The 108,156-nt window shown below is 50.1% G+C and overlaps 6 protein-coding genes and 1 long non-coding RNA gene across 13 annotated transcripts; 3 read left to right on the top strand and 4 right to left on the bottom strand.

Annotated features, from left to right (window-relative positions):
- Nucleotides 1-10,989: 10,989 nt before the first annotated feature.
- On the bottom strand, nt 10,990-24,084 carry SPINT1 (serine peptidase inhibitor, Kunitz type 1). 4 transcript variants are annotated; one of them, XM_055363398.2, is made up of 10 exons: nt 23,610-24,084; nt 15,390-15,517; nt 15,014-15,152; nt 14,712-14,930; nt 14,555-14,581; nt 14,119-14,244; nt 13,952-14,002; nt 12,578-12,748; nt 12,317-12,364; nt 10,990-11,873 (listed from the first exon to the last, which is right to left on the bottom strand). In XM_055363398.2, the coding sequence occupies exons 1-10, from the start codon at nt 24,082-24,084 to the stop codon at nt 11,668-11,670; spliced, it is 1,590 nt and encodes a 529-aa protein (XP_055219373.1). In that variant the 3' UTR covers nt 10,990-11,667. The 4 variants fall into 4 exon arrangements, with proteins under 4 accessions (XP_055219373.1, XP_055219376.1, XP_055219378.1 ...); XM_055363401.2 differs by having other exon boundaries at nt 14,760-14,930; XM_055363403.2 differs by lacking the exon at nt 14,119-14,244.
- Nucleotides 24,085-24,352: 268 nt separating this feature from the next.
- LOC129527099 (uncharacterized) lies at nt 24,353-34,402 on the top strand. Its single transcript, XR_008672003.2, has 3 exons — nt 24,353-24,460; nt 31,715-31,858; nt 34,113-34,402. It is a non-coding gene; the product is annotated as an uncharacterized lncRNA (long non-coding RNA).
- Nucleotides 34,403-41,601: 7,199 nt separating this feature from the next.
- PPP1R14D (protein phosphatase 1 regulatory inhibitor subunit 14D) lies at nt 41,602-56,788 on the top strand. Of its 2 annotated transcripts, XM_063698476.1 has the most exons (5): nt 41,650-41,923; nt 54,793-54,908; nt 55,892-55,975; nt 56,151-56,183; nt 56,381-56,495. In XM_063698476.1, the coding sequence occupies exons 1-5, from the start codon at nt 41,669-41,671 to the stop codon at nt 56,493-56,495; spliced, it is 603 nt and encodes a 200-aa protein (XP_063554546.1). In that variant the 5' UTR covers nt 41,650-41,668. The 2 variants fall into 2 exon arrangements, with proteins under 2 accessions (XP_055219372.1, XP_063554546.1); XM_055363397.2 differs by lacking the exon at nt 54,793-54,908 and having other exon boundaries at nt 41,602-41,923; nt 56,381-56,788.
- Nucleotides 56,789-57,597: 809 nt separating this feature from the next.
- Nucleotides 57,598-64,570, bottom strand: ZFYVE19 (zinc finger FYVE-type containing 19). Of its 3 annotated transcripts, none has more exons than XM_055363395.2 (11): nt 64,475-64,570; nt 62,906-63,027; nt 62,688-62,738; nt 62,176-62,294; nt 61,930-62,075; nt 61,389-61,497; nt 59,265-59,468; nt 58,750-58,829; nt 58,356-58,454; nt 58,097-58,224; nt 57,598-58,019 (listed from the first exon to the last, which is right to left on the bottom strand). In XM_055363395.2, the coding sequence occupies exons 4-11, from the start codon at nt 62,219-62,221 to the stop codon at nt 57,941-57,943; spliced, it is 891 nt and encodes a 296-aa protein (XP_055219370.1). In that variant the 5' UTR covers nt 62,222-62,294; nt 62,688-62,738; nt 62,906-63,027; nt 64,475-64,570; the 3' UTR covers nt 57,598-57,940. The 3 variants fall into 3 exon arrangements, with proteins under 3 accessions (XP_055219370.1, XP_055219368.1, XP_055219369.1); XM_055363393.2 differs by having other exon boundaries at nt 64,278-64,527; XM_055363394.2 differs by lacking the exons at nt 62,906-63,027; nt 64,475-64,570 and adding an exon at nt 64,278-64,432.
- A 97-nt stretch (nt 64,571-64,667) lies between these two features.
- Nucleotides 64,668-105,907, top strand: DNAJC17 (DnaJ heat shock protein family (Hsp40) member C17). The gene is made up of 11 exons (XM_055363396.2): nt 64,668-64,777; nt 92,214-92,283; nt 92,607-92,665; nt 92,900-92,987; nt 94,362-94,447; nt 94,698-94,794; nt 95,393-95,436; nt 95,881-95,958; nt 96,554-96,634; nt 97,127-97,237; nt 102,998-105,907. Exons 1-11 carry the CDS (start codon nt 64,700-64,702, stop codon nt 103,118-103,120), a joined length of 915 nt encoding a protein of 304 aa, XP_055219371.1. The 5' UTR covers nt 64,668-64,699; the 3' UTR covers nt 103,121-105,907.
- C16H15orf62 (chromosome 16 C15orf62 homolog) lies at nt 98,529-102,999 on the bottom strand. The gene has a single exon (XM_004055996.5). It carries the CDS (start codon nt 100,490-100,492, stop codon nt 99,965-99,967), a length of 528 nt encoding a protein of 175 aa, XP_004056044.1. The 5' UTR covers nt 100,493-102,999; the 3' UTR covers nt 98,529-99,964.
- GCHFR (GTP cyclohydrolase I feedback regulator) lies at nt 103,342-107,767 on the bottom strand. The gene is made up of 3 exons (XM_004055997.4): nt 106,853-107,767; nt 105,144-105,238; nt 103,342-103,836 (listed from the first exon to the last, which is right to left on the bottom strand). The coding sequence occupies exons 1-3, from the start codon at nt 106,886-106,888 to the stop codon at nt 103,713-103,715; spliced, it is 255 nt and encodes an 84-aa protein (XP_004056045.1). The 5' UTR covers nt 106,889-107,767; the 3' UTR covers nt 103,342-103,712.
- Between the last annotated feature and the right edge of the window lie 389 nt (nt 107,768-108,156).

The raw sequence follows: 108,156 nt of genomic DNA, 5'->3' as shown, positions 1-108,156 counted from the left end.
TTGTATTTTTAGTAGAGACAGAGTTTCACCACGTTGGCCAGGCTGATCTCGAACTCCTGACCTCAAGTGATCCGCCCACTTCACCTTCCCAAAGTGCTGGGATTACAGGTGTGAGCAATGGCGCCCAGCCGTTTTCCATTCTTTTGAGGCAGGGTCTTGCACTGTCATCCAGGCTAGAGTGCAGTGGTGTGATCATGGCTCACTGCAGCCTTGAACTCCTAGGCTCAAGCAATGCTTCTGTCTCAGTCTCCCAAGTAGCTAGAAGTATAGACGTGCCCTACCATTAGGTACACACCTAATTCAACAATTTTTTTTTTGTAGGGATGGGGTGTAGTTATGTTGTTCAGATTAGTCTCGAATTCCTGAGCTCAGGTGATCCTTCTGCTTTGGCCTCCCAAATTGCTGGGATTACAGGTGTGAGCCACCTCACCTGGCTAGATTTTTTTAAAATAATCTCTTTTTTTCCAAATAAATACTTATAAAAATTAGAAAATCCAAAGATTTAGAAGATTAAAAAATCTTAAAAAGTATTCTAGGCCGGGTGCAGTGGCTTATGCCTGTAATCCCAGCATTTTGGGAGGCCGAGGCAGGCAGATCAGGAGGTCAGGAGATCGAGACCAGCCTGGCCAACATGGTGAAACCTCGTCTTTACTAAAAATACAAAAATTAGCTGAGCATGGTGGCGTGTGCCTGTTATCCCAGCTACTTGGGAGGCTGAGGCAGGAGAATCGCTTGAACCCAGGAGGCGGAGGTTGCAGTGAGCCGAGGTCACGCCACTGCACTCCAGCCTGGTGACAGAGCAAGACTGCCTCAAAGAAAAAAAAAAGTATTCTAAAGTCTTAACTCCCAAAGACAATCAATAATAATATTTGGGTGTAATTCCTTCCAATCTTTTCTTCTATGCATCTTTTTTTTTTTTTTTTTGAGACAGTCTTGCTCTGTCACTGAGGCTGGTGTGCAATGGCGTGATCTCAGCTCACTGCAACCTCTGCCTCCCTGGTTCAAGTGATTCTCCTGCCTCAGCCTCCTGAGTAGCTGGGACTACAGGCATGCGCCACCATGTCCAGCTAATTTTTGTATTTTTAGTAGAGACGGGGATTCACCATGTTGGGCAGACTGGTCTTGAACTCCTGACCTCAGATGATCCACCCGTCTCGGCCTCCCAAAGTGCTGGGATTACAGGTGTAGGCCATCGCTCCTGGCCCTATGCATATTTCTTTACACACTTTTTGTGATTATGCTGTATAGACAATTTTCTTTAATTTAAAAACGTAACTGTCTTTTCATGTTATAAACTGTGACCATGAGGCTGTAACTGTGTGTGTATGTTTCCTTACTGTTCCACTCTGACCTGAATACTTTTAAGTAGATCCCCATCTGGGGGCGTGTAGGTTATTTACTTTTAAGCTTTTTTTTCTCTATTATAAACGACACTACATCTACAATTGATTGTGTTATCCACCATGGCTCATTGACTATCTACAGAAAAACAGTTCTTCATCTTTGGCTTGGAGACTGGGTCTCCATATAATCCTGAGTGGAACTGATGAGGATGTTTGGGTTTCTATGTCTATGACTCTGTGGGGGGGTCTCTTTCTGTTGGAATATGAGTAGCAGATTGTGGAGTGTTCAATAAATACCAAATGCTGACAAGGTATGTATATATTTGTGTTCATGTACCTTTCCCTGTGTCCCTGGTTTTGCTCTTGTATATTTAAAGTGGGTGTTGTCTTTGTGGAAAAACTCTAAATACAGAAATTCCATATATGTGCAAGTCTGTGTATCTACATCTATAAATACAGTGTGTACCTTTGCGCAAGATGTGTATATGCCTGTGTATCCATGTCACACGTGTCACTAGAAATGTGTATTATAAGGCCAAGCATGGTGGCTCATGCCTGTAATCCCAGCACTTCGGGAGGCTAAGGTGGGTGGATCACCTGAGGTCAGGAGTTCGAGACCAGCCTGACCAATATAGTGAAACCCTGTCTCTACTAAAAATACAAAAATTAGCTGAGTGTGGTGGCGCATGCCTGTAATCCCAGCTACTTGGGAGGCTGAGGCAGGAGAATCACTTGAACCCAGGAGGCGGAGGTTGCAGTGAGCCAAGATTTCGCCACTGCACTTCAGCCTAGGCGATAGAGCAAGACTCCATCTCAAAAAAAAAAAAAAGTGTGTATTATACAGAATCTTATATGTGTATCTATGCCTGTGTGTATACAGCTAGGCTGGACCTCATTTCTTGGGGCAGTGTGTGTGCATCTGTGTGTACCTATGCTCATCTCTGTGTGGATCTTTGTGTGCATGTTTGTGCTGGGTGTGCATGCTGGGACTGGGCTGGTGTGTGAGTGTGTGCACACCTGAAGGAGCTGTGGCCTTGCTTTCTCCCTGGGAGCAGAGTCGTGCCCAGGGCAGAGGTGACGCACCCTCCCTGAGCTCCCCATTCTCCTGGGAACGAGCTACAGAGAGACCGAGAGCAGACTGCGTCAGGAGCACCAGCCCCTTCTGTAACCAGCCCAGGCCTCAGGCAGTAACTGCGGTTCTCACAGGTCAGACCTGCCCACTGTGTTTCAGCTGCCAGGAAACCCTGTTCCCAGCGCCCTCCTTGGGCCTGGGCCAGATCCCCAGTGAGCAGAACCCAGCAGAGGGGCCACATTAGTCACCCTGTGGCAACAGCAGGGAGTAACTTCCTGGACCTGGGCACTACTGCCTCTGCATGCAGTAATGCGGAGGCTGCCTCCCATCCTCCGCTGTAATACATCCTTACAACTGAACTCCAAGATGGCCCAGACAGCGGCTTTTTTTTTTCTTTTTATTTTTCTTTTTTTTTTTTTTTTGAGATGAAGTCTCGCTCTGTTGCCCAGGCTGGAGTGCAATGGTGTGATCTCGGCTCACTGCAACCTCTGTCCCCCGGGTTCAAGCGATTCTCCTGCCTCATCTTCCTGAGTAGCTGGGATTACAGGCATGTGCCACCACGCCTGGCTAATTTTTGTATTTTTAGTAGAGATGGGGTTTTGCCATGTTCGCCAGGCTGGTCTCGAACTCTTGACCTCAGGTGATCCATCCACCTCGGCCTCCCAAAGTGCAGGGATTACAGATGTGAGCCACTGCTCCCGGACCTTTTGTTTTGAGACAGGGTCTCACTCTGATGTACAGGCTGGAGTGCAGTGGTATGATTATAGCTCACTGCAGCCTTGACTTCCTGAGCTCAGAGGATTCTCTCACCTCATCCTCCCAAGTAGCTGGGACTACAGGTGTGCGCCACCATGCCCAGTTGATTTTTGTAGTTTTTGTAGAGATGGGGTTTCACTATGTTGTCTGGGCTGGTCTCGAACTCCTGAGCTCAAGTGATCTGCCCGCCTGAGCCTCCCAAAGTGTTGGGATTATAAGTGTGAGCCACCATGCCCGGCCCACATGGCTTTTATTAGCACCAGTTTTCAGATGAGGGGATAGACCGAGCATGATGACCAAGGTTAAGGCAGAGCTGGGCCTTGGTCCCAGGTTTCCGGACACTGGGTCTAGGCCTCTTCCCGGCATTCCATATGGGGGTTCTGCTCCCCAGAAATGGTTCCCTTAGAGGGCAACAGTGGGAGGCATGATTTCTGGGATTCACTAGGTTGTCCTAGGATGGGGAGTGAGGGAGCAGGAGGCAGGACAGGTGTCAGCACTGAACAGGCCTGCCCTCTTACTGGAATGTTCTCAAGACTTGCTCCATGAGCAGAGGCTTAAAGTGTTGGTCCCATAACTGGGATGACCATGGAATTCACTGTCATACTCAATGATTTTGTGACTGAACAGGAGCTCTATTAATAACGTGGGTTATGGTCACCCTACCTGTAACCCCTCTGGAAGCGAGACTCAGTCATTGTCACCAGCTCCATGGTCTCCTTGACCCTCACCTGTGCCAGTGTCCCTCTCCTCACCTGGTATCCTGACAACTTCCTGACTTCTTAGCAGTGAGGGGCAGCAGGGGCGTCTTTGGGTCCCGGGTGGGCATAAGGGTTCCTTTGGGTAACTTGGAGCTGGCAGAAAAGCAGCACAGACCCCACCCAGGGACACCTGGGACACCTGCCACATGATCACTCCCTCCCTCAGACCTGTATTCTCTGTGGCTGTGTTCCACTGCTTCTGCCTGTCTTCCCTCAGAGCCCCACACCAGCAAGCAGAGCCTGTCCCTATAGGTCTCTCTCCAGGGGTGGTGAGATCCGTCTCCTTGTGCAACAGTGGACCCTCGATTCCTGGGACTGTGTACATTTCTTTACCTCCGCTCCCCTCGCCTCCCCCGGCAAGCAGGCCATGAGCTCTGGTGACCACCCTCTCACCCACAGGGCCTTGGAGACTCAGCCTCCTGTTCCAGCCCCATCCCGACTCACTGGGTGGCTTTGGCAAATTACCACCTTCATCCTCTTTAGAGTTTCTCCTGGTTGTGAAGTGGGGCTGATACTCTCTGCCCCTCCCTGGCTCCCAGCAGACCTGCAGGGATAAGCAAGATAATAGCCAGGAACTAACGTGGAGGGAGCTCTCAAGGGCCAAGTAAGAGGTATCAGTGCTGGCCGGTGTTTACATGGGTGTGGACCTTTGGTTCCCAGCCTCCTGGGGCTTGGGACCAGCCCTGACAGCTTCTTGGCTTGTGGCTCCTTTGTCCCACTTCCAGAAAAAAGACAGAAACCCAACCTAAGAGCCTGGTGTCTGGAGCAGATGAGATTTGCAGAGCCACAGGGTTTGAGGCTCTGGAACGTTGACCTCCTGGCCTGGCTATGTCCCCAGCCACTGGCTGTGTGACCTTGGGCCAGTCACTGCCCCTCTCTGGGCCTCAACCCCTCAGCTCTGACAGCCTCCATCAGCCCTATACTCAGGGGGCACTCCTAGAGGCTGTAATTGGAGGCCATCGTTTGGAGACAGAAAGGATCTTGTTATCTAGTCCAGCTCCTTCATTCTTCATAGACTAAGTAAAGAAAAAAGGGGCCCATGGTCAGACCACAGATTAACTCCATGGTCAGCCTGGTTAACCCAAGGTCGTAAACTAGTTGCAAAGGGGATCATGTGGACTGTGTGCGGTGGCTCACACCTGTAATCCCAGCACTTTGGAGGGCCGAGGCTGGCGGATCACGAGGTCAGGAGATCGAGACCATCCTGGCTGACACGGTGAAACCCCATCTCTACTAAAAAAATAAAATAAATAAAAAATAGCCAGGCGTGGTGGCGGGCGCCTGTAGTGCCAGCTACTCGGGAGGCTGAGGCAGGAGAATGGCGTGAACCTTGCAGGCGGGGCTTGCAGTGAGCCGAGTTCGCACCACTGCACTCCAGCCTGGGCAACAGAGCAAGACTCCATCTCAAAAAAAAAATAAATAAACTTCTTTCTACTTTATACCCATGTTATTTCGTAATTTATAGACTCCTTTAAGCTGTCTTTAGTTCTTCCCCCATAAGGCAAGACATAAGCAAACAAAGGCTAAATAACCGATGACAAAATCAATAAAACCAGTCTCCATCTGGTGCTGGGTGGCCCCTCACCTTCTGCCTGGTTCCCCTGAAACTGCCCCTCCTCTGCTCATCCCTGTTTCTGTTGGTGGCATTGCCACCACAGTCTGGAGTGGCTCCCTTCCCCCGGTCTCCAGAAGCTCTGTCTTCTTCTCCCTCCCTGTTGTCTCTCCCCCATCTCAGAGCTTCATGTTTTGGTGATTTCTTTCTTTCTTTCTTAAATATATCTGAGGCCAGGGGCAGTTGCTCAAGTCTGTAATCCCAGCACTTTGGGAGGCCGAGGTAGTTGGATCACCCGAGGTCAGGAGTTGGAGACCAGCCTGGCCAACATGGCAAAACCCCGTCTCTACTAAAAATACAAAAATTAGCCGGGCATGGTGGTGAGCGCCTATAATCCCAGCTACTTGGGAGGCTGAGGCAGAGAATTGCTTGAACCCAGGAGGTGGAGGTTGTAGTGAGCCGAGATCACGCCACTGCACTCCAGCCTGGGTGACACAGCAAGACTTGTCTCCAAAAAAAAAAAAAAAAAAAATTTAGAAAATGCAAGTTGACAAAAAACACAAAAACCGTCTGTAATTGTATCAATGAGAGACAATACTACGGTCATTTGGGTTAATACCCTTTTTTAGTTTGTTTGTTTTTTTCCTAAACATGTAGCCTTGAAAAAACCACCACAACAAAAAACTCCACTACAAGGGGTGTCTTTATTTCTTCCCCAGTCTGTTTTCTTAGTCTCCCTGGTTTGGGCTCCTCTGATACAAACCCCGGGAGCCACTGCAGGTGGGGAAGGAGAGGAGCCTGTGGGAAGGCTTAGGAAACCCCCGGGCTTCCGGGTTTAGGGCTTCCAGGTGGAGCTATTAACAAGAATCTCTCCCCGGGGGAGCTTAAAGGTACCTTCCCAGGCTTTAGTCCTGCTGTGGTTGGGTGGGGAAGGGAGTGGTCTTGTGCAATAGGGCAAACCACTCCTCATTCAGGGCTGTTTATTTTAGTGGGCAGGGATGGGTTTGGGAGAAACAACCCAGTTTTTGTGAGTGTTTACCTGAACTGTTGGGGCCAATAAATTTTGGAGACAACTACCCAATATAGGGAAGGCAAGATGCGTTGTAAGGGACAAGAAGCTGGGGGTTCTAGGCCGGGTGTGGTGGCTCACGCCTATAATCCTAGCACTTTGGGAGGCCGAGGAGGGCGGATGACCTGAGATCAGGAGTTCGAGACCAGCCTGACCAACATTGATTAAACCCCCATCTCTACTAAAAAATACCAAAATTATCTGGGCGTGGTGGCACATGCCTGTAATTCCAGCTACTCTGGAGGCTGAGGCTGAGGCAGGAGAATTGCTAGAACCCGATAGGCCGAGGTTGCAGTGAACCTAGATTGTGCCATTGCACTCCAGCCTGAGCAACAAAAGCGAAACTCTGTCTCAGAAAAAAAAAAAAAAAAAAAAAAAAGATGCTGGGGGTTCCAGAGGCGAATGCCTAGAAGTCCCAGGCGAGCACCTAATGCTGGGTGGGGTGGGGGAGGACTGTGAATGGGTTAATGCCTGCCCAGCTAAAGAGGACCCTGAACTCTGTGCCTGGATTGCTAGGTCCCCAGAGTTCTCACAAGAAGCTAGCAATATGGATTTTTTTTTTCAATGAAGACTTCTGACTCCTTAAATGTTGGCAACTAAATTAAAGAAACTAAATGACCGTTTGAGTCAAAGCATGATTGTAGGCTGCCAGTGTGCAACCTTTGACTAGCCTTCACCAGAGATCTGCTATGTGCTTCACACAGGTTCCCTCGCCTAATTTACTTGGTGTTGCTTCCTCCCTCTGTCCCTCTCCCTGTGCTGTGACCTCTGGCGATGTAGCCTGCTTATCTGCCCACTCCTTTTTTTTTTTTTTTTTTTTGAGATGGAGTCTTGCTCTGTTGCCCAGGTTGGAGTTCAGTGGCGTGATCTCAGCTCACTGCAAACTCTGCCTCCCGGGTTCAAGCAATTCTCTTGCCTCAGCCTCCCGAGTAGCTGGGATTACAGGCATGTGCCACCATGCTCAGCTAATTTTGTACTTTTAGTAGAGACGGGGTTTCTCCATGTTGGTCAGGCTTGTCTCGAACTCCCAACCTCTGGTAATCCATCCACCTTGGCCTCCCAAAGTGCTGGGATTACAGGCATGAGCCACTGTGCCCGGCCCACTCTTTATAGTTTAGATCACTCCTTTCCCCTGCTTAAATCCCCTCCACCCACCAAACTCCCAGCTTCCACCTCCCTGCTTCCAAACTGAGCAGCTTGTGATTCCCAAACAAAACCCAGGATCTCCACTGCCCAGCTTTTGCTCAGTGTGATTTTGTTATGCATGGAACACCCACACCCATCTGCTCATCTTATTTTTTTCCAATCTTTTTTTATTGTGATAAAATACATATAATGTAAAATTTACTATCTTAACCATTTTAAAGTATATGGTTTAGTGGCACTAAGTACATTCACATTGTTGTGCAACCATCACCACCATCCATCTCCTGAGCCTTTTCCTTTTACAAAACTGAAACTCGGTACCCATTAAGTAATAATTCTCTATTTCCCTTTTCCCAGCAACCATCATTCTACTGTCTCTTTGATTTTGACTACTCTAAGCATTTCAGATGAGTAGAATCATACTTGTCTTTTTGTGACTGGCTTATTTCCCTTAGCGTAATATAGATGTCCTCAAGGTTCATCTGTGTTGTAGCATATGTTAGATCATCCTTTTTAAGGCTGAATAGTATTCCACCGTGTATATTGTGTGTACTCCATTTTGCTTATCCATTCATCTGTTGATAGGCACTCAGGTTGATTCCATGTTTTAGCTATTGTGAATAATGCTATGTACATACGTGTGCAAGAATCTCTTGGAGACCCATACTCACCTAGTTTTTTTTTAAATTTAATTTTATTTTTTTAAGATGGAGTCTCACTCTGTCACCCAGGCTGGAGTGCAGTGGTGCCATCTTGGTTCACTACAACCTCCACTTCCCGGGTTCAAGTGATTCTCCTGCCTCAACCTCCCAAGTAGCTGGGATTATAGGTGTGTGCCACCACACCCGGCTAATTTTTGTATTTTTAGTAGAGACGGGGTTTCACCATGTTGGCCAGGCTGGTCTCAAACTCCTGACCTCAAGTGATCCACCCACCTCGGCCTCCCAAACTGCTGGAATTACAGGTGTGAGCCACCGTGCAGGGCCACTCACCTGATGTTAGACTTTCTCCACGAAGTCACTTATTAACCTTAATCTCCTCCACTTGACCGGCCTCTGTTTTGTTCCAGCAGCCATTTTTCAGATACCTGGTACCCACAAGCAGGGCCCAGCTTGGGAGACGCTAGGATAACTAAGACCTGGTCAGCGCCCTGAGGAGTCTTGTCTGGATAAAGGGAGACACACACTAGCTCGGACTTATGCGTGCAGCGGAGCTGTGTAGAGCAGGAGTGCGTGGAGAGGGCAGCAATGAACTTTGGCTGGAGAGCCAGAGAAAGCTTCGTGAGCTGGAACACGGGGTAAAGTAGGAGCTTTCCAGGGCGGAGGGGACTTCTGAAGTAGAGGAAACTGCCTGTTCAGGGCATGGAGGTAGGGATCAAAGTTCTGAGTCATGTGGGTGGGCACAGAGCAGAGGATGGCTGGGGCGGTCTCAGGGATAAGGAGAAGTTTGGGGACCAGATTGTTTTGTCACCGTATCTGCATCCCTGCGGCCTGCACGCCAGAGTGTAAGCGCCAGGAGAGCAGGAGCTGTGTCTTGGCGTTCATTGCTCCACTCCTGTCACCTGCCTGAGACTGTGAGTCCTCACATCCTTGCAGGAAGAACACGGCATCCAGTCATAGTCACAGCGCCCCCTAGTGACCCCCGAGAGCTCCCACCTCCTCGGGCACTCCCTCTGCACATGCAAGCAGCTGTTACTAGGGGTGGCCCTTTGCCTGGCATCCTCTCGCTTGATGTCTATCCCTCCCTGAGAGGATGTTCCCTTCAGGCCAACAAACCCTTATTAAATACTTGCTCTGTGTTGATCACTGTTCTGGACACTAGGGTAGAGTCTGAGAACCAACTGATAATGGGGGTTGTTCCCAGTAGGGATCAAGTCCGTTTTGAGCCTCGAAGGATGGACGAGTGTCAGAGTAGGGGGTTAGAAGGGAAAACACGGTGCCCTATGAAATGGAACAATGGGGATGAGCCCCACCCCCTGCCGCTTACTCAACATTTACTAAACTACAATTTACCAGGGAGCATGGGGTACCAGGAACCCAGACACAACTGGATGCCATCTGCGGCTCTGGGAGCTCACAACCCGGCAAGAAGACAGGCAGTAAAGGAAATAAGATGTGCTCTGGGCTCAGAGTGGTGTTAGCAGACACAGGGGTGTGAGGCAGGGAGTGTCCACCACCTGCGGTTGTGTGGGAGGGTTTTGAGCTTAGGCTGAGGCGTGCAAAACGGGGAGGTGGTCCATGAGAGCACGAGTCCAAAACCAGGTGTTATCCATCAAAACAAGGCCTGTCCCGGCGTGCTAAGAAGGTTCTGCTTCTTGATCTGGGTGCCTGCCTCAGAGGTGTGTGTCATTCTGGAAATTCACCGAGCTGTACACTTATAACTTCATATATGTACATTCATGGTAGTTGTACTTGCTTAAAATTTGCTTTTAAGTCCCCCCCCAACCCCCAGCAACCCCGATACCTCTTTTGTAAGACTAGACTCTGGGGATCCAGTCCTCCAATCTCAGCTCTAGGGCCTTGGGGAGGAAATTTCAATGAATTAGTTTCTTCACCTGTAAAATGCGGACGATTGTATTGTCATCACAAGGGCTGTGTGCAGCGCCAGCAACTCGAGATACGTAAAGCATTTAAATAGTGCGTCCTCTGCCCCTCTCAGCAGTATCAAATTTCTAATGATTGGCAGTGTCTGGCACAGAGGAGCTCAATGTAATTCACTGAATAAACGAGCGAATGAGCTCAAAGTATGACTTTTTTTTTTTTTTTTTTTTTTGGCACCGGGAGGTAGCTTGAACAAATGCAGGGGTGTGGGTTGGAGTGGCATGTCTCTACTAAAGGCTCCTGGGAAGGAGCTCAGAGCCTGGTTAGGGGGTGCTGCACTCCAGCGCAGAAGCCAGGGGCTTCTGTGGGGAGGGAGACAGCTAGTCACCTGGGCCCTAACGTGGAGGTAGGAGCCAAGGTGCCTGTGCACCCCTAACCCCAACCTCCAAATGAGCAGAATTGTGGAGAGCTCAGCCACTCAACAGGCTTGTGGAGAGGCTCACACCAGGACGAAATGCTGCACAGCAGCACTGCAGCCTCCCCACACTCGAGGCTGCCGTGGCCCGCTCACTCCTCCCCTCTGGTGGTCAAACATGGCACTGCTCTCCAAAGTCAGGGGCCAGGCCAGTTTCGAGAGAGACGATGGGAAAACCTGCTCAACAGGGTGGCTGAAGCCTGAACCAGCTGAACAGGACGGTCCCATCACCCCCCAGCAACCTTGTCCCTCTCCTGGCCCACAGAACAGAGCCAGAAACCCCACAAACCACTTTTATTACCCAGTGGGCGGGCTGGGCTGTGATGTTGGAGAACCTTGGGGGTGGGGGCTGCGGGATGCAGCTGAGCCTCTCTTGGCTCTGTCTGCCCGTCTAGGCCAGGGTGGGGCTAGTCAAGGGCAGAGAGCTCAATCTTGGGGAAAGAGGAAGAGAGGATAGAGAGGCCAGATAGGCCTCTTCCCCTCCTCTTCAACCATGCCACAGCATTAAATAAAAAGCAACTCTTTACAGCACAAACTACACATGGAAGTCCTTCCTCCCAGCCCTGGGCGCACAGCGTGGAAGAGGAGCTCGGGAGGACAGGGTTGGGGCCTCCAGGGTCTGACACCACCCCACTCCTCTTCCTAGCACCATGGGGTAGGGACAGGCAGCTTTGAGCAGAGGAAACAAAACTCCAACTTCCTCCAAACTCCTATGCAGGCAGGTCCATCTAGTCTGGTACTTCTGGCCCAAGGGTTTTCTGCTCCTTCCAAACCTTTGAGCTTTCTCAGGACGTAAGCTTAGCTGAGACTTCTCCAAGAGGGGCTGGAGCTCTGGTCTCTGAGGCACAGTGGGCCTGGGAAACAGGCAAGAGTCTGGTTCCAAAGTTTTTCTCAGCCCAGGCCTCTGCCTTGGCAAGCAGGAAGCAGGGCCAGGTGAGAGCCAGTGAGACCCAGGCTCAGAGGGGCCGGGTGGTGTGGTTATAGACCAGGTGCTCCGTGTCCTCGGTAGTGGAGACAGTGGAGCTGGCAGGGGTGGGTGGTGGGTGGTGGTGGTGTCCGTGGAAGTCCTTTCTCTGGTTCTTGAAGAAGCAGTAACCCAGGATGGCTACCACCACCACAATGCAGATGACCAGGAACACTGCGACAGCCATCTCCACAGAGCCTGGGAGAAGAAGGGGTAGAATAAGGGGCTCCCAGGGCCTGCCTGGTTCTGACACACACCCCCAATCTATGGAAGAGACCAAGTCAAATGGATGCCAGGTGTGGAAGGACATGGGCACCCGACTCAGACCTCCCACATATGAACAGCTGAACAGCTCTGTCCAGGAGCTCAGAGGAACTCTGGTGGGCCTCAGGTCTCAGCTCAAGTCGCTCTCCTTGCAGTTAACTTGGGGGAAGCCTGGGACGCTGCTGACAGACATCGGCACGCACTTTACTGTACTCCCTCCGTGTGTGGCAGGCATCCCTATTTGATTACTGTACTCTGTCTCTATAGGCCACCTTGGCATCCTTCTCAACACAGGTTAGGCTGTCACAACAGGTGGAGTTGATCCGTGAGTTGACACCTACATGCTAACCTCAGTTACAGGACACATCAGGGCTTACCTGTGCTGGGAATGGGGATTTCCCGCCTCAGGCCAAACACATCCTTCTCTGCAGAATGATGAGGGGAAAGACCAGTCAGTACTAAGGGCTCAGAGACTCAGCTGCTCCCCACTGCCCCAGACCTCACACTGGCATCCTCTCCCACTCCTACTCCAGGCACTCTGAGGATGGAGGGGTGACTCCCAAAGGCCTGGGGACAGAGTGGAGGCCACTGGCTAAGCCTTCCCCCATACATGCCCACCCTCTCACTGGCCCGCTCACTGGAGATGCCGCGACAAGACTCGAGGCACTGCTGCTCTTCCTCAAAGTTGTTCTTGTTGCCATAACAACCACCATAGGTAAAGCGGGCGCAGTGTTCGCTGAAGGGGTTGTAGTACCAGCGCGGGATGCTCTCCTTGCAGAGTCCTGTGTCTGGCAGGTCCACGCAGTGCCCTGGGGGGTATGGAGTAGGCTATGGTGAGCGAGTCCATGGCCTCCCTGCCACCTTCTGCTAGGCTCCACGTGGCTGCTGCCCAGCACCTCCCCACCCGCCATGGCTCAGGGAGGGCCTGAGAGGCCCCAAAACACCTGGCCCAGCTGCAGTGGTGCCAGAAAAGGGAAGACAAACCCTGGACAATAATTGTAGGCACAAAAGTAAACTATGCCGACTCATAGTTATTTCAATTTTCTTTCAGCTTTTCTGACTGGGTCACGGTCTCAGTTTTCCAACACTGGGTGGTTTACCTCTTTTTTTTAAGACAGTGTCTCGCTATGTTGCCCAGGTTGACCTCAAATTCCTAGGCCAAGTGATCCTCCCACCTCAGCCTCCCTAGTAGCTGGGATTCCAGGTGTAAGCCACCACGCCTGCCTGGTTTACCTTTCTTAAAAAAGAGGATGGGCCTCAGGGTCTGAGCCTTGGCAGGCAACAGCAACTAGCTAGAGCTTATTATTATTATTATTGTTTTGAGACAGGGTCTCACTCTGTTGCCCGGGCTGAGGTGCAGTGGTCCCATCTCAACTGACTGCAGTCTCTACCTCCCAGGTTCAAGTGATCCTCCTACCTCAGCCTCCTGAGTAGCTGGGAATACAGGAACGCACAACCACATCCGGCTAATTTTTGTATTTTTTGTAGAGATGGGGTTTTGCCATATTGCCCACGCTGGTCTTGAACTCCTGAGCTCAAGCAATCTGCCAGCCTCGGCATCTCAAAGCGCTGGGATTATAAGCGTGAGCCACCGCGCCTGGCAAGCTAAAACTTACTGTTTTATTATATTTATTTGTGTTGTTTTTCAATGTTTGGCAAGTAATAGTGGCTTCCCATTTATGGTAGTGATGTGAAAGTTCCTTTTTAATATATTACATTTAAAAAGTAACTGATTAAGTAAATAAGATCTGAGCAGTATGTGGTGGACATGGCTGAAATTATGAAGGTGTTCGGAGAATGAGTGATGCCTGGAAAACACAGAGCCACAGAAGAGAGCCCAGGAGCCAGCCAGGGAAGAAGCTGAGCCATCTGGAGAACTGGGAGCCCACCCTGGCTCTTTGTGCCCACAGGCCCGTACACCCAGCAGGCCCCTCAGGCACTGCTGGATGGAAATAGTGAGGATGGCAGTGTCAGCATCTGCCCTGATCCAGGGCACCTAGGGAGGATCTCACCTTTGTCACTGGGGAAATGGATGCGCTGGAGCTCGTCAAAGCCACTCGTGTCTGCAGAGAGGAAAGGTCAGAGTCTCAGACCCAACAAGGGTCTCCCAGGGGTTCAGGGCAAGGCTGTCAGGACCTCCCTGTCTGCTGCCCAACCCCCTCTATCCCCCAGGCCTCACATTTTTCACAGGCAGCCTCGTCGGAGGCGTCGGGGCAGTTGGGGGTGTCGTCACACTCCAGGAAACTGTCGATGCAGCAGCCATTGCTGCAGCGGAACTGGGTGGCCTGACAGGTGCCAGAGCACACTGGACGGGTGGAGGGGAGGTCAAGCTCAAGCAAAGAACAAGTGCCCAGGGCCCACCTTCTACTTGGCCCTCTCTGCCCAGACACAGCACATCCCCCATTCCCTTTCCACCAACCCCACTCCTGCCCCACGCAAACTGGGCGGATCCTCATAGGACGATGCTGGGCTGGAAGGGGTGGGATGTTTGTGGTCCTTCCACAAACTCTGAGGGGAGGAATGGCTCGGTCAAAGGCAGGCTGCTTAGGGGCATAGGGATGATATGGGCTAGAGATGTGGCGGGGATGGGGGATGGGGAGGGGAGTAAAGCCCACCTGGATGGCGCCTTTCCATGGAGGGGCCTGGGAGAGAGAACAGAGAATGAGAGGAGGCATGACCAGGCTCCAGTGGGGATGAGATAATTGGGGTGGGTGGGCAAGGGAGAACTCCCACCACCCACCTCCCTGGCCACAGAAGAGAGAGACCACTCACCCTGGGGGAAAGTCGCCTGAGCCCCAGAGCTGCCTCTCAAAGGCCCACCTTGCACACCCCGACAGGCTAGAATGCACTCTTCTTCCCGAAGGTAGTTGTTCTTGTTGCCCAAGCAGCCTCCATAAACGAAACTCTTGCAGATCTGCTCCGTGGGGTCATAGTACCAGCGTGGGAAAGAGCCCCGGCAGCGGCCCACCTTGTTGGATGCGAGGCAGTAGTCTAGAGGGGAGAGCTTATGAGGGGACTGTGCGGCCAATCCGCACAGCGGGGGCTCCAGGTGCTGCTCCTCACCCCTCCCTCACCTTCTGTCTGCCTGGTGGACAGCACAGTGACTGTGACGTTGGCCGTGTCCTCTGGGTGGTCTGAGCTAGTCACTGTCAGCTGGAACAGGTAGGTGCCTTCCTTGAGTCCCCACAGTTCCACCTGGTTTGGGTCTTTCCTCTGCACACAGGAGTGGCTATCAGGCTTGGGTACCCCCTGATGCCCTTGGGCTGCCCCAGGCCTGGCCAGACACACACCCACACCCCTGGGGAGGCCAGGGGGAGTTGGATTAAATGCATCTTCAGCCTCTCTCCACCCCATCCCATCCGGGGCCATTGGTTGGCACAGGGCCCCAGAAAGGGGCTCCCAGAAGGCTGGCAGGCAGAGGGCGGGGTCAGAGTCAGCCCAGTGTCTCACCTCTACCCTGACATCCGTGTCACCCCGCAGTAGGTGCCAATCTGCGTTTTCCACATCCTTCAGCACCAGGGGTTCCTGGGGTTGTACCTTCAAGTCTATGCCTGCCCAGGCCTTGGGGATCCCAGACCCTGGCGGGGAGAGAAAGTGAGATAAGGTCAATTCTCACTAGATGGACCAGGCTTCTCCCAGGAGCAAAGTGGGGTGGTGAAAGTATGGGCCCCACCTAGACCAAACTGGGACTCCACAGCCTGCATGGGGTGCGGGTGGGAGCCCCCAACAGAACCAGCTTCTTGATCTCTATTCAGAGAGAGCATGTTTTTGGTATACTGAAGATATTTTCATGTTGTAACCCACTTTCTTTCCTTTTTTTTTTTTTTTTTTGTTAGAGATGGGGTCTTGCTATGTTTCCTAGGCTGGAGCACAGTGACTATTCACAGACTCTATCATGGCCACTACAGCGTCAAACTCAAGCAATCCTCCTGCCTCGGCCTCGTGAGTAGCTGGGACTAAAGGTACAATTACCACACCCAGCTGTAAAACCCTCTTTCTGAAGCAAATTACTGAACAAACTGCCATCTGATCTTATTGAGTAAACACACACACACACACACACACACACACACACACACAGACACTTACTTGAGGGGATGGGCTTATTTCTATTTTCTACAATAGAAATACCTTAGACAGACTCGGCCTCCAGTTACAAGGGGTCCCGGGAGCCACGCCCTTCCTTGACTTGACAGTGCCTGTGTCTGAGGCTTCCCCACCTCAGGGTCAGGCATGGGGGTGGGTGACAAGCACAGTGCAGGATCCCTGCCTGTAGGGGGCTGAATGGTGGCCCCTCAAAGATATGTTCACATCTAACCCCTGGAACCCATAAACGTGACCTGATTTGGGAAAAGGGTCTTTGCAGAAGTAATTAGGATCTCCAGATGCGATCATCCTGGATTAGCTGGTTAGGCCCCAAATCCAACGACCAAGTATCCTTATAAGAAACAGAAGAGGAGAAGACAGAGTGAAGGAAGAGAAGGCCACGCGAAGACAGAGGCAGAGACTAGAGTGATGCAGCCACAGCCAAGGTACACCTGGGGCCACGAGAAGCTGGAAAAGACAAGGAAGGATTCTCTCCTAGGGTCTTTGGAGGGAGCACAGCCCTGCTGACACCTTGATGTGGGGCTTCTGGCCTCCAGAACTCTGCAAGAATAATTTTTTTGTTTTGTTTTGTTTTGTTTTTGAGATGGAGTCTCACTCTTTCATCCAGGCTGGAGTGCAGTGGCAGTTTTGGCTCACTGCAACCTCCGCCTCCAGGGTTCAAGCGATTCTCCTGCCTCAGCCTCCCGAGTAGCTGGGATTACAGGTGTGCACAACCATGCCCGGCTAATTTTTGTATTTTTAGTAGAGATGGGGTTTCACCACATGGGCCTGGCTGGTCTTGAACTCCTGACCTCAAGTGATCCTTCTGCTTCAACCTCCCAAAGTGCTGGGATTACAGGCATGAGCCACCACACCTGGCCAAATTTGTTTTAAGCCAACCAGTTCATAGCCATTTGTTACAGCAGCTCTAGGAAATTAATACGTTGCCCTTCAGGGGATTAGTCCAGTTGGGCAGATAAGACCCCACGACATGAAGCAACACGTGGACTAAACAAGGCAGTGGACATTCAGAGAAAGGAGGCCATGGCAGGCTAGGGGGATAAGGCAAGGCTTTCTGGAGGAGGGAGAAAGGATTTTTTGATTTTTTTGTTTTTGTTCTTGTTTGGTTGTTGGGAGAATGTAGGGTGTTGTTGAAAATGGCAGAACACAGCTGGGCGCGGTGGCTCATGCCTATAATCCCAGCACTTTGGGCAGCCAAGGCGGGCAGACACAAGATCAGGAGATTGAGACCATCCTGGCTAACACAGTGAAACCCCCTCTCTACTAAAATACAAAAAATTAGCTGGGCATGGTGGCACATGTCTGTAATCCCAGCTACTCAGGAGGCTGAGGCAGGAGAATCGCTTGAACCTGGGAGGCGGAGGGTGCAGTGAGCCGAGATCGTGCCACTGCACTCCAGCCTGGCAACAGAGCAAGACTCCGTTTAAAAAGAAAAAAGAAAATGGCAGAACACATGAGAAACCAAAGCAAGGAGTTAGGAATTTGCAAGGCCAGTTCGCTGGGCTTGAGTTGATCTTAAAGCACCCTGGAGGCCAGGCCAGGGTGTCTGGACACAGCAGGAGTAACATTCAAATATTAAACAACTGGTAGTACAGAAAGGGGACAGACACTGGCCGTGAGCAGTGGCGCAGAGTCCTGGAGGCTGCACCAGACATTGACCTCCTAGATACATGACAGAGGTCCAGGAGTTCAAAGGGAGGGGCCCAGGGCTTGGGCAGCAGGAGCACTCCTGAGCTCTGAGCAGCAGCTGTTTTCCCATCTGTTTGGAAGCATTCTGTGGAGCGAGGAGGCTGGCAAGTACACCAGTGCAGCGGTCCAGGGCAGATGCAACAGGAGTGGCCCAAATGCCAGAGCAGCCAAGGGAATGGAGATAAAGATGTCAGAAACAACGCTGGGCTGATGCTTCTGGCTTCTCCCCTGCCAGTCTCTGGGAACTGGGAAGGAAAAGCCAGGATACAGGCAGAAGGGAAACCGGATTTAGAGGGAACATATAGGTTAAGTCATAGAGAAGTTAAATTTGGGAGAAGGCAGACCATCCGGAACCAGCAGACAATGAGAGACAGGCAAGGGTTGGAAATAGAGGCACTGGCTGAGTGTATGCTGGGCAGCATGCTAGGTACTCTACCTGCATCAGCTATAGCTTAGCATCAGCTAAGCCTGCAGGCCAAAGCCAGCCCACCATCTCTTATATTTTGGAATGGATGAAAAAACAACAGCCGGGTGCGGTGGCTCACGCTTGTAATCCCAGCACTTTGGGAAGCGGGGTGGGTGGATCACCTGAGGTTGGGAGTTCAAGACCACCCTGACCAACATGGAGAAACTCCATCTCTACTAAAAATACAAAATTAGCCGGGTGTGGTGGCACATGCCTGTAATCCCAGCTGCTTGGGAGGCTGAGGCAGGAGAATTGCTTGAACTTAGGAGGCGGAGTTGTGGTGAGCCGGAGATCGCAGCATTGCACTCCAGCCTGGACAACAAGAGCGAAACTCCGTCTCAAAAAAAAAAAAAAAAGAAAGAAAGAAAGAAAAGAAAAAGAAAAAACAAAAGGAGAATCCTTTGTAATGACATGTGAAAAGCACATGAAATTCAAATTTGTGTCCATCGATTGGAACACAGCCTTGCCCACACATTTACATGTTGAGTACGGCTGCTTTCATGTAACAACAGCAGAGCTGAGTAGTCGCAAGTGGGACCCTATGGCCCACAAAGCCTAATAATTTCTATTTAGATCTTTACAGAAAAAGTTTATTGACCCCTGGAGTCCATGATGTACCTTCAAAACCAGCCTGCTACACCTACATTCTCACCCTCTTTTCAGATGAGAAAGTTGACACCAGAAAGATTAAATGGCTTGCTCAGAGTCATTCAGTTTCTAAAGGCAGAGCTGGGATTTGAACCAAGGTCTGTCAGACTCCACAGCAAATGCTCTCTCCAAAACGTAATTCTATAGGTTATCCACCCCCTCAGAGGTTGTGATTTTAATTGCTTTTATAATGTTGGGTTTTTAAATTTTGCTTTTCTAGTTTAGGTAATACATATATGACATAAAATTCAAAAGGTGGCTGGGTGTGGTGGCTCATACCTGTAATCCCAACACTTTGGGAAGCTGAGGCAGAAGGATGGCTTGAGCCAAGGAGTTTGAGACTAGCCTAGGCAACATAGTGAGACCTCATATTTACAAAATAAAAAATTAGCTAGGTGTGATGGTGTGATGGCTACTTAGCTATTCAGGAAGATGAGGTTGGGAGGATCGCTTGAGCCTGTGAGGTTGAGGCTGCAGCGAGCTGTGGTTACACCACTGAACTCCAGCCTGGGTGACAGAGTGAGACCCCATTTCTCTCTCTCTTTTTTTTTTTCTGAGACGGAGTGTTGCTCTGTTGCCCAGACTGGAGGGCAGTGGCGTGATCTTGGCTCACTGCAAGCTCCGCCTCCTGGGTTCACACCATTCTCCTGCCTCAGCCTCCCAAGTAGCTGGGACTACAGGCGCCCGCCACCACACCCGGCTAATTTTTTGTATTTTTAGTAGAGACGAGGTTTCACCGTGTTAGCCAGGATGGTCTCAATTTCCCGACCTCGTGATCCGCCTGCCTCAGCCTCCCAAAGTGCTGGGATTACAGGCGTGACCTACCGCGCCCAGCCCGACCCCATTTCAAAAAAAAAAAAAAAAAAAAAACCAGAAAAACCAAAACCAAAAGGTACAAAAGGCTAGTGAAAATTAAGTCACCTCTTCTCCTTAAGAAGGAACCTTCTCCATCAGGTTTATTACCCCAAAGGTATGTATGAGACAGAGAGAGAGAGAGAATATCAAGAGACAGTATTGGAATTCACAAGCATTTGAGTTCTTCATCTTGTTTTGCCCTTTATATATATTGGAAATCATTCCATAGCGACACATAAAGAGTTTCCTTTTGTTGTTGTTGTTGTATCATATTCATTGTATAAATGCACCACAATTTATAATTTATTTAAACAGTCCCTACCAGTTTCCTGATTTAGATTTTCTTTCTTTCTCTCCTAAGAACTAAACCATGCTGCCTTAGGGTTTATTATTATTATGAAAACAACATCACAGTATTCAATTATAGGATGTGTTGACAGACAATGCGATTGTTTCCAATTCTTCGTTATTATAAACAATACTACGGGGACTAACTGGCTGGTAAGTTGTTTTATCCATGTGTAGGTACAGCTGCAAGATGAATTCCTACAAGTGGAATTGTGCCCAGGGCTGTGTGCATTTAGGTTTGATAGATATTGCCCAACTACCCTCCACAGAGGCTCTCTAGAGAGTTTTTTCAAGTGTTAGAGTGAATGCAAAGAAAGAAGAGAAGGTAAAGAGCTAAGAACAGCTGGTAGGAGGCTGAGTCACAGGGATTCCTCTTTGATGAAGCAGAGAAAGCAGAGCCAATGGGGGACTCACAGAAGGTGGTTCTGGGGCTGAGAAGACCAGGATGCACAATGACAGCAAAAGGGATGGGAAAGGAGAGATTTCAGGAAGAAACATGTTGAATGTTTCAGAGGCCTACAAAAATAGTAAAAAGAGAACTGGATTCCAGGGATTAGGGAAAATAAGACAGGGATGAGCAGGAACGAAAAGTGGCTGTCTGGAGGCAACCTCCCAGCCCAGGGGCTTGGCTGACAAGCAGGAGAGCACCCTGAGAACACCTGCCAAGGGAGTAGCAAGCTGGGAGGAGCCCAGTCCTCCCTCCTTGCATTCTGTAGAAAGAAGACAGACTACTTAGCAGTCTGCCTAGCAGACAGACAGGCTAGCCCCACCAGGCCCCCAGAGTGGAAGTAGCATGCAGAGTGATGCATCAGACTTTGAGCTGAATCAGGGGCTGAATCCCACCCCCACACAACTCAGTCCTCTCCAAGCCCCAGCCCCCAGGACCAAGGAGCAGGTACCTTGCCTAACCACTCCCTTCTTCCCACCCGGAAGAGAGCAAAGGGCTAGAGTGGCAATAAAACCAGCCCCTCCCCCAGTTAGTTACCAAGTCTCAGGACCTCAGGGAAGTGCAGACTCCGCCTCCTAAGCCACTCCTTCATAGGACTGGGGAGGAGGAGAGGTGGGGAAGAGAAGGGGAGAAGAGGAAGTGCAAGCTGCTCCGCCTCCAGCTGCAGGAATCTGTACTGGCCTGGCCTGGCCACAGGCAGAAAGAGGAACAAACAAACCATTCTGGGGAGCATTTATCTATGCAATAGGAGAATCAAAGGTTTGGAAGCTGTCAGTGCCTGGGACCCATGTCACCCAACCCACCTCATCCACCCTAGCCCTTAATGGCTCTACCCTGTCATTACCCACCTCCAACCTCTCTAACTGGACCCAGCTGAGAATAAACCCCTTGACACACACACAGCTTTTTCCTCTTCCCAAAGCACTGCAGCACTCTAAGAATGGCCTAGAATGGCCTGGAGCTCATACTAAGTCCAAGCCCTACCTGCCTCCCTCAATGTCCCAGGAAATCCCCACTCCACCCTCTCTTGTGGCAAACAGGCAGGTCCTGGGGGTTTCCAGATGAGGATGGCTGGTCTCAAGACCATGGGGCCATAGTCCAGCTCAGCTCCCTGACCAGACTCCAGAATTTCACACTCTGGCCCTGGAGAGGGACTCCCATGGGGCCTCTGTGGAGCAGGAAGGGCATGGGCAACTCAGGTCAGTAAGAGTCATCACCACCTACACTTTCTGCTACTTCCTTGTGGAACAGGCTGCAGCCCTGGTCCAGTGGGACTTGGTGACCCAGACTGGCCCTCAGATATGTCCCCCTCCCATCCACAGGAATCCCCATCTCGCCTCTCCTCAGAGACCCAGGAGAGCTACTGGAAGGATAGGGAGGAAAGAGGACCCTCCTTAGCCTGGCAGAGAGACTAGCCCAGGAAAAGTCTGCGGAGGAAAGCCCTTTCTCCACTTTCCAGAACAGAGACCACCCCCAGATTTGGCCCAGCCCAGTTCTGGCCCTCAAACTCCCCAATCCCCGGTTCTGTTATCCACTGGGCTATTTTGGGTCAGAATGCTAGGTTTTTACCAGAGAGATGGTCTTGTGTGAAAAACAGCACAGGACTTTTTTTGGAGGTCTCCCCTGGGGTGAATCTCAGGCCTACCATTTATGGGCAGTGTTACCCTGGGCAAATTCTTTAACATGGGAGTCTCAGTTTCCTAATCTAACAAGTGGGATGACTGCTAGTAGCACCCTTTTTGGAAGTTGTTGCGATGAGGCCTGAGTGAGAGGATGTGTGGCACAGCAATCAGTAAGCTGTAAAGTGCTCACAGAGGTTATGAGAGGTGACCTACCCCTGCCCTGGAGCCCCACCTGGCCAGAACGGCAGGTAGAGAGAATGGGGGAACCAAGGCTCTGGACCGGCCCTGATCCCAGCAGACAGTTCAGTCCCGGGAAGAAAGAGGAGGAGCCCTGGCCTCCGCTTTGCCTTTATCCATGGAAGTAAACAAGGTTTGGCTACCAGATTCTAAGCAGGGAGAGCCCTGTCTGGCTCATGCGCATGCACACACACCTGCCTGGACAGCTGACATCCCTTCCCTACTAGGTATACATACCAACAGGCTGACTCACCCCTCAACCCTCCTCATCCCCCACCCCAGAGCCTCTAGGCTTCTGTGCCTACAACATCACTCCTCTCCCTTTGGATCAACCGCAGACTGGGCTTGTTTTCTAGTCTTGGATCTGGCAGTCTCCCTGGACCACCAAAAGGCCAATCCATTCCTAGGGGGTAGAGAGATGCTAAGCAGTCCCAAGTCCAGCCAGTGGAGGAGACTATGGCCAGGCTCACCTGACAGGGCATCGGTGTGCCCAGACCAGTGCTTGGCCAAGGTGCCTTTCTAGTCACCAGACCATCCAGACAGCTCACTCCTTCAATCAGCCTATCAGTGCCAGAGGTCAGGAGTCCTGGGGACTTCCTCTCCCCTCCAGTACACACAGCCCAGAGCCAAAGGCCTCCCTGTGAGCACCAGCCCATCACCTCTGAACATCCTGAGTTCAGGAGCCAGAGCCTGGGCCCTGCCCTCCCTACTCATGTCCCCTTTCATTTGTTTACTGTTTGTACTGCCTACTACCGATGTGAAGGCGATCTGGCTGCGACATCTGTCACCCCATTGATCGCCAGGCTTGATTCGGCTGTACTGCCTACTTCTAAGGAGGGCTTCAGGTAGAAATAATCCCAGCACTTTGGGAGGCCAAGGCGGGTGGATCACCTGAGTTCAGAAGTTCAAGACCAGCCTGGCCAACATAGTGAAACCCCGTCTGTACCAAAAAAAAAAAAATTAGCCGGGTCTGGTAGCGGGTGCCTGTAGTTCCAGCTACTCCGGAGGCTGAGACAGGAGAATCACTTGAACATGGAAGACGGAGGTTGCAGTGAGCAACCAGAGATTGCGCCATTGCACTCCAGCCTGGGCGACAAGAGCGAGACTCCGTCGCAAAAAAAAAAGAAAGAAAAAGAAAAAAAAAAGTGAACTCTCCTTAACTCCTCTCTGATGTTCGCCTCCCCTAGGACCCCCTAGCTAGTCCCTTTTTTGAGTCTCTCCAAACCCATCCATCTTGGCACCCTCCTCACCTCCAAAGCCCTGGGTCCGCAGCTGGCGGTAGGAGCGGTACACTTCCCTCGTGAGGTAGTTGATGAAGCCCTCCCTGGGCGCGAACTTGCACACGAAGTTCTGCTCGTAGAGGCAGTTGATGAGGAAGCAGGCGGCGATGGCGTCCTCCCCGCGGTCGGGCTGCAGCTCCACTAGCGCCAAGTTGCAGTTCTGGGTGGTGCAGCAGGCGCGCACGCAGTCCCAGCCCCGGCGCACGGTGGGGGACTCCAGGAAGGTGGCTCCGTTGCTGACCGAGGCGTTGGTGTCCAGCACGAAGGCAGGCACCCCGGCGGTAAAGCGGTTCAGGCAGTCGGCTCCCGCGGGCAGCTCAGGGGGCGCGGGCGGTGGCCCGGCCCGGGTGCCCTGGAGGCCGAGCGTGCACAGAAGCCACAAGGCGACGGCAGGGATGCCGGCCGGGGCGAGGCGGGCGCGGGCCATCGTCCTCGCAGGGGCCATCACCTTCCTCCCCAGGGGGGTCACCTTCAGAGCGCGGGCCTCTGGGTTCCGAGGGTGCTGGTGACCTGAGAGAAGGGAGGGGACAGAGGAGGAGACACACCTGATCAGCCCGGGAGACTTTGGAGGAGGCGGGCCGGCCGGGAGGAAGTGGCGGGGAAGGAGGGACCGGAGCACCCCAGGATCGAAGAGGGCGCACCGGCCCGGCCCTCCCACGCGCCCTCCAGGGACCCGGCAGCCAGACAGACGGACAGGCGGACCGCTAGGGAGCTCAAGTACCCGGACACACGCACGAGCGCAGAACAAAGGGCCGGACATGCTCCAGCCCGCTCCGCCTGCGCCTCGGCCTTGAGCGCGGGGGCCCGGGTTACCTGCGCAGGTGAGTTGGGTGGGGCCGGGTCCGCCGAGGTTCCGGTCCCAGCTTCCTGCGCGGCTCGGGCCGCGGCTTCCGCCTCGGTGCTTGGAGAGCTGGGGCTCCGCCGCCTTCTCCCCCTGGTTTCTGGTGAAACTGAGTCAGCGCCGTCGGGGCGGGGCCGACATTCACCCTTGCGCTGCCGGCCCCGCCCACGCCCGGTGCGCTGCGGCCGCCTCTAGCGCGGAGCTCCAGGCCCGGCCCGCCCCGCGGCCCCGCAGCCCTGGCGCCTCCCCGGCAGCCAGCTCCCCGGAGGGGCTCTCGGGCTCCACCCAGTCCAGCCTCACGAGGGAGCCCCGCGCCCGAAGCGCATCCCCAGCCGGCAGGGGACGCGGCCGGGACGCGAGGGTCCGGCCTCTGGGGTGGCGGCCTCCCGTCTTCCTTTCCCGCCGGGGCCTGCTTTCCCAGCCCCAGACCTGAGGCCCGATGCAAATGATCTTTCCGGCCCTCGGGAAATCATTTCCATTTCGTGGCGGGAAGGGAACCCAAAAGTTGCGTGGCTGCACCTGTGATAACTGGGATCCGGGATGTCTGCCTCACTGTCAGCTCCGGGAAGCCCTCCCTGCTGTCAGGGTGAGAAACGGAGGCCATTCCCCGCGTCCAGGCTCCCCTGCGTGCTCCACGGGGCTTCCCTGTTGTTCGAGGCCCCTCATCTTGTATGTACAGTTCGGTCCATTCCCTGCTATGGCTCATTGGACTGTTGCCCCCTTCCCTGGAGCCCAGGCTTCCTCTCTTTCACAAAGGGGACGCTGCTGGCCACTTTCTTCCAGGGAAATGTCATCCTTGGAAGCCTGGAGGTTCCAGTTCACGAAGTAGCTTAGTTAATGCCCTTCACGAAACAGTGGACTCCTTGAAGCCAAGCTCATTGCTCCTCCTGAGTAAAAAACTCTTAAGAGACCATTCTCTACGGCAAGGGTCTGAACAGGTGAAAGACGGATGAAGGCAGGGCTGGAGGAAGGAATCACATAGCATGCTCTCTTAAAATACAGATTCCAAACCTTTTCCTGATGGCTTAACAACCCCCAACCCAATGGGAACATTCTTCCCAGTTTCTCATCCAGAGCAGCTTTGCCTAGCAGATCCTGTGGCCAACCCTTGGATTTTGCTGAACTGCAACATCCTCCAGCTGCTCACATGATGCGTGTTGGGGTGGGAATCTGGGGCCTGTCTCCCTTTCTCTGGATTTTTAGGGTTTATCCACAGACCCTGGCACACTGGTGGATATACAACAATGATGGTATGCTGGGAGTGAAGAAAATGATTGTGCAGTCACTGGGAAGAAAGGGTTTTGTTGTGATTTGATTTCCCCTTATGGCTAACACATTCAAGAATTTTTTTTTTTTTTTTTTTTTATTGATCATTCTTGGGTGTTTCTTGCAGAGGGGGATTTGGCAGGGTCACAGGACAATAGTGGAGGGAAGGTCAGCAGATAAACAAGTAAACAAAGTTCTCTGGTTTTCCTAGGCAGAGGACCTTGCGGCCTCCCGCAGTGTTTGTGTCCCTGGGTACTTGAGATTAGGGAGTGGTGATGACTCTTAACGAGCATGCTGCCTTCAAGCATCTGGTTAACAAAGCACATCTTGCACCGCCCTTAATCCATTCAACCCTGAGTGGATACAGCACATGTTTCAGAGAGCACAGGGTTGGGGGTAAGGTCACAGATCAACAGGATCCCAAGGCAGAAGAATTTTTCTTAGTACAGAACAAAATGAAGTCTCCCATGTCTACCTCTTTCCACACAGACACGGCAACCATCCGACTTCCCAATCCCTTCCCCACCCTTCTCCCCCTTCTATTCCACAAAACCGCCATTGTCTTCATGGCCCGTTCTCAATGAGCTGTTGGGTACACCTCCCAGACGGGGTGGTGGCCGGGCAGAGGGGCTCCTCACTTCCCAGTAGGGGCGGCCGGGCAGAGGCGCCCCTCACCTCCCGGACGGGGTGGCTGGCCGGGCGGGGGGCTGACCTCCCCCCTCCCTCCCGGACGGGGCGGCTGGCCGGGTGGGAGGGCTGACCCCCCCACCTCCCTCCCGGACGGGGCGGCTGGCCGGGTGGGAGGGCTGACCCCCCCACCTCCCTCCCAGACGGGGCGGCTGGCCGGGCGGGGGGCTGACCCCCCACCTCCCTCCCGGACAGGGCGGCTGGCCGGGCAGAGGGGCTCCTCACTTCCCAGTAGGGGCGGCCGGGCAGAGGCGCCCCTCACCTCCCGGACGGGGGCGGCTGGCCGGGCGGGGGGCTGACCCCCCACCTCCCTCCCGGACGAGGTGGCTGGCGGGCGGAGACGCTCCTCACTTCCCAGACGGGGTGGCTGCTGTGCGGAGGGGCTGCTCACTTCTCAGACGGGGCGGTTGCCAGGCAGAGGGTCTCCTCACTTCTCAGACGGGGCGGCCGGGCAGAGACGCTCCTCACATCCCGGACGGGGCGGCAGGGCAGAGGTGCTCCCCACATCTCAGACGATGGGCGGCCGGGCAGAGACGCTCCTCACTTCCCAGATGTGATGGCGGCCGGGAAGAGGCGCTCCTTGTTTCCTAGATGGGATGGCGGCCGAGCAGAGACGCTCCTCACTTTCCAGGCTGGGCAGCCAGGCAGAGGGGCTCCTCACATCCCAGACGATGGGCGGCCAGGCGGAGACGCTCCTCGCTTCCCAGACGGGGGGGCGGCCAGGCAGAGGCTGCAATCTCGGCTCTTTGGGAGGCCAAGGCAGGCGGCTGGGAGGTGGTTGTAGCGAGCCGAGATCACGCCACTGCACTCCAGCCTGGGCGCCATTGAGCATTGAGTTAACGAGACTCCGTCTGCAATCCCGGCACCTCGGGAGGCCGAGGCTGGCAGATCACTCGCGGTTGGGAGCTGGAGACCAGCCCGGCCGACACAGCAAAACCCCGTCTCCACCAAAAAAATATGAAAACCAGTCAGGCGTAGCGGCGCGCGCCTGCAATCGCAGGCACCCGGCAGGCTGAGGCAGGAGAATCACGCAGGGAGGTTGCAGTGAGCTGAGATGGCAGCAGTACCGTCCAGCTTCGGCTCGGCATCAGAGGGAGACCGTGGAAAGAGAGGGAGAGGGAGACCGTGGGGAGAGGGAGAGGGAGAGGGAGAGCTTTTTTTTTTTTTTTTTGAGACGGAGTCTCGCTCTGTCACCCAGGCTGGAGTGCAATGGCACGATCTCGGCTCACTGCAACCTCTGCCTTCCGGATTCAGGCAATTCTGCCTCAGCCTCCCAAGTAGCTGGGCTTATAGGTGCGCACCACCACGCCCAGCTAATTTTTGTATTTTTAGTAGAAACGAGGTTTCACCTTTTTGGCCAGGCTGGTCTTGAACTCCTAACCTCAGGTGATCCACCCACCTTGGCCTCCCAAAGTGCTAGGATTATAGGCGTGAGCCACTGCGCCTGACCTCAAGAATCTTAATACAGGGGAATATTACCTTATGGTAATATTACATCACCATAAATTTATCCTTACATCCATTATACACACCATTATAAAAACCAACATGAATTCAGCACTGACAATGTCCAAACTCTGTTCCTAAGCACTGCCCACATATTACCCTATACTCAAAACAAACCTAGGGAGGTAGTATTTTTAGCCCCATTTTACAAATGAGCAAACAGGCTCAGACAGGTAAACTGACTTGTCAGGTCTTTCAGCAGTGAAGCAGCAGAGTAGGGATTGGAGCCCGAGCAGGCCAATTCCATGGCTTCAGTGCTTAAAGCCTGGGCTTTATGGCCCTTGCAATTCTGACTTCATCTGGAAGTTCTGCCCTCACCTCAGATTCAACTTGCTTACACCCATAACTCACTTTCAAGTGGTGAGCAGCCACCATTTGTTGAGATGCCCACTGTGTTCCCTCCAGGCACTTGACATAGGATTGCTAATGCTCAGGACAACTCTGAAAATTGTTTCCACTTTGCAGAAAGGTTCACTGACTCCATCAAGGTCAGGTAGTGAACGAAGAGTGGTGACAGGTTGTAGAGAAGTTGAACTTGTGAGCTTCAGACTCAGACTACTGGATTTAGCTCTTGCATCTGCCACTTACTATTCGTGTGGCCTTGTGCAAGTTATTTGATCTCTCTGCCTTAGTCTCCTTGAATGGGAAGTGGGGCTTCATAGGGTTTTTTATGAGGATTAATTGAGTTAATGCAGACAAAGCATTTGACACCAAGAGTTCTCAATAAATGTTACTTGAAACGACAACAACAACAACAACAACAACAAAAACACATGGTGGTGAGGATGCAGAGAAAAGGGAACGCGTATACATTGTTGGTGGGAATGTAAATCAGTTCAGCCACTGTGGAAAGCAGCTTGGAGATTTCTCAAAAACTTAGAACTACCATTCAACTCAGCAATCCTATTACTGGGTATATACCCAAAGGAAAATATATTGTTTTTCCAAAAAGACACATGCACTTGTACGTTCATCACAGCACTATTCACAATAGCAAAGACATGGAATCAACCTAGATGCCCATCAGTGATGGATTGCATAAAGATAATGTACTTCATACATACCATGGAATACTATGCAGCCATAAAATTAACAAAATCATGTCCTTTCCAGCAATACGAATGCAGCTGGAGGCCATTATCCTAAGCAAATTAAGGCAGGAACAGAAAACCAAATACCACATATTCTCACTTATAAATGGGAGCTAAGCATTGAGTACACATGGACATAATGATGAAACAGTAGACACTGAGGACTACCAGAAGAGAGAAGGAGGGAGGGGAGCATGGGGAGCATGGGGAGCGTGGGCTGAAAAACAACCTTTTAGGTAATATGCTCACTACCTGGGTGACAGGCTCATCTGTACCCCAAACCCTATACCCATGTAACAAACCTGCATGTGTACCCACTGAATCTAAAATAAAAGTTGAGGCCAGGTGCAATGGCTCATGTCTGTAATCCAAGCACTTTGGGAGGCCGAGGCGGGAGGATTGCTTGAGGCCAGGAGTTCAAGACCAGCCTGGGCAACATGGCAAGACCCCGTCTCTATAAAAAAAAATACAAAAAATTAGCCAGGCATAGTGGCACATGCCTGTAGTACCAGCTACTCAGGAGGTTGAGGTGGGGGGGATTGCTTGAGCCGGGGAGGTCAAGGTTGCAGTGAGCTATGATCATGCCACTGCACTCCAGCGTGGGTGAAAGAACTAGACCCTGTCTCAAAAATAAGTAAACAAAATAAAAGTCGAAATGATTCTTTTAAAAAAGTGACAGAGCCAGGATTGTATCTGAAGTCTTTTTGACATTAAAAGCCATACTTTCCATACTACCTTATGCTGCTTCTTACATACTAATAAGAAAAACTACATGTGAAGAGAAGAAAGACTATAAGTTATGCCATCAAAGTAGGGAAAGTGATGGTATTTGAATGGTGAGACTGTAGGATAACATTTCTTCTTTCTAGTTTTAAAAATATTTTCCAAGATCCCTTCAGTGAACATGGGATGCTTCCATAATGAAGAGAGAGACACGCCGTGATGACCTCCACATACCATATTTGATGACAGTCTTCCTTGGTAATCACTCACATCCATCTCTTGTCTGTTTCCACTGCTGCCCTTAATCTAGGCTCTGTGCCAGCTTCCTGATGGAACTCCAGGCCACCCTGCACACTGCCATGTGGTTCCCTCCTCCAGCCCTGCCTTCATGTTCCTCACCTGTTCAGACCCTCAGTCATCCCCAAGAACTTCTCTGGCAGAGTGTACAGAGCCAACTGTTCCCTGGACCGACTCATGAAGTTCAGTATTCGCTTAGGCAGAGAGTGTCAGAGCTGTCAGAGGAGACTCAGCTAAAACCCTTCCCCTGGCTGGGCACCGTGGCTTACGCTTGTAGGCCCAACACTTTGGGAGGCCAAGGCAAGAGGATTGCTTGAGGTCAGGAGTTCGAGACCAGCCTGGGCAACATAGTGTCTGAAAAAATAAATTTTAAAAAACAACCCAGCCGGGCACGGTGGCTCACGCCTGTAATCCCAGCACTTTGAGAGGCCAAGGTGGGTGGATCACGAGGTCAAGAAATTGAGACCAGCTTGGTCAACATGGTGAAACCCCATCTCTACTAAAAATACAAAAATTAGCTGGCTATGGTGGCAGGTGCCTGTAGTCCCAGCTACTCGGGAGGCTGAGTCAGGAGAATCGCTTGAATCCGGGAGGCGGAGATTGCAGTGAGCCAAGATCGCGCCACTGCACTCCAGCCTGGCGACAGAGCGAGACTCCAGCTCAAAAAATAAAATAAAATAAAATAAAAAATAAAAAAACTCTTCCCCTTACATACAGCAAACTGCGGCCCAGAGATTTGGCCTTGGTTTGTTCATAGACACAGGGCCAGCTCCAGACCTCAGGTCTCTTGACTGCCAATCTTAGGCCCTTTCCTTGATTTGAGCTGCCTTCCTGCAAAGTATTTGCAAATGATATTGTTTTTTAATTCTATACTGTGGGCCCAAGGGGAGTTCACTCTTCTCTTTTCTTTTCTTTTTTCTTTTCTTTTCAAGATGGAGTCTCGCTCTGTCACCCAGGCTGGAGTGCAGTGGCATGATCTCGGCTCACTGCAACCTCCGCCTCCCAGGATCAAGTGATTCTCTTGCCTCAGCCTCCCAAGTAGTTAGGACTGCAGGCACCTGCCACCATGTCTGGCTGTTTTTTTTATTTTTTGGTGGAGATGGGGTTTCACCATGTTGCCCAGGCTGGTCTTAAACTCCTGACCTCAAATGATCCACCCACCTCGGCCTCCCGGAGTATTGGGATTACAGGCATAAGCCACCGTGCCCGGCCAAGGCTATATAGCTCTTTTCTTAGGCCACGTAGCTCACTCTTTTCTTAGGCTGTGTAGTTCACTTTCCCAGTGCAAACTTTGGGAAAAGCTCTGTGCCACAGGCTCCGTTCCTGTTTGCCACATCACAAATACCAATCATTGCTCTAAGGAGTGGATGATTTGATGAGAATATTCAGTTCTTACACCACTACTAGAGGAGGAACACTGACTGCCTTGTCGTGGATGTGGTCTGGCAGTTTCTGTAGGTAGGAGTGGTAGATTGTCTACAAATGTGGCCACCGACAGTGCCTCCCATTCCTGTGTGTGCATGCTGCTTCTCCCACTAGAAGGTGTCTTTTACTTTCCTTCTCTTTGAATCTGGAACTTGCCTTGACCAGTTGGACCTAGAAGAAGTGGGGCCCTGTGACTTCCAGGCCTTACGAAATCTTGTAGCATTGTTTTTCCCTTTTAGAGCCAGCTGTGATGTAAAGAAGTTTGTGCTGCATGAGAGAGATAGCACCTGAAGAAAATGAGGCCCTGGAGGATGAGAGACTCTAAAGGAAAAGGGAAGGGCCTGCTGTCTTCCAGCCACACCAGCCCCCAACTGAGAAGCTGGGTGAGGCCATCTTGCATCTTTAGCCCCAGTCAAGTTACCTCAGCAGAGACTAGCTGACCTTGCCAAGCCCTGCCCAAGTTACAGAATCATGAGCAAATAAATGGCTGTTTCTGTCTTAAGCTTTTAAATTTTGGGGGTGGTTTATGTGTCAATAATAACTGAAACAGGTAATATATACAGAATAAACTTTAGTTTTAATAATCTAAGTAAAAGCCCACTAATTCATTATGCAGAAAAAAGTGATTTTTTTGAGACGGGGTCTCGCTCTGTTGCCAGGCTGGAGTGCTGTGGCACAACCATAGCTCACTGCAGCCTCCACCTCCCTGGTTCAAGCGATCCTCCCACCTCAGCCTCCCGAGTAGTTGAGACCACAGGTATGTGCCACCACACCCGACTAATTTTGTAAATTTTTTGTAGAGATGGGGTCCCGCCATATTGCTGAGGCTGGTCTCTAACTTCTGGGCTCAAGCCATCCTCCTGCCTCAGCCTCCCAAAGTATTGGGATTACAGGTGTGAGCCACTGTGCCCAGCCAATTTAACTTTTATTTTAAAAAGACAGCCCCTCACAGATACTGCTACAGCTCTGTTAAATCAAATTTAGCCTCCTTACATATTTTAAGTTTGACGTAAAGCTTTCTCTGTACATAGTGAACTATCTCCTAAATGGAGGTATAAACAGCCTGTAATCTACCCTTGTGCCAAACACCAAGTTTTGGCCAATCAAAAGGGGCCAACTGTTCAAACCCTCTTCAAATAAGGCAAACACTGAGCTGTAACCAATCTGGCTGTTTCTGTCCCTCATTTCCATTTTCTGTACATCACTTTCCTTATTCTGCCCATAAATCTCTGAGCCTACTCTGGCTCAGAATGCTGCCCAATTTACCAATAGTACTTTGCTAAATTAAACTCTTAAATTTAATTTGACTATGGATTTTTTTTTTTTTTTTTTTGAGACAGAAATTTGCTCTTGTCGCCCAGGCTGGAGTGCAATGGCGCAATCTCAGCTCACCACAACCTCCATCTCCCGGGTTCAAGCGATTCTCCTGCCTCAGCCTCCCGAGTAACTGGGATTACAGGCATGCACCACCACACCTGGCTAATTTTGTATTTTTAATAGAAACGGGGTTTCTCCATGTTGGTCAGGCTGGTCTCGAACTCCTGACCTCAGGTGATCTGCCCACCTCAGCCTCCCAAAGTGCTGGGATTACAGGCGTGAGCCACCGCGCCTGGCCTAATTTGGCTATGGATTTTCTTTTAACAGCCCTTAAAGGGGTTTTTTTTTTTTTTTTGAGATAGAATTTTGCTCTTGTTGCCCAGGCTGGAATGCAATGGCTCGATCTCAGCTCACTGCAACCTCCGCCTCCCGGCTTCAAGTAATTCTCCCTCAGCCTCCTGAGTAGCTGGGATTACAGGCATGCGCCACCATGCCCGGCTAATTTTGTATTTTTAGTAGAGATGGGGTTTCTCCATGTTGGTCAGGCTAGTCTCGAACTCCCAACTTCAGGTGATCCACCCACCTCGGCCTCCCAAAGTGCTGGGATTACAGGCATGAGCCACCGCACCCATCCTGTTTTTATTTTATTATTTTATTTTATTTTATACGTTCTGGGGTACATGTGCAGGATGTGCAGGTTTGTTGCATAGGTAAATATGTGCCATGGTGGTTTGCTGCACCTATCAGCCCATCACCTAGGTATTAAGCCCCGCATGCATTAACTATTTATCCTGATGCTCTCCCTCCCTCCAACCTACCCCACAGGCCCCAGTGTGTGTTGTTCCCCTCCCTGTGTCCTAAAGGGTTATTTTTGAGGAATTACTCTAATGTCAGAAATGCTCACATGAGGGTGGAGGGTACAGGGAGGTGATAATGAAAGGATACAATGCCTCAGGAGGAAGTTTGATATTTTTGTTTGAGATCTATTGTACATGGCAAATATAACTAATAATTGAGTACTGTACATTTCAAAATTGCTGAGAATAAATTTCAAATGTTTTCATTATTAAAAATATTAAACATTTAAAAAAAATGTTCACAATATTCCATGGTGGTAGGTTGCTTCTAAATGGCTCCCAGTGATCCATACCTCCTGGTACTCATGCCTTGTATAATTTCCTCTCCTTGAGTGTAGTTGGACCTAGTGACTTGCTTCTAATGGATAGAATCAAGCAAAAGTCATAGGATGTCACTTCCTGGATTTGGTTACAAAGACTGTAACTTTCTCTCTCTTTGTCTCTCTCTCTCTCTCTCTCTTAGTGCCCTTGGTGTGGTGGAAGCAAGGTGCCATGTGATAAGTAAGCCTCCAGAGAGGCCTGCGTGGCAGGATCCAGTGTCTCTAGCCAACAGCATATGGGGACCTGAGACCTGCCAACACCCTTGTGAGTGAGCCTGGAAGTGGACCTCCTGCTCTTGAACCTTGAGGTGACTATAGTGCTGGCTGACACCTTGACTGCAGTCCCTGAGCTGGGGGGCCCAGCTGATCTACTCCCAGAATCCCCCCTACTAAAACAGTGATATAATAAATGCTTATTGTTTCAAGCTGGTAACTTTTGGAATGCATTCACTGAAAAAAATTAGAATATCAAACTATAAACCGTTTACTTAGTCAACTTTTTGGGGAACTAATATGGCCATAAATATCAAACCTCCTACAATTTTGCACATTCTTTGACTTTGTAGTTCTACATCTATAAACTTCTCTTAAGGGAAATCATGGATGCTAACAAAGAAATAGTTACAAAAATGTTCAGCAGAGGAGCACTATTTATAATGGCAAATTGGTGGTGATCCATATATCCAAAGATGGGATTGAGTGACTAAATCATGGAATCACTTCTAATAGAACAGGTTGGGATTCATTAGTGAGTTTTAAAAACAGTAAAGGGATTTGCCACTGGCATTTGAAAAGACAAAATAAAATGAAATAGAATGAAAAATATCAGAGTAAGGACAAGTTTTGCTTCATAAGAAATTTAGCTTTATATATGTACATGTGTACATTGTGATATTAAATTCCTTACTCTGAGTCATGGTCCAAATTTTGAATAACTGCAGTGTTAATAAAAGATGTATATAAAACTACTTAGGCCAGGCACAGTGACTCATGCCTGTAATCCCAGCACTTTGGGAGGCCAAGGCAGGCGGATCACCTGAGGTCAGGAATTCAAGACCAGCCTGGCCAACATGGTGAAACCCCGTCTCTACAAAAATAGGCTGGGCGTGGTGGCTCATGCCTGTAATCCCAGCACTTTGGGAGGCCGAGGTGGGCAGATCACCTGAGGTCAGGAGTTTGAGACCAGCCTGGCCAACATGGTGAAACCCCATCTCTACTGAAAATACAAAAATTAGCTGGGCGTGGTGTCAGGCGCCTCTAATCCCAGCTACTCGGGAGGCTGAGGCAGGAGAATCGCTTGAACCCAGGAGGTGGAGGTTGCAGGGAGCCGAGATCGCGCCATTGCACTCCAGCCTGAGGGACAAGAGCGAGACTTTGTCTCAAAAAAAAAAAAAAAAAAAAATTAGCTGGGCATGATGGCATGTGCCTGTAATCGCAGCAATCAGGAGGCAGGGGAATCACTTGAATCTGGGAGGCAGAGGTTGCAGTGAGCTGAGATCACACCACCGCACTCCAGCCTGGGCGACAGAATGAGACTGTCTCAAAAAATAAATAAATACAACTACTTAATGACATAAAATGTAACCAAAATATATTAAGTTATAAAAATGTATTCATAATGTTACAAAATGATCGAATTTTGTGAAAACCCAAACTATGTGAAAAAAATGGAAAGTAAATACACCAGATAATTTATACTTTTCTTTGTTCATTTGTATTTTAGAGTTTTCCACAATGAGCACATCTTCTTAAAAATCCATTTCTTGAATAATCATACTAATTTAAAAGTTTTCCAAATAACTGTATATAGTATTTAACTATGTTAAATATATATGCATAGAGGGCCGGGTGCGGTGGCTCACGCCTATAATCCCAGCAGTTTGGGAGGCCGAGGCGGGCAGATGACCTAAGGTCAGGAGTTTGAGACCACCCTGCCAACATGGTAAAACCCCGTCTCTACTAAAAATACAAAAATTAGCTGGGCGTGGTGGCAGTTGTCTGTAATCCCAGCTACTTGGGAGGCTGAGGCAGGAGAATAGCTTGAACTGGGGAGGCAGAGGTTGAAGTGAGCTGAGATCACACCACTGCACTCCAGCCTGGGTGACAGAGCAAGACTCCATCTCAAAAAAAAATATATATATATATATCATATATATTTTTTATATATGATATATATAAAATATATATATCATATATATCATATATATCATATATAATATATATCATATATAAAATATATATATGATATATATAAAATATATATATCATATATATCATATATATATAAAGACTGGAAAAAATAGACAAGAAAGAAACTTGTCAGAATGTTAGTGGTGGTGGTTTTTGTCTGGTGGGATTATGGGAAATTTTGAATGTTTAAAAAAAATTTTTTTTTGGGACAGAGTCTTGCTCTGTCGCCCAGGCTGGAGTACAGTGGCACAATCTAGGCTCACTGCAACCTCCGCCTCCCAGGCTCAAGACATTCTTCTGCCTCAGCCTCCCGAGTAGCTGGGATTACAGGCACGTGCCACCATGCCCAGCTAATTTTTTGTATTTTTAGTAGAGATGAGGTTTCACCATGTTGCCCAGGCTGGTCTCGAACTCCCGACCTCGGCCTCTCAATGTGCTGGGATTACAAGTGTGAGCCACCGTGCCTGTCCATGTTTTAGAAAATTTAGAAAAGTTTCTAAATAAACATGTTTTTCTTCTATAATAAAGTTTTTTGTTCGTTTGTTTTTGTTTTTGTTTTTGTTTTTTTTGAGAGAGCGTCTCGCTCTGTCCCCCAGGCTAGAGTGCAGTGGCGCAATCGGCTTACTGCAAGCTCCGCCTCCCGAGTTCATGCCATTCTCCTGCCTCAGCCTCCTGAGTAGCTGGGACTACAGGTGCCCGCCAACATGCCCGGCTAATTTTTTGTATTTTTAGTAGAGATGGGGTTTCACCGTGTTAGCCAGGATGGTCTCGATCTCCTGACCTCATGATCTGCCCATCTGGGCCTCCCAAAGTGCTGGGATTACAGGAGTGAGCCACTGTGCCCGGCTATAATAAAGTTTTTAATAAAAGAAAAGACATTTAAAAAGAGCAGCCTGGTTCTGCTGGAGTCTGCCTGCTGCCCATTTTATCTCAGCACTGGACCTGGCCCAAGCCAGGAGAGCAGGCAGGCACCTTTCTCCCTGCCCAGGCCCCCGCCCTCTTTTTCTACCCTGATGTGGCTGTGTGCTCCTGGTGGCTTTTATCTCTTATCTCATCTTGGATCTTGAGCTCCCTTATCTTTGGGCAAAGTTACTGATGAATGGTGGTACCAATAGGCCAGAGAGGAGATGTGGGTCAGTGCTAAGTTGGAAGGATATAATAAGGAGCCTCTTGCTATAAATAATGGACATCACTCATTAGTGTGCCATCAAGCTTCATGGTATCCACGCTGCCTGCTCATATAGAATCTTATCAACCCCCAGTTTACGAATGAAACATGTTTTTTTTTTTGTTTGCTTTGTTTTTCGTTTTTTGGTTTTTTTTTTTTTTTTTTTTTTGAGATGGAGTTTTGCTCTTGTTGCCCAGGCTGGAGTGCAATGGCGCGATCTCGGCTCACCGCAACCTCCGCCTCCCAGGTTCAAGCGATTCTCCTGCCTCAGCCTCCCTAGTAGCTGGGATTACAGGCATGTGCCACCACGCCCGGCTAATTTTGTATTTTTAGTAGAGACGGGGTTTCTCCATGTTGGTGAGGCTGGTCTCGAACTCCTGACTTCAGGTGATCCGCCCGACTCAGCCTCCCAAAGTGCAGGGATTACAGGCATGAGCCACCGCGCCCAGTCTGAAACATGTTCACAGAGGCTGCATGCATGCATCTGTCTGTCCCTGTGTAGGCTTTCATAAAGTTTGCATGTTTGTGTGTCCCCAGCCCATTACCAGTCAATATCTGTTAAACGTTACCTCCTAAATAGCTGTCCAATTTGCCTGCTTCTTGCCATTGACAGCACTACCTCCCCTACTAGCTTTACTGCAATGGCCTTCTAGCTGGCCTCCACCAGCCCTTCTGTGCCCTCTGATTGTCTTTCTGTGCAACAGCCATGGTGATTGTTTGGAAGTTTAAATCTGAACATGTCAATTTGCCCAAGCACCATTGCTTAAGACTCTTCAGTGACTGCCCAATGCCCTTAAGATGGAGACAAAATTCCTCAACGTGGCTTACAGGGCCCTGCCTGAGTACCTCAACCCATTCTCCTGCCTCACTTTTCCCTCTCTCCTCCCTCTGTTCCAGCCCCATTGACCCTCTTAGTCCCTTGTACTCACCATCTCCCTTCTGCCACAGGGCCTTTGCATGTCCTCTGCATTCTGCCAGGCCCATCCCTGCTGGCTCCTAGGCCAGTTTAACTTCTACTCATCTGTCAGAACTCAGTCCAGATGTTATCACTTTCCAGGTTACACCTCCATTAGACATTTATATAGCACCTCCTACTTTTCTTCAAATCACTAAATGAAATTGCAATTTTACATTTATTTGATGAATTGATTATTGTTTGTTTATTTTCACACTAGACTATAAGTTCCTTCCATGAAGGCAGGGACTGTGTCTCTTTTGTTCTTCTTTGTTTGTTTTTTGTTTTGTTTGTTTTTTGTTGTTGTCGTTGTTATTTTTTGGGGTTTTTTTGAGACAGAGTTTCGCTCTTGTTGCCCAGGCTGGAGTGTAATGGCACGATCTCAGCTCACTGCAACCTCCGTCTCCTGGGTTCAAGCAATTCTCTTGCCTCAGCCTCCCAAGTAGCTGGGATTACAGGCGCCCACCACCACGCTCAGCTAACTTTTTGTATTTTTAGCAGAGATGAGGTTTCACCATGTTGACCAGGCTGGTCTGAAACTCCTGACCTCAGGTGATCCACCCACCTCAGCCTCCCAAACTGTTGGGATTACAGGTGCGAGCCACCGCGCCTGCCCTTTGTTTAGTTTTTATAGAGACAAGGTCTCACTATGTTGATCAGGCTGGCCTTGAACTCCTGACTTCAAGCAATCTTCTCGCCTCAGCCTCCCAAAGTGCTGGGATCACAGGTGTGACCCACCGTGCCCATCCTGTGGCTCTTGAATAACCACTGAGCATAATGTTTGGCCTACCAGGGGAGCTCATAAAATCTTTAAATGAGTGAGTAAATAAATGAACAAAACACAGTGACTCTTCTCATCTAGTTTCTTTTCCCGAAAGGGCTCTCAAACCCTTCAGAAGATAGGAAACAGAAGAGGCAGGGAACTATCGTAATAATGCCTCCTGGCCACAGAGTGTTAGTGACAGCTGAGTCGACAAGATGCATCCTAGAGGCCCCCCTCCTCCTGCTCAGGAAGAGAGCCACACTGATGAAAGCCCAGGCATTGGCCACCAGAGCCTCGCCAGGAGGGCAGGGAGAGTGGGGAGGTAAATGAAGGACAGGAATGAATGTCTACTGACAGGGACTCTGTTTCAGATACCATGCTAAATGTTCACATGCATCATCTCATTTTATCTTCCCAACAAGCCCAGTCTGCAGATGTGAAAACAGGCTATGAAACTTGGCCAAGGATTATAAAACCAATGCAGGGCAAAGCTGAGTTGAACTCAGATTGTCAGCCTTCCTCCAAAGCCTGGGCTTTTCCTGGCTGCCATCTTAGCTTCCAGCCACTCAAACACCTCCCTTACCTTCTTAAGTGAGGGCCTAAAATTTCATCATTAAACTGTCATCCATTCGCCTTTTTCCTTTTTTGAGACAGGGTCTTGCTCTGTCGCCCATGCTTAAGTGCAGTGTTGCCATTGTAGCTCACTGTAGCCTTGAACTCCTGGGCTGAAGTGATTTTCCCACCTTCCAAGCAGCTAGGATGACAGGTGTGCACCACCATATCTGAGTAATCTTGCTTTTCATTTTTTACTTTTTTTTTTTTGATACGGGGTCTTGCTCTGTCACCCAGGCTGGAGTGCAGTGGCACGATCTCGGCTCACTGCAACCTCCGCCTCCTGGGCCCAGGCGATTCTCCTGCCTCAGCCTCCTGAATAGCTGGGGCTACAGACGTGTGCCACCACGCCCGGCTAATTTTTGTATTTTTAGTAGAGACAGGGTTTTGCCATGTTGGCCAGGCTGATCTCAAACTCCTGACCTCAAGTCATCTCTCCGCCTCAGCCTCCCAAAGTGCTGGGATTACAGGCATGAGCCACCGTGCCTGGCCCATTGTTTACATTTTTTAATGGAGACAAGATCTCACTGTGTTGCCCGGACTGGTCTTGAACTACTGGCCTCAAGCAATCTTCCCGCCTGGGTCTCCCAAATCAGCTAATTTTTTGTATTATTATTATTATTATTATTTTTGGTAGAGAGAGAATTTCACCATGTTGCCCAGGCTGGTCTTGAACTCCTGAGCTCAAGCAATCCACATGCCTCGGCCTCCCAGAGTGCTGGGATTACAGGCGTGAGCCACCATGCCTGGCCCCATTTTAAAAAAATTACAGGCTGGGCACGGTGGCTCACTCCAGTAATCCCACCACTTTGGGAGGCCGAGGCGGGTGGATCATGAGGTCAGGCATTTGAGACCAGCCTGGGCAACATAGTGAAACCTCGTCTCTACTAAAAATACAAAAAATTATCCGGGCATGGTGGTGGGCGCCTGTAATCCCAGCTTCTTGGGAGGCTGAGGCAGGAGAATTGCTTGAACTTGGGAGGCGGATGTTGCAGTGAGCCAAGATCGCAGCATTGCCCCCCAGCCTGGGTGACAGTGCGAGACTCCATCTCAAAAAAAAAAAAAAAAAATTACAGTGTTCTTCTGTCACTTTTTTTTTTTTAAGTTTAAAAATTTTCATTACAAAAGACTAAACAAAAATACCCTGCCTTAGAATGCAAGTATGTATGCCTGGAAGTATTAGTCCCTGACACCTGTGTATAAGTTAGGTTTGCAGGTTTCCTCTGTGTCAGCAAATACATGAATCGGGGGAGGGTCACGTGGTAATAAACATGGCTTCCGAAGCAGTTGCCTCAGGGGAGCGGGCATGGTAGACAAGTCTTGATAAATTTGCCTTTACAAGCAGGTAAACTGCCTTTATAGGCCAGGCTGATAGCAGTTTACATTCGGACACACCCAGACACTGGGGGCACTGGTCCTACGGGAGCCATCGATAACTGACCTCCAACTCTATCTACCAGCTGGGGCTCTGCCCCCAGTAGTGCTACGCTCTGAGTAAGAATCCCTGCCAGCCAGGGACCCTGCTTCTGCGGAATCTGACCACAGCTTCTCAGAGCCCAGAGTGGATCCAGCCCCAGGAAGGTGGGATACAGAGGGATCTCAGGTGAGAACGACTCAGGTCCCATTCCAGAGCTGGCCATAGAGCAGCGATTGGAGCCCTGTACCCTTCAGGACCCCAGCGCCCCTTCCTCCTCCCTGGGCATGGCAGGCTCTTGACCTTTGCTCATCTGCAGTTTATGCCACTTTGGGCCCTAGAAGCTGCAGAAAGGGAGGCTGGGGCATGGCTCTGGAGTGCCACTCACTGGCTGGCAGTGAGGAGCCAGGAGACTGGCATTCCCAGCACCAAAGTCCTATTGATCTTTACCCTTGCCCCTCCCTGGGAGCCTTGGCCCTCCTCCTGCCTTCATTTCTTCTCTGCTGGCCTCTTCTGTTCTCTGTCTCCTCACTTCCCTCTGTGGCTCTGCTCTGAACTGGCGGTTTTTCCCAGTTCCTTGCCCAGACCAATCCTTCCATGCTGTCTTCAAGCCCTGCTTCCTGCACATCTCCCAGCCCAGACGGGGAGAACCCATGTAAGAAGGTCCACTGGGCTTCTGGGAGGAGAAGGACATCATCCACAGACTCAGAGTCCAAGTCCCACCCGGACTCCTCCAAGATACCCAGGTCCCGGAGACCCAGCCGCCTGACAGTGAAGTATGACCGGGGCCAGCTCCAGCGCTGGCTGGAGATGGAGCAATGGGTGGATGCTCAAGTTCAGGAGCTCTTCCAGGTGGGTAGCACAGCGGATAGTGGGAGGAGATGGGAGCCTGGGGCCCACCCAGGGCACTGAGACCTTCACAGGAGCTGGAGGGCTGATGTGTGGTGCTTCCGTGAAGAGAAAGCTTTTGTAACTGATGAAAGAAAGAAGCATCGGTTTGAAGTCCAGAAGTCTGCCTCCCTCTAGGCTTGTCTGTGCCTCTAATGCTCTTTGTGATCTGGGGAAGGTCTTTTAACATCCCTAATCTATAATAGGGCTGTTAGTGCCTGTCGTATCCCCTTTATAGGACTTTCTGAGGCTCAAATGAGACAATAGAAGGGAAAATGCTTGGTCACACTATGTTTCAAAATTTTATATCTTTATTTACTCCCATGCTCAATGCACATACATGTCCGGAGCTACATTTTCGTTTCTTTTCTTTTTCTTTGTTTCTTTCTTTCTTTTTTTTGTTTTTTTTGTTTGTTTGTTTGTTTTTGAGAAAAAGTCTTGCCCTGTTGCACAGGCTGGAATGCAGTAGTGCAATCTCAGCTCACTGCTCTGCCTGCTGGGTTCAAGCCATCCTCCCACTTCAGCCTCCTGAGTAGCTGGGACTACAGGTGCGCACCACCACGCCTGGCAAATTTTTTTGTATTTTTTTTTGTAGAGACGGCTTTTCACCATGTTGCCCAGGCTGGTCTTAAACTCCTTGGCTCAAACAGTCTGCCTGCCTCGGCCTCTCAAAGTGCTGGGATTACAGGTGTGCACCACCATGCCCAGCCTAGAGCTACATTTTCCAATTCTGTAGCCATCAGCCATGTGTAGCTGTTTGACTTTAAATGAGTTATAATTAAATAAAATTATTCAGTTCCCCAGTCACATGGGCCACATTTCTTTTTTCTTTTGCCTTTTTTTGAGACAGAGTCTTACTCTGTAACCCAGCCTGGAGTGCAATGCCGTGATCTTGGCTCACTGCAACCTCCGCCTCCCAAGTTCAAGCGATTCTCCTGCCTCAGCCTCCCGAGTAGCTGGGATTACAGGCATGCGCCACTGTGCCCGACTAATTTTGTATTTTTAGTAGAGACGGGGTTTCTCCATGTTGGTCAGGCTGGTCTCGAACTGTCGACCTCAGGTGATCTGCCCACCTCAGCCTCCCAAAGTGCTGGGATTACAGGCATGAGCCACCGCACCCAGCCAACATGGGCCACATCTCAAGTGTTAAATAGCCCCATGTGGCTAGTGACTACTATGTTGTCAGCACAAATATAGAATATTTTCGTTATTTCAGAATGGACGGTGCGGGACTATAATGTTAAGAGTAACCAAAGTTGAGTGCCAATACCAGGACCTAAGCAATCTTTGACCCTGGCTCTGACTAACACTCTTCAACCCCACTCTGGGAAGAGGACATGTCTTGGTCCCTGGTCACTGGAAATGGCACTTTCTTACTTATATACCTTTAAACCTGGATTCTAGAGAGGTAACAACTGCTGTTCCAGTAATAAGAATAACATTCTGAACACAACTACGTGCTAGGCTCAATGCCAGGCACTGACATGCATTCTTTCATTTAATCCTCCCCACAGCTCCATTAAGCAGGTAGTTTTTCTTTTTTTATAGAGATGAGATCTTGCTATGTTGCCCAGGTTGGTCTTGAACTCCTGGGCTCGAACGATCCTCCAATCTTGGCTTCTCAAAATGCTGGGATTACAGGTGTGAGCCACCATGCCTGGCCAGCAGGTACTGCTTTACAGCTGAGGGAATGGAGGTTTACAGATGTTGAGTGACTTGCCCAAGGTCACACAACTAGGAAACCTTGGGACCAGGTGTGGAGCCTGGCCACTTATTTGAACAGCCAATGGTTCTCCACACTTGAAATACTTAAGAAAAAAAACAGATGCCCTGGCTCCTCCTCAACTGAATTTAAATCTACTACAGTGGAGTCCAGATACTGGGCATTTTTTATAAGCTCCACAGTTGGTTCTAATGTGTGGCTGGGCTGAGAACCATACGCCAAGCTAGCCAGGAGTTCAAAATATGTTGTCCTTGTTTCTCTTTCTTGTTGACTCAGATCCTATCTTTTTGGGGCAGCAGGGCCCTATAATTCCTGTGGGTAAGGGTTATCAGCAGTCCTAGGGTTGCAGGTGGTGAAGAATGATTGATGTGACCCAGTCTATCTCGAAACCAACTGGGTCATGTGTCAGTTTGGTCAAGGTGTTGACCAAAGATGCAGCATCCCAAGCATCTACCTCCCAAGCCCACTCACTGAGGGTAGGGAGACCCCTTGGAGCTGGGAGGCAAACTGTCTTGGCCTGTGTCTGCTCTGACCTCGCAGGACATATCCACTGCTCTTCCCTAATTCCAGCACTCTCCACTGGATCAGTTTCAATTTCAGATTGTTTATTGTGCACTTGCATACAGTCTCAAATTTCTGACACTCCGGGGCAAATCCTTCCAGACGTCAAAGAAAGAACCTTGTTTTGCAAGATGAAAGTGGAGGGCTGGAGGCTGTACAGTAATAAGCCTGTAACACAGAAAGCAAGACATGTGGAAGGAGCGTTCTCAGGCAATGACTGGAATAAAATGCCTGGCCTGTGATTGCCATGGTAATTGTCCAAAGGTGCCAGGTGGCAGTTTCTCTCCCAATCCCTGCTCTTTTCAGCAGGAAGCAGTTAAGTGGCTGGGGAAGCCCCAGGTGGTTGGTCATCTTGGGCAGAGGTCAAGACAGCACAGTCTCCAGCCTTACTCTGCTCCATTCCAGTTTACGGAGAGCCCCTGCCCACCCACCAGGGCTCTACCCCAGATACCCACCTTAGACAGCAGCAGTGGGAAAGCATCTAAGGATACAACACTCTACTTGTTTAATATCTTGGGACCAACCTTCATTTGTTGGAGGGACCTACCTCTTCTCCCTGGATGTGCAGCCCGGTGTGGGGTCTTCAGAGGAACCAAGTCTGGGGACGCAGACTTGGGGTCCTAGAGCTCCTGTTGTCCGGAGGTAGAGCATGATTTGCCTTCTAAGCAGGGACTTAAACACACATGAGTTTCTTCTGTTTTATGGAGACCCTTGCCCAACATGCACCCCTTTTGTTACCATCCCCTCTATTTCTTTTTTTTTTTTTTTTTGAGACAGAGTTTCACTCTTGTTGCCCAGGCTGGAGTACAATGGCATGACCTTGGCTCACTGCAACCTCCGCCTCCCAGGTTCAAGTGATTCTCCTGCCTCAGCTTTTCAAGTAGCTGGGATTACAGGCGCCGACCACCACACCTGGCTAATTTTTTGTATTTTTAGTAGAGATGAGGTTTCACCATGTTGGCCAGTCTGGTCTCAAACTACTGACTTCAGGTGACCCACCCGCCTCAGCCTCCCAAAGTGCTGGGATTACAGGAATGAGCCACCGCGCCTGGCCTGGTATCCCCCATTTCTTGTCACTTTAGAGCCAAACTCCTTAAAGGACTTGTCCACACTCACAGCCTTATTTACTTTTTCCCTGCCTGTCATCACTCAGTCCACTGGAATCCAGCTTCTGTTTCCACCACTCTTTTGAGAGCTCTGGCCAAGGTCACCAGTCACTGCCTTGGGGGTAAATCTAATCTTCACATTAGCAAGGGACACTGTTGACCATCCCAGAGTTTTGAAACATTCCTTTCCTGTAGCTTCCTTTTTGATATAGTAACATTTTAATTCTATTAATTAGAATTTAATAATTCTATTAAACTTTTGACTTAAAAAAAGTATTGTCAGCTGGGCACAGTGGCTCATGTCTGTGATCCCAGCACTTTGGGAGGCTGAGGTGGGCAAATTGCCTGAGTCCAAGAGTTCGAGATTAGCATAGGTAATATGGTGAAACCCTGTCCAAAAAAATACAAAAAATTAGCAGGGTGTGGTGGTGCGTGCCTGTGGTTCCAACCACTTGGGAGGCTGAGGAGGGAGGATTGCTTGAGCCTGGGAGGTCAAGGCTGCAGTAAGCCATGATCGTGCCACCGCACTCCAGCCTGGGTGACAAAGCAAGACCCTATCTCAAAAAAAAAAAAAAAAAAAAGTATTGTCAATGAATGTGTGAAACAAACATTTGTGTTTAACTTGGTTGCCTCTATAAAAAAAGGAAAAAAAATTGTTGGTTCATCTGAGCCTTATTTAATTGCTGGTCACCCTAGTGGAGAGGTCAGGAGTAAGGACCCTGGGTATGGAAAGGAAGTAAGAAAGGGAGTCAAATCAGGCAGCAGCTTCCAGGAAACCACCCTACATGACATAGAGTCACACGTCTCACACTTGTTCATCTCAGTAGGGGTTGTTTTATATACCTGCTTATGTTCTGAGAGTTCAAAAATTATTTGAGGGCAAGAGTATTTGGACTGTGATATGAGCCCATATTCTCAACACCAGGTTGCCTTAGTAGTCCTTATTTTTTTTTTTTAATAGAGATGGAGTCTTGCTATGTTGTTCAGGCTTGTCTTTAACTCCTGGGCTCAAGCAATCTTCCCACCTTGGCCTCCCAAAGTGCTGGGATTACAGGGGTAAGCCACTGCACCCCAGTGGCAGTCTTGTACTCAGTAATACACATACCTTATATTCAATATATAGTAATGCCCTGCTTAACCACAGGGATACATTCTGTGAAATGCTACATTGTTAAGCAATTTCATCATTGTGCAAACATCATAGAGTGTATGTACACAGACCTAGATGGTATAGCCTACCACACATGTAGGCTATATGGTGTAGCTATTATTCCTAGGCTACAAACCTGTACAGCAGTTTACTGTACTGAATACTGTAGGCAGCTGTAATATAATGCTAAGTATTTATATATCTAAACATAGAAAAGGTATAGTAAAAATATGGTAGAAAAGATTTTAAATGGCACAACTATATAGGTCACTTACTATGAATGGAGCTTGCAGGACTGGAAGTTGTTCTGGGTGAGTCAGTGAGTGAATGGTGAGTGAATGTGAGGGCCTAGGACATTACTGTAGATTTTATAAACACTGTACATGTAGGCTGCACTAAATTCTTTTTTTCCTGCTGGGTACAGTGGCTCATAACTGTAATCCCAGCACTTGAGAGGCCAAGGCAGGAGGATTGCTTGAGCCCAGGAGCTCAGGACCAGCCTGGGCAACATAGTGGGACCCCACTCTACAAAAAAATTTTTAAAAATTAGCCAGGGGCCAGGTGCAGTGGCTCATGCTTGTAATCCCAGCACTTTGGGAGGCCGAAGTGGACGGATCACCTGAGGTCAGGAGTTAGAGACCAGCCTGGCCAACATGGTGAAATCCCGTCTCTACTAAAAATACAAAATTAGCCAGGCATGGTGGTGGCCACCTGTAATCCCAGCTGCTTGGGAGGCTGAGGCAGGAGAATTGCTTGAACCCAGGAGACAGAGGTTGCAGTAAGCCAAGATTGCACCATTGCACTCCAGCCTGGGCGACAAGAGCGAAACTCTGTAAAAAAAAAAAAAAATTAGCCGGATGTGGTGGTGTGCACCTGTAGTCCCAGCTACTTGAGAGGCTGAGGTAGGAGGATTGCTTGAGCCCGGGAGGTTGAGGCTGCAGTGAGCCATGATTGTGCCACTGCACTGCAGCCTGGGTGACAGAATGAGACCCTATCTCAAAAACAAAAACAAAAACTCCACAAAACAACAACAACAACAAAACATCTTTTTAAGTTTTAAAAAAACTGGTCTTGAGGCCAGGCATGGTGGCTCACGCCTGTAATCCCAGCACTTTGGGAGGCCAAGGCGGGTGGATCACCTGAGGTTGGGAGTTTGAGACCAGCCTCACCAACATGGCAAAACCCTGTCTCTACTAAAAAAATACAAAAATTAGCAGGACATGGTGGTAGGCACCCGTAATCCCAGCATCTCGGGAGGCTGAGGCAGGAGAATCACTTGAACCCAGGAGGCAGAGTTTGCAGTGAGCTGAGATCACGCCATTGCACTCCAGCCTGGGCAACAAGAGTGAAACTCCATCTCAAAAAAAAAAAAAGAATCTGATCTTGAACTCCTGACCTCAAGTGATCCTCCTGCCTTGGCCTTTCAAAGTGTTGGGATTATAGGCATGAATCACCATAACCAGCTGCTACGCTAAATTTATAAAAATATGTTTTTCTTTCTTTTTTTTTTTTAGAGACAAGGTCTCACTATGTTTCCCAGGCTGGTCTCGAACTTTTGGGCTCAAGCAATCTGCCTGCCTTGACCTCCCAAAGTACTGGGATTACAGGAATGAGCCACTGTGCCCAGCCTATAAAATTTTTTTTTCTTTCTTCAGTAATAAGCTAACTTCAGATTACTGTAACTTTTTTACATTATAAACTTAAATTTTTTTTTTTTTAAATAGAGATGGGGTCTGCCATGTTGCCCAGGCTGGTCTCGAACTCCTGGACTCAAGCAATCCTCCCACCTCAGCCTTCCAAAGTGCTGGGATTACAGGTGTGAGCCGCTACACCTGGCCCTAAACTTTTTAATTTTTTAACTTTTTGACTCTTTTGTAATAACACTTAGTCTAAAACACAAACACATTTTACAGTTGTACAGAAATATTTTCTTTCTTTATATGCCTATTCTACAAGCTTCTTTTTTTAGACAGGGTCTCACTTTGTTACCCAGGCTGGAGTGCAGTGGCACGAATATGGCTCACTGCAGCCTCGACCTCTCCTGGGTTCCAGTGATTCTCCTACCTCAGCCTCCCAAATAGCTGGAACTACAGGCGCACACCCACCACGCCTGGCTAATTTTTGTACGTTTTGTAGAGATGGGGTTTCACCATGTTGACCAGGCTGGAGCTTTGTTCTATTTTTTACATTTTTTATTTTTTTTTAACTTTTTTAACTTTTTTTTTTTAACCGAATACATAAGCACACACATTAGCCTCAATAGGGTCAGGATCATCCATATCACTATCTTCCACCTCCACTTCTTGTGCCACTGGAAGGTCTTTAGGGGCAATAACAGGCATTGCAGCTGTCATCTCCAACAGTGCCTTCTTCTGGAATACCTCCTGAGGAATCTCCCTAAGACTGTTTTACAGTAACTTTTTTGTTTGTTTAATGAGTAGAAGGAGAACACCCTAAAATAATGATAAAAAGTATAGTAAATACATAAACTAATATAGTTATTTATTATCATTATATGTATTCTGTACTGTGCGTAATTGTATGTGCTATACATTTATACAACTGCAGTACTGTAGATTTGTTTACACCAGCATCACAAATATGTAACTAATGCCTTGCATTATGACATTATGATGGCTACAATGTCACAAGGCAATAGGAAATTTTCAGCTCCATTATAATCTCCTTTTTTTTTTTTTTTTTTTTTTTTGAGACAGAGTTTTGCTCCGTCACCAGGCTGGAGTGCAGTGGTGTGATCTCAGTTCACTGCAACCTCTGCCTCCCAGGTTCAAGCGCTTCTCCTGCCTCAGCCTCCTGAGTAGCTGGGATTACAGGCACGTGTCACCACACTAGGCTTATTTTTGTATTTTTAGTAGAGACAGAGTTTCCTCATGTTGGCCAGGCTGGTCTCAAACTCCCGACCTCAGGTGATCCGCCTGCCTTGGCCTCCCAGAGTGCTGGGATTACAGGTGTGAGCCACTGCTCCCGGCCTCCATTATTATTATTATTATTTTCGAGACAGATTCTGGCCCTTTGACCCAGGCTGGAGTGCAGTGGCTTGATCTTGGCTCATTGCAACCTCCACCTCCTGGGCTCAAGCCAGCCTCCCACCTCAGCCTTCCAAGTAGCTGGGAGCACAGGCACAGGCCACCACACCCGGGTAATTTTTTCATTTTTTGTAGAGACGGGATTACATCATGTTTCCCTGGCTGGTCTCAAACTCCTGAGCTCAAGTGATCCACCCGCCTTGGCCTCTGAAAGTGTTGGGATTACAGGCGTGAGCCACCGAGCCCGACCCCATTATAACGTTATGGGATTACCATTGTATATGTGGTTAGTTATTGACTGAAACATCGTTATGTGGCACATGACTATGTATATATTGAATATCAAAAGTGATATAATGATGGTTTGGGGGGCAGGACTGATACTTTTTTATTTTTTATTATTAATTCATATATATATGTGTGTGTGTGTGTGTGTGTGTGTGTGGAGAGACGAGGTCTGCCTATGTTGCCCAGACTGGTCTTGAACTCCTGAACTTAAAGAATCCTCCAACCTCAGCCTCCCAAAGTTCTGGGTTTACAGGCATAAGCCACTGCACCTGACCAAGACTGATACTTTTTTAAAGGCAAAGTTCTAATCATTAGAGTGTTTTTTGTTTGTTTGTTTTTGAGACAGAGTCTCACTTTATCGCCCACGCTGGAGTGCAGTGGTACGATCTCGGCTCACCGCAACCTCCGCCTCCCAGGTTTGACTGATTCTCCTGCCTCAGCCTCCCCAGTAGCTGGGGTTACAGGCATGCACCACCACACCTGGCTAATTTTTGTATTTTTAGTAGAGATGGGGTTTCGCCATGGTGGCCAGTCTGGTCTCAAACTGCTGACCTCAGGTGATCCGCCTGCCTCAGCCTCCCAAAGTGCTGGGATTACAGGCATGAGCCACCACGCCCGGCCTAGAGTTTATCTTTATTATAATGCCCACTCACACCCTCTGAGATTCCAGTTACAGATGTTAGACCACTTGATATCCATAGGTCACTGAAGTTCTTTTCTATTCTGTCCTCCCCCACTACTCTGCCCACCCAGGTTTTTTTTTAATCTGTGCTTCATTTTGGCTCATTTCATTTGCTATATCTTCAACTGACCTTTTTTTTTTCCCCACAGTGTTAAACATGCTGTTAATTCTATCCAGTAAGGTTTACATTTAAAATATGCAATTTTTCTTCTCTAGGTGCTCCATTTGGTTTTGTTTGTTTGTTTGTTTTGAGACAGACTCTCACTCTGTCACCCAGGCTGGGGTGCAAATGGTATGATCTCAGCTCACTGCAACCTCTGCCTCCCTGGTTCAAGCAATTCTCCTGCCTTAGCCTCCTGAGTAGCTGGGATTACAGGCATGCGCACCATGTCCGGCTAATTTTTGTATTTTTAGTAGAGATGGGGTTTCACCATGTTAGCCAGGCTGGTCTCGAACCCCTGACCTCAGGTGATCCCCACCTCGGCCTCCGAAGTGCTAGGATTACAGGCGTGAGCCACGGCACCCGGCCTGGTTCTTTTTTTTTTCTTCTTCTTTTTTTAATGGAGAAGAGTTCTTGCTATGTTGCTCAGGCTGGTCTCAAACTCCTGGCCTCAAGCACTCTCCTGTCTTAGCCCCCACCAAAGTGCCAAGATTAAGGCATGAGCCACTGTGCCTGGCTGGTTCTTTTATTTCTTTATTTATTTATATTTTTATTTTATTTTGAGACAGAGTCTTGCTCTGTCACCCTGGCTGGAGGGCAGTGGCATGATCTTGGCTCACTGCAACCTCCACCTCCCGGGTTCAAGCCATTCTGCTGCCTCAGCCTCCCGAGTAACTGGAATTACAGGTGTACGCCAGAACACCTGGCTAAATTTTTGTATTTTTAGTAGAGACGGTGTTCACCATTTTGGCCAGGCTGGTCTCAAACTCTCAAACTCCTGACCTCAAGTGAGCCGCCCATCTCAGCCTCCCAAAGTGCTGGGATTATAGGTGTGAGCCACTGTACCTGGCCTGATTCTTTCTTTTATCTTCTGTATCTCTCATTACTGTGTTTATATTTTCCTTGTCTGCTAATTCTATCATTTATGTCTTTTCTGGCTCTGCTTTTTAAGTTTTTTAATCTAGGCCAGGCTCGGTGGCTCACGCCTGTAATCCCAACACTTTGGGTGGCTGAGGTGGGTGGATCACCTGAGGTCAGGAGGTAGAGACCAGCCTGGTCAACATGGTAAAACCCCATCTCTACTAAAAATACAAAAACTAGCCAGGCATGGTGGCAAGCACCTATAATCTCAGCTACTTGGGAGGCTGAGGCAGGAGAATTGCTTCAACCTGGGAGGCAGAGGTTGCAGTAAGCCGAGATCGCACCACTGCACTCCAGCCTGGGTGACAGAGCGAGACCCTGTCAGCAAAAAAAAAGGGCCGGGCACAGTGGCTCATGCCTGTAATCCCAGCACTTTGGGAGGCCGAGGCGGGCAGATCACCCGAGGTCAGGAGTTCGAGACCAGCCTGACCAACATGGAGAAACCCCATCTCTACTAAAAATACAAAATTAGCCAGGCGTGGTGGCGCATGCCTATAATCCCAGCTACTCGGGAGGCTGAGGCAGGAGAATCGCTTGAACCCGGGAGGCAGAGGTTGCGGTGAGCCGAGATCATGCCATTGCACTCCAGCCTGGGCAACAAGAGCAAAACTCCATCTCAAAAAAAAAAAAAAAATAGCAATATACACTGGAAAATACCATTAGACTCAACTATATAAACACATACATGTATTTCCCCAACAGTACCCCTCCAGCACAATAGCTATTTCCATCATATGTGGAATCTAGGGTTAATCTGAATTCAATAAGTTAAAAAGAAAGAGTTCTTAAATCAGTAAGAAAAAAACTGAAAATCTCAACAGAAAAATGGATAACATATCAGTTCTTGAAGTGTGGTCTAGTGACCCATGGAGGTTCCTAAGAACTCTTTCGGAGGTTCCCAAGAACTCTTTCGGAGGTTCTGTGATTATTTTCATAATAACGGTAATTTTTTTTTTTTTTTTTGAGAAAGAGAGTCTTGCTTTGTCGCCCAGGTTGGAGTGCAGTGGCGTGATATTGGCTCACTTCCCAAATTCAAGCCATTCTCCTGCCTCAGCGTCCCAAGTAGCTGGGATTACAGGCACACGGCACCATACCTGGCTAATTTTTGTATTTTTAGTAGAGATGGAGGTTTCACCAAGTTGGCCAGGCTGGTCTCGAACTCCTGACCTCAAGTGATCCATCTGCCTCAGCCTCGCGCCTGGCCAATGCTAAGATTTTGTTTGCCTTTTTCAGTATGTTGACATTTGTGCTGATAATGCAAAAGCAACAGTGGCCCTTCACATGAATCAAGAAAGTGGCACTAAACTGTACTAGTAGTCGTGTTCTTCACTACTACATTGTTTTCACTTAAGAAAGTCCTCTTCATCTGTAAAATGGGTAAATGAAAAGATAACAGAAAGAATGTCCTTGTTGAAGCAGTAAAATATTAATTTTATTAATTATATTTGAGCTCACGTCCTTTTTTAATAGACCTATTTTTTAGAGCAGTTTTAGGTTCACAGACAAATTGAGCATAAGGTAAAAGACATTTCCCATATCTCCCTGCCCCCACATATGTATAGCTTCCCCCACTATCCCCCACCCAGCAGCAAGGTTATATATTATTTGTTACAATCAATGAATTTACATTGACACAACATTATCAACCAAAGTCCATGGTTTAAATTAGGCTTCACTGTTGGTGTTGTACATTCTATGGTTTTGGACAAATGTGCATGACATGTATCCACCGTTATAGTGTCATACAGAAGAGTTTCACTGTCCTGAGAATCCCCTGTGGTCTACTTGTCCCTCCTCCCTCTTACCCCTGTGGCAATCACTGATCTTTTTACTATCGCCATACTTTTTCCAGCAGGTCTTACTGTTGGGATCATAGAGTATTTAAGTTGGCTTCTTCATTTTTTTTTTTTTTTTTTGAGACAGGGTCTTTACTTTTTTGCCCAGGCTAGACTCCTTGGGACTATACAGGTGCATGCTACTGTGACTGGCTTCAAACTGGCTTATTTAACTGTCATATGCATTTTAGGTTCCTCGATGACTCTTCCTGGCTTGATAGCTCATTCATTTTCCCACTGAATAATATTCCATTCTCTGGACGTACCAGTTTGTTTATCCATTCACCTACTGAAGACTATCTTAGTTGCTTCCACGTTTTGGCAATTATGAATAAAGCTGCTATAGATCATCTGTGTGCATGTGTTTTTTTTTTTTTTTTTTTGGTTTTTCTTTTTTTTTTTTTTTGAGACGGAGTCTCGCTCTGTCGCCCAGGCTGGAGTGCAGTGGCGCCATCTTGGCTCACTGCAAGCTCTGCCTCCCGGGTTCACACCATTCTCCTGCCTCAGCCTCCCAAGTAGCTGGGACTACAGGCACCCACCACCACGCCCGGCTAATTTTTTGTATTTTTAGTAGAGACGGGGTTTCACTGTGTTAGCCAGGATGGTCTCAATCTCCTGACCTCGTGATCAGCCCGCCTCAGCCTCCCAAAGTGCTGGGATTACAGGCGTGAGCCACCGCGCCCAGCCATCTGTGTGCAGGTTTTTGTGTGAATGTGTTTTCATCTCATTCGGGTAAATACCAAGGGAGTGCAATTAATGGACTGCATGGTAAGAGTGTATTTAGGGCTGGGCATGGTGGCTTACGCCTGTAATCCCAGTGCTTTGGGAGGCAGAGGTGGGAGGATCACTTGAGACCAGGAGTTTGAGACCAGCCTGGACAACATATTGAGACTTCTGTCTCTATAAAAAATAAAAAATTAGCTGGGTGTGGTGGTGTGCACCTGTGATCCCAGCTACTTGGGGGGCTGAGGTGGGAGGATCCCTTGAGCCTGGGAGGTCAAGGCTGCAGTGAGCCTTGATCATGCCACTGCACTCCAGCCTGGGTGACAGAGCAATACTTTTGTCTCCAAAAAAAAAAAAAAAAAAAAAAAAGTTTAGTTTTGTAAGAAACCACCAAACTATCTTCCAAAGTAGCCATACCATTTTGCATTCCCACTAGCAATGAATGACATGAATGAATGAATGTTTTAATTTGCAATTCCCTAATGACATATGATGTTGAGCATCTTTTTATACACTCACTTTTCATTTATATATCTTATTTAGTGGGGTGTCTGTTCATATCTTTTGTCCATTTTTCAATTGTGTTGTTCATCTTCTTGTAATTTAATTTTTTTTTTTTTTTTTTTTTTTTGGACAGAGTCTTGCTCTGTCACCCAGGCTGGAGTGCAGTGGTGCGATCCATTCTCTGCAACTTCTGCCTCCCGGGTTCAATCAATTCTCCTGCCTCAGCTCCTGGAGTAGCTGGGATTACGGGTATGCACAACCACACCCAGCTAATTTTTGTATATTCAGTAGAGATGGGGTTTCACCACATTGGCCAGGCTGGTCTAGAACTCCTGACCTCAAATGATACACCCGCCTCGGCCTCCCAAAGTGCTGAGATTACAGGCATGAGCCACCGTGGCCAGCTTTTGTTTTAAGACAGAAACTCGCCCAGGCGGGCTGGAGTGCAGTGGCACGATCTCCGCTCACTGCAACCTCCACCTTCTGGTTGAAGCCATTCTCCTGCCTCAGCCTCCTGAATAGCTGGGATTACAGGCATGTGCCACCAGGCCCAGCTACTTTTTGCATTTTTAGTAGAGACAGGATTTCACCATGTTGGCCAGGCTGGTCTCGAACTCCTGACCTCAAATAATCCACCCACCTCAGCCTCCCAAAGTGCTGGGATTACAGGAGTGAGCCACTGTGCCTGGTCAATAATTCTTTGTATTTTTTGGGTAACAGTCCCTTATCAGATGTCTTTAATTTTTTTATTATTTTTATTTTTTTTGCGACGAAGTCTCCCTCTGTCACCCAGGATGGAGTACAGTGGCACAATCTCGGCTCACTACAACCTCTGCCTCCCAGGTTCTGGGTTCAAGTGATTCTCCTGCCTCAGCCTCCCAAGTAGCTGGGATTACAGGCGTCCACCACCATGCCCAGCTAATTTTCGTATTTTTAGTAGAGACAGGATTTCACCATGTTGGCCAGGCTGGTCTTAAACTCCTGACCTCAGGTGATCTGCCTGCCTCGGCCTCCCGAAGCGCTGGGATTACAGGCATGAGCCACTGCACCCAGCCAAAATATAGTATATGTTTAGTAAATTACTGTTGAATGGAAAACTGAATGGGTGTTCTGAGTGAGGAGAAAGTCTAACCATGGGAAATTGGAGAGAGGTGGGTTGAGTCCCTGACAGTAACCTTCATTCCAGCACCAGCTGGTCAGGCCCCTCTGAGACCCATGTGATTTCCAAATAGGATCAAGCAACCCCTTCTGAGCCTGAGATTGACCTGGAAGCTCTCATGGATCTATCTACAGAGGAGCAGAAGACTCAGCTGGAGGTAGGATGGGGGCTAGAAGCTGGCCTTGGGTCAGTGGGAACCCAGAAACCCAGGTTCTGCCTCCTTTGGTGGAGTGCAGAGAACCAATCCAGAGGTGAGAATTCTTGGGAGATTGGTGGGGACTTGCGGGAAAGTGCTGTGACTTGGGGCCCTGTCTGTGTTCTCTCCTATCTAGGCCATTCTCGGGAACTGCCCCCGCCCCACAGAGGTAAGGGATGTTCTGCTGGTCTGGGGTAAGAGGAGGCTCAATGGGGGAGGCAGCTAATGAGGAGTATTTGAAGGGAAGGCTTGGCTGTGGGTCCTTCTCCCTTCTCTGGGGAGTCAGGGGCAGGGGAAGATTGGGGAGGGCAGGGTGGGGGGTGAATTGTGACCCCAAGCCTGGTCTCACTCCTGTTTCTCCCTCAGGCTTTTATCTCTGAGCTGCTCAGTCAACTCAAGAAACTCCGGAGACTCAGCCGGCCTCAGAAATAAGCCTGAGAGACCATCTTTAGCAGCCTCAGCACTGCCAGGCCTGCCCTGAAACTCTAGATCCTGGCTAAGAGGGAAATAGCTCCTTGGGACACAAACAAGAAATGTGGACAAGGAGGGACATTTGCATACTCCTACTGTCTGTGTGGTCACAGTTTCTGTCAGCTGGGCTCTCTGGGAGAAAGCTGGCTGTTGTCCAATGCCTTCCTTGGCAGCCAAGTGGATAAAACCTTTAGGAGCCCCAGCTCAATGGAGTGTGGAACATATCTGTGCTGAGGGACAGGGGAGGGAGAGAATGAAGTGATACACAGGAAGGCCACAACCTAAGTCACTTGGCTGTGCCCACACACCTCATCCATCCATCCATCCATCCATCCATCCATCCATCCATCCATCCATAGGACTCGAGAATTCAAAGACGAAAGTCACAGCTCCACTTCAGAGAGATCACAATCTAGCAAGGCCTCGGGGCCAAGCAGACATTATCTGCCTAAGGTATACAGCCTCCTGGCATAACCAACAAGAGGGACGCCAATGGCAAAGACTAGTTTCAAATCCCAGAGAGGAAGTAACAGGAAAAACCTAGCTGGATCTGAGAGCCTCAGAAAAGGCTCCTCCAACCAAAAATGATGCAGGAGGTAGACCTCAGCCCGAGGGCTCTTCATAGTTGGTTCCAGCCAGGGGCAGGAAAAGAAACAGCAGACGCAATGCAGAGGCATGTAAAGGGTACATGCCGAGAGGTCAGGGGTCCGGTTAGGGCGCATTACTGGAAGAGAGATACTGAGACTGAATGGCAGGCAGGTTGGGACAGGAGCCCTAGGAGCTGGGGTCCTTTGCCAGTAAGGCAGGAAGCAGGGTGTGTGTGCATTGTTCCTGCGTGCATTGTGTGAGTAGCAGAGAGGCTGAGAAATCCAAGATGGTGGGGACTAGTGGCTAAGTGGGGCTGCCCAGAGCTGGAGCACAGTTGAGTTGAATGAATACACGTTTACTTCGTATGAGGCCACTAGGATGGGTAGGGCTACTCCTGCCTGGAGAAGTTCATAGGATGGCTCAACCTTTTCCCCCATTCCCCACAACTGTGCTTACAGCCTGCTCTGTTCCTGCCACCTCTCACAGGGCCCAGGCTCACAGGGTTGTAGAAATGAGATGCTGGGCCCAATGAATCAACATACTTTATTAGATCCACTAAGTGCCAGGGGAGGGGCCTGTGCCCTAGAGCCAGGTTACAGGGCTCACCCGTAGATTCAGTCTGGTCTCTCCCCATCATGCCTCTCAATTCCAGTCTGGGCTTCTAATAGGAGGGCCCCGACTTCTTCCCTCCCAGTCATTCTCTCGAATGGAGAATCTTTCCTCATTCCAGGGACACCAAGGCTCAGGAAGGGACCTATCCATCATCAGTAGAGCCAGACAAGCTCTCCCATCGGACGTCCTGTGGCTGGGCCCAGAAATGGGTGCCGCTGCCTGTGGGACTGCCCTTCCGGGAGGACCAGGGTGTCTTCAGTGCTCTTGGCCTGCACGCGGAGGAGAGTAGGCAGATGTCTGGTGCTCTTTAAGCTCAAAGGCATCATGGCCCTCTCTGTGGAACAAAGGGATACAAGTCAGGGATCCAGGCAGCCCTTGAGCTCTCGCACAGAACATTCCACCTGCACCCACCGGAAGCAGCGGGCACAGAAGAGGTCCCCATCGCAGCCAGTGCAGCGTAGGGTGGCATCCTCATTGCAGATGCAGCACCAGGGGAGCTCCTCTTCCTCAGCCTCAGGCCTGGGGTCCACATCCTGGGCCTTCAGGGATCAGAGAGGAATGGAGGAAGTAAGGTACCCAGTGGGGTGTGTGAGCTGCTGCGGGAGCAGTCAGCCAGGCAGGAAGCAAGGCTGGGGGCAGCCTGGGGGTCTGCATCTGGGGCTTTTCTCACCTCAGGCTCTGCCCTGCGGGGTTGGGTCCAGGGTCGAGAAGCCTGCTCTGCAGGGATGTTAAAGCCACTTGCCTCATCCAGGGCAGCTTCTTCAGTGAGCTGCGGACAGGGTGAAGACGTATCACTCCCCTGCTTCAGGCCCAGGCCCTCCATCTCCCAGTATTTCTGTGCACTGTGGACTTAGCTTCTCAAACTCATCTTTTTCTTTACTTGTGGCCTGTGGCTGCTGATTCCCTATCTCCAGGGACCAGTGGGCAGGTCTGGGTCTGGGTCACGGTGGGGGGCCCAAAGAGAACAGGAGCTTCACAGTTACTGTCCACCCAGCCCCAGAGTAGAGATGGGGCAATGAGGCAGAGATGGGACAAGGGGTGGCAGGTGGGTAATCCAGGCCCACCTGCTGCAGGACTCTTTGGATGGCTGTCTCCTCATCCTCGTCATCATCACTGTCTGGGAGGCGATAGTCCTGGAGGGTCACTTGAAGAGGGAGACATGGGAACAGGGGATGGGGGAGTGAGGGTGAGAGATTTCACATGACTGGCTGCCCTCCTGCCTCCCAGAACTGGTTCGGTTCCCAGGGGCGCTTATTCCAGAGCTGAGAAGCCTCTTCAGCCACCCTGATGACCTGTCCCTGCCTGCCCCAGCCCTGCAGGGCTGGGCCATCACTGAAGCAGGCCTGAGGGCTAGGTTGGGGGCTGGAGCGAAAGCCTCAGCCCCTGAATGGACTGAAGGTCCCCTGCCCTCATGGCTGCCCCTGACTCCTCACCCACTGCTTTGCTCTACCACCTTCCTTGTGGCTCTGGGCTGGGCTCAGTAGATCTCTGGGCGCAAATACCCCCAGCACCTGACTCAGCCCTGCCAGGGAGGCCTTGACCAAGGGATACCAGTGAGCAGCTGCTCCCCAGTCTTCACCTCTCTCGGGGTCCTGTCCCCGCAGCACGGCTAGTCGCTTGGCCAGGGCCAGAATCCGTTCCTGCCTCGTGTTCTCCTCCCGCAACTCAAGTGCTGCCTCAGCCAGCAGTCTGCTCTTCTCCTCCTCCAAGGACCAGTTGGCCTGCCTCTTGGAATTAGTGCTCCCTGGGCCACCCTGGTTGAGGTCATTCTGGTGAGAGGCAGCTGGAAGGGGTAATGCCATCAGGGAGGCCGAGACATCCCAGTATCTCTCCTCAGAAGCCAATGAGCCCATTTCTCAACCCTTTCTTTTTCTTTAATAATTTTCTTTCTTTCTTTCTTTCTTTTTTTTTTGAGACGGAGTCTCGCTCTGTCACCCAGGCCGGAGTGCAGTGGCACGATCTCAGCTCACTGCACCCTCTGCCTCCTGGATTCAAGCGATTCTCCTGCCTCAGCCTCCTGAGTAACTGGGATTACAGGCACGTGACACCATGCCCGGCTAATTTTTGTATTTTTAGTAGAGACGGGGTTTCAACATGTTGGTCAGGCTGGTCTCCAACTCCTGACCTCGTGATCCACCCACCTCGGCCTCCCAAAGTGCTGGGATTACAGGCGTGAGCCACCGCACCCAGCTTTTCTCAACCCTTTCTAATCACAGATCATCAGCTTTTTGCTCAGCACTAGCGCCTATGGTTTCTATCACAAATTAAATCAGTATTCCTCCATTTTTCCAAATGTAAAAAACTAGTAATTTTAGCCATGTCTTTTCCAACCACATCCATCCCCATCTACCTGATATTTTAACATTCTGCCCTAACGGTGGGCGTCTTATGGTTTGAGAATCACTGCCCTAAAGGATCAAGACATGATAAGGCCCAGGTTCAGCCGATCTCTTTGCCTTTCAGGGCAGGAATTAGCATTTCCTGGGATTAGCACAGAGAGGGCAACGAAGGAAGCTAAGAACTTGTATATCACTGGGCAGGAAGAATTTTACCAGATTAGGTGTGGCTCTGACACAGTCACCTTCAGTTTAGTGTTTCAGAGCAAGAGGTTTAAAATCACAGCTTTAGGTTTAAGTCTCATCTCTGCAGCTTAATAGCTGTGTGACCTTGGTCAAGTTCCTCAAGCTCACCAGGCCTGTTTCCTCATTTATAAAAAAGAATAGTATGTACCTTATAAGATTTTTTTTTTAAACAGAGTCTTGCTATGTTGCCCAGGCAGGTCTTAAATTCCCCAGATGAAGCTATCCTCCCTCCTGCCTCTGCCTCCTTAAGTGCTTAGGATTACAGGCATGAGCCACCACAGCTGGCCTCATAAGATTATTGAGGATATTCAATGAGATTGTGCCTCTAAAGCAGGATTTCTCAATCTTAGTTCTCTTGACACTTTGGACCGGTTAATTCTTCATCATGATGTGCTGTCCTGTGACATACTAGATTTAGTAGCATCCCTGGCTTCTATCCTGTAGGTGCCAGTAATATCCTCTGGGTTGTGACAACCAAAAAATCTCTAAATGTTGCCACAAGTAGCCTGGGGGCAAAATCATCCTTTGTTGAAAAACACTGCTCTGAAGCCTTCAAACAGCACTGTCCAACAGAATGTTCTATGATGATGGAAACATTCCATATCATGTTCTATATCTGTGCTGTCCAAGATGGTAGCCATGAAGCCCATATGGCTACTGAGCATTGAGATGTGGCTGGTTTTACTAAATAGCTTCTTCCTCCTTATCAACATCATGATTGCAGAGAATATTCACTGAGTACTCACTATGAGCCAGGTATGTTCCCAAGCACTTATTGGATTATCTCATTTACTCCTCATGATTTCCCTGTGAGGTAGGTTTTTCCATACATACCTTCATTTTACACATGAGGAAAGTGAGACTTAGGTCAAGTAACTTGTCCAGCATCACACAGCTAATACGTGGTAGAAATGGGAATCACTGTCTGATTCTAAAGCCCGTGCACTTAAACACTAGGCTTACACTGGCTCCCTTTGGAGTAAGCACTCAATGAATGGTAACTCTTATAACGTTGATCACTCTCTGATTTATATTCATCTCCCAGAGGGTGGACAGCAGAGCCTCTCCAGTCTGGGGAAAGAGGTAGGGCAGATTCCTAGGGAGCCAAGTGGAGGGGTTACCTGGGCCGCCTCCTTTCCAGCTTTCATCGATAGCCACCTCAGCTGCCAGCTGCGTTAGCAGATCCTGTGTCTGCTGGGCTTGGGTCCTGGTGTCCGGTGTGTGATGTGCCTGCACAGACGAGGAAACCTCAGTGGAGAGCAGGGGTAGCCCAGAAGCAGTCTAGGTCAGGGATGGATGCTAAGTAGTTCTCAAAGCCCAGGGAAAGGAGAGGGATCCAGGGCCCACATAATCAAGTAGGTCTGGCCGTCCCCAACAGGACTGAGGGGCCACTTTTTCCTGCCCTACCCCATCGTGCTGTTTGTCCCTGGTCCCCGGGTCTGGTAGCAGGCCTGAGGATCAGGAGGTAGGAGTGGGAGGCTTTGCCAACTCCTGCAAAGTACATAAAGTATAAAGGTTGGTGCAAAAGTAACTGAGGTTTTTGCAATTAAAAGTAATGACAAAAACCACAATTACTTTTGTATCACCCCAATACCTGTATCTGGGCTTCTGCTGGGTCTTCCCCCTAGCACCCCCACTTCTCTCCTAAGCCATAACACTCACCGGCTGGGGGGTTTGAGAAGGTAGAACTCTGCCCTGCAACGCTGCAAGTCGTGCCTCCATTTCCTGGGTGGAAGGGATGGAACCCTGACGTTCATCCTTTAGGGCAGCCAGCCGTGCCTCTATCTCTGCCTGTGAGGGGACTAACTCTGCAATTGGCATCGGGGGAGCCTTGTAAGGGCCAGAGGCATCTCAGTGCCAGAAGCCCTGGACTGTGTCCTCTAGGCAACCCCATCTGCCCCTGCTCACTGGGCTTGTTCTCCTGGCGGAGTCGTGCTAGGCGCTCAGCAATCATCTGGTCTTGTCGGGTCAGTCCCTGGCTCTGGGAAGTGCTGGGCTTCTGCTTGGCTTCCAAGGCTGCCACACGCCTGGCAGGATATGAGATAGAGGCTCTTGAAGAAGGCAGAGGGGAAGAGTGAAGGCACCCACTCACTGTTTCCCATTCAAATCAAATCATTTCTGGGCACCTAGGGAGGCCTCCAATGGGCAATCTGCTGTGCCCCTCACTCATGTCACCCTGCAGCCCAACCTGGCTGACCAGCCAGAGGGTCCAGCTGAAAGGACAAGCTCTACCAAGTGCCTGTCCTGGAGAGAGGGCTGAAGAGCTGCTTTACCAGCCCAAGAGGGCAGTCAGGAGCCAGAGACGAGAGCATTCTCCTGATTCTGTGCTCATTTTATCTAGAAGATGGGGGGAGGGTCTTTCCCTATGGCTCCCTTATCCTTTCCCCAACGCTCTTTGACTTTTTCTCTTCAGCACTTACTTCTTATAGTTCTGAGGTGGTGACCACTTGGAGGCATTGGCAGAAGACCCTCTACAGAGAAGAAATCTAGTGTTATAAATCCTGCCATCCCACCAGGCAGTGCCCCCGACTCCAAACACTTCCTCGGCTGACTCTCGCGACAGAGTACAAAGCTGTGAGGGCTGGCCAGATGCCCACTGCCATACTTGGCTGAACTTTCACCCATGCCTGCCTCTTACCTGGTCAGGACCTCATGGCATTGCTTGCAGACTTTCTGTTGGGTGTTCCCAGTCCGAGGCACTGCTGCACTGAAGCTTAGGCAGCCTGAACAGAAGGCCCTGCCACAATTCTTACAGCCGTACTACAAGAAACATGAAGCGGGAGATCCCCCTCTCACCCGCCCCTGCAGGCTGCTCCCAGGGACTCTCCAAGCACACACAGAGAGAAGTCACTGAAGTTAGGACCAGCTACTGGGAGGAAGAAGAGGAGTGGGTCCCCTAAGGCCTAGGGATGGTGAGTAAAGCAATTCCTCGGTTTCCAGTGCCTTATTCAAGCCAAATGAAGGTTTATACAAAATTCCCATGCTTTCTACCCTGTTTTCAATTCCCTGACCCAGGGATGTAGAAGACAGATAGATAAAGCCCAGTATTTCAGGCCACTGACTCTTCCACAAAGGAGAGTCAGAGAGACAGGGCAGAGCCGATGCCTCCTCTGCTCTTGCAGAGATGGAGGGAGGCTTGGCTCAGGATGGGCTAACAATAGCCTCCATTTATTAAGCACTTACTATGTGCCAGGCACTAAACCCAGTACTTAACATTCATCATGTGATTTATTCCTTACAATTTACACACATTATTTTACTTAATCTTGATGCCAACCGTGATTATCCTTATTTTGAGAGGGCCAGAGAGGTTACATAACTTATCCAAACCAAGGTCACCGCCTCAATAAGACAGCAGAGCTCAGATTTGAACCCTGACTCCAAAATCCAGGTTGGTGAATGCTGCACGGTCCTGCCTTCCTGCGTGACACTAATTTACTCCATCTAGTTCCCATCATCTCCTGGTCAGAATCCCTGGCCACAACTGAGGCAGAGGGAACCTGCAGTTTACCAGAGGAATCTGGCAGGTCTGTGATAGGGACAGGGCAGTCAGCCTTCACCATGGTGCCCCGGAGGCAGGAGGAAGTGTGGTAATCTAACTCCAGCGACCTGGAGAAGGGCAGGCTGCGGGATGGGGAAGATTTCAGAGCAGAGGGAGTAACGGGCTTGGTGTGATGGACACCGCGCTTCGGAGGAGCAGGGTGGAGAGAAGAAAACCGCCAGATGCTACACTGGGCCGACAGAAAAGAGTAGCTTTGCAAAAACGACGGCAGCGCGCTTTACAGTTTATAGGGAACTCTCACCTAAAGCACTTCTGTGGACCCTCACATAAACCCTGAAAGCGAGAGAATGTTAGCCCCATTTTACAGAAATGGAAACTGAGGATCAATGACTTCATCAAAACCACAAAGCTAGAAAGGAGCCGTAAGACCAAGTCTTTGGACGTTAAGTCCCGCGCTTTTCCCTCCTCTCCTCCCTGGCCCTGCAGCCCTCGGGGAGGGAAGACTCGCCTCCTTCTTGAAGAGGGTGAACTTGACAGCGCAGCCGTAGCACCTACTCTCCATGGTGGCTCCCAGCACCGCAGGGTCTGCAGAGCCGAGATCACGCCGGCCAAGTCCTGGGCCCCTTAAACCCTCACCTCAGCTCCGCCCTTCCTTTCCCTGCCCTGCCCCGCCCCACACGCCCACTGGCACTGTCCCGCCGCGACCTAGAGCAGGGAATCCGGACGCTCTCCTGCAGCCAGCGTACGGCAGCGGCGGCAACGGGGGCTGCTGGGAGTCGTAGTTCATTCACGACTGCCGGCCTCCCTCAGAGTCAGTCAAGCCTGACCCAGAACACAATTCCCAGAGGGCTAGGCGCCGCTCGGAGCCGGCAGTCCTCACGCGCGCTTAGACTCTTGGGAGTTGTAGTACGAATCCGTCAGGCCGGAACCATGGCAGTGACCAAGGAGCTCTTACAGATGGACCTGTACGCGCTGCTAGGCATTGAGGAGAAGGCAGCGGACAAAGAGGTGAGAACGGTGGCGAGGAAGGCTGATCTTGAGAGGTCTGGCGGCCCTTCCTGTCGTAGCGCCTCGGCCACGGCTGGCATCTGCTCTCCAGGTTCATTCGGGTCCTGGGCGGGGAGCGAGGGTCGGCGCTATGCCCTCCGCAGGCGGGCTCCCAGACATTTCCTGGACAGTCCGAGGGCCTCAAGAGGAAGCGGGGTACAGAGGGCTCTTCGCGCCGGGTGGCTGTGCTCTCCCCGTGGCCCCTGTCTCCTAGAGGCCGCGGGGAGAGGCAGCAAGGAACGCTAGCCTCCTCTGCGCCTGCGCAGTCTCGGCCTCCGTTTCCGCTTCTGCCTTGACTGTGACAAGAGGTGCCTCATTTCAGTCTCTTCTGCAGGCTGATTTAATTCTTCCACTTAGAGCCTAGGACGAAAGAAAAGTAAGATCTCAAAGCCTCTCCACTCCCTTTTCATGCCCCCTTGCCAATGTGACCGATGACCCTGCTGTCTCTATTTTCTTTTCCACTCAAGCCCATTGACTCTTTTCAAGTAGCTGATGCCCTTCTCAGCATGTGCTAGTTAGTGGGCTAAAAGCAGGAGGATCAGAAGGTTAAGGCAGATGGTATAGAGGTCCATGCTACCTTAGGTGGTGATAAAGATGTCAGGGAGTGAAACACTGATCAAGCTGGATTTAGGATTTCTTTTATCTCCCCCTGGATCATGGTGGTAGTTTTAACAATATACGAAGGAGAGGCGTTCATCAAATGCAAATTAGTGCCCAACTGAGCCGAGATCGCGCCACTGCACTCCATCCTGGGCGACAGAGCAAGACTCTTTCTCAAAGAAAGAAAGAAAGAAAATTAGTGTCTACTAGGCCGGGCACGGTGGCTCACGCCTGTAATCTCAGCACTTTGGGAGGCCGAGGTGGGCGGATCATGTGGTCAGGAGTTCGAGACCAGCCTGACCAATATGCTGAAACCCCGTCTCTACTAAAAATACAAAAATTAGCCGGGCATGGTGGCACGCACCTGTAGTCCCAGCTACTTGGGAGGCTGAGGCAGGAGAATCACTGGAACCCGGGAGGCGGAGGTTGCAGTGAGCTGAGATTGCACCACTGCACTCCAGTCTGGGCGACAGAGCGAGACTGCCTCAAAAAAAAAAAAAAAAGGAAAAAAAATTAGTGCCCACTAATGTCCCAGTACTTCTGGGCTGCCCTGCTCATGGGGTGAGTGAGCTTTTGAGAAGAGGAAGCTCTGGGGCAGAAAATCAGAGAGACCCAGAGGGCCCTTGAGAAATGCTGTCAACCTGCACAAATCTGTCCCCTGCAGCCGCAGCTGAAATCAGAAATGGCCATGGGATGTCTATGAAGCATCAAAAGCATCTGCTCCACCTCTCTCATGTTTCAATATTTTAGGATTAATAATTCCTAACACCTGTATAATGCTTACTATGTCCTAGACGGTATTTTTTTTTTCTGGATAGTATTCTAAGTGCTCTATGTTTGCAAATTATTATTTTTTAAATTCTTTATTTTTTTTTAATTATTGTTTTTGAGATGGAGTCTCGCTCTGTCGCCCAGGCTGGAGTGCAGTGGCGCGATCTCGGCTTACTGCAACCTCCGCCTCTCTGGTTCACGCCATTCTCCTGCCTGAGCCTCTCCAAGTAGCTGGGACTACAGGCGCCCGCCACCATGCCTGGCTAATAATTTTTATTTTTAGTAGAGACGGGGTTTCACCGTGGTCTCGATCTCCTGACCTCGTGATCTGCCCACCTCAGCCTCCCAAAGTGCTGGGATTACAAGCATGAGTCACCGTGCCCGGCCTATTATTATTTTTTGAGATGGAGTCTCGCTCTGTCGCCCAGGCTGGAGTGCAGTGGCGCAATCTCAGCTTACTGCAACTTCTGCCTCCCAGGTTCAAGCGATTCTCCTGCCTCAGCCTCTCGAGTAGCTGGGACTACAGGCATGTACCACCACGCCCGGCTATTTTTTTTTTTTTTTTTTTTTTTTTGAGACAGAGTATCGCTCTTTGGCCCAGGCTGGAGTGCAGTGGCATGATCTCGGCTCACTGCAACCTCCGCCTTCCGGTTTCAAGTGATTCTCCTGCCTCAGCCTCCCAAGTAGCTGGGATTACAGGCACCCGCCACCACGCCCAGCTAATTTTTGTATTTTTAGTAGAGACGGGGTCTCACCATGTTGGCCAGGCCAGTCTTGGATTCCTGACCTCGTGATCTTCCCACCTCGGCCTCCCAAAGTCCTGGGATTACAGGTGTGAGCCGCTATGCCCTGCCTGCAAATTATTTAATTAGTACTTTATTAATAGTGAGAAACTATTTGAGACATTTCACAAAAGATCCAAGTGGGAAATCTGGAGGGTTTTTTTTTGAGACGGAGTCTCACTCTTTTGCCTAGGCTGGAGTGCAGTGGTGCAATCTTGGCTCACTGCAACCTCTGCCCCCCAGGTTCAGGGAATTCTCCTGCCTCAGCCTCCTGAGCAGCTGGGATTACAGGCATGTGCCACCACACCCAGCTAATTTTTGTGTTTTTATGAGAGACAGGGTTTCACCATGTTGGTCAGGCTGGTCTTGAACTGCTGACCTCAAGTGATCTGCCGGCCTTGGCCTCCCAAAGTGCTGGAATTACAGGCGTGAGCCACCGCGCCCAGCTGAAATCTAGAGTTTCTAACCCTGAAGTTGAGAACTCCTGAGGAAGGCAGTTGGAAGCCATTCTCTATTAATTAGAGAAGTTACATAATCAGATTTTTTTTTTTTTTACTTTTATGTCTATTTTTTGAGAAAAGATCTCACTGTCATTCAGGCTGGAATGCAGTGGCACAATCACAGCTCACTGCAGCCTCGACTTCCTGGGCTCAAGTGATCCCACGTCAGCCTCCCATGTAGTTGGGACTGCAGGTGTGCATCATCATGCCTGGCTAATTTGTTTTGTGTTTATTTTTGCTTTTTTTTTTTTTTTCCAGAGATGGGGTCCAGCTATATTGCCCAGGCTGGTGTCGAACTCCTGGGTTCAAGCTATCCTCCTGCCTGGTCTCCCAGAGTGCTGGGATTGCAGGCGTGAGCCACTGTGCCCTGCCCATAATTGGATTTTAAAGAAAGTATTTGACTGAGTGTGATGGCTCACACCTGCAATCCCAGCACTTTGGGAGGCCAAGGTGGAAGGAATGCTTGAGGCCAGGAGTGTGAGACCAGCCTGGGAAACATAGTGAGATCCTGTCTCTCTATATATATATAAAAAAAAAAGCTGGGCAGGGTGTACGCGCCTGTAGTCCCCGCTACATGGGAGGCTGAGGTGGGAGGATCACTTGAGCCTGGGAAGTTTCAGTGAGCTATGATTTTGCCACTGTATTCCAGCCTGGATGACAGGGTGAGACCCTGCCTCTCTTAAAAAAGAAAAGAAAATTCAACACTAGTGTGCATAATGAAAATGGGTGGGGGTGGGAGGAATGGAAGAGCTGCCACTAGGGGGTCAGGTGGGGCTGGTGTTTAGGCAAGAGACCAAGGTCTGAGCTGGGCAGTGGTGGCTGGGATCCAGTTCTAACTCAGATGAGATAAGGGATATGTGTGAAGCCGCTCTATAAAGGGTAACAGGTGCTGCTCCTGCCTTTAATAGAGGGGGCAAGATTCACGCATACAAGGGAGACATGGTGAGTTCCTTAAGAGGGGTACAAAGTGCTGTGGATGTTCAGTGTAGGCTGAGATTGCTATTAGTTTGAGAGAAGGAATAAAGGAAGGAGAGAAGGTATTTGGGGCCTTGAAGAATGGGCAGAGTTTGGACATGTGGAGATGGAGGCAGGGCATTCCAAGAAAGCAAATGTATATATTAATACATACAGTCTGTTTTGGAGCATAAGTAGGTGGCACCCTCAAAGAGGCCTTACCTATTTTTCTTTTCATAGCAGCCATTCTCCTTTCTAGCACTTACTCCCATTTACACTTTGGATACACTGGCTAGCTTCATGGCAACACACTTTTTGGTAGAAAGCAAGAAAAACCTAGGCCCTGGTGTCCCCGCACCATGGTTTAATACCTGTCATAGACAACCTAGGTTGCTGCCATAGGGCAACCTAGAGGACAAACAAATATTTAAAGTGTATACAAGGAAGAACTCCTAAACTGGTTGTCCAAATAGCCTAGGAGTTCTCAATTTGCCCTCTACAGAAAGGCTCCAGGAACTGGGTGAAGGAACCTCTGAAAATCATGCGTGATTTTTTTTTTTTTTTTTGTATTTATTCTGGAGGAGAGGAGGACTTTTTTTTCTTTTTTTTTTTTTTTGACCCAGGGTCTCTCTGTGTTACCCATGCTGGAGTCAGTGGCATGATTACTGCTCATTGCAAACTCTGCCTCCTGGGCTCAAGCAATCCTCCCACCTCAGCCTCAAAAGTAGCTGGGATCACAGGTGTGCACCGCCATGCCTGGCTAATTTTTGTATTTTTGTAGAGATCGGGTTCCACCATGTTGGCCAGGTTGGTCTTGAACTCCTGGGTTCAAGCAGTCCTCCCGCCTTGGCCTCTGAAAAGTGTTTGGGTTATAGGCATGAGCTACCACGCCCGGCCAGAGGAAGGAATTTTAATCCAAAAGTCAAAGAAGCCCTAATGGAGGCCAAGCTCCCTGTGTTACTGATGGCGAAACTGCAGCTCGGAGAAGGTGGTTAGTGGCAGAATTGGGACTAGAGCCCTGATGCCCTGATGCCCTGATGTCCAGCTCAGGCCTCTGCTCCTTCTGCTAAGGCTCCCTGGCCCTGTCCAGTGCGGTTCAGTGGTAGTGATGAGCACCACCACCAAATTTAACTTGTGTTCAGACTACTTCTCTGAATCTCAAATCTCTGTATCTATCTGCCTGTTTGATCCCTCCATTTGGATGTTTCACAGCGGTCTAAATCTTACTACATCCAAAAATTGGCCAGGCGCGGTCATGTCTGTAATCCCAGCACTTCAAGAGGCCCAGGCAGGCAGATCACCTGAGGTCAGGAGTTTTAGACAGCCTGGCCAACAGGGTGAAATCCTATCTCTACTAAAAATATAAAAATTAGCCAGACGCGGTGGCACGTGCCTGTAGTCCCAGCTACTGGGAGGCTGAGGCAGGAGAATTGCTTGAACCTGGGAGGCGGAGGTTGCAGTGAGCTGAAATCAAGTCACTTCACTCCAGCCTGGGTGACGGAGCTAGAATCTGTCTCAAAAAAAAAAAAAAAAATTGAACTCTTTCAATTCTCTCTCCAAACCTGCTCCTTCCTTGGATTTCCCCATCTTGTGGCACCACCACAAGCTAGGAACCTGGAGTCATTCTCAGTACCTCCCTATCCTCTCACCCCTGCCATCTAGAACATCACCGGGTCCTGATGAGTCAGCCTCCCAAATAATCCCCAAACCTGTTCACCCTCTCTATCTCCACCACTACTGCTCCAGCCCAGGCCCCCATCCACTTAGCTGAATGTTTAGAGGAGCCTGCCAACTTTTTTCTGCTTTCAGCCTATTCCATTCTGATCTATTGAGCCTCTCCAATTCTCCTCACAGAAAATTGAATGATCTTGCTACTCTCTGAAAACCCTATTTAGCACTTCTAATAAAATACTCAATAGAATTTCTTTTCTTTTTTTTTTTTTTTTTTTGAGACGGAGTCTCGCTCTGTCACCCAGGCTGGAGTGCAGTGGCTGCAAGCTCCGCCTCCCAGGTTCACGCCATTCTCCCGTCTCAGCCTCCTGAGTAGCTGGGACTACAGGCGCCCGCCACCACGCCCGGCTAATTTTTTGTATTTTTAGTAGAGATGGGGTTTCACCATTCACAGGATGGTCTTGATCTCCTGACCTCGTGATCCGCCCGCCTCGGCCTCCCAAAGTGCTGGGATTACAGGCGTGAGCCACCGCACCCAGCCAATACTCAACAATTTCTTAGCTCATTCATACATTTTCCTCTGCCAGGAATGCTCTTCCTCCCCTTCTGCTAATCTGAGTTGCTTTTACTTGTCCTTCAGAATTCAGTCGAAATGGCATCCTCAGAGAAGCCTTGCCTTATATTCTATTTCATGGCAGCTGGTTTTTCTTTTTTCTAGCACTTATTTCAGTTTGCAATTATGTATTTATCTGTGTGATTATTTGTCTCATGCCTTAATCCCCTCTGCACTCCTACTTCTGAGGACCAGATCTGATTCATGCTCTTCTGTAGCAGCCCCTTACCTGGTGACTGGCACACAGTAGGTTCTCAATAAGTATTTGTTGAATGAATGAAGTAGTAGCTAAAGAGACCACTGCAACGACTTTACTTGAGAATCAGGAGACCAAGGGCAGTCACTGCGTCTCTCAGGACCTGACTTTCCCCAAATGTAAAATGAAGGAGTAGGGCAAACTACAGTTTGAGGGGCCAAATGGCCCATGACCTTTTTTTTTTTTTTGAGACGGAGTCTCGCTGTCGCCCAGGCTGGAGCATGGTGGCGCAATCTCGGCTCACTACAACCTCTGCCTCCCAGGTTCAAGCAATTCTCTGCTTCAGTCTCCAGAGTAGCCGAGATTACAGGCACCCGCCACCACGCCCGGCTAATTTTTATATTTTTAGTGGAGATGTGGTTTCACTATCTTGGCCTGGCTGGTCTTGAACTCCTGACCTCGTGATCCGCCCGCCTCGGCCTCCCACCAAAGTGCTGGGATTACAGGCGTGAGCCACCATGCCCAGCTGACCTTTTTTTTTTTTAATGGCTTATGTGCTAAGAATGGTTTTTACATGTTTAAATGATTGTAGGAAAAAAAACACAGCTCAACAACCAAAAAAACAAACAACTCAGTTAAAAAATGGGCAAGCCAGGAGTTTGAAATTACAGTGAGCTCTGATCACACCACCATGCTTCAGCCTGGGTGACAGAGTGAAACTCTGTCTGTAAAAAAATTAAAAAAAAAAAAAGACAATCTCAATAGACATTTCCCCAAAGAAGATGTACAAATGGTCAATAAGCACATGAAAAGATGCTCAACTTCACTAGTCATTAGGTAAATGCAGATCAAAACCATGTTGAGGCCAGGTGCGGTGGCACACGCCTGTAATCCCAGCACTTTGGGAGGCCGAGGCAGGTGGATCACCTGAGGTCAGTAGTTCAAGACCAGCCTGGCCAACATGGTGAAACCCCGTCTCTACTAAAAATACAAAAATTAGCTGGGCGTAGTGGCAGGTGCCTGTAGTCTCATATACTCGAGGAGGCAGGAGAATTGCTGGAACCCAGGAGGCGGAGGTTGCAGTGAGCCGAAATCGTGCCACTGCACTCCAGCCTGGGTGATGGAGCAAGACTCCATCTCAAAAAACAAACAAACAAACAAAAACATGTTGTGATACCACTTCACACCCATTAAGATAGCTATTATGAAGACAAAAACAACAACAACAACAAAAAAAAACCCCTGGTGTGATGGCTCATGGAGAGGCTAAGGTGGGAGGATTGCTTGAGCCCAGGAGTTCCAGGCTACAGTGCGCTATGATTGTGCCACTGCACTCCAGCCTGGATGACAGAGAGAGACCTTGTCTCTAAAAATAAAAAGTAAAAAGAGAGAGAGAGAAATAAATGTTGGTCAGGATGCAGAGAAATTGGAGCCCTGTGCATTGTTGGTGGTGCAGATAATGTTAAGATGGTATGGTGAGTCCTCGAAAAATTAAACATGGAATTACCATATGACCCAACAATTACCATATGATTCATATGGTAATTAAATATAGAAGTAATATGATCCAGCAACAGAAACAAACACAAAACAACAAAGGAGAATATACAACAAAGACCATATGTAGCTCCCTAAAATTTTTACTCTCAACCGGGGGCCTTTACAGAAAAATCTGCTCATCCCTGTTGAAGTTAGGGACAAGTTCAGCTCTGCCTTTCTGTACACAGAACTAGCCTTTCTGCAAATGTTCTTCCCTCATATCACAACAAACCTAGCAGGCCAGAAGTGAGCTAAACACCACCTTTCATGGGGATTTAACAATCAGCCATTCTCCTTGTTCCCCATCCAGCCCTAGAGGATACAGGCAGGGCATGGTGTGGTTTTTTTTTTTTGTGGGAAAGCCTTAAGTTGAGGACCTGGGTTTCGGGTGGAAGTGCTCCTAGGGAGAGGATCAGTCTCCTGCTAGAGCCTGAAGCAGCGAGCACCAAATTCTTTTTTTTTTTTGAAATGGAGCCTCGCTCTGTCGCTCAGGCTGGAGTGCAGTGGCACGATCTCGGCTCACTGCAAGCTCTGCCTGCCGGGTTCACACCATTCTCCTGCCTCAGTCTCCCGAGTAGCTGGGACTACAGGCGCCCGCCACCACACCACCATGGCTAATTTTTTTTGTATTTTTAGTAGACACGGGGTTTCACCATGTTAGCCAGGATGGTCTCTATCTCCTCACCTCGTGATCCGCCCGCCTCAGCCTCCCAAAGTTCTGGGATTACAGGCGTGAGCCACCGCACCCGGCCAGCAAGCACCAAATTCTTACACACACACTCACAAGGCGGGGCACTACGGCTGCCAGAATGAAGGATTAAGTCGTGAGTTAATGCTGTTTGCATACCTTCAAGAGAGATTCCAAAGTAATCTCAGGAATTACCTGAGTGACTGCAGTGACCGTCTAATCCTTTTCCTATTTCTGTTCTTGATCCTCTTCACACAGCAGCCAGAGTGAGCCTTTATAATGTAAATCAGATTTTGTCACCTCTGGTCACAACTCCCAGTGGCTTCTCCCAGTCTTAGAATGAAATCTGAAGTCCTTCCCCTGGCCCACGCGGCCCTTACTGCCTGTCCTGCACATTCCCTTCCACCACTCTCCCCTTTGCTGACTGTGCTCCAGCCACATCAGTCCTCTTGATATTTCCTACAACATTGTGATAAACAATGTATTTAACGCAAAATTTACTGCTTACCATTTTAATCCTTTTTGATTAAAGGATTCACTGGCATTAAGTACATTTACATTGTTGTACAGCTATCACCACCATCCATCTCTGGAACTTTTCCATCATTTCAATCTGAAACTCTGTACTCAACAAACAGTGACTCCCTGTTCCCTCCTCCCCCCAGCTCCTGTGAACCACTCTTCTACTTTCTTTCTCTATATGAATTTGACTATTCTATGAACCTCATATAAATGGAATCATGCAATATTTGTCCTTTTGTGTCAGGTTTATTTCGCTTAATTAACATCATGCTTTCAAGGTTCAGCCATGTTGTAGCATGTGTCAGAGTTTCCTTTCTTTTTAAGGTTGAATAATATTCCATTTTATGTATATACCACATTTTGTTTATCCATTCATCTGTTGATGAATATTTTGGTTGTTTCCAGCTTTTGACTATTGTGCGTAATGCTAGTATGAATGTGGGTTAGAAATTTGTTTGAGCCAGGTGTGGTGGCTCATACCTGTAATCCCAGCACTTTGGGAGGCCGAGGGTGGTGGATTGCCTGAAGTCAGGAGTTCAAGACCAGCCTTGCCAACATGATGAAACCCTGTCTCTACTAAAAATAGAAAAACTAGCCAGGCATGGTGGTGGGTGCCTGTAATCCCACCTACCCAGGGGGGTGAGGTGGGAGAATTGCTTGAACCCAGGAGGCGGAGGTTGCAGTGAGCCGAGATTGTGCTACTGCCCTCCAGCCTGGGCGATAGAGCAAGACTCCGTCTCAAAAAAAAAAAAAAAAAAAAAAAGAGATCGGCCAGGCGCGGTGGCTTATACCTGTAATCCCAGCACTTTGGGAGGCTGAGGCAGGTGCATCACCCAAGGTCAGGAGTTCAAGACCAGCTTGGCCAACATAGTGAAATCCCGGCTCTACTAAAATACAAAAATTAGCTGGGCATGGTGGCAGGTGCCTGTAATCCCAGCTGCTAGGGAGGCTGAGGCAGAAGAGTCGCTTGAACCGAGGCGGAGGTTGCAGTGAGCCAAGATTGTGCCATTGCACTCCAGCCTGGGCAATAAGAGCAAAACTCCGTCTCAAAAAAAAAAAAAAGAAAGAAATCTGTTTGAGTCCCTACTTTATGAATTTTTTGTGGTTGTTGAAACAGGGTCTCACTCTGTTGCCCAGGCTGAAGTGAAATTGTGCGATCACAGCTCACTGCAGCCTCAACCTCCTGGGCCCAAGCAATCCTCCCACTTCAGTCTCCTGAGTAGCTAGGACTACAGGCATGTACCATCATGCCCAGCTGATTTTTAAATTTTTTGTAGAGATGGGGTTTTGCTATGTTGCCCAGACTGGTCTCAAACTCCTGGCCTGAAGTTATCCTTCTGCTTTGGCTTCCCAAAGTGCTAGGATTACAGGCATGAGCTAAGATCCCTGGCAGAGTCCCTACTCTAATTTCCTGTTCTAGTGTGGTGGATAATGCCTGTAATCCCAGCACTTTGGGAGACTGAGGCAGGAGGATTGCTTGAGCCTAGGAGCTTGAGATCAGCCTGAGCAACATGGCAAAACCCTGTCTCTACAAAGGAAAAAAAAGAAAAAATTAGCTCATTGTGGTGGCACACGCCCGTAGTCCCAGCTGCTCTACTCGGGAGGCTGAGGAGGGAGGATTGCTTTAGCCCAGGGGGTCAAGGCTATAGTGAATTGAACCACTCCACTCCAGCCTTGGTGACAGAGTGAGATTGGGTCACAAAAACAAAAACAGTTCTTTTGAGTATATACCCAGAAGGAGAACTGCTAGATCATATGGTAATTCTGTGTTTAATGTTTTGAGGAACTGACATACCGGCTTCCACAATGGCTGTGCCATTTAACCTTCCTACCAGCAATACACAGGAGTTCCATTTTCTCCACATCCTTTCCACACTTAAATTTTCTGTTTTCTTTGGATAATAACCATCCTAATAAGTGTGAAGTGGGCCTCCTGTGATTTTTTTCAAACTCACCTAACACATTCCTGATTTTCAGGGTCTTTATACTTGCTAATCCTTCTGCTAGAAAATTCTTTCTCTGGGCAGTTGTCTATTTCCCACACCTAATTCAGGTTTCCATTCAAATATCATCTGCTCAGAGAGGTTTTTCCTGACCACCTATTTAAATGAGCTAGCCCCACACCCTTATCTGCTATTTCGAAGTAGATCTCACTACTACACCTTATAGTACATGCCCATTTGCTTACCATTGCTCTCCCATTAGAATGTAAAAAATCCAGGAAGGAAAGGACTTCCTCTGTTTTGTTTACTACTATGTCTCCAGCACCTAGAACAATGCCTCGCCCTTGGTAGATGCTTAATAAATCTTTGTTGAGTGATTGATGAACATGCATTCTTATTTTCTTGGGCAGTAATATTTTATGATGTAGTGAAATTATTAGACTGAGAGTAAATATATTTACAAGCTTTTGGTTTATAATGCAGAATTGCATTTCAGAAAGGTCATACTGACCTATATTCCCACCCGGTAGGTAGGAAGTCTTCCATCTTTCCACTTGCAGCCCTGACTCTAGAAAGCAGCAATGCTGTGCGCTTGGTGCCTTGCCCAGAGCAGGCAAGGCACTGAACCTATTTTATTTTATTTTTTGAGACAGAGTCTCACTCTGTCGCCCAGGCTGGAGTGCAGTGGCACGATCTTGGCTCACTGCAACCTCTGCCTCTCGGGTTCAGGCGATTCTCCTGCCTCAGCCTCACAGGTAGCTGGGACTACAGGTGCCCACCACCACGCCCAGCTAATTTTTGTATTTTTAGTAGAGACGGGGTTTCACCATGTTGGCCAGGCTTGTCTTGAACTCCTGACCTTGTGATCCGCCTGCCTCAGCCTCCCAAAGTGCTGGGATTACAGGTGTGAGCCACCACGCCCAGCCCACACTGAACCTTTATTAAATTAAACTTGATGGTGTTCTGCCTGGTTCTTTTTCATTTCCCTTCCTTTTCTCCATGAGTGTTTTAGAGGAGGGTTGAAACATTTCCCATAAACAGCATTTTTATTAAGTGCCTGTTGTGTGTCAAACTCTGAGCCTGGTGCTAAGGAAACAGATGTGAAGAGAAGCGGTTTTAGGGCCCCCACACCTTGTTTGTTTCCATCTTTTCTGTCTCTTGCTCCTGGGGCCCATCATTTTGAAATGCAGAGGCTAACGTTGGCAGTTCTTCTAGAAATTCATATTTTTCTTCCTTCCCTCCCCCCTCCCTTCCATCCCTTCCATCCCTTCCTCCCCTTCCTCCCTTCCTTCCTTTTTTTTGAGACACCATCTCCCTCTCCCGCCCAGGCTGGAGTGCAGGGGCGTGGTCATGGAAGCAATCCTCCCGCCTCGGCCTCCTAAAGTGTTGGGATCACAGGCGTGAGCCACTGTGCCCAGCCGAGAAGTTTTATGTTTTTTAATCAGCTGATGATTTCCTAGAGAGGAAGTTGGTGCAGAAAATAACAGTTTTTCCAGAGAGGAGCAAGAGTCGGCTAAAAATATATATTAAAAATAAACTTACAGTGGCTGATGCCTGTAATCCGAGCACTTTGGGAGGCCAAGGCAGGGGGCTCACCTGAGGTCAGGAGTTCGAGACCAGCCTGGCCAACACGACGAAACCCCATCTCTACTAAAAATACAAAAAATTAGCTGGGCTTGGTGGCAGGCGCCTATAATCCCAGCTACTCAGGAGGCTGAGGCAGGAGAATCACTTGAACCCAGGAGGCAGAGGTTTCAGTGAGCCGAGATCGTGCCACTGCACTCCAGCCTGGGCGACAGAGCAAGACTCCGTCTCAAAAAATAAATAAATAAATAAATTTAATAAAGAGAGTAACCGTTTTTATTTTTGTTTTTTGTTTTTTTAAAGATGGTCTCGCTTTGCCCCGGCCGAAGTGCAGTGGTGCAATCATAGCTCACTGCAGCCTTGACTTCCTGGGCTCAGGTGATCCTCCCACCTCAGCCTCCTGAGTACCTGGGCTTACAGGTGTGCACCACCATGCCAGGGTAATTTTTGTATTTTTTGTAGAGATGGGGTCTCACCATGTTGCCCAGACTGGTCTTGAACTCCTGGGCTCAAGTGATCCTCTGGCCTTGGCCTCCCAAAGTGCTGGGATTACAGGCATGAGCCACTGTGCCCAGCCGAAAGTAACAGGTTTTGTTTTTGTTTTTGTTTTTGTTTTTCTGAGATGGAGTCTCATTCTATCCCCCAGGCTGGAGTGCAGTGGCACAATCTCAGCTCACTGCAACCTCTGCCTCCTGGGTTCAAGCAGATCTCCTGCTTCAGCCTCCTGAGTAGCTAGGATTATAGGCATGCACCACCATGCCTGGCTAATTTTTGTATTTTTAGTAGAGATGGGATTTCACCATATTGGTCAGGCTGGTCTCAAACTCCTCACCTTGTGATCCGCCCGCCTCGGCCTCCCAAAGTGCTGGGATTGAAAGTAACAGTTTTTATAACTATCTTTAATGCGTAAGGCTAAGAATTGTTGCTTGTTGCATCTACCATGTGTTGAGAATAGATGGAAATCATGATACGGATGTTAGAATTGTAAATGTGCCTTCATAATCACCTTTGTACTTATTAGCAGTTATAGTTAAGAAAGTGGACTTTGGAGTCAGATTGCCTGGATACTTGCCCCATGACCTAGTTTGTGACCTGGAGCAAATATTTAACCGCTCTGTACCTTGGTTTCCTCGTCTGCAAAACGAGGATGATGATAGTCTGTCCTTGATCGCATTGTTTTGAGGCTTGATCCACGTAAGCATTTGGCACAGTGCCTGGCACAGAGTGAGCGCTCACTATGAGTCAGTTCTTGCTGTTTTCATTGTGAGTCCATCTTCCTTACACTGTAAGCTTGGAAAGTCAAATATGAATCGCCCCCAGCTTCTGTCCGAGGCTGCCCTCCACCTGGACCCCTTCTTTACTCACTCCATTCCTGACACATTAGTGCTGAGTCACCTAACAGCAAATCAGTGATTCTCAATTGAGGCAGTGGTCAGGGTAGAAAGGCGGTGGAGGATCAAGTAGAACAAAATTGAGGATCACCAGAGTTCAACATTTAGTTCACATCAACAAATGAATGGAGTTCCTCACCATGGACAAGGTACTCTTTGAGCATGGTAGGACTTAGAGCTGAGTAAGATACCACTTCTGACTTCTGACAGCTCACACAGTTATATACTCAGTGAACGCTGAGGTGCAATGAATGAGGTTCAGTAAGAGTATACAAGAAAATGCTGTAAGAATAAAGAGGAAGACATGATTTATATGACTGGTGTTTTTATGCAAGATCTTGAAGGGAGAAAAGAATATATTGCAGCAGTTAGAAGGGATCTTCATGGGCTGGGCGCGGTGGCTCACGCCTGTAATCCCAGCACTTTGGGAGGCCGAGGCGGGCAGATCACGAGGTCAGGAGATCGAGACCATCCTGGCTAACATGGTGAAACCCCGTCTCTACTAAAAATACAAAAAAATTAGCCAGGCGTGGTGGCGGGCGCCTGTAGTCCCAGCTACTCGGGAGGCTGAGGCAAGAGAATGGCGTGAACCCGGAGGCGGAGCTTGCAGTGAGCCGAGATCGTGCCATGCACTCCAGCCTGGGTGACAAGTGAGACCATCTCAAAAAAAAAAAAAAAAAAAAAAAAAAAAAAAAAAGAAGGGATCTTCATGGTCATTTACTGTCTTATCTTGTAGACTGGAGAATGGAGGTTCAGAGAGGTTGCAAAATTTTCCACGACCATCCAGCGAGTGAGCATCAGCCTGAGACTAGAGCTCCAGTCAAGATCCTTTCCACTTTTGTGCAGCCCACATGTGTATTTCTGGGGGTCTCACTCTGTCCTCCAGGCTGGGACCACAGGAGTGCACCACCACGCCTGGATAATTTTTAGAAAAATATTTTGTGGAGATGGGGTCTCCCTATGTTGCCCAGGCTGGTCTCGAACTCCTGGGCTGAAGCAGTCCTCCTGCCTTGGCCTCCCAAAGTGCCAGGATTACAGGCATAAGTCAGCATGTCCAGCCTGTCTTTCTCTTCTGTCTGTAGCAGCCTTACCTTTCATTTGAAGCCCTTTGAAGGGTGTGTAGCTCATTCATCTTGGCAGGTTATTACTTGGGGAAGCCAGATGTTTGAAAATGCATTTTGATTGTTTTTCAAGACTCAAAGCTTAAGTCTATTTATCAGGAAAACTACCAGGGAAACTTAATATTGACATTTTCTGGGAGGGAGTTTATATTATAGCATATAAATTACTGCAAGGAAAAGGCTATTTTATCTTTAAGCTAGCTATTATCTTGGTACCACTAGCTACATATTTCTTTTATACCCTAGAAGGTGGTGCATCAACATTGTTCCTTAAAAATTTAAGAAGACTTGGTTTTTGAGGACAGAGGACAGACAAGGGCTTGAAGGAGCAACCGGGGCATGCAGATGTGGAGTGCCTAGCATGACAGGGAATGGGCATGGCCTAGGGTTTGCTGAGGAGGTCGCAGGAGATGAATCTGAGAAATGTGTGTTTGGGCCTCTAGGCCCTAGGGTGGTTACACTTGATTCTGTGAGCATCTGGGGGCCATTTCTGGATCTGAAGTGTGCCTGATGTAGTCTGCTGTCTCCAAAGGGGGCTTTTCCCAGAACCTCTTATATCTAGACCAGGTGCTGGGGCCTTGAGGTTGGGTACTGAGCCTGTTTGTTTTGTTTTGTTTTGTTTTTTTCAGATGGAGTTTCGCTCTTGTTGCCCAGGCTGGAGTGCAATGGCGCGATCTTGGCTCACTGCAACCTCCGCCTCCTGAGTTCAAGCGATTCTCCTGCCTCAGCCTCCCCAGTAGCTGGGATTACAGGCGCGTGCCACCACACCCAGCTAATTTTTGTATTTTTAGTAGAGACAGGGTTTCACCATGTTGGCCAGGCTAGTCTCGAACTCCTGACCTCAGGTGATCCACCCACCTCAGCCTCCCAAAGTGCTGGGATTACAGGTGTGAGCCACTGCGACCAGCCGCCTGTTGTTTTTTATTTTATTTCAGTTTTTTGAGATGGAGTCTCACTCTGTCACTCTGGCTGGTGTGCAATGGTGTGATCTTGGCTCACTGCAACCTCTGCCTCCCAGGTTCAAGCAATTCTTCTCCCTCAGCCTCCCGAGTAGCTGGGTCTACAGGCACACGCCACCATACCCAGCTAATTTTTGTATTTTTAGTAGAGATGGGGTTTCACCATGTTGGCCAGGCTGGTCTCAAAACTTCTCACCTCAGGTGATCGCCTGCCTTGGCCTCCCAAAGTGCTGAGATTACAGTCATGAGCCACCGCACCCAGCCTTTTTAAAATTTTTTTGTAGCCTCAATATATTACCACATTATTTATTTGTTTATTTATTTATTATGGTTTTTTAGAGGCAGGGTCTCCCTACATTGTCCAGACTGATCTCGAACTCCTGGGCTCAAGGGATCCTCCCACCTTGGCCTCCAAAAGTGCTAGGATTATAGGTATGAGTCACCGCACCCGGCCTATTTTTTTTTTTTTTTTTTTTTTAAGTTATTTTTTCCAAGCCTGGTTTCACTTGAAGATAGTTGTTCTTCACCAAGGGCCTGACCAGCTCTGGGTGGATCTAGCAGCCGGTCTCTAAGTCCTCTCAGTATCTCCAAGTCCCCTCAGTATCACTCTTCACCAAAGCTGTCTGGCTGAAGCTCTGGATTTTTGAAGTTACTTAGGTGCCTGTTAAGTCAAAAGGAATGATTCATTTGTGTTTGTAAGCTGTAAGCGATTCATTAACATTCAAGATAATACCTCACATTTCTGTGACACCAAAGTGCTTTCACATAAATTATCTCATTTGATGAGACCTTGAAAGCAAGCCTGTGAGGTGGTCAAGGACTACTGGCACCAATTCCTAGATGTGGAAACAGAGACTCCAAGAATTTAAGCGATTCGCCCAGCATAAGGTGGCTGGTACTGCCACCTTATTTTATTTTTATTTTCTTTTTATTTGGAAAGAGAGTCTCGCTGTGTCGCCCAGGCTGGAGTGCAGTGGCACGATCTTGGCTCACTGCAACCTCCGCCTCCTGGGTTCAAGTGATTCTCATACCTCAGCTTCCCAAGTAGCTGGGATTACAGGCATGTGATGCGCCACCACGCCCAGCTGATTTTTATATTTTTAGTAGAGACGGGGTTTCACCGCGTTGGCCGGGCTGGTCTCAAACTCCTGACCTCAAGTGATCCACCCGCCTCAGCCTCCCAAAGTGTTTGTATTACAGGCGTGAGCCACTGCGCCTGGCCCACACCTGAATTTTCTACTCCTCTTTGAGAACTTTTTCCGTGACCCACACTTCAGGACCAATTAGAGCAATAGGAGATGGGTCTGTGGGCCCCAGAGAGTCTCGCAGCCCCATCTGTAACACAGATAGAGATTTTACCTGCCTCGGACTTGGGTAAACCCAGCAGGTAGTAAGCTGCTCTGAACAGCTTAAGGAACTGTGTTAAGATTTGTGTTAAGACTACCATAGCACAGTTTCCATTTCATTGAAGTTAGTGGCATTCAAAATATTTTCCATTTGCATAGCGCTTTCCCTATTTTTGCTGTTCGTAAGTATTGTTATTTAGTTATTTTCACTAAATCAACTCTTTTCTTTTCTTTTCTTTCTTTTTTTTTTTTTTTTTTTTTTGAGACAGTCTGTCTCTGTTGCCCAGGCTGGAGTGCAGTGGCGCAATCTCGGCTCACTGCAAGCTGCGCCTCCCGGGTTCACGCCATTCTCCTGCCTCAGACTTCCGAAATCAACTAATTTATTTTTACTAATACAAATTTGTTTATAAAGGAAACAATGCATTAAGGGAAGACAGAAATGAATGAGATGTAGGAAGTACCAGGGCCCAGAGGGAAGGAGTTCTACCCCCTGGGAAAGGGCAGAGACTGGGCAGAGGAAGTGGTTCTGGGGCTAGAGACCCAGGCCTCTAGGAGTTAAGAGTGACAGCAGGCAGTGGGGAGACGTTTCTGGCAGATCTGGACATGAGAATCTACAAGCTGAGAGAAGGTAGGAAAGGCTTTTGGGGTCTGAGCCTAATATAGCGGTGATTAGGATAAGGTTAAAAGGGAGGAGGTGGGCCAGAGAGCAGGGTGGTATCTGAGGAGGAGAAAGAGGGCTGTAGACTGGGTTTCAAGTGGGCTGGTTTGGGGAAGTGGACCGAGGAGAGCAGGATAGGAGGGAGTACTGTGGGGGAGTGAAGGAAGGGGGACCTGGAGATGAGAGCCGGGGGGATGGGAGGAGCTAAAGAGTGGCCTCAGGATTGGCTGAGGAACCAGAGCCCAAAGGGGGTACAAGGGCCATCATTTGGGGAGAAGCAGGCCAGGCTCCCTGTGTGGTCCCAGCTGTTCTAGGTGGCACAGGCCCCTGTTCTGAGACTGAACCATGGGCCATGGTTATCAGCCTGAGAGGGATGTCAGTGTGAGGCCCAGGTTCTCTGGTATTATCTTGGTACCACCAGCAGGCCCATGTTTTGGGAGCATTGAGCTGAGGGGGCTGTCTGGGGTTGGCCAGCTCTCTGCTTGTGCCAAGCTTTGGGAGCAGCCCATAGGTTGTACAGTGCCCAGGCATTTGGGGACTTCTCTGTAGTGCTGTCCCAATAGGGGTCACAGGCTGTAAGGAATGAAAGGATCAATCTTTCAGGCACAGGGAACTTCTCTTTTATTTTTATTTATTTATGTTTATTTAAAGAGATGGATGTCACTCTGTTGCCCAGGCTGGCATGCAGTGGCATGCAGCCTCAAACTCGTGGACTCAAATAATCCTTCCCAGCCCCACCCAAGTAGCTGGTACTACAGGTGCATGCCACCATGCCTGGCTCATTAAAAAAAAAATTTTTTTTTTTTTTTTTGAGACGGAGTCTTGCTCTGTGGCCCAGGCTGGAGTGCAGTGGCGTGATCTCGGCTCACTGCAAGCTCCGCCTCCCGGGTTCATGCCATTCTCCTGCCTCAGCCTCCCGAGTAGCTGGGACTACAGGCACCCACCACCATGCCCGGCTAATTTCTTGTATTTTTAGTAGAGACGGGGTTTCACCGTGTTAGCCAGGATGGTCTCGATCTCCTGACCTCGTGATCCACCCACCTCGGCCTCCCAAAGTGCTGGGATTACAGGCGTGAGCCACCGTGCCTGGCCCATTTTTAAATTTTTTGTAGAGGTGGGGTTCGCTTTGTTGCCCATGCTGGTCTTGAACTCCTGGCTTCAGGCGATCCTCTTGCTTTGGCCTACCAAAGTGTTAGGATTACAGCCATCAGCCACCATGCCTGGCCAGAGGGGACTTTTAGGCAGGTGCCCAGAGCTCTGTGGTTTGCTTCCTGCGTGTGACATCAGGCAGTCATATACCTCTGGGGTTCCTGCTAGTGAGGGGATGGGGAGGCATCTGCCTCTCCGGGCTTGGGGAGACGTGGCTGCCCCAGCTGTTATCACTCACTGTGCCTGTGACTGGAACTGGGCCTGGCAGTGGGTTTCCAGCTGATTTACCCGGGATGCTTTGTCCATTCAGTGCTTGTTGTCACATAGAGCTGCCTCCCTCTGTGTCCTCCTTATCTAAGTCTAACCTATCAGCCTCGGCCTCTTTACTTGTACCACTTACTTACCTGGCTCCAAGCTTTATTATAAGAAAGGACAGCAACCTTTTAAAACATAATGATCCCTTCTTTGTAGGGCACCTTTCTTTTAAGTTAATGATGGCTATTTTGTATTTATTGGATCCCTTAGCACTTAGCTTTTTTGGGTGAGTCAGGAGTTCCTTCCCCCATCAAGAGGTGAAACTGGAGGCAGGTGGATGTCAGAGGCCCTGCTGTGTGCTTGCGGCAAAACCCAGTGGAGGTGGCTAGAGACCCAGCTTCCAGCCCTCCTCCCCTGCTCTGGGTTCAGATTGCTGAAAGTGGTAGAACCGGTTATAGAGCTTCCGGGGAAGGGCTGGGTGGCTGCCAATTTATTATTCATTGTCTGATGTGGGCAATGAGGGGGTAACATTTAGTTCCCACTGTGGTTATCCTGGCAGTCTGCTTTAGTAATTCCTTCCCTTTCCCAGACTTGGTTTTTTAAGAGGAGGTGTTAGCAGGGAGGAGGAGAAATTGTGAAATAGTGGTCAGATCTCCTAGGGTCTGGATGGCACCTACTTCCTTCTGCTCCTCAGTGGGTCTGAAGTAATTGACATAGTTGAGGTTTCCGATTGTGTTTTGGTTGAGAACAAATGAATGTTTGCCAATTCATGCAACAGATATTTATTGTGTGCCTGCTGAATGCCAGGTGCTGTTCACTGTTCTGGACCCTGGGGAGAAGCAGAACTCCCTGCCTCCTAAGTACATCCACTTTATTTGTAAGGGGAACCCCCATACCTTCCTATACCCTTATGCTCTCATTTAAGGTACAGTTATAACCAGCTTATCTGTTTCTCTAGACCATACCAGAAAAGAAGCAGCAGATGAGCAGCACTTCTAGGGAAGGGCTGGCATCTGGCAGTCTAGTAGAGGCCAACTAAGGAAGTAATAGGAAAACTATTAAAAGAGTAGAATTTAAAATCCTCGCCACCCAGGGAAGCAAATGAAAAGCCTGATGCCACTCTCCATAGAATGTGTCATACTATTCAGTAGTTTATGTTCTGGATGATGATCCTGAGACATCAAAAACAGATTAAACTCAACCAGTCTAGGATGGAAAAAGGGTGGTAGACAGTGAGGTTTTTAGAAAGCCATCAGGAGAAAGACCAAGTTTCTGCAAATTGCAGTTCGAAGTACTCATGGAGCTTACATTTATCTGAGATCTTCGTCCTTCTGAGGCTGGGCCTTAGAAAGAGCTTCTCCTCTGAAAAGCCATGATCTGGATGGGGAACTTTGGGTTGGAAACATTTGAACTGTCACCTGGATCCTTTGTGAAGTCTCAGAAATGCAAGTGTTTCTAAGTGCTAGAGAGACCAGGGGATTTAGGGGAAACCTATAGGTAAAGAAGAAAAGCTGCAAGTGAAAAGCCGCACCTTGCTGTGGCTGCTTCAGCTCTGCCTCAGTGATCCCAGCACCTGCAGACGCAGTTTCTTTCTTTCTCTTTTTAGAGATGGGGTCTTGCTCTGTTGCCCAGGGTGGTCTCAAACTCCTGGGCTCAAGCGATCCTCCCGCCTCACCTTCCCAAAATGCTGGGATTACAGGCATGAGCCACTGGACCTGGGCCAGAGTCAGTTTCTGGAGGAGCTTCCAACCTGGGATACCTGGGTTTCAGCAGTCCTGTCTATCCTATATCATAAGGAGTAAGATTATAGAGGATGGCCCTTCTATTTCTTGTTCTTCTGAAAGTTCCTCTCCTTCCCAACTTTATGATAGTTATAAAAAATAATTGTTGTACATTTTTACCCTGAATCTAGCCTTTTGAGCTGTTCATAAGGTAGGATTATTTAATAATAAACAATATTGAGACCGGAAGGTTTTTCAAAGGCCTGCTTTAGGAGAGTTGTGTTTACATGGTGAGAAATTCTTCAGGCAGCAGTCAACTCCAGGAGGGCTGGACAAAGCTGGGAATCTAGTTTGTAGTACAAAGCACCAAATTCTAGGCCAACCGGTTCAAAGTCAAAACTGGTCTTCCAGGCTAAAACCAAGGGATGGGCCCTGCCCAGGGCAGATTTAACAGTTAAATATAGTAATAACTAGTTAATCAAGACAGACATACTTGACCAACATTCTTAGGCCAGCTGGGTTTTGATTCAAGGCCACTCTGGAAGATCTCAGGCTACCTACCCATCCCTTCTACCCCTTGAATAAGAGTATTTCAGAGACCCTGGGAGTGAACCCAGGATTGAATTTTAGATCTACCCCACAGCAGACTCAAATCCAGCCCTGTCCACCTAGAGAATTCAAATGGAGTCAACCTGCATCTACTGTGGACCAGGGTCCATTCCTGAATTCCTGTCCAATTGGCATCCTGCTGGCCTGGTGTCACAGTTTACCCTCTTCCAGAAGTAGAGGAGAGAAAGGTTTGGGAACTTGTAGGAAGCACCTAGTTTTTGTCAGGTGCTTACACGGATCATTTTCTTTAATCCTTCCAGCAGCCCTGTGTGTAGGGTTTATTCTTCTCACTTTGATGTTGAAGTCCCTAAGGCTGTGTGAGCTTCAGTAATCTGCCCAAGGTCATGCTTTCAGTATGTGGAAGATTCCGAATTTGAAAATACATCTGCCAGACTCCAGAACTTGCCCTCTTTTAGTGAACCATGCTGCCTCCTAGCTTAGAATTGTGGAAAGAAGCTAAACAATTTTGTTTTTGTTTCTTACCAGTTTTTTTCTTGTATCACTTGAAAAGTAATACAAGCTTATTATAGAAAGTAAATATCAGCTATAACCCTTTCAGCTGTTTATAAGGTAGGATTATTTAATGATAAACGATACTGAGATCGGAAGCTTTTTCGGGGATATCCCTTTTCTTTCAGAGATGTTGTTGTTGTTGTTGTTGTTGTTTGTTGTTGTTGTTGTTGTTATGGACTTTCACTCTTCCCTCCCAGGCTGGAGTGCAATGGCATGATCTCGGCTCACTGCAAGCTCCGCCTCCTGGGTTCAAGCGATTGTCCTGCCTCAGCCTCCTGAATAGCTGGGATTACAGGCTCCCACCACCATGCCCAGCTAATTTTTGTATTTTTAGTAGCGACGGGGTTTTACCATGTTGGCCAAGCTGGTCTCCAACCCCTGACCTCAGGTGATCTGCCCGCCTCAGCCTCCCAGAGTGCTGGGATTACAGGTGTAAGCCAACACGCCTAGCCCAGAGATATTTTTATATTTTTGTATTTCCATCTGTTGGGGATGAAAGTCCTAGCCTCCCTGTTTGGCTTTATCTGACACCACTCTGGCAGAGGTTTAGGGTAGCAAGAATGGAAGTCTATGCTCTCTACCTGGCCTTTGATGGCACGGGTGGGGTGGTGGCCACTGTTTTTTCTGTGGTAATTGGCTGGAGTAGAATAGTTTTTGCCTAAAGTAATGTTTGTATGGCTTTCATTGAATGGATTTTGGGTATCATAATTAACCCTTATGTCACAGTTTCCTCATTTGTAAAATGAGGAGGATAATAATTTCTACCTCATAGGGCTTTAAGAATTAAATAAGTTAATATATGTAAAGCATATTTGACAATATGAGTGGATTTTTCAGCTTGAATAATTTTATTTTCCTATTACAGTGAAAAACCAAAATTCCAATATAGAACATTCAAAATAAATTATGAAACACAAAGTATATTTATCATTCCCTTAGAATAAAATTCAGAAAGCATTCTCTCAAAAAAAGGAAAGAAAATGAAGGAGATGCCACTGCTGGACACCCCTTCTGTCTTGCTTTCTTACTGCTCCTTCTTCTTTTTTTTTTTTTTTGAGACAGAATTTTATTTTTGTCGCCCAGGCTGGAGTGCAGTGGTGCAATCTCGGCTCACTGCAACCTCCGCCTCCCAGGTTCCTGCCTCAGCCTCCCTAGTAGCTGGGACTACAGGCGTGTGCCACCACGCCCAGCTAATTTTTGTATTTTTGGTAGAGATGGGGTTTTACCACGTTGGCCAGGCTGGTCTCGAATTCCTGACCTCAAGTGATTCGCCCGCCTCGGCCTCCCAAAATGCTGGGATTACAGGCGTGAGCCACCATACCCAGCCTGCTCCTTCTTCTTCACACTCACTTCTACTCCCCCTCTCAGATTTATAACAAGGAACATACAAACTATTTTATTTTATTTTTTTGAGACAGAGCCTTACTCTGTCACCCAGGCTGGAGTACAGTGACACGATCTCAGCTCACTGAAGCCTCTGCCCCCTGGAATCAAGTGATTCTTCTGCCTCAGCTTCCCCCATAGCTGGGATTACAAGCATGCGCCACCACACCCGGCTAATTTTTATATTTTTAGTAGATACAAGTTTCACCATGTTGGCCAGGCTGGTCTCAAACTCCAGACCTCAAGTGATCCGCCCACCTCGGCCTCCCACAGCGATGGGATTAGAGGTGTGAGCCACCATGCCCAGCCTAAACCACTTTAAAAGAGCCCCATGATACAAAAGAAAACATCTTCCACAAAACCCCCCTACATCCCTGGGGCAAGCCTACTAGTCCTAGTCCTGAGGAAGTTCATCTTGAAGGTAGTGTTGCAGGTGATGCCATAGATACTGGGACATGGACCGCCTCCCCCTCCCTTCCTCTCACCCATCCCAGAGAGAGGGTGGAGATAGGATCAGAGAGGAGGGGCCCAGAGGCCAGGAACAAACACCCAACAAACACCCAACTCCTGTCAGTGTGTGTAGGTGCTTTTATATGTGTTAATGAACCTTGATGTCAGAGGGCTGGGGAGATTGAGAAAGAACATCTTTATAATGTTTTTGGTATTGTTTTACTTATTGAAAAAAAGCAAACAAGGGCCCTGAAATATAAAATATGTTCAGTAAAGGAATGAGGCTGGAGGCACAATAAAGCAGGCAAAGAGAGCAAAAGAAAGAAAAGACGAATGATAAGGTACCTAAAAAGTAAAGATGATATTGCAAAGATGACACTGTCTTAAGCTAGCACCTCCTTTCCCTTAATGTTGTTCTTTTTTGTAGTGAAAACAGCTAGGCAGGGAGGGTTAGGGTGGGAGGTGAGCAGGCAGGGCAGATGTGCTTTGGTGGGCGATTGGGAAGGCAGGTGGCACGTCTACACCCTCTCTGCCCAGCGCCTGTCCTGGGTGGTTCCTGCTGCCTCCAAGGCAGTCAGGAGAACCAAACAGCTTGGGCTGCCATGGCAGGTGCCCTGGCTGTGGCCCAGCAGGTGGCAGCACACCCCCAGAGGTCCTGGGCCCGGTGGCTGCCTCATGGATGGAGGAGTTGCCCAGCAGGTGCTCACCTTGTGGATGCTGGCTGCTTACCTCTGAAAGTCCTTATTTAGCACACTTGGGTGTAGAAGCATTTCTTGCGTCCATCTTGGAAGCTTAGAAATCCAATCTGCTTAGCTCTTCCTCCAGGAGGTTTGCGCAGCAGGTAACACACACCAAGCAGAAGGGAGAAAGCAAAGGCCTTGGAGGCAGAGGACGGATTCTGGGGTTGTGTACACTGTCTTCACTTACAACAGCTATTAGGTAGCACACGAAAGAGAATCTTGGTAGCTGTGTTTATTTTTACTTATGTAAGAAATATTGGGGTTTCTTTCTTTGTATTTATTTAAGAGAGAGTCTTGCTCTGTCACCCAGGCTGGAGTGCAGTGGCATCATCATAGCTCACGGCAGCCTCAAAATCCTTGGCTGAGGTGATCCTCCCTCCTCAACCTCCTTAGTAGCTGGTACTGCAGGCACGCACCACTATGCCTGGCTAATTTTTTATTTTATTTTAATTTAATTTAAAATTTTTTTATTTTTATTTTTGAGACAAGGTCTCACTCTGTCACCTAGGGTGAAGTGCAGTGGTGTGAACATGCTCACTACAGCTTCAACCTCCTGGGCTCCAGTGATCCTCCCACCTCAGCCTCCTGAGTAGGGGGACAAAGGCACATGCTACCACACCTGGCTCATGTTTAAAAAATTTTTGTAGAGATGAGGTCTTGCCATGTTGCCCAGGCTTGGCTGGAACTCCTAGGCTCAAGCGATCCTCTCGCCTCAACCGCCTGAGTAGCTGGGACTACAGGCATGCACCACCACACCTGACAAAAAAAATTTTTTTTTTTTGAGACAGAGTCTTGTTCTGTCTCCCAGGCTGCAGTGCAATGGTGTGATCTCGGCTCACTGCAACCTCTGCCTCCCAGGTTCAAGCGATTCTCCTGCCTCAGCCTCTCGAGTAGCTGGGACTACAGGCGCCTGCCACCATGCCTGGCTAATTTTTTTGTATTTTTAGTAGAGGTTTAGTAGAGTAGACGGGGTTTCACCGTGTTAGCCGGGATGGTCTCGATCTCCTGACCTCGTGATCCACCTGTCTCGGCCTCCCAAAGTGCTGGGATTACAGGCTTGAGCCACCGCACCCGGACTAAACTCAAAAGTTTATAATAAGATCTATGTCAGAACATGGATACCTCTGTCTATGATAATATTTTATTTAAAAAAAATTTTTAATAAGCGTAGCAAATTCCTGAACAAACTTTTTGAAATTTATTTTTTATTATTTTTTTGAGACAAGGTCTCCCTCTGTCACTCAGGCTAGAGTACAATGGCATGACCTCGGCTCACTGCAACCTCCGCCTCTGGGGCTCAAGTGATTCTCCTGCCTCAGCCTCCCAAGTAGCTGGGTCTACAGGTGCACGCCACCATGCCCGGCTAATTTTTGTATTTTTAATAGAGACAGGGTTTTGCTTTGTTGGCGAGGCTGGTCTCGAACTCCTGACCTCAAGTGATCTGCCCACCTCAGCCTCCCAAAGTGCCAGGATTACAGGCATGAGGATTACAGGATTACATGCCAGGATTACAGGACTACACCATGTCTGGCCAATCATAATCTTTTTTTTTTTTTTTTCTGAGATAGAATCTCGCTCTTGTCGCACAGGCTGGAGTGTAGTGGCACAATCTTGGTTCACTGCAACCTCTGCCTCCCGCATGAATCAAGCGATTCTCATGCCTCAGCCTCCCAAGTAGGGGGATTACAGGCGTACATGTCATCACACCCAGCTAATTTTTGTATTTTTAGTAGAGATGGGGTTTCGCCATGTTGGCCAGGCTGGTCTCCCACTCCTGACCTCAAGTGATCCACCCGCCTCAGCCTCCCAAAGTGCTGTGATTACAGACGTGAGCCACCATGCCCGGCCTCAATCATAATCTTTTATTTTTTATTTTATTTTATTTTATTTTATTTTATTTTATTTTATTTTATTTTATTTTATTTGAGACAGAGTCTTGCTCTGTCGCCAGGCCGGAGTGTAGTGGTGCGATTTCGGCTCACTGCAACCTCCGCCTCCTCGGTTCAAGCGATTCTCCTGCCTCAGCCTCCCAAGTAGCTGGGATTACAGCTGCCCGCCACTATGCCTAGCTAATTTTTGTATATTTAGTAGAGATGGAGTTTCACTATGTTAGTTAGGCTGGTCTGAAACTCCTGACCTCAGGTGATCTGTCCACCTCAGCCTCCCAAAGTGCTGGGATTACAGGCGTGAGCCACCGCGCCGGCCAATCATAATCTTTTAAATGAGTCTCCCGTTGATGGGGATCTTGGCTGGCTAGTATCAGCAATGTTGTAGAGAGCACCCTTGTATATTTATTTTTGCCATACTTCTACAAGTCCAGATTCCTAGGACTTGGGTCAAAGGGAAAGAATATTTTAAATTTTGATGGCTGAATTTTCTTCCAGATAGGTTGCCCCAGTTTATATGCCCACCAAGAATGTGTAGAGTACCTGTCTTCGAGTGGCTGTAGAGAAAGTGGGGTACTGTGCTCCTGCCTGTTGCAGCAGCCCCTGGACATCTGCAGTGGTGAGATTGAGCACTTAGCAGGAAGCGGGCCCAGCTCCTGTGCTGGGCGACAGTGGCTCGCTCCCTCCATGGCCTTGGCCTCCTCCATTGCCAGTCTCCCTGGTGGCTAGGAAGTGGGCGCCAGCAGCTTCTCTTTTAGGTGTGCATGGGATTCCCCTTACCCATTGAGCAAGGTTTTCCTGTTTGTCCCTGGGATGAGAGTGAATAGCCATGTCTTCTGTCTGACTCTTCCAGGTAAAGAAGGCTTATAGGCAGAAGGCCCTCTCCTGCCACCCAGACAAAAATCCAGATAATCCCAGAGCAGGTGAGACTCTTCTCAGGGCGTGGGGAGAAAGAGACCCACTCACCCGGGCATTGTGTTTCCTGATGTAAGCTCTGCATGTGAGTGCTGTGGGGTGTAAGCACACATTGCCTGGCTCCAGGCAATGGGTCCCAGGGCTTCCCTCCTGTGAGGGTGTCTGGTCAGTTGCTGATATGCTCACCCCTCCTTGTCGGTCTGTCATCTGCTGATGTCGGCTTGTCTGCCATCCTGTGACTTCTTTGAAGATTTTTTTTTTTTTTGAGGGAGCACACCATTACAAAGTCTTAACTTTATTTTTCTTCTGTCTTTTTGATCCTTATGTTTAGCTGAACTCTTCCACCAGCTTTCTCAGGCCTTGGAGGTGCTGACCGATGCTGCAGCCAGGGTAAGCACAGCCTCCTTCATCGGAATCATCCCCCATGGTTAGAGACCACTGCTGCCTCTCAACCTCGGTCCTCTGCCCTTTGCCATGTGGCACAGTCCTTGCTGTCTAAGCCCAGGAGACCCAGTCACCAGGCTGCCACTCTGATGGCTCGTGGGCTAGGAGCCAGGCAGATTGCCGGGGCTCTGTCTTTACTCTCTCACTGACCCTCTGCCCTGTGCCCCTTTCTCCTGCCAGGCTGCATATGACAAGGTCAGGAAAGCCAAGAAGCAAGCAGCAGAGAGGACCCAGAAACTTGATGAGAAAAGGAAGAAAGTGAAGCTTGGTAGGTGCCATCATAGTGCTCGGTGGCCTGTGGTTTCCTGTGGCCATTTTCATTCATCTCCCTCACCTGAAGCTTCACTTCCAGCAACTCGTCTCAAAGCCTTTTGGCTCAGGCTCTGGGCAAAACGCTGTTCTTAGAGGTTGGTTCCTAAAGACACTCTTAGGAATAATAACAATAATAAGGTTTAATATTAGCTAAGCATTGTGACAAATGCCTTATTGTCCCTTTAATTATCATAACTATACAAGGAAGTGTGGGTACTAAACCTTTTTTAAGAACATGGTTTTTTGAGACAGGGTCTCACCGTGTCACCTAGGCTGGAGTGCAGTGGCACGATCTCGGCTCACTTCAACCTCTGCCTCCTGTGTTCAAGCGATTCTCCTGCCTCAGCCTCCCGAGTAGCTGGGACTAAGTTGCGCACCACCACACCTGGCTAATTTTTGTATTTTTAGTAGAGACAGAGTTTTGCCACATTGGCCAGGCTGGTCTCGAACTCCTGACCTCAGGTGATCCACCCCTCTTGGCCTCCCAAAGTGCTGGGATTACAGGCGTGAGCCACCGCGCCTGGCCCAGTCCAAGCATTCTTTACTCAAGTTTCTCCTTTTCCTCTTGCTCTTCAACATCCATATATTTTAATATGTGCATATAGCATCCCAATATCTATTTCTCTATTAAAAGAAAAGCAAGTGCCAGGAGACCCCATCTCAAAAAAAAAAAAAAAAAAGAGAGAGAAAAGGAGAGTCTTAAGTGAGTAAAGTGCACAGACTTCTCTGGACTAAGAGAAGGGTTTCTCACGGCAGCTGGCCTGGCACATGGTTGCAAGCAGGTTTCTCTTGGAAGGTAATGCCCTCACACAATCCGGGACCCGGGGTGATGCCCTAACACTCTGCCCATCCCTGTAGCCAGGTCCACAGTGAGGCTTGGTAAATGTGAGTTGAGGTGGGAGGTAAAGGAGACAGTGAGAACTTGAGCTCAGTGTGTGAAAAGAATCAAAGCCAAGCAAGTCAAGCTGTGGTGCCAAACCACAGGAGTCGAGCCCAGCAGCTCCGCCCATTGGCACCCCTGACACATGGCCCTGGGCTGCTGACATAAGCACCTCCCACACCCTGTTCACTAGAGAGAACCAGCTTGGTCAGTGTGAGCTGTTTTTAACTCTTCCAGACCCCTGGCCACTCTGCTAGACCCCATACCTCTGTGCTGTGATTTTTCTCAATGGAAATTGACTCGGGGGCGTGGGCATGGAGGGAGGGGGCAGAGTTACTGTATGGTCTCGTCGTGATTGAGACTTTGGGGAGGCAGCCAGAGCTGGGGTGGGCCGAGGCCACATGGAAACTGAACAGACCAGCAGTCTGGTCATTCAACCCTTGTGTCTAGACCTGGAGGCCCGGGAGCGGCAGGCCCAGGCCCAGGAGAGTGAGGAGGAAGAGGAGAGCCGGAGTACCAGGACACTAGAGCAAGAGGTGAGCACTCAGGCACACTGGCCAGAAGGCCACCTGCAGGAGGAGGAGGTGGGGGAGGATGGACCTGGTGGTCGCCGTGGCTGGAGAGGGCCTGCTCTTTGCACCTTCAGTGGGAGCTGGGTGATTTGTCCCACCCACAGGTTGCTGAGCCCTAGCTTGCAGGTGGAAGCTCCCAAGGACTTTTTACAAGGTGAGCCAGCCTGGAATTGGACCTGCACAGAATTGTCACCCCCCACCCCCTGCTCTGCAGATCGAACGCCTGAGAGAAGAGGGTTCCCGGCAGCTGGAGGAACAGCAGAGGCTGATCCGGGAGCAGATACGCCAGGAGCGTGACCAGAGGTTGAGAGGTGCAGGTCCATCACCCCGCCTATCTCCCCTCCAAGGCAGCTCCAGATTGCTCAGAGCGGCCACACTGGCTGTTCGGTGGAGCTGCTGTGGAGGCTTCTACCTGCTGGAACCCTGGGGTCACCCTATGGTACCTTACTCTGACACATGCCACTTATCCTGTCTTCCTCCTAGTTCTCTGGGGCCTATTTGCTTTTTACTCTGCCTGAGATCTCCTGGCCACATTTGGCTTTGTCCCAAGCAGAGATGGCTTTGTTTTGGGACAGATCACCACGGGGAGGGGCCCTGGACACTTTGTGTCCGTAGAACCTCATGGTCTGTCTCTCTGCCTCCTGTCCCTAGAAGGTGTTCCTAGCTCTCCATTCAGACAGTGCTGACAGGTGGCCTTCAGGAGGCAGCTGGGTAGACCACCCCTGGGGTGGCAGCTTCTCTGGGGATGGGCATCTGCTTTCCCCACCAGGCCCTCATCAGAGCTGGGCAGGTATTGCCCTTGGTCAGGAGTGACCCTTTCCAGACCCTTCTGGCTCTGGGCTGCATTTCCTTTGGGAGAATCTCTGACTCCCTCATATTCTACTTTTCTTCTTTTCCCAATATTTCTAGGAAAGGCAGAAAATACTGAAGGCCAAGGAACCCCCAAACTAAAGGTGAGCCTGGGCAGGATCTGTGGGCCACCTCACACTCACACCGCCTCCCCTCAGCAGGAATAGATGCTTCCTGTGGCTCGAGGGTTTCTGGTGGGGCCGCTGGATCTGCGTGGAGCCAGCACCATTACCACCTCCCTCCATGCTCCAGCCGCCCGGAGATCAGAGCTTGCCACGAAAGGCTGCTTTTAGCCCTGATCACAGGGCAGAGGATTCCCTAGAAGCCTTCTCAGGAGAGGGTCTTCTGGGCGGGAAGCGTCCCTGGGGTGAGCAGGCCATCCTGCCTTCAAGTTCCCAAGGGGAAAATGTTTCTGGTGGCACTCCCCAGATGGCAGGAGCCTTGGAGACTTGGAGGGTGGGAGGATGTCTGCTCAGACTGTCAAGCTCAGTCGTGGGGTGAGGTACTGTTCAGCCAAGAATCAGTGTTTCATGAGGCTCTCTTTTCAGCTAAAATGGAAGTGCAAGAAGGAGGATGAGTCAAAAGGTGGCTACTCCAAAGACGTCCTCCTACGGCTTTTGCAGAAGGTCGGCCCTGTTGACGTCCACTCTTTCCTATCATCTCAGTCCACGTCTCAGTCCACACCCTAGGTCCCTGCTCTCAATGCCTGAACTTCCCTTAACATATCTACCTGCTTTTTTTTTTCTGTCTCATAGACCATGGGACGTCTTAGAGACTTCTCCCCAGGCTACAGCCTTCCTTTCACTTGTGTGGCCTTGTGCCCCCTTCCAGCCCGCTGTCCTTTGCTACCTCGGTCTAACCCTTACACTTAGAAGCAAAGAGCTTGGTTGAGTGGGTTGGGAGGGACGAGGTGCGTATCTGGCACAAAAGCCCCGTCCTTTTCACCACGTTCAACTAGCAAGGACGCTATGCAATGAAATATGTCAGTCTAAGTCACCAGGGCTTTGCTCATCATTCCTTTGCTGCTCTGTGTTCCTGGAAAAAAATTTCTTTCTTTCCTATCTCTGATCTCACTTCACTAAGATAAGTAGGTGGGGCAAGAAATTATCTCCCAACTGAAAATGCCCCATGGGCCTCAAGGTAGCCCAGGCTTGTCTCTGGCATGACCTGGGCCATCCTGAAGGCCAAGTCATGCTTATTAGGACCCCTTTGTCCCCACAGTATGGTGAGGTTCTCAACCTGGTGCTTTCCAGTAAGAAGCCAGGCACTGCTGTGGTGGAGTTTGCAACCGTCAAGGCGGCGGTGAGTGCTGCATGAGGCTTGGGGGCCCCTCGTGGCCCTGTCATTCTAGGGCAGGGACCCAATTCTGTGGGCCCTCTGAGTTAGGTGGTCCGCACTCCTAGGGAATCTCCGGGCCAGCTTAGAGCCAAGGCTCTTCCCGGGGGCCCCTGACTCCTGGAAATAGAGGCACCGTGTGTGAAGGGATGGATGGGGGGTACTCTGGGGAGAAAGGAGAGCACAGACTTGTCTCTGCTCCCTGCTGGTGCCTTCACACCCTCCACCTGCACCCCTTGGGGCTGTGAGCCCCAGCACTGCCTCCCCACATCAGAAAGCTCCCTCAACCCCTCTCCCGCAGGAAAGGCCAAAGCGTTAACACCCATCACTTGAAGGCTGCTGAGGTTGGCATCTCTGCTTAGAGGGCTAGAACGCTGGTTCTGTTCTCTCTGTGGGGGTAGAGAGAGCCTCTATAGCTGACTCAACGGATGGGACAGGACTAGATGCTGTGTTTGGCAGGAGCTGGCTGTCCAGAATGAAGTTGGCCTGGTGGATAACCCTCTGAAGATTTCCTGGTTGGAGGGACAGCCCCAGGATGCCGTGGGCCGTAGCCACTCAGGACTGTCAAAGGTGAGGAGTCAGGCCTCGCCTGGCTGGGCGCTCACGTCTCGGAGCTCTTCCTACCTGGGCTCCTGTCAGGCTCTTTCCTTCCAAATTCAGATCTTGGGGCCTAGAGTGAGCTTGGCAGGTCCACCAACCCAGGCAAGAGGGGCTGTGATTTCACGTTGAACCCTTTTCCTCTCTGAGGGCCAGAGAGGCCCCACCCACACTGTATTCTTAGACCTTGCTTTCTCTCCATATCTGGCCTCCTGTTGGGACTCTCCTTCTCACCAAAGGGATCTTCCTGGCCCTCAGGTTGCTTGGTTGTGGTGTGTGAAGCATTTGGAGCTTAGACGACCCAGTGCTGCAGAGAAGGGGCAGGTGACTAGGACAGCCACTTCCTTCCCAGCACTTCAGTTTTCTGGATGTGTCTCTGTCTGCCCCAGAAAGGGACCGACTGTCAAGAGGCAATATCTCCTCTTGAAGTAACCCTAGCAGGCTGGGCGCAGTGGCTCATGCCTGTAATCCCAGCACTTTGGGAGGCCGAGGGGGGCGGATCACCTGAGGTCAGGAGTTCAAGACTAGCCTGACCAACATAGTGAAATCCCGTCTCTACAAACACAAAAATCAGCTGGGCATGATGGTGCGCACCTGTAATCCCAGCTACTCAGGAGGCTGAGGCAGGAGAATCGCTTGAACCAGGGAGGCAGAGGTTGCAGTGAGCCGAGATCGTGCCATTGCACTCTAGCCTGGGCAACAGAGCAAGACTTCATCTCAAAAAAAAAAAAAAAAAAAGAAGGAACTCTGGCTACCCTGCTGACACGGGGTGGTGCCTGCCCAGAGTCTGGGTGTCCTTCCTGGGTGAAGCGTAGACCTTCCAGCTTGTGTGTAACCCCCAACCCGCAACCATGGCCCTGGTGTCTTTTGGCCTGGATACAAAGGCTGGGGCTGTGGGGCTGTGGGGCTCCTGGCCACACCTGTCCCCACCTTGGTGGAACAGATTGCTTTGGGGGCAAGATCTAGCAACCTGGTTCTTCCCTTCTCTGCAGTGGCCTAGGGCCTGTCTGGTGTGTCCACAGCCCCTCAGCAGGCTGGCAGGAGGCTGCTCTCATTACTTTACCCACGCCAGCCTGCTCCCTTGCCTGCCCCTCCACTTGACTGGGGTGACTGGAAAGCAGCTTTCTGCAAGTGTGTCCCAGATCCTGGATGGAGGGAAACAAACTGGCCTGGGCCTGACTCAGGGCCCTGCTTTAGAGACCTCATTCCCACCTTCAAGTCCCAGCATTTCACAGCCCCAGATAACACTCCATAGATTGTGTTAGAATTTTATTCATTGTCTCCTGTATCCACAGCTCGGTACCTATACACAAGAGGAGGAAAGAGGGAGGCCACTGATTTAGGTCGTAGAAATGGTGTGTGTCAGAGCTTCCCTCTCCCCTTTGCTACTCTTAGCGAGTCCCGGGGGGCCACCAACACATGGCCCAGCCAGTGCTGCTGGGCTCTGGTTTCTGTGTTCAGGTGAGGCCATGGGGTGGGGCCGTAGCACAGCCTGTGGCTTTGACCCAGTGGGCTTGGCCTGGTTGGCAGGCCCATCGTCGGAGGGTTCAGGCGGCAGAACTCTCTAATCCCGGGAGATGGTTCTGGAGACCAGCTGTGCCGCTTCGCTGTTGAATGCCCATCCCTGGATCCAGTTCTCCTCTCTTCGAGGAAGGAAATCTGCCAGGGCTCCCATCACTAGTCATTCTGGGAATTCCCCAAAGTACCCCTTTGCAAGCCGTGCGCGTGCCTTTGGCTGGCATTCTCTAGAGCTGCCTTCCTTCACCAGGGATTGCTCCAGGTAGCTGTGTTGGCAGACTGAGCCACGTCCTCATTTCTGCTAAGGATTTGCCTGGTCTTTTTCCTGAGTTATACTCTATCTCTACCTATCTCTTCCTATGTGGCCAGCCCCTGTATGTGCCTCCCCTTTGCTGGTGGCTCCAGGCCATGGTCTAGACAGCGCTGTCCATTAGAACTGTGCAGCGATGTTTACGTCCATTCTGCACTGACCAGTGTGGTAGCCATTAATCATGTGTGGCCACCGGGCATTTGGAATGTGGAATCTGGAATAACGGTGCAGCTGAGGAACTGAATTGTTAATTTTATTTAATTTCAATTCAGTGTCATGCAGTGAGTGGCCACCAGATTCGACAGGGTCAGGCCTTCTCCCCTTTCTTCCTGGGCCTTCCCACTTTCCTCTTCTGCCTGGGTTGGACTGCCTTTACCCAGGCTTGTCCTGTGACCTCTCTCTGTTGACAGTGGCTTCCAAAGAGGCTGGCACAGGGCACTCATCTCTTCTGCCCAGTCTGTGTCCTCCCACTCCCTGATCTGACCCCGTGCCACCTTCTGGCTCTGCCAGCCTCTACCTGGTTCCTGTAGTGCCGCGCAGAGCCTCCCTTTCCCGGCACAGCCTCCCTTTCCCGGCATAGCCTCCCTTTCCCGGCATAGCCAGCTTCCTTCAGGGTCCTGCCAGGAAGGGCCACCCCCTCAACATTTCCAGCTTGCCTCTGTCCCTCCACTCTGGGGTGCCTGGAAGGACTGTTCAGGACCCAGAGAGCAGGTAGAGCCCTGGATTCCTATCCTGGAATCCTCCCCCAGGATGAAGAAGCTCTGCCTGCCTGAACCCTCCAGCGATGGGCCTGGAGTCCTGTCCCTGTCCTTTCCTTAATCCCCAGCCTCTGGATCTTCCAGTCACCCTGGCTTTGCCCACCCTCACCCCATTTAGAAGCTGGGCTCGCTAGGAAACTGCTCCCTTAGCATCTGCAGAACTTCCTCAAGAAGTGAAATCCCCAGGTCCACTTTGAAGGAGAGGAAGGGATCACTGAGGTCTGGGGTAGGTGTCCTCTGGAAGCAGGGAGTGTCCACAAGGCCCTTCTCTGAGTGCTGGTGGAGGGCACTTGACAGAGAGAGCGCCGATGGCAGGGTGGCAGAGTAGGCTGCTGTGTAGGCAGGTGGGGGCTCCAGGATGTTGGGGCAGCTTGAGCTCTCTCGGTAGAGGCGTGGGGGCTTGGGTGGGGCCAGCAGGGTGGCCCGGGGCTGCTCGTCCCCCCACAGTGGCAGGCGCCGGCCATCTGGCCTCCCTTGTAGCTCCCGGATGACTTCTCGGTTGCTGTACTCCTCGTGGTCCCCACCGGCTGTGCTGGCCTGGCTAAGCACACTACTCTGTCGCCGGAGCCGCCGCGGCCGCCCCAGGCTCAGCTGCTTGAAGAAGGAGGCGTTGCGGAAGGAGCCTTTTCGCCAGGTCTCCATGGGGCCCAGGGGAGCCAGCAGACAGGTGTTCAGGAGCAGCCAGGGTGCATGTGGTCCCTGCTGGGGCAGTGAGTGCCAGCAGCTGGGGAGGCTCCCCTAGGAGCAGAGGCCTCAGGGTTTCCACTCAGCACAGACCTTTGACCACATCTTGGATGGTGAGAGGAGGGCTCAGGAAGAAGGAACTTTTTTGCCCAGGAGAGCAGACAGCTGGGAGTTCCTGGCAGCAAGAGTTTCCCACAGGGACAGGAGTGGCCTGGTTACTGAATAGGGTAGTGGAAAAAACCCCAGGAGGAAGAAGCAGCACTTACTGGAGCCAGAATGAGGGCAGCTCCGGCGGAGGCAGAGGTGGACCTTCTCGGGCTGGGTGAGGCTGGCGAGCGCTCCTTCCACAGGCAGGCAGCAGATGGCCCGCGCTCACTCGCCCTGGTGTTTGCCTGGCTCCTATGCGTCTCTGGGGCAGTGTGGGGCCGTGCCCTCTCTGCCGGTGGCTCCCCGACTCTGATGAGTGGCCTGGCTGTTTGTGGCGGTGGAGATGTGTTTTTGTTCTCAGCTGACTCAGTCAGGTGGGAAGCCAGGTTTCGTGCTCTTGGGTAATTGCAGCATCCGCGTGCAGGGATGGGGCAGCTGGGACCAACACCCCAGGGCAATAGGGAGCTTAAGATTCCTCTGGGGACTCGTGTGGGGGCAGCCCTGCTTTATGTGTCACCACGCGGCTTCCTTTCTCATCACAGCCCCACCACCCTGGGCCCCCAGCAGGTGCGCCTGGCTCCCTGCCCACAGTGTCTGGGTAGGAGGAGTTCGGGGAGGGTGGGAGTTAATTGAAAGGCAGGCATGTGGAACGATTGTTGGGGAAGGAAGAGACCTGTAGCTGGTATGGGTGACTCAGCCGCGCTGTCAGGCCCTCACGAGCAGGACCTGCGGGAACAGGAAGGGGGGCAGAGGGTGTGTTAACGGGGAGCAGTGCCATGCCTGTGATGGGCGGGCTCTGCTGCCCAGGGTTGGGCTGGGGGCCCGCCAAGGGTGGCTCCAAGTTTTCTTGGCAGAGCAGCATTAACCTGGGGATGGGAGACGTGGCCTCCTCTTGGCCTGCCATCAGCCTGGCTGCTATTTCCTTGTCCTCCCTTGTTTTACCCTAGAGGGCTCCTGCCAGGAGAGCGGCTGCTGAGGGCCGGGCCGTGTTGCCTCCTACCTGGCTGTGCTCCAGCCCTTCCCCTCTGGCTACCGGGCTTCCTCTGGGGTCCTCCTTCTCTTGCAGGAGGCTGGGCCAGGGAGGCTGCCGTGAATTGTCAGCCATGCTCTGGGCCAGGCTTAGCAGTCCGGCCTAGCTGGGACTGCTGCAGCCGGGGAGAGGGGAGGGGTGCAGCCATCGGGAGGAACAGGGGAACCCAGGCTGAGTAACACTTCCTGTTTCTCTACACCCCTTACTCCAAACCTGCTGGCCAGGGCCTGGCATCTCAACCCTAGCCGCTCCCTTCCTATTCCCCGGGTCACTGACCACCACATTTTCCTCCTGCCTTGTTCTGTGACAGCGTCCCCATGCGGGGTACCGCGGATCAGGGCCCCACAGCTCTCTGCTATGGGCAGGCCACCGCATCTTGCAATCCCTGGCCTAGCTCACTTCTGTGTCAACTCAGGTGGGCTTCACACTTCTCTGAGACGCTGTTGGGACCACATGATCATCACACAGCCTAAGCGGCACCGAGGGAGGAAAAGGTTTAATTCCCACCGCAGACCTTATCAGGGCGTGGGTTGGCAGCTTAGGCCCCGCTGTAGAGCTGCTTCTCCACCCTACAGCCTTGGCCCATTCAGATGGTTGTTTATTATTCTTTTGATTATTTAAATACAGCATTCCTTAATCTCCCGCACTGTGCTGGCAAGTTCATAAAAGCTTTGAGCCATGGGCCCTGCCCTCCAGGAGCCCTGGTGTGTAGTTTTAGAGGCACGCTGGCCTCATGCTTGCCTTTTTCCCCTTCGAGGGTGGGGCATTCCGGGCTGCCTCAGGTAGGGCTCCCTTCTGCATCCTCAGCAGGAGCCAGACCACAGGGCACCGGGCATAGACAGTGCCAGGGTCAGTGCCCAGCAGAGCCAAGTGCATCCCTGCTCCTCAGACAACTTCCCTTCCTTGGGAACCTAAGAGGCAGAAGCCACGGGGTAGAGGGAAAGGGGTGAAGGGTAAAGGGCCCAGAGGAAATGAAGGGAGACGAGGGCCTGGCTTAGAGGGCCCGCAGGTGATTCCTGAGAAACAGATGGACCGGAGCTGACGCGGCCTGGGGAAAGGGAGGGGGAGCTGGCTGGGTAGAAGCCGGCCTGGAGGCCAAAGGTGGCGTGTTCTGGGGGACACAGGCGAGCCAGGATTCCAAAAGGATGCTCCGGGTTCCTTCCCTTCCTCTGCCGTCCTCCCTCCGAGACTCTTAGAACGCAGCACTGCCTCGGCACCGTACTCGGAGTCTGTGAGGCTGTGCCCTGCTGTCCCTGACCCCTCCCTGTCCCTGCTCTGTCCGACAGGGCTCAGTGCTGTCAGAGAGGGACTACGAGAGCCTCGTCATGATGCGCATGCGCCAGGCGGCCGAGCGGCAACAGCTGATCGCACGGATGCAGCAGGAAGACCAGGAGGGGCCGCCTACGTAGCCCCAGCTCCAGCCATCCACCCCTCAGCCCTTTTCTTCAACGTCACCAATAAATTTTTTTTTTTTTTTTAAGATTTTACCTCTATCCCATACATAGGTATAAGGTGCTGGGCTCTGCCGCAGAGCGCTCCACCCAGGCCTGGCGCCCCTCCCAGGAAGTGGGCAGACCCCCAGGGAAACGCTTCGCAGGGTGAGAGTCCCAGAGTCCGTGCACAAGCAGAGCACAGGCGCAGCCACTCATCACAGCCCTTTATTGGCTTGGGCTAGCTATGCAGGAGCCACGCGCCAGGGCCGCTGGAGTGCCCAGCTCCAGCCCGGGGCAGCTGCCCGAGGAACATGGCCTACACAAGGCCCTCGGCCCAGGCCCGAAGCAGGAGGGCAGCTGGGAGCACCAGGGCACCGGGCACTGCCCTCTCCCACTGCTTGACGCAGGGTTTCAGAGAAGGCCATTCACTGCCCGTTGGGGCTGGGCCCATGGCGGTGATGATTTGGGAAGAGAGGAGCAAGGCAGACGGTGAGGCAGGAGCTTGGAGGTCAGGGCCCACAGCAGCCCCTCCACAGGGGCGCCCCGTCTGCAAATCAGCGTGAGAAGGTCACTCCTTGTGCAGACACCACACCAGCGTCTGGCCCACCCCCGTCATGCTCAGCACACGGAAGCCCCTGCGTTCCAGCTTGTCCAGGACTATGCGGGGAGGGTCATCGACGTAGTATTCATAACTGCAAAGAGACAGGATGGGTGGGGTGAGGAGGGGCACACAGCAAGCTCCTGGTACAAAGCTAGTGTCTGCGGCAGGCAGCCTGGCCACTCTTGTAGTGACTCACACTTGCTGGCTGCTTGCTGGGCGCTGGGGTAAGTGCACGCCCCCTGCCTCCTCCCCTTCTAGGTACTTCACAGCTATCTCATTTATTCTTCCCAACAAGCTAGTGAAGGTGCCACTGTTGTGGCCATTGATAGGTGAGAAAACAGAGGGGTTAAGCAGGTTCCCCAGCGTCCCAGATGGTAGACCATGTTAGTCTGACCACAGCCCTGCTGCCGCCATCCCTGGGCTTGCTCCCCACCCAGGCTTCCAGGTGGGAGGAGGTTGAGGCTGCAGTGAGCCATGATTGCACCACTGCACTCCAGCCTGGGCGACAGAGTGAGACTCCATTTCAAAAAAAAATAAGCCTCCAGGCCCCTCACTGCCCTGGCTGTCCTGCAGTTCTGAAGCAACAAGGCTGAGCCCCAGTAGCTCCTGGCTCTGTGCACCACTCCCTAGCATGGAGAATGCTGGTGGTCCTTCTGTCAGGTTTAATTGATGCTGAAAGACCATGAAGCAGACAAAGGGCTCAAGCCCCAAGCTGGGCATGGAGAGGCAAGTGCCTCATGGCAAAGGGAGGGGGCTGGCTTCTGTCCCCGAGCCTTGACCCAGGGGCTGGGATCAGCCCTCCTCTTTCCCCGATTTGAACTGGCACTCACTCTGACAACTCTTTTCAGAGAGCCTGTGTAGCTTGGGTTCTCCCTGCCTCCAGGGGTGACAGGAGGAATGGAAGCAGTAGTTACAGTTTAGACGTGGAGGCATTAGGAAGGATGCCAAGGGAAATGGCTAGGTCCCCAGGCAGCAGCCACCCTGGAGGTAGGACGCAGGCTCCCTGCTCCCTGCTTCTAGGGCTTAGCTTTGCGACTCAGCCAGATCCTCACGACAAAAACCTTTCTCTCTCTGCCTGTCTGTGCTTGATGGGGTCCAGCTTAGGAGAGGGCAGGGCAAGGAACAGTCCGCTAGTGGAGTCCTAGACCCAGGGAACGGACTCTGTTTCTGCGGTTCCAGTAAGGATGTGGAAAGCTTTCAGAGCAAGCCTCGTGGGGGAGAGGGGGGATGTTGGAGAGGCTACAGATGGGACCAACTCCTCCGAAGAACAGAGCCCCAGGATGCAGGCAGGGGGCTCTGATGCTGGGCCCTGTCCCTGGGCTTGGATGTTGTATAAAGGGAGCAGAGGCAGGTCTAGGGGCTGGCAGGGAGAGGATACTGAGGGAGGCTGCTACTTACAAGTTGTTTCCCAAGACACTTCTCTTTGAAGCCCCCAGATGCTGCATCAGCTCTGGATCCGACTGTTCATCACCCACCATAGTGGGGCCCACCTCCTGCAAGGTAAGCCACAGTGGCTGCTTGGCTGGCTGCCAGGAGGAGGTGGACGGTCTTGCCTGTCCTTCCTCCCCTGCCTGCTAGCCCTGAGTAAGCTTCAGGTAAAGGCTACAGAGAGTAGCGAGGATTCTTAGGGGCTGAGCACAAGCTGTGAAGGGGTGGAGCCCATCGGTGATCAGGAGGAGCAATGTAGGGGCCCTCCCTAGTGCTTTAAAGCTCAGCTTTAGCCAGGCAAAGTATCACGAGCCTATAGTCCCAGCTACTGAGGCTGAGGTGGGAGGATCGCTTGAGGTGGGAGGAGTTTGAGGCTGCAGTGAGCCATGATTGCACCATTGCACTCCAGCCTGGGCGACAGAGTGAGACTCCATTTCAAAAAAACAAAACAAAATAAACATTATGTAAATGAAAGAAGCCAGACTCAGATCACATTACCACAGAAAGGTAATTAGTGGTTATCTAGGGCTGAGGGGCTTGGGGGAAATCAAGAGTGTCTGCCAGTGGGTACAGGGTTTCCTTTTGGGGTATTAGAAATGTTCTAAAACTGATTATGGTGATGGTTGCACAACTCTGAGTACACTAAAGAAACAACAACACTGAATTGTACACTTTAAATCAAAGAATTTATGGTATGCACATTACATATCAATAAAGCCATATCTTTTAAGAAATAAGAATCACTTCGGGGGGCCATTTCCAAGTATGGGTTCCCAAGCCCCAGACAGAGTTTTAGGAGGTCTGGGAAGGGACCCAGGAATCCACATTTTGGCAGCTGAGCAGATGGCTGCTTCACAAACCGCTGCCCAGGGCTCTGCAAGAGCTCTCTGTTGCGTGGTGAACCCACCAAGGGGGTTGTGTACCCTTTGCTGGATCACCCCAGCACTGGGCAGTGAGCAAGGGCAGAGAGCACCTTGCTGCCCGTCATGTCTTTCTGAAGCTAAAAGAGGACTCCTGAGGGGCAATCAGAACCTTTTTACAGATAAGGAAACTGCGCCCAGAGAAAGGAACATGACTTCTAACTCATGGTGTTCCCACCTCTAACTGCACAGCCCCTTCTCGCCTTCCTTTTTTCCCAAGCAGGGGGTTCTTTCTTTTCTTCCTTCCCTAAAGCTTCAGGGATAGCCCTTCCTGGAAGTGCCTAAGGGTGCAGCTAGTTGCTGTTTATGGGTCAAGGACTTGGCACCGGGATTTTAGCGCCTTGGCAGGTCCTTATCTTTTCCAAACCTCTTTCCCTCAAGTTATTCCCCCTTTTTTCCCCTGCGGAGCGGCTCTGTGCAGGGCACTAGGTGCTGCGCGTGAGGCCAGGGCTCCCGGGGTCTCTCCCGCCGACAGGTAGGACAGGAGCCGGAAGCGCCCGGAGGTCGCCCTGTTGCCGGGACGCACGTACCCGGGCCCCTTCGCGGCAATAAAGGCTCCGGGCCGGCCAGAGCTCGCTGAGTCCCGGAAGCCGAGCTGAGCCCGCTTCTCCACTCCCTCTCCCCGGCCAAGGGGGCGTGTCTGGGCGGGTTCCCTGTCCAGTCCCCGGTGGGTGCAGCCCAGGAGGGAGGCATGAAGGTGCAGTCGCAGCCCCCTAGGGCCTGGTCCCGGCTCCAAGTCGCCAGGCGGCCGGTACTCACCATGCGGATCTGGGTGCTGATGAGCAGGTAGGGCATGGTGCACGCGTCCCGGCCTGGCTCCCACCGGGGGCTCTAGGCTGGACTCCGACTCCAGCCCTTCTCGCGTCGGGACTGCGACGCGCAGCTGGGAGTCCCGTTACTCCGGCTCTGGCCACAGGCGGCGTCAATCCCGGGGCACCTCGCCCGTGACCGCCGTGGCCGCCAATCAGGAGCGGCTGCCGTGACGCGCCCTGCAGTCGGCGGTTCGGGACCCGCCCCCGCCCTCCCGGCGGCGGACTTGGACCCCGGGGCCCACCTGAGGCTTCCGCCGAGTGATCCAGTTGCGGGAAGGTGGAGTGCGGGGAGGAGGGGGCGGTCCCACGACCTGGAAGGACACTATCCTGAAGCTCCACCGTCCTCCAGGACGCTTAGTGCTGTTTTCTTTGCAGCCTGTGATCTTACTGTGTCCCCGCGCGCGTGTTGCCCCCGCGCCCGCTTCTTGAACACTTCAGGCCAGGTTCCAAAGTCCCTGCCAGGCAGAGCCCAGAGCAAACGGCGTCCTCACGGAGGCCTCTCCAGGTCTCAGCCCACCCCTCTCAGAGACGCCTCGACAGCTTCAACGGGGCCCCACTTCCCCTCGCCAAGACATGCGCTCCAGAGATTCCTTAAGCGCTGGGGAGGCCGAGGCACGAGGCTCGGAGCTAGCCCTGAAGGCGACAACTAAAATGCCACTCAGGGCGCACTGCGCATTCCCCCTCCCAGACTCTAATTCCAGCACAGAGGCGGATCCTTGCATTTCTGTGGACCCGCAGGAAAGTCTGTAAAGGAACCGCGCGCTTGGCTGGGTGCCAGGTCTGGAGTGACTGAATGGATGGAACCTGGCCTTCCCTCCCCTGAGCTTCCCGCGCAGCTGGACAGACGCGGCGCACGCGCAGGAGGTCACTGGGCAACACCTGGGGCAAATGAAACAACTTCCCCCGCACCAGCCACCAATGAGCGGCTGCGAGTTCCCAACCGTGCGTCCACGCCCCTCATCCGCAGTTATCAAAATCTGACAACTCATCCTTCTTTATCTGCCTTGTTGTGATTGGTTTTCTTTTTTCTTTTCTTTCTTTTTTTTTTTTTTTTGGACATGGAGTTTCGCTCTTATTGTCCAGGCTGGAGCGCAATGGCGCGATCTCCGCTCACCGCAATCTCCGCCTCCCAGGTTCAAGCGATTATCCTGCCTCAGCCTCCTGAGTAGCTGGGATTACAGGCCTGCGCCACGACGCCCGGCTAATTTTGTATTTTTAGTAGAGACGGCGTTTCTCCATTTTGGTCAGGCT

This window comes from Gorilla gorilla, chromosome 16 (genome assembly GCF_029281585.2).
Source record: "Gorilla gorilla gorilla isolate KB3781 chromosome 16, NHGRI_mGorGor1-v2.1_pri, whole genome shotgun sequence".
NCBI classification, from domain to species: Eukaryota; Metazoa; Chordata; class Mammalia; order Primates; family Hominidae; genus Gorilla; species Gorilla gorilla.
This window is presented reverse-complemented; position numbering and strand designations above follow the sequence as displayed.

What these genes read in the sequence shown, in the direction of transcription:
- PPP1R14D (XM_063698476.1), top strand. Translation starts at nt 41,669, where the DNA reads ATGCTGTCTTCAAGCCCTGCTTCCTGCACATCTCCCAGCCCAGACGGG. An exon ending in AAGTTCAGGAGCTCTTCCAG is followed by an intron (nt 41,924 to 54,792) that starts GTGGGTAGCACA and finishes TTTTTTGGACAG; the next exon opens with AGTCTTGCTCTGTCACCCAG. An exon ending in TGGAGTAGCTGGGATTACGG is followed by an intron (nt 54,909 to 55,891) that starts GTATGCACAACC and finishes ATTTCCAAATAG; the next exon opens with GATCAAGCAACCCCTTCTGA.
- DNAJC17 (XM_055363396.2), top strand. Translation starts at nt 64,700, where the DNA reads ATGGCAGTGACCAAGGAGCTCTTACAGATGGACCTGTACGCGCTGCTA. An exon ending in AAGGAAGAAAGTGAAGCTTG is followed by an intron (nt 92,988 to 94,361) that starts GTAGGTGCCATC and finishes CCTTGTGTCTAG; the next exon opens with ACCTGGAGGCCCGGGAGCGG. An exon ending in TCCTACGGCTTTTGCAGAAG is followed by an intron (nt 95,959 to 96,553) that starts GTCGGCCCTGTT and finishes TTGTCCCCACAG; the next exon opens with TATGGTGAGGTTCTCAACCT.
- SPINT1 (XM_055363398.2), bottom strand. Translation starts at nt 24,084, where the DNA reads ATGGCCCCTGCGAGGACGATGGCCCGCGCCCGCCTCGCCCCGGCCGGC. An exon ending in GTCCACCAGGCAGACAGAAG is followed by an intron (nt 14,931 to 15,013) that starts GTGAGGGAGGGG and finishes TCTCCCCTCTAG; the next exon opens with ACTACTGCCTCGCATCCAAC. An exon ending in AATCCCCATTCCCAGCACAG is followed by an intron (nt 11,874 to 12,316) that starts GTAAGCCCTGAT and finishes TTCTTCTCCCAG; the next exon opens with GCTCTGTGGAGATGGCTGTC.
- GCHFR (XM_004055997.4), bottom strand. Translation starts at nt 106,888, where the DNA reads ATGCCCTACCTGCTCATCAGCACCCAGATCCGCATG. An exon ending in TCAGCACCCAGATCCGCATG is followed by an intron (nt 105,239 to 106,852) that starts GTGAGTACCGGC and finishes CTTACCTTGCAG; the next exon opens with GAGGTGGGCCCCACTATGGT. An exon ending in AGTGTCTTGGGAAACAACTT is followed by an intron (nt 103,837 to 105,143) that starts GTAAGTAGCAGC and finishes GTCTCTTTGCAG; the next exon opens with TTATGAATACTACGTCGATG.
- C16H15orf62 (XM_004055996.5), bottom strand. Translation starts at nt 100,492, where the DNA reads ATGGAGACCTGGCGAAAAGGCTCCTTCCGCAACGCCTCCTTCTTCAAG.
- ZFYVE19 (XM_055363393.2), bottom strand. Translation starts at nt 64,331, where the DNA reads ATGGAGAGTAGGTGCTACGGCTGCGCTGTCAAGTTCACCCTCTTCAAG. An exon ending in CTTCTCAAACCCCCCAGCCG is followed by an intron (nt 61,498 to 61,929) that starts GTGAGTGTTATG and finishes TCGTCTGTGCAG; the next exon opens with GCACATCACACACCGGACAC. An exon ending in GGGACAGGACCCCGAGAGAG is followed by an intron (nt 58,830 to 59,264) that starts GTGAAGACTGGG and finishes TCCCTCTTCAAG; the next exon opens with TGACCCTCCAGGACTATCGC.